This window comes from Dromiciops gliroides, chromosome 2 (genome assembly GCF_019393635.1).
Source record: "Dromiciops gliroides isolate mDroGli1 chromosome 2, mDroGli1.pri, whole genome shotgun sequence".
Lineage (NCBI taxonomy): Eukaryota > Metazoa > Chordata > Mammalia > Microbiotheria > Microbiotheriidae > Dromiciops > Dromiciops gliroides.
Window position 1 is genome coordinate 447,597,735 of NC_057862.1, and position 144,179 is coordinate 447,741,913.

Here is a 144,179-nt window from a genome sequence, read left to right on the forward strand (position 1 = left end):
TCTAGTCAGATGTTTAGCCAGAAGCATAGTTTGTTCATCTCCAGAACTGTCTTCAGTGTTCATCCCAATGTAGTTTTTATTTCCTCTTTCAAAATCCCATGGAAAGACTTTGGGGCTTGTCTCCCACAGAAGCAAATCAGTCAGCACTTCCTTGTTAAAGAAGAAACAGTGCCAGCTCCAATACCAACCCCATCACAACAAATGATTGTGCTTGTGCACCAGAGGAAAACATATGAATAGAAATAAAATGCATTTCTACTGGAGTTTCCTAAATCACTGATCTTAATAATTTATTGGCCACATTGATAATTCCCCCAGTGCTTTCCTATTAAATAACTTGCTTATTGGAAATTTTGGGAAATGGAACCTTTCCAACTGACCACTAAACATTAATCATTGTAGAATCACATACCTAGAGCTGAATCAGTCTATCTTCACTCCCAACCTCCATTTTACAGATGAGGAAAGTAAAATCTAGAGACATTAAGAGATTTGCTCTTGGTCATATAGTAACTAGCACAGGAAGGTTTGAATTCATGTTCTCTGACTCAAAAAACAGCACTCTTTCCATGGCACCCTGCTTATAAGTTCAACTGGAGTCTAAAGATCTGGGTTTGAACCCTGTCTCTGCTTCTTATTAGCTGTGTGGACTGGGATAAATCACTCAACCTTTATTTGCCCCAGTTTTCTCATCTGTAAAACAGTGCTAACAGTATCCCACAGAGGTATTGTGAAAGTTAAACATGGTAACAGGTCTCAAGCATTTTGTAAAGTGCTATAACATATCATATAATTATGTTTTAATATTTCAATATATGTTCACTGAAATCTCTTTGCATCTATATCTAAAATAGCTTTCCCTTCTCTTCATTCACATAGCCAACACTCTAGTTGAAGCCTTAATCACCTCATTCATTTGGATAATCCCTCCAATGGTACAAGGTGTAACCCATCTATGCCTTCTCATCTGAAACAATTCTTATGCAGGTTCTCCCATTAATTCTCCACAGAGGACCTACCTAATGTACTGAAGACATCTCTCTAGGTCTTTTAGCATCCCATGGGTAAGAGTTTATCACTTAGACTATTATTAGTAATCATAATAAATTGACTACTTCAGGGGACAGCCAGGTGGCACAGTGGTTAAAACACCGGCCCTGGATTCAGGAGGACCTGAGTTCAAATCCAGCCTCAGACACTTGACACTTACTAGCTGTGTGACCCTGGGCAAGTCACTTAACCCTCATTGCCCTGCAAAAAAATGATGATAATAATAATAAATAAAAATAAATTGACTATTTCGGTCATGTTCATTCTACCAGATGCCATTTCTTTTAGAGATTAAAGATTGCTAACGGCAAACAGGATTGCTTCAAATTTAGTGATAACCTGATTATAAAAGTGGCATTAGACTTCTGTTTATCTCCAGAGGGAAGAATGAGAAGTAGTGGATGAAATTCTTGAAAAGGCAAATTTAGGCTTTCTATAAGGAAAAAGAACATTTTTAAAAGCCTTTCATAAATGGAATGGGATAATTCTAGAGGTAATGGTCAAACTTCATTAGAGGTCTTCAAGCAGAGGTCAGATGTCTGTTTCATAGTAGGAATTTTTTGCTAAATGTAGATTGGACAAATGATATCTGAGGTCCCTCTCAGCTCTAAAATTCTATGAATACTCTCAGCACAAGAGATTTGCAGGCAGGAAGATTTCATGTGACAAAATGGGAATTTTCAAGAATTTTATTCTCCGTATCTTCTAGCAATATCTTTAATAGAGGAATTGTCTTTTGCTCTAGGATCTGGCCATAATCTGTTTATAAAACTCAAGTTGCAAGCCATCTGTCTAATCTTTGCTAGCTGTATTGAAATTCATATGTATGTAATTGGAAATTACATTTCCCTCATGCAGTTTGTGAACCAGCTAACCACTGACCAAAGCGGTGATTAATAGTATTGCTTCATCCTCCCCAAGCTCCTAAGTACAGAGTGAAGGCAATTCAATTTCCACCTTTAAATCCCCTGCTGCTTTCAAGAATATTATTCCTTTCAATTACTGAGAAATTTCTACCAATCCAGTTATAAAATCAAAATAAGATCTATAGGCTTTATTTACTTCTTCTGTATCTCCCTCACTATGAAAGAATGATGAAATGTGAACAATTAAAGATCTCCTTGTCATTTATCATCTCTTCTTTGCCTCTCTCTGTTTCCACATTTTGGGAGTTTTTTGTTTTGTTTTGTTTTTCCCTCAAGGGATGCTTTTCCCTTTAGCTCCCCTGAAGCCCTCTGGAAAAAACTTCCCATGTGAGCACTCTGCACTTTTACTTTCTTGACCACTTGTGAAAATTGAGTCATCACACCTCAGAGAGTTGATGATAATTTATAATCCATCCCACTGGGAAACATTTAGCTTTGGGTCAGCTGTTCAGGCCAAGCCAGGTACTGAGGCAGCTGGATCAACAAGGCCACTGTTTGTGACTGAACAGACCAAGGGATTTCTATTAGGTTACCAGACTTTCAAAAAGTCAAATGTTTGCCATTCCAGATTGTTCCTTTAATTAACAAACCATAAACTCCCTTGATTTGTGAGTCTCTGAGACTCGAAGTGCCCTCTTTGAACACTTCAGAGATAACTGATTTTGAAGTAACTCTTCTCTATACTCTCCTCTTCTGATAAGGCCACTTGTATGTGAGCTTTAGAAATGATATTCATAGCAGCTCTCTTTGTGGAGGCAAAGAACTAGAAATTGCAAAGACATTCTTCAGTTGGAGAATGGTTGAACAAATTCTGGTATATGATTGTGATGGAAAACTATTGTGCTATAAGAAATGATGATGATGATCTTAGAAAAACATGGATAGACTTGCACAAAATAATGAAGTGTGAAATGAGCAGAACCAAGAGAACATTGTATACAGTAACAACAATACCATTTTAACAGCCACCTTGAGCAAATAAGTAATTTTGACTATTATAAACACCCAAATTAACTACAAAGGACATATAAAGGAAAACACTATCTGCATCCAGAGAAAGAACTGATAAATAGAAGGATGCACAGGATGATTTTACATATGTGCATATGTGTATATACAGATATCTGTGCACGCAAATATCTGTACGCACACATATTTGTGTGTAATGGTATCCATCTCTTGGGGCAGGGAACAGAGGGGGGTAAGAAAAAAAAAGGAAATTTATATGATAACTACATATTTAAAAGAAAGATGATTGCACATGAAACTGCAAGTCTGTATATGAGATTTGCAGTTTCATGTACAACCATCTTTTAAAAATTATACTATGTTAGAGAAATGCTTGTTTTATTCCATAAATTAAAAATTAAATAATTTTTTTTAAAAAGAAAAAGAAATTAAATACATGGCAGTTGATGTAAACTGGTCCAGTTTTTTCAAACTGCGTGGTTTCTATAGGGGAATCACATATCTGCTTAATGAAAAGACTAAATTTCTTTTCATCTTTAAACCTAAGTCATAAAGAAACAAGAACCTCAATTTTGATCACCTCATATTGAGGTCCAGCCTTGGGAACATTCTTCTAATCAGCTCCCAAGGTAGGAAAACCCATCCAATTCTGTTTTCCCCAAGCCAGTTAGAGTGACCATTTCCCAGGGACTCCTCTATTCTTCTTTTAAAGAGAGTCCAGATCTAAAAATTGAAAGGGAAAAGAAGCATGGTTTCTAGAATTTCACAAGTTCTCCCACTTAACTTATTCCACTATGGAATAAAACAGGAAAAAGGTTACTCCCTCACAAAATCTGAGCATTTGGAAATACCTTGATGATTACCTGAGTTTTTCATTGTCTGCCCAAATGTTCATCATCAGAGAGATGTAGTAAAAACTTCAAGGATAGGGGGCAGCTAGGTGGCTCACTGGATAAAGCACCAGCCCTGCATTCAAGAGGACCTGAGTTCAAACCCAGTCTCAAACACTTGACACTTACTAGCTGTGTGACCCTGGGCAAGTCACTTAACCCTCATTGCCCTAGGGCGGAGTGGGGGGGGGGCCCTCTAGGATAATGATCAGGTTATACTAGACACCTACTCCTCTGTTAATAGGGCTTATGAGCAGTAATCTTCAAAACGTATGGTTGACCAAACCATTACATATCATCTTTTTGTAGTTATTCAGTTGTTTCAGTCATGTCTGATTTTTCATGAGCCCATTTGGGATTTTCTTGTCAAAGATAATGGAGTGCTTGCCGTTTCCTTCTCCAGCTCATTTTACAGATGAGGAAACTTGAGACAAACAGGGTTATGATTTGCCTAGGGTCACACAACTAATAAGTTTCTGAGACTGGATTTGAACTCAGGAAGATGTGCCTTCCTGACTACAGGCCCAGGATTCTATCTACTTTGCCACTTAGTTGCCCACATCTTATCTTAAAACTTTAAAAATCCCATGGAGATGAGCAGTTGTGATAAATATTTATAAAGTTAAATCACAAGATTTAGCTATCATCTTAGAGACTATTAAATCCAACACTCTCATTTTACACATGAGAAAACTGAAGTTGATAAAGGTTAAGTAACTTGCCCAGGATTCTGAGGTGGGATTTGAACTCAAGCTCAAGCCCTGTGTTCTTTTGTTTTGGTTTTTTGGGTGAGGCAATTGGGGTTAAGTGACTTGCCCAGGGTCACACAGCTACTAAGTGTCAAGTGTCTGAGGTCGGATTTGAACTCAGGTCCTCCTGACTCCAAGACCAGTGCTCTATCCACTGTGCCACCTAGCTACCCCCAGCCCTGTGTTCTTTTACATTGTTCTACCTGACTGAAGTCCTGAGAAAGACCCAAAATGGGGTGGGTGGTTGTTTTGGGCAATTTCAGCTTATGCCATTTAAGCTATACCTCATGAAACTATTTCAACTTCTACTGTATTTCATGGAAGAGAATAATAGAACAACAAAACATGACTATCACAGGACAAATATAAGTTCTATAAATTCTGACCCTTTCCTAACCCCTCCCTCTAGTACACATTTCCCAGAAAACACCCCATCTTAGGCTCCTAAAAGAGATTTCTTGGGCAGTGATCACACCCTTACAACCTTTAATGAAGCCACACTTAGATAACCTAGGAGATAGCCCAAGGGTCTTTCCCCTAGAGATGAAAAGAGGCATAAAAAAGCCCAGGGTCACAACTGGAACAAAAATCCATGAACCTGAACTCTCCACCCTCTGAAAGAACACCCAGGCAGTATTTCCACCAGCATTCACAGCTTGAACCAAATGCTTTAAGCAAAAACCCTGAAACAGCCTTTAGGGTAAAACCTAACAGATCCCCAGTTAGATATCTGGAATTCTAACATAATGATTTGAAACAAATGCAAATTTGTTTTAAAAGGCCACCAAAAAACTTTTTGAAAATGCCTGACTCTTGGGGGTTTTTGTGATTGAGAACCAAAGAAGGATTAGAAAGTGAACACATTAAGCTACATGTAATAATTTTCTGCAAAGCACTTGTCTTTTAGTACAAATGTGATAGGGACTTGTAAAAGCTTTTCCCATTAGTTCTACACATATTGGATGGGCAGGGTGGTGGGTGGAGTCAGGAGGAATAATGTTCTTCTATAAAACAAACACATTGCACCTTTGTAATTGAAATGCTTGGGAATTGGGATGCTATAATTTCTACTTGTTAATTAAACAAGAAGCATGACATATTGGCTAGAAAGTTAACCACAAAAAAAAAAATTGGAAATTGAGGGAATGCCTATCAATTGGGGAATGGCTGAACAAGTTGTGATATATTAATGTAATGGAATACTATTGTGCTATAAGAAATGATGAGCAGACAGATTTCAGAAAAACCTGGAAAGACTTATATGAACTGATGCTGAGTGAAGTGAGCAGAATCAGGAGAATATTGTACACCATAACAGCAAAATTGTGCAGTGATCAACCATGACCCAAGATAATTCCAAGACAGAAAAAGAACTCCAGAAAAAGAACTATGGAGTCTGAATGCAGATCAAAACATAATATTTTCACTTGATTTTTTTGTTTGTTTGTTTGTTGTGGCTTTTCTCTTTTGTTCTGTTTCTTCTTTCACAACATGACTAATGTGGAAATATGGTTTAAAAAAAAAAAAGTTGACCACAGAGTCAGGGAGAATTGGATTCAAGCTTTGTCTTGGACACATACTAGTTGTGAGACCCTGGACTATTCACTTAATCTCTCTCTTTCCCAGACATCACTCTAAGAAAATTAGTTTCAGAGAAAGATTATGTCTTACACTGACAGACAGTTTCCTTATTACACCAATGAATTCACAATGAAATGTTAAAAAAAAAAAAAGCAAATTCTAGTTAGCTGAGAAATCCACTATTATTTCAATCACTGTAGTGGAAAATCTTTATAGGATGTATTAATCCTTGTCCTTTCTTAATAAGCCACAATCTTACCCAGGAAGTTCTTTCAGTATCTGGGATAGCTCTTTACCCTATTATATCCCTCTATCATGCTAACCCCCTCCTCCTCTCATTGATTAATTTCAGTCCAGAATTTTAGGGAGGGGCCTAAAGCAGCATCTTCATTCCCCTCCTTGTTCTGCTTTTAATTTTCTTGATTCCCTGACATTGGTACCATCTCCACCCTTCCTTGCAGGTCCTTTTTGTGTGATGTCCTTCTCCATTAGAATGTAACTTTCTAGAACCAGGGGGACATTTTACAAAGTGACAGCAATATTGTAAGGATGATCAATGTGATAGACTTAGCTACTCAACAGCAATGACAATGACCCATGACAATTCCAAAAGACCCATGAATAAAAAATGCTAAACATCTTCAGAGAGAGAGATGATGATGATGAACTCTGAGTGCAGATTGAAGTATACTTTATTTTTCTTGTTTGTGTGTGTATGTTTTCTTTTTTCAACATGGCTAATATGAAAATATGTTTTACATGACTTCACATATATAATTGATATTATATTGCTTGCCTCCTCAAAGAGTGGGGAAGAGGTGGAGGAAGAGAGAGAATTTGGAACTAAAAAAAAAAATTTAATGAATACTAAAATTTTACATAAGGAAAATATTTACAGAAATAAATAAAAATATATTAATCTTTTTAACAAATGTAAACTCCTTGAGGGCAGGGACTGTCTTCCTTTTTGCCTATATCTATAATCCTAGCCCTTAGCACTGAGCCTGGTACGTAAGTACTTAATAAATTCCTGCTGCCTTTTCTCATAGAATTTTAGCATTGAAAGGGACCTGAGAGGCCATCTCAATCAATCAATCAATATTTGTTAAGCATCTAGTCCATGTAGTCCAAACCATAAAAAAAAACCATAACTAGTATAATATACTAAAAGAAGTATTCATCTGGATACTTAAAACTTGAAGACTTCCAAGGAGAGGGAACCCAGTACCTCTTGAGTCATCCTATTCAACTTTTAGACCACTGTAATTATTAGGAAGTTTGGGAAGGTGGTTATTGGGTTTTTTTTCCTCTGACATCAAACCAAAATATATCTCTTTGCAACTTTCACACACTGCTCCTGGTTCTCCACACTTCTTGTTCAGTTGTTTCAGTCACGTCTGATTCTTTGTGACCTCATTTGAGGTTTTCTTGGTAAAGATACCAGAGTGGTTTACCATTTCCTTCTCCAGCTCATTTTACAGATAAGGAAACTGAGACAGAGTTAAATGACTTGCCCAGGGTCACACAGCTAATAAGGGTCCAAGGTCAGATTTGAACTCAAGAAGATGAGTCTTCCTAACCTCATGCCCAGAGCTTTGCACTCTGTACCACCGAGCTGCCCCACACTTGGGCCAAGTCTTTTCCTATGTCTCCTCCCATGTGTCCTCTAGATTTACCCCCTTCCCATTCTTAGTACCACCATGACTCATAATCTTATGGAGCTCATGCATCATGTTTCTCAACAAAAATTCACATTATATGGTACAGAGATGAAGATGGTATAAGATATAGGGCTTGTAGGTATGTTGAATCTAGGACATCCATCCGCGTAAAGTTGGTGTTTTGAATAAACCAACTTACAAATTTTTATTATAGACATTGTACTTAGCCCCACACTCAAGGCTGATCAATAAAATTTTAATGTAATAATAATAATTAACATTTATATAGCACTTCCTACATGCTTAGAACTGTGCTAAGTGCTTTATAATTATTGTTTCCTTTGGGCCTCACAACAACCCTGGGAGGTCTGGTCTGGCTGTCATCCTTTGTTCTTGAAGAGGACCAAAATAACATTACTATGTTGGAGTCAAGGTACAGTGTGTCCAACTGTGGATGATTAGACCAATATGAGCTCAGAAGGCTTTTACCACAGGTTGGGCACAAATAGCCCATATGAACATTTGGAGTGAAGTTGTCTCTAAATTTGCCCATCTCATGCTTTGCTCATAGAGCACAGCATCTTCTCTGATGTGGGCACTCCATGCTGGGCCAGTTCTGTGCCAGTGTCTCCCATGTCTCACAATCCATTACATAGTTCTTCAGAGAGACCTTGATAGTGTCCTTGTATTACATCTTCTGATTTCCATGTTAGTGCTTGCCCTGTGTGAGTTCTCTGTAAAACAGTTTCCTAAGCAAACATATGTTTGGCATTCGAACAATGTGGCCAGTCCATCAGAGTTGTACTTTCTGCAGTAGGGTTTGAATGCTTGGCAGTTCAGCTCCAGTCTCCAGAACCTTATCTTGTTGGGTGATGGTCAGAATCTTCCTAAGACAATTCAAATGGAAGTGATTCAGTTTCCTGGCATGGTGCTGGTCTACTGTCCAAGTTTCACAGGCATACAATTAGGTCAGCACAACACCTCTGTAGACCTTCAGTTTGGGAGGCAGCCTAATATCTCTTCTCTCCCACACTTTCTTTCTGAGCTTCCCAAACACTGAGCTAGCTCTGCCAATGCTTGCATCAACCTCATTATCTATGTGTACATGCCTGAAAAGTACAGTGCCAAGTTAAGTGAACTTACCCACAGCAGTCAATATTTTCTCCTTTCCTATTCTCAGTTCTCTGTTGCTCGTGCCAATTTGGACCCAACAACATCGAGAAAGCAGAGGTTCTCCACCAGCCAGCATTGAACCATCCATGTGTGGAACCATCAGTTGAAATGGAGAAATTTTGAATTCTGTTGATAAGTTCACTCACCTTGGCAGTATACTTCCCAGAGAGGCATACTCTGAGAGGTAAGTGCTATTAACATGCCCATTGAGGAAACTGGGGCAAATACATTAAAGGACTGTTCCAGGGTCACGCTGATAGCAAATTTCTAAAGCTAGATCTGAACTCACTTAGGTCTTCTGACTCTAGTCCCAGTGCTCTAACCACAGTGCCACCCAGCTGCCTTGTTTTTTTCTGATTTGGTTCATAATGAAGTGAATTGTATCCACAGAGGGCTAAGGCATAGACCTGTGATTTCAATCGTATGCTTAATAATCAGATAAAGAAACTCTCTCTACCAATGCAGACAGAGCATCTTCTCTTCAACCTATTCTGTAATGAAGCAGCCTAGAATGACAACAGATTAGGTGACTTGTAGAGGACCACTAACTAACTGTGTGATTTGGGGGCAAGTCACTTAAACCCTCTAGGCTTGTTTCCTTATTTATTAAATAAAGGCATTGGGTTAGATGATGGCAGTGAAGTAGAGCAGTGGCTAGAGCACTAGATCTAGAGTCAGGCCGACCTGAACTCACAATCCAGGCTCCTACACCTGCTGTGTAATCCTGGGAAAGTCACTTAACACTGTCTGCCTCAGTTTCCTCATCTGTAAAATGGGGATAATCATAGGTTTGTTGTGAGGGCCAAATGAAATCATATTTGCAAAGTCACAATCCAGGCTCCTACACCTGCTGTGTAATCCTGGGCAAGTCACTTAACACTGTCTGCCTCAGTTTCCTCATCTGTAAAATGGGGATAATCATAGGTTTGTTGTGAGGACCAAATGAAATCACATTTGCAAAGTTCTTGTCAAACCTTAAAATGTATAGAAATGCAAGCTATTAACAATGTCCAAGGTCTCCTGAACCTTAAAAACTGGAAGTCTGTGATTTGACATCCCTTTAAGAGTTTGTTAGATAAAAGTTTCAAAAAGCAAAGAATTGGTATTTTGGCAAATAAGGGATTATATACCACTAATAAAATCTATCAAGAAAATTAAACCTAAAACATTACCTTCTGAGTTTATTGGCCACATTTGATTTCATAGGGGCATTCCCTCAACACAGGTATCCTTAACTTAGCATGAAATAACTCATTTGTTATTTGTTATGTTCACATGGGTGGAGATGTTATTGAAGTTAATAAAAAGCCAAAACAGAGTTATAAATATATTTTAAAACTATTAATATGTAACCTCTCAAACTTCCTTCTTCTAGGTAAGAGAAATAAATTAGAATTATTTACCCTGAAACAAAAAAGTGAAGATGTGATATATTAACATAATATGTGTTCTCTTTCTCTGAGAATAGAGAAAAAGAATTTTGTAACAATGATAGGTTTAAATACTGAAAAGAGGTTTGCAAAATTCTCGATTAGAAAAACCTTCTCTTGGATCTCTTCCATGTAGAATGGGAGGTCCTTGAGGTCAGGGACTGTCCTGTTATTTATTTTTGTACCCCTAGTTCCTAGCACAATAATATAAAATAGGAAGTCCTACCTATCTAGGATGATTTGTGCTCTCTTTTCCTGGGGTAGACAGTGGAGTTTGGGTGTGAAAAAACTGTAGCCTGTCCTCTTTTCCTGCCTTTATTCATGCCATTTTCTATACCTGGAATGTTTGTTTATTGATTGATTGATTGGTTAATTTGGTGCACTCCTTTTCTTCATCTCCCATTGGATTTTAAATTATTCTTTAAATTCAATTCAAATGATACCTCCTCAATGAAGCCTCCCCTGATGCCTCCCCATCATTATGATCTCCCCCAAGACCTCAAAAACACTTTAGTTTACAACTAAGGAATCAGATCTCAGCATTGATTAAGGACCTACAGTACACAAACAATTGTACTAGGCCCTGGAGATACAAAGTCAAAAACACAATAGTAAATGCAAAAGACATCCAGCAAGCAGCTGACAATGTATGAATGGAGTTCAGGAAAAAAAATGATCAGGACTGAATATACACCAACAACCCATGTAAAGTTGATGAGATGTGAGAGAAAGAAGAGGAGGGCCCAGGACAGACTGCTGAGGAATACCATCCTGAGGGGACAAGGGATTAAAAGATGATCCAGTGGTGAAGACAGGAAAAGAACACTCAGATAAGAGAAGAATCAGGAAAGTCATATCCTAGAGTCCAAAGGAGAGATGATGAGGAAGAAGGGGTGGTCATATCACCAAAAGCTATAAAGAGGTCTAGGAGAATGAATGCTAAGAAAAGACCATCATCTTGATCAATTTAGATCACTGGTAACTTTGGAGAGAACATTCTCAGTCCATTTGTCGTATCAGAAGGCAAGTTCCTGGGACTAAAACTTTAAGTGAATGGTGAAAAAAAGAGGGTAATGGGTGCAGATGACTCTGGTAGTTTGGCAGTGAACATTACATTATATAGAGGATGATAGTTTGAAGGGGATGGAAGGTGTCAATTATGGGTTATTGTTTATTCTCAAAGATATATATATACTATATATGTTTGCAACTAGATGGAAAGGATCCAGTTGGTAAGGAGAAACTGAAGATAAGACAGAGGGAATAATCCAGGGGCAAACTCCTAAAGAAGATGAAAAGTGAGGAAACATAGAGATGGGGCAAGTTATGTATTAGTCTTGACCCAAAAAAAAGTCACTTCTTCAGAGTCTGGAACAAAGAAAAGAAACAATATGGAAGGCTTTTAAGGTGTGGAATGAGAGAAGAAAAAGTACACTATGGAATGTTTTGGGGGTTTTCCCAATAAAGTGGGGGATGAATACATTTGACAGACCTATAGCAATTTATGAATGGGAATATCAAAGCCTATACTTAACAGATGGAGTGAACCTCAAGGGAAAAAATGATTTGGATAGGAGCAAAGTAATAGTCTGAAAGTAACAGTGAGGAACGAGTATATCAACTTCTTTCCTTCTACCCCAGCACGTCCGAGAGCACTCTCTCAAAAGCACCAGATACTGGAGATGTCTAAGAATTGGGTATCTTCAACTGGGGGAACCTAGGTGGAACAGTGGATAAAGCACCATCCCTGAATTCAGGAAAACTTGAGTTCAAATCCAGTCTCAGACACTTGACACTTGCTAGCTGTGTGACCCTGGGCAAGTCACTTAACCCTCATTGCCCCCACCAAAAAATAATTAATTAAAAATAAATTTTAAAAATTTTTTTAAAAAATTGGTTATCTTCAGGAGGAAACCCGACTTCAGTGAACAACAGAGAAATGAAAAAAAAGTGATATAAAGAGATTTATAAGAAGGGAGCCTATTAACAATAGAGTCAGGATTCTAGAAAACACAATGGAATGAGAGGACAGAGAACAGGCTATGTACCATGCAGGGATGAGGCTGAACTGAATAGAAATGAGAGTGCTGAAGGGACATCAGAGGGAAAGGATTTTCCCCTGAGCACATGGTGACTAAACAGAGGTGTGAGTAGCACAAGGTGGTGTTTGCCTGCCAGAACCCTGTGACAGCTGAACCCAAATCTAGGCACAGTGATGGTGGCATCTGCTTCTATTGTCATTTCAAGCACGGGGGACCTCTGGGGGGAGACTGGGTAGCAGCAGGGAGCTCTGTTCCAGAAGAAACTCTGAACATAGAGCAGGCACTTCTTTCCAATCTCCAATGCTAGGAAGTAGGTGTGGTCCCCTGAGGCTCAGCATCTCTGGTGAATCCATTCAGAATCTCCCTCTGAGACCTGTGGGCCCTCACAAACCTTCCATTCTCTCCAAGTCGATGGATCTGTGATCCCACACATGCAGGTGCTCCTATCCACACATTCTCTGGGTGACTCTGGTACAAGGCCTCCCATAAATCCTCCGTGAGACATCCCCCCCTCCCCCCCACAATGTGCCTTTACTCTAGGTCTTAGCATTACATGGATTCATGAGCTATGTGGCACATAGACTACCTACCAGTTATCCCTCCCTCTATCAGGCCCACCACCATTTCTGGTCATCCATCTCGTTGAGGATAGCTTTTACAACATCACTTCTTATCTATGATTTATCAGTAATATGCTGTAGTGTGTGTATATATATATATATATGTGTGTGTGTGTGTGTGTGTGTGTGTGTCTATATATATAGACACACATACATAGACACACACACACTTAGACCCACAATTTATCTGTTCATTGTACTTGGGTTTATTACAATTTTAATTCTTCAGATATGGTTTTCTGTGTTTCATGTATTGCTGTGTATTGTAGTCATCTGTGGTTTTTGTTTTAACCCTCTATTAGACTATCAGCTCTAAAAGAGTAGCAAAACGTTTTATCCACACTTAATTTTCCTTCCTGTGCCTACAATAGTGCCCTCTGAACCAGAGTACACAGTAGGTGCTTAATAAATATTTGCTGAAAGAAGGAATACCTTAATTTATGCCACAGTTGTTTGTTTGTTTGGGTTTGTTTTTTTTTTTTTTTTTTGCTTTTAGAGAGTACTTGACCCCTGGATATCTCATTAGCCTTATTTCTGAGTTCTCAGTTTTTACTCAGAAGGGGACCACAGAAGCAAAGGGTTTTATGTGTAAGTTCAGTATTATGTCACCTTACTGGAAAACTGGGCAGTCATCTCTCAGAGCAAACAGATCTAACTGGTCCTTTAAAGCTGTAAGTCTAAACATCAGCTTCCCTTGAAGTTAAACGACCCAATCAATCCAATTCTCTTGACCTTTGTTTATAACAGTCTAAGAAGGCCTGATAAGTGTCTGAATTGCTTCATGTAAATGCGGTCCACATAGTTGACAGAAAGTTCTCCTCCCATCAGCAACAAGACCTGGGTACACCATTCTAGATATTAAAGGAGTGCTTTCCTTCCTATTTTATAAAACTAAAAAGCAATTCACCTATTTATGAGCTGAAATTGCAATAGGCTAATCCTGTGCTGATCAATCATAAATGATGCGAGATTTGCCTCTAGCATACAGCTGAGAGACAGCTAAGAACAAGAGGCAGCTGTCCCTGTTGGAAGCAAAGTTTCCAGATGTCTGAGAGTGAGACCTTTGCATTTGTAGAGCAAAGCTCAACAGGCTGTAAATAAGTAGGAGACTTGAGACCTGCTCTCTAAGCCATTGGTGGTGCTGCCCAGTTCATTTGCTTGAAATCTAGATGGAAGCCCTTTCAAAGCAAAACTGATGGAAATAGTTTGTGACTCAACATGAAACCCTGAGTATGGTTTTCTGGGAGATCCAATTACATTCACTAAAAAAAAAAAAAAAAAGCCCACAGAACATTCCCTTGGGATTGGTAAATGTGTAGAGGTGATGGCCCAGCATGGAATGTTAGTTAACAAAGAAAAAAGTTAGACTGAAGGAATGGATCAGCCTGCACCACCCCCTTCCCTAGCCACACACCCTATAACCTTCCCCTCCCCCACAAGCATCCTATAGCTAGAGATCCTAAGTAAGGAAATTCCACTGCTTAACAGGAGGTGGAGCTGATTACCCCAGAAATGGTTTGCATTAAGAAGAAACAAAGGATGCAATTCCTTCTTAGATTCAGAGTATTATTGGAGAGAGTTTGATTTGTTGGAAGAAAGGCTATCAATGCAACTTCAGTAATTAATAACTAGATTTGGTTTTCCTCATCTTCAGACTATCCTTTTTTCTGTGCCTTTTCACTTCAAAGGAGATTTTTAAATGGCATGAGGATGGACTAAGATTGTGGGTATAGAAATTAAATGTAATCTTACCCCCCAAAAGCAAAGAAATTCTGCCTACAAAAAACCCTTTTAAATTAAAAACAATTTTGCATCTTTACCAAACCATATGAATATCATCAAATAAATATTAACCACAATGGAGAGAAACCTGTATTTTTCTATTGTCGACAGTGCCCTCATGTGGCTTCTAAGATCACCTACACTTAAGAATTGTTTAAAACTCAGGTCTAAATTTAAAAGCATGAGTGTGTGTGTGTGTGTGTGTGTGTGTGTGTGTGTGTTAGAATAAAACTCCCTTGTGTACTTCAAAAAGGAATAATCTTTCATCCCCTAAAGACAGTTAAGAATAATGGGTCACAAAGCAGGAGGCACAATTTGGTGGGTCAACCAGCCAGCATTGATAAGTAAATAAATGCTTACGAACTACAAAGAAGTCTTTACAATAACTGAGGCACTGAAACCTTAACTTATCACCCAGTTTGATTTTGATCTCCAATTTTATTTTATAAAAACAAAATAATTTAACAATATAAAGAAGAATAAATTCCAACGATCTGCAAAAAAGTCAGTGGCTTCCCTGATTCTGAACAATCAACAGACTGTGTAGTCAAGTATTGTACCTGCATATTAACAACTGTTCTTGAGATTTCAGGTGACCCTCTCCCCACCGCCCACCCCCCCTCCCCCCAAACACACTTTCTTCTAAGGGTGCAATAATATGTTCATATTTTCCAGTATTCAGTAGAGTCATATCTGCATTGTGAATCGATACAAAACTAGTCTGTAACGTAATAAATAAGTCCTAGAAAGTTGCCTGAGACTCACAAAAGTGAAAGAACTTGTCACATAGGTAGTAAACATCAGAGACAGAATTTGAATCCAGTTCCTCCTCACTTCAGACCTAGCGCTCTATGTACTATTCCATGCTGCTTTTAACAACTGCGTTTTACACAAGTACACAAATACTGCTGAAACATGGGGCAAAAATCTTTCACTCAAGGTTTTCTATGACCTGACTCCATGTTTCGTGAGTTCTGACAGCAATGAGAAATAGGTTTGCATTCAAATTAAAGAATTTTTTAAAAAAACTCTTTATAGTGTCTCACTAAAACTATGGAGGAAAACAACTGAATGTACTAAAGATGAGTGACATATGTGCTACAGGAGTACTGTAGGTTTAAACCAACCATTTCCTGTTCTGCCAGACTCAATTTTGCCAGAAGTCAATAATAGTGCCACAATTTTTCTCATTACAAACATCTGCTGCATTAGGAGAATCTCATGCAAAGTGCAAGGTAAAAAATAATAATAATAAATCATGGATTCATTCTAAGTAGTTGAAGGGAACATAAGTAATCACCTTTTGGAATCAGATCTCAAATAAATCTTGCCTATTTAGTGACTAAGACTCATTCTTCCAGGGAGAAAGCTGGGGAGAGAAAGGTAAAATAACTTGCCGCGGGTTACACAGTCATATCAGTATTAGCAGTATTCCTGATCATATCCTTCAGGAATCTGAAAAGTTATGACAAAATACTCTCCACTTCATCCAGGGTCCAGATGGGCTATGTTATTCCCTTCAAGTCACACTGAAAGTCACTGATGCTGAACTCAAGGTTCTAGGCATGGTTTTCCCCTGCCTTGCCTTCACTATCAGAGGGTTATTTCTACTCATGGATCCCTGATTTCTAGATCCCCCAGTGAAGCCATCCTTCCATGCCTCTTGGGGAGTTGGGGTAAGCCTGAGTTCTATAAGCCTTTTCCAGAAGAGTGCCTGCTCTGGCAAATTGCTCCCACCAAGATGGAAAAGGTTTTGAGTGGGGGTTTAGTCTCAGACTGACTAAACCCAGTTGTACATCACCAAAAAGTTGGCTACTCGGTGATGATGTATTTTTTTTGGACACTATAACCCATGTCAGTCCAATATATCTGAAAAAAAATAATATTTTAATGACCAAAAGCTGAAGCTATGGCTCAGGTCCTGCCGTTAAAATATGCCTATGTCAGCAATGCAAATACAGGTACATTCCACTTTAAGCATACTGATATATGAAAACCAAGATTTACAAAACCAGGAAAACCCAGATTTTAAAAATTAGAGTGGCTATTCATTTTTACAAAAGAATGCTTTACAAAAAGGAATTCACCATAAAATTTAAATAACAAGCCCTTCTCTACCCCATCCCCATCCCCACCAATATATAGTATTTTAAATAATGGTACAAAAAAAATCAGCTTAAATACAGCTTTTCAGAAATACATTGTACACAGTAAAGTACACTTGCAAGAATGTTTCCAAATGGACCACCTTGTATATTTTTACACAACCCTTTTTTTCCCTCCCCATACAGAGAAAACAAGTTTTTAAAATGCAACTTGAATTCTCAATTACTGGAACACATTATTAACTGAAACCTGTTCTTGAGGAATGAGCCAAGAGGCAGCTATAGTAAAGTTGGCTAATAGAACAATGACTTTTTACCTCAGTCCTGAAGTCATTGCCATTTGGCGACATGATATTTGCATTTCTGGCCCAGCCAGCCAGCTGAGTCTCAGCAGAAGACCAGGTAGAAGGGGCACAGAAAGGAACTCTATGGTTCTCTTCCTATGGCAATGTCTTCAGGACAAAGAGGATCATCTTTGCTGGAGTATTTAACTCTGTGAGAATCAGACTTTTGTGTTGAATGAGTCATCAAAGATGTCCCCACTCTGGCATTTCTCAAAACCATTCAACTCATGTTTGGAAAAGAGTCAACTTTTCATTGTTCATGCTGATTGAGGGAAGATTATAGCAGAACAATCAATAAGCATTTGTTAAGGACTTACTATGTACCAGTCATTGTGCTAAGGTTGACACAAAGAAAAAAACAATGGTCCCTGCCCTCAATACGCTTATATTTTAAAGGGGGAGACAATGTACATAAATTAGAACCTAGGAGATAAATACAGTAACTTTAGAAGGAATGATAACAGCAGCTGTCAGGAGGCTGAGTACAAGAAAGCACTCCTGGACAAGCAGGTGGTGCTTGACCAGATAGTCCAAAAGTCATATTTGGTTTTGAAATGACAGATTTTTAAAAATAGCAAGATAGTTTCTTGAAATGATGCAGGCAAGTATACAGAACGAAATACAATAGATGGCCGGCTCAGCTGCTATGCTGATACCCCATAAAGCCTCTGAGTCAGTAGAGGATATATGAAATTAAGTAGATGAGAATTACACAGGATAGAAAGGAATGGAGGGGTTTCAATATGTAGTAATGAGGGAACTTGAAAGCTTCAGCTTTGAAACATCTAAGTATCAATAGTTCCAGATCATAGGATCACAGATCTCAGCCTGGAAGGGACCTTACAGGTCATCTAGCCCATGGCTTCTTAAGCTGTGGGTCACCACCCCATATGGGGTCATGTAACTGACTGTGGGGTCAGGAAAAATTTGGCAGTAAATGTTTGGTTTGTATACCTATTTTATATACCTATATACCTGGGATCATGTAAAAATTTCTCAGGCAAAAAGGGGTTGTGAGGGGAAAAAGCTTAAAAAGCCCTGATCTAGTCCAATCTCTTAATTTTACAGATGAGGAAATTGAAGACCAGAGAATTTAAATGACTTGCCCAAGGTCATATGAATAATGATCTCCCAATTATGTTTTTATTAGCTCATACTGAAGTTAGTTTGCTTTCTCTAAGTACACATTAATTGACAGTACATACAATCTGAGTAAGAGAGCGAGCTGGCATAGGTAATCCTAAAATTAGATCATTCAAATGAAAATCATTGGAAGTTGACCATACATAGATAAGGGCTAGGACTTATTGCAAAATCACCATCAGATGCATGAGCTATTTTTCATTTTCATCTTTCCTTTGAAGCATCATTACAAAATGCTTGTCATATAAGCATCATTACAAGAAAGTGAACCCATAAGATCCTACAATATAATATATAATATACATTTCAAAATTGTACAAAATCATACCAAAGGCAAGTATAAAATTATAACGCAGCAGTGCAAACTCCTTTAAACTCTTCTATACCATTTAAATTAGAGAAACCAAGAATATAGTAAATCTTTGAGGCTGAATGTCATATGTCTATATGGCTAGGAGTATTAATTTTTTAAAATCTGTTTCTGGTCTGATTTATATAATACACAGAGATTTAATTCATAGTAAACCCCTCAAATAAAATGACTAAAACTTAAAATATTATCAAACTCAATTTAGTTTTGTATTCTTCATGCTTCTGGAAGTAATCTAAAAGCTCTTTCTCCTGAATGAACAGGGTATCAATTTGAGCTTTGAATATTGGCAAAATATAACCCTCTAATTGAAATTATTTGGACCACAATATGACAAAAATAGAATCAGAGAGTCATGTGGTATCATCCCCTACCGCCACCCCAAAATCGCATTACAGAAAAACTGGCCCAATTCCCTTTTAAATGTCAGTATTCTCAAAGATGAACTGCAAAATCAAGTTCTCCACAGACAAGGCTGCTGCCACAGAAGCAGAGCATGGTTGTATCATCTGATCATAAATGAGTATTGGTCATTTGTGCAACATTTAAAAATGATCATTATTTCATAATGTCATGTGTTTAGAGTATATTTACAACTCCCACTAAAAGGGCTGGATATCATAGCCAAACTTCAGGGTTTTTGTATCCATCTGAATTCAATTATCCAGAATTGGCCTACATTCCCTAATGGGGGATTGCCTTGTAGTAGAAATGGAGCTTGCTTTGGAATCAGAAGACCTGGGTTTGAATCCTTGCCCTGTCAATTAATATGTAACCCTAGGCAAATCATTTCCTATTTCTAGGCCCCAGTTTCCTCATCTGTAAAATGAAGAGGTTCAGATGATCTCAGGTGATCTCTAAGGTCCCTTTCCAGTTCTAAATCCATGATACTCATTTTACATGACTCAATTATCCCAAATCCCTATCCCTGTTATACTCTAAACATATTTACACTAAGGATAGTGTACCTTACATCCCTCACCTCTAAAGGACCCTCACTGACTGAGAAGGGTGGTCCACCATAATTTTATGGACTTCTTTGATACTTGTAAACAGTCATGGTGCCCCTTCTAGGGAGCAAAGGATTGAAAAAACTCTAAAGAGAAAGGAAAGATGAAAGATAAAGAGAGTCTTAATGTAGCAGGGAGTTAAGGTACAGAGAATATTTACAGGTTCCATTCAGAAACAATAACTTCGTGACTATCTTTGCTGACGCAAAGTTGTTTTTAGTTCACACTAATGTCACCCAGAGCCATGCAGTGGAGAGTAATAAGCCTTTTGCCATAACTTGGTCTCTAGCATCTAAGAAGGTTTTTTTTCCTAATCTTAAAGTGCATCATGAGAAAAATTCAGATTTCCTGTAAACTCAGTGGCATTTATGTTTGTAAGTATCTCTATTCCCTACATTCTTTTATAATCTAACCCTTCTTTTTTCTAGAGTCTCTACAATTCTATAACTAACCGGTCTTCATCATCACTACTGGTGTCACTGTATTCTACTCGAGTTTGCTTCCTCATCCCTTCTAGGCTCCTCTTCTTGAGGGTTTTAGCAGATACTCCAGAGGTGTTTGAGGACTCTCCAGGATCAGCAGCAATGAAGCTCTCTTTAACTGTGACCATTCTAGCTACTTGGTTTTTCCCATTATCGCTTCCATCTATGCAGGTTCCATGCTTTTCCCCACAGCTATAATAGCTACTGGTGGAAAAGTATGTCTGTGGTCTCACTGTCACCTGATGTAAATTACTTGTACTAGGTCCTGCAGCTGGTGTCTTCAGTTCAGTCTTCCCAGTCATTCCCAATGAAGCTGAGCATGAAATTCTTGATCCAGATGAGGGTTTCTCTGGTAAAGGTGAACATGATTTGCCTACTACTATAGGTTCTCTGTTTGGGATGCTTTGTGACAGAGGCACGACTATAGCTGAATCTTGGGCCTGAGACTCATCACTGTGAACTCTTAGGGTTTTGTGGTTTGATTTGGCCCCTAAAGAAACAGAAATGGCAGACCCAGATGTGACAGCATCAGAATGATGAAATATTCCCCTGCTATCCAAAGAGGACCCTAAAGGATCTAAGTAACTTTTTGAAGTTGAGTCTATTGAAATGTGTTTCAATGTGTCTTGGGAAGGAGTCAACAGCAATCCAGTATCAAGGCCACTGTCATATGCAAAAGGTTTAGCCTTAGTTGTGGCCAAGCCACAATGTGTTTGCAGAGGTAATCCTGAAGTGGTGGTAGTGTTCTGAAGAGAGGCATCACCACACTCACTAGCAGATGGAGCCAGATCCTGAAATAAATGAAAGAAAGCAGAAATTTTTAAAATGCCAATCAGTACAGAGAGTTCTGGTCAAAGACAATGTAATACTACTAATAAAATTAGCAATGATTTGTGCAACACTGAATGCCATCCAATGCACAAAGAAAGAACTGGATAATTAATAATTAATTAAGACATTATTAATTACATTAATAATAAATAACAGTTGCATGGTGTTTTAATGTAATAATAACAGTTACATGGTGTTTCAATGTTTGCAAACCAGTAAGCCAACTAATTGATTTGATTAAAAAAATTGTTGACATCATTTTGTATTTTTCTGCTCTATCATAAATTAAAATATTCAAATATCCAATAAGCTCTCTCCTCCTAGTTCTGAAGTTACTCTTCTTTTTTTTTTTTTTTAGTGAGGCAATTGGGGTTAAGTGACTTGCCCAGGGTCACACAGCTAGTAAGTGTTAAGTGTCTGAGGCTGGATTTGAACTCAGGTACTCCTGACTCCAGGGCCAGTGCTCTATCCACTGTGCCACCTAGCTGCCCCTGAAGTTACTCTTCTTAATGGCAGTAAAGGACCACTGATAACTAATTTTTGCTATAGACTTGTTTATCTATATCAATTGCTCTTAAAAGGTCCTCTGGGACCACTGATAGTCCTCCAGACAACTTATGAGCTAATATCTTGTAATATTTATTTTTGTAATATGATCAATAGCTATCTATTTTTGACATGAGTGTAAAATGGCCTCTCTAATAAGGCCAATGTATCAAATTATTTGTTCTTATCAAAAGCAGTCTCGTTCTCATTAATTTTGGTTAAATTTTATGGCACAAAGCAAAAGTAGGTGGAATAAGTGGTCTGCAGAGGTGCTGCTCCATCAAAATTAAGCCAAAGAAGTTTCAGAATCACTGAAGTATGGCAAGCATTGGACAAGCTTACTCTTGAACTACTTACTTCCACATGCAGTTTGTCTGTTTCCTGGAAGGTTCTGGAACTTATACTGTGAGAAAAGTTTCCTGAGTTATTTTTACTGTTATTTTCACTCTTCGGGTCATCTTCACAGCAAAGCAACAATTCTGAGATTGTGCCAGATAACTTCCCTTGTAGACTTGGACCTGAAAAAGAACAGATTTGTAGAGACATTTGAAGCTAGTACAAAGTCAAATAGTCATTTCCTAGAATGCTATTTATTCCTTCATAAAGTTATCTCATCTTACTCACTATTTTGTACTAAGTCAGTTCTAGATTACCTACTCCAAAATAATTTTTATTTAGTTTTAGAGTTTATAAGGTTGTTAGGGTAGTTCCCCTCCAACATATTTATTCTTCTATATTTTTAAGATAATATCCAGGATAAGGGTGATTTGTGTAGAAATATCTTTGAGAATATCTTTTCCTATAGAATTTGGGCATGGCCATTAACAAGTTTTTTGTTGTTGTTGTTGTTGTTTTTGTTTTTTGTTTTTTGGTGGGGCAATGAGGGTTAAGTGACTTGCCCAGGGTCACACAGCTAGTAAGTGTTAAGTGTCTGAGGCCGGATTTTGAACTCAGGTACTTCTGACTCCAGGGCCAATGCTCTATCCACTGTGCCACCTAGCCGCCCCCATTAACAAGTTTTTAAGAGAACAAATGCACCTCCTCATGGGGTTCCAGTAACCAGGGCTTTCCCCAAGGTGACTGTTTGGTTGGGACTCTAGAGAGAAATGACTTATACTTTCCTCTCTGATAACCTATGAAACAGAGTGGGCAGGCCACTCTTGTTTTTCTTCCCTATTCTTTATTAAGAGAACAGAGCAGGGCATAGAAGAGCTGTGTTCTTGGACAGGTGAGTGCAAGCCTGAACATTCTCAAAGACTCATTTCCCTAGGAAATACTGATTGCTGCCACAAATTATGTGAGCTTGCCTACAGCTTTCTCACCCACTCTGCCACAGAAGAGACTGATTGATAGTAGACTTCCCCAGATGAAGAGATGGCTACAGTTGGGGCAATAGAATCTGCAGAAGCCCAAGGAAGATGCTTGCCTGTGTGGCCCAAGACGGGGAATCTACAGACAATGTTCCTGAACTCTGTCCTCCAGTGTATGGGGGTGGGGGTGGGGGGTGATTCTCTAGGCAACAAGATCCTAAAACTTAGGAAAGAAAGGAAATCTCTTGGGCAGCATCAGCTTTGGTGGTTGTCTCAAAAGTAATCCCAAATATGAGTCAGATGAGATGATTATGATTCCGACAAGTGAGTTCATGGATCAGACCTCCTAGAAACAGAGAAAGGTTTCCTGATCAGTGAGCCTCTTGGAAAATGAATAGAATTGGGGGCAGCTAGGTGGTGCAGTGGATAAAGCACTGGTCCTGGATTCAGGAGGACCTGAGTTCAAATCCGGCCTCAGACACTTGACACTTACTAGCTGTGTGACCCTGGGCAAGTCACTTAACCCTCATTGCCCCGCCTCAAAAAAAAGAAAAAAGAAAATGAATAGAATTGGCCCCATGGCAGAAGAGTTGTGATGGTCAAAGCCACAACAAAGAGAAGCAAGGGATTTGGACCTTGCCATTCCTCAGACTTATAATCAAGTGTGCAGTGGTGTTCATTTAACAGTCTAAAGCATGATTGTCTTCAGTAGAGAACTCAAAGCAGCAGGGACCTTTGGGAAAGCTACAATTTAACTGAAATGCCTGGGTGTTGTCCTTTTGGTAACTGGACTTCATTCCCATCCAAAAGAACTACGACAAGGGCCTTGTGCTTGACAGACCTGTTTATGGCCTCTTGTGCATTGTTTATGATTCTGGGTGAAGCTCTTGCTCCTCTAGTTATTTTTCATTTGTTATACTGAATACTTATATGAAAACTTAGGATTCAATTATCCATATTTGTGAACATCTAGACACAAGTACATTTGAAGCTATTCCTGTAGTAAACTCTTGGGTTGGGAGACAAGTGAGAAAAGAGCAAACCTTTAAGGGGTCCTAGACCATAGATTACATCCAAATCAATGTAATTCCCTGACTCCTCACCCACTGGGGCAAAAGACAAACTCAGAAGTTTGCAAAAGAGAGCATGGGATTAGAACATCTCTGTAGATTATTATGGGAGAGGCACAACTAGGCAGTTTTTTTCTGAAAAAGACCTGGAGGTGTTGGAAGCTCAGTATGTGTCAGCAGCATGATGTAGCAACCAAAAAAGTTAATGCAACAGTGGAGTACATTAGGAAGGCACAGAGGTCCCAGAAATAGAGAGGTGACAGTCCTGCCATTCTCTGACAGACATCAGATGTGTTCAGTTCTGGGTGCGCTATTTAGGAAGGACATTGATAAAGAGTGTCTAGAAAAGAACCAGGATGCCATATAAGGATCAGTTAAAGGAGTTGGACATATTCAGCCTGGAGAAAAAGAAAAGAAAGAAGGAAGGAAGAAAACAAGGAAGGAATGGAGGGAAAGAGGGAGGGAGGGAAGAAGGAAACATTTGGTTTTGGCCCCTTATGTGCTAAGTCCTTACAAATACTATCTCATGTGATCCTCACAACAACCCTGGGAAGTTGGTGCTATTATTACCCCTATTTTACAGATTAGGAAACTGAGGCAAACAAAGACTGAATTTACCCAGGTTCATGAAGCTAATAAGTTTCTGAGTCCAAAACTGAACTAAAGGTTTTCTGACTCCAGGCCAAATTCTCTAGCCACTGTGCCACCTAGCTGCCTCTAAGCATTTAGGGTGGAAGGGTGGAAGTTGCAAAAAAGGTAAAATTTAGGCTTCCTATCAGAAAAAAATTTTAATGATAAATTAGAAATGCCCCAAAATGGAATGAGCTCCCTGAAAAGGAGAAAGGTTCTCCCTCCTCTTAGGTCTTCAGATAGAGGCTGGATGGTGATCACTCATTGGATATGTTTTATATATATATGTACACACATATATATGTATATATGTGTGTATACATAAATGCATATACATATTTAGTCTAACCTATACCAGAAAGGAATCTATATAACATATATAATAAAATATATAATATAAAATATACACATATAAAATATTCCTTTCTGGTATAGGTTAGACTAAATGCCTGCTGAGGTCCCTTCTTCTAACTCTCAAATTCCATGATTTTGTGATCCCTTATATATGTGAATAGTACAGAGGTCACTGTGTATTCAATTATTCTATCACTTAGCACTGTGCCTGGCACCTAGCAGGTACTTAATAAATGTTTATTGATTAATTGATTATGCCTCAGATAGCATATACCATTATAAATCTGTAGTGCCAAATTCTCTTTAAGATCTTATAAAATAATAACACTACTCATTATTGAATCAGTTATTTGAAATTGTGAGTACTTTGATTCACTTCCCTAGCTTTACCCAATATGGTAAAATTCAATTCATTTAGTCTTCTTGAATTTTAAATGTGTGATCATTCAGATGAATTAGACTAAAGTTTATTTTTACATTTTCTATGAATAAAGTATTTGCACAGCAAATTAAAAGAGTATATAAAAGATCCTTGTACTATTTAAAAGTTCTATCTGTATGGAATTTATTTATTGTATGGCAACAATGCTAGCAATTCTAAATTCCTGTCAATGAAAACAGACTTGTCAAGATTTTAAAGGAAAACCTTATTTTCCAAGATTTCTAGATATTAGAACACCTACCCATTCTAGTCTTAGGTATTAAAACTACCTCATATTGGTTTCAGAACTATTTTACCTCTTTCATTCAGAAACAAACCTACTTGGAAGACATTCTTGATAGGAAAACAGGGGATAGGAAGGGCTGCTCTATACAAGAGAGAGGATTTATTCCCCTGAATTTTTTTATAGGAATGTGGAATTAGAATTGGGCCTGACTTTAGAGATTCCTTAGCCCAACTCACTCATTTTTAAAGATGAGAAAAAATAAATCCCAGTGGGGTCAGATAACTTGCACAAGGTCACATTCATTAAATAGCAAAGCCAAATGAAAGGCAAAAAGAGTTTCCAACAGTTCCTTAGAATTTGAAATTTTCTAAATATCAGGTTTGAGAACTGAAAATATTTGCTTTTTAACATTAAAAAACTAGCAATTCATCTGAGATCACTGAAAAGGTTTCTCATCCTTCTTCAAGCTTAACAAACTAGAAAAGAAGGAAATAACCTTTTTCTACAATCCATAGCAATATGACTTAACTAACAGAGTTACAGAAATAATCTATATTTTTCTATGACTTCTGACAGGGGAAAAATGGGGGTCCAGGGATACATAACTATAAACTAAAAACCAACCATGGAGCTAGAAGGTACAGTAAATAGAACACAGAACTTGGAGTCAGGTTGATATGAGTGTAAATCCAGCTTCAGACACTTACTAGCTATATGACCCTGAGCAAAGTCACTTAGTTTCTCTGTGCCTCAGTTTCCTAATCTGTTAAATGGGGATAATAATAGCCTACTTCCCACAGTTTTTGTGAGGATCAGAGTTAACTTATGCATAGCTCTTTGCAAATCTTTTAGTGCTATATAAACACAAGTTATTGTTGTTGTTATTACAACGATCACCAAATAATTGGCCATATTATGACAAAATTTTTAGCCACAACCACTGACCATGGAGAGACTGTGATCTCTGATGGTGGAAGTGGAATCACACTGATGAAATCGTAAATTCTTAAAGTATTAAAGAATCAAAGAATTTTATTATTCTTCTCAATCTTCACTTAAGATTTCCACTTACAAAAATAAATATCTCTGCATTACAATTTTGGAGCCACATTACTTAATAAGATTTAGAAAATAATTTATAGTGTTTCTTTGAGAGAAAGTATTGAAAGATACTGAGAGTCATTGATTTCAATTAGAGCAAAGAAGGGTGGAGTGGGAAATGTTTAGCCCATCACTGGTCACCTCAGGAAAACAGATAATGTAGAGAGAGCAAGGAGAGATAAATATTCAGAGAAAATAGGCTCTGCAAGTATAAGAAATTAAGGTGCTCTTTTAAAAAGAGAACAAAAAATAAAATCCTAACAAAATTCTACCATTTTATATGAATCTTGTACTTGGAAAAAAATACCTCTCAGATAGATCTCTTTAATTTTTCATTCTTTTAATTGAAAAGCAACGAGTAAAAATATTTTCTCTCACAGACATACTATCTAAAGCTTCCTGAGGGAAAATATGCCTGGTGGGTGAAGGACAGAATGGGAATGTGAGTACCAAGTAATCACTCAGCCAGACGACATATGACAACTGAGAAAAATTAAGAGACTCAAGGAATGGGAGGAGCAAGGGGAACATTGAGGGGAAGAGAAAGAAACAAACTAGCAAAAATTTTAAAAATCAAAAGACTAAATAAATCATAGAGAATTTATTAGCTTTGTGAAATATAGAGAAAGTCTACTCTTAATGAGTAATTCAGTAAAGCTTTTACTTCAGATATCATCTCTTTGGACATTTTACTTTTCTATGCTGTTAGCTGAAAAAGAGTCAGTTTAAGATACTTTTCTTCCCAGAAATGTTCTCTAAACCATGTGTAGTGTTACTCTATTAAGAGTGTTTCAGTAATTTACCAGGTTAGTTAGTGATAAAAGTGACAGTGTTAACTTACAACAGAGAGGAAAAAAAGTGAGCAAATTATGAAATTAAATATGAAAACTGTTCTTCCAAACTCTCTTATAAACACAACAAAATTGTTCAGGAATACTTTTTTCTGGACTTTTTAAAATTAAAAAAAAAGATAACTAACATTTAATTAAAACTATCTGAGGGTAACTCTGTCAATTCGCTCCACAAAATATGCTAAGTACATAAGAGAACTCTCCATCCTTCCTCATTTATTTCTACCAAAAAAGAAGAATGGAGGAATTATTCTAATTTTTCCATTTTTTTAAACCTATAGTAATATGACTTTCTGGATATAATGGGCATTCAGAAAATAGTACGCATTTTTGACAGAAAAGAATGAAAGAGGAATATTTATTCCTGTCAGAGTGAAAAGGGGTGGGAGGGTGATTTTCAGGAAGTTGACATGAAAACGTTTTGAAGAAGACACTGAGTCAAGGGGAGGAAAAGAGTGGGGTACCCTGAGGGAGACTCCAACCCTCCAGCATTAAAAAAAGATAAAAGAATACTAACGGTAAAAGAAACAGAAAAAAATTAAGAAAAATCTCACCAAATTCCAAAGAATACAGTCTTTAAAAATTCTACCTCTTTTAAGAAATTAGTATTAATGAGGGGTGTTTGTTTTGGTTGGTTCTTGGTTTTTTGGTTTTGCTTTTAAATTCAGGAAACTACCATTACTTTTGTCCTTTCTTGCCTGAAAGGCAATCAGTCTACTTAGAGAGGCAGCAGGTGGTATTGGACACAAAAGGAGGAGTCAGGAGATCCAGGCTCTACTTGTGCCACTTCATAAGGTATTGGCTAACTGACCTTGGGTAAGTTATTTCATGTCAATGGGCCCTTGGCTCCTACTCTGTGAAATAAGGAAATTGAACTAAATGTTCTCTAAAGTGCCTTGGAGCTATAAAAGTCCATGATAAATTTTCCCTTGGAAATTTTCTCCAAACCATATACTAGTTACATAAAATACAAGTATTTATACAATAAAAAACAAGGGTGGTCTTCTTCAGAAGTGACTTCTAAAAAGACAAAAGTCATCAACAAAACATATACTTCAATATATTTTATTGATATCTTTTGTTTTAACACCACCTAGACTTCCCTCTGTATTTCTCTCCCTACCAGAGTCATCCTTTATAACAAAGAATTTTAAAAAAAAACAAGAAAAAATTCAGCAAATTGGATCAATACATCCTAAGAATCTGACTTTCTATTGTGTAATTTAAAATTCTAAATGTAGGTTCTAATCTGTGCCCCCAGTTTGGGGGAGAAACTGACTAAAATCACTGATAAACAGGTTTAGGTTTTTTAAGGGTTTATTGAAAAATAGCAAAAGAAAGAGAAAGATTGAGAACAGATTTCCTATAACCTGGCAATCCTAGCCTTCCTAATCTCCCACTTCCGAAGTTTTCTGCCACCATGCCAATGTCTCGCAGCCAAAGAGGGAGAACTCTCCCCCAGGATCTGCTTCCTGCTTCATTCTCTCCTCCCAGAAATGGGAGGTTCCTCAAGCTGATTGGCTAATGGCATTCAAATTCATTAAGTACCGTTAAGTACCAGCCAGATGTTCTGGCAAACTAGTAAACCAGTCAAAGTACCCTTAAGTACCAGCCAGCCGTGCTTACAATCTAGTATGCCAGTTGGTCGCTCTTCCCCAACTCAATCAGCCTAGATCAATCTCCAGGTGAACCCCTGTATTCCATTATCTTGACACACTATATAATGTTCCACAGTGGGTAGAGCCATACTCTTCTTTGGGGCCAGCCTTTTCTTTAAAAGTTCATAATGTACATTTTCAGGTGTTTTATGATGGTTGTTCTTTCAGTTTACACCGTTGGTGTCACTGTGTGTGTTGTTTTCCTGGCTCTACCTTCTTCACTTTGCATCACTTCATCTAAATCTTGTCATTCTTCTCTATATCATGCTCATCACTTCTTACAGCACAGTGATATCCCATTACCTCCATGTGTTATCATTTGTCTAGACAGTCCTCAATCAAAGGGCTCTACTCTGCTTCCAATTGTTTCTGTGTTACCACAAGAACATGCCCCATAAATATTTTTATGCATACGGGGCCTTTGTTTTGGTCGATGGCCTTCTTGGGGTATGTGGATAGCAGTGGAGTCTCTAGGACAAGTAAAAGATATTTTAAATGTTTCCAGTAACTTTGAAACTTGTTATTTATGGAAAACAAAAATACATATTAAAACACTGAAATTGATGTAAAAGATGAGATAAAGGGGAAAAATAAGTGAAAAGTGACTATTTTCATACTCAAGTATATTCAAAAGATCAACATCAGAGATTTTTAAAAGTATATTATTACTTGCCCAAAGGGTGATAAAGCTGTGCATACCCTTTGACCCAGCAATTCCACTTTTGGGTCTTTTTCCCAAAGAAATCATGGAAAGGGGAAAGGGACCCACATGTACAAAAATATTTATAGCTGCTCTTTACGTGGTGGCAAGGAATTGGAAGTTGAGGGGGTGCCCATCAATTGGGGAATGGCTGGACAAGTTGTGGTATATGAATACAATGGAATACTAGAAACGATGAGCAGGAGGAGTTCAGAGAAACCTGGAGGGTCTTATGTGAGCTGATGATGAGTGAGATGAGCAGAACCAGAAGAACATTGTACACAGTATCATGAACATTGAGTGTTGACCTACTGTGATGGACTATATTCTTCTCACCAATGCAATGGTACAGAAGAGTTCCAGGGAACTCATGATAGAAGAGGATCTCCAAATCCAAGAAAAAAAAAAAAGAACTGGGAAGTATAGATGCTGACTGAACCAGATTATTTCTTTTGGTTTTGGTGCTGTTGTTTTTTTTCTATTTTGAGGTTTTTCATCATTGCTCTGATTTTTTCTCTTATAACAGGAGTAATGCAGAAATAGGATTAATGTTATTATGAGTATATATATATGTGTGTGTGTGTGTATAAATATATATATATATATATGTATAGATATATAGATATAACCTGTATCAGATTACCTGCTGTCTAGGGGAGGGGGGAGGGAGGGAAGGGAGGGAGAAAAATCTGAAATTTTAAAGCTTGTATAAACAAAAGTTGAGAACTATCTTTACATGTAATGGAAAAAATAAAATACCTTATATGTAAAAAAAAGTATATTATTACTAAATTTAAATCATAAAAAAGCAAATAAACATACATAAAACCCTAGAACATGATATAGTAGATGGAAAGAACACTAATCTTGGAGTTATAAGAGATATTTTGTTCAAATCCCATATTGAACACTTCCTATGTGATCATAAGGAAGTCACAACCTCTTTGCACCTCTGTTTCTTCATCAGTAAAATGGGGATAATACCTGTGGCACCTACATCACAGATAGGCTGTAAGAATCAAATGAAATAATGAATAAAATGCTCTTTGTAAACCTTAACACCATTTAAATGTTAGTGGTGGTGGTGATGATGATGACGACGATGATGATGAAAAGAAGGAGGAAAAGGAGGAGGAGGAAAGTTATGTAAGGAATTGGAGGTGAAATTTTATATTTTTCTGTAATTCCAAGATAATAATGGAGAATGAGCTCATATATCTAGAACTGGAAGGGACTTTAGAGATGATCTATTCAACTCCCTCTTCTTGCACATGAGAAAACTGATGTCCAGAGAAGAAGGTAAATAACTTTCCTGAAGTCAATGGCAGATCTGGGATTTGAACTCTGGTCTGGAGATTTTCTAGTCCACCACAATTTCTATCAAAGAATAGAACCACTAAGATCATTTTGACTGATAATCTTCCTCAGGAAGCTTATGAAAACATTATGTAGTGCTTCAGGGTGAAAAGAATATAAACATAACTAAGGGGAAAATAAGAGCCCAACAAAAGCAAAAGGAAAATTTAAGGAATTCAAAGCCTGCCAAGAAAAAAAAATTTATATTGTGTTCAATAAATCATTATAATATTTTAAAATCCCAGTATACTCAGATAACCTTCAAAAATTCCGTTTTGAAAAAGTTTAATTTACCTGAGAAACACTTCTCTCTTACATAAAAAAGAAGACAAAGTATGTCAGTATACCTCTAAACTAGTCTTTTTCCTGTTTATATTCTCTGAAAGGGACTTCATTAAATAATCTGTCAGGGAAAGAAAGATGCAGTCAACTTTTGAATAAATATGAGGGGGAAAAGGAGAATATGTACATAGAACAGTATGAGATAATGAAACAGTAGGGCTTAGAGAGGAAAGAATCTCTATTATTCTCCATAGGTATCCTTTACTCTTGAACATTCTTGAAGTAATTTCTATGTGAATTCTTCATATCTTTGATTTCTGTTTCCAACTAATACTTTGAAGGAAAGAAGATAATATTATAAAAAACTTTTCTACAAAATTTTCAGCTTTGAAAAATATAACAGCAAGTTTAGTCTTTTCTTGGTGGTATGATTAGTGATTATAGAACTGTGTAAGGAAAACCTGAGAGGATTCTTTCCGTGAAACTTCCTTTCTCGTCTACATTTAGGAATCTTAAGATGATGGAATGAATTATCAGTCTAAGGAGCAGGCATTAATACCAAAAGCAAAATTAAATCAGCTCTAGCTCCTCAAAGAAGAATTCCCCTGTGAGCTACACTGGAAGCAGCCCTTGCTGAGACAGGCATATTTAGAGGTTGTTGTTTTGTGTGTGTGTTTTTTTTAAGTTAGAGAGTTTGACTAGTATACCAATGGTTGGTTGGGGAAAGGAAAAGAAGCACACAGTTGTTTGCTAGGATAAAAATAATCTGTTCCAGCATAACTTGGCAAAGGAGTAAATTTGAATAAGGGCATCTGAATTATTTGGGAATAGAAAATTATTAGGAAATAAACATTCCTATAGAGAAAAATGGCAGCAAAAGTTCAAGGAGCTGATTCTGCTGTGTTGTGTCAGGCAACCACCTCATAAAATATGGTTGTAGAAGAAGCAGTGACAATTTCAGGGCATAAAAATACAACATATTCTCAAAGAACTAAGGAAATATATCATGAAAAACAGATGGAAGATAAAGATGACAGCCTAATAGAAAAGAATAGGTATAGTATTTCCAATCTATCATTTGAAGACAATTTAAGTGTCACTCTGCTAAAGGAAGCTTCAAAAATTGTATTTTAAAAAAACAATATTAGTATATTTCAGCTGTGTACATAGTATATTTTACTCACATTCAAGAAAATTACTAGTTTTCTCAAAGAATATCCCTTGAACATATATTCTCCAGAAATACTATGAAGCACTCAAATATAGAGGGAATTGCTACAAATACATAAAATCAAGAGCCATTCCTCAATAGATAAATCAATCAAAATTATTTTCCTTAAAGTCTCAATCAATCAATGAGCAACTATTAACTCCATTATGTATGAGGCACAATGCTGGGCACTAAGGACACAAAGACAAAAACAAAACAGTCCCTGCTCTCAAGGAGCTTACAATAATTGCAAAATAAATAGGGAGCTGTTTGGTGGAATCAGAAAAGGCTTCACATAGAAGGTGGTTCATGAGTTGTTTTGAAAGAAGTGAGGGATTCTTTGCTTTGGAGATGAGAAAAGAGAGTATTCTAGGAATTGGGAATGGTCAGTATAAAAGCAAAGAAATGGGAAACGATAGAGTGTTTTGTTTGAAGAATAGCAAGAAGAGATTGGCTAGACCACAGGGTACAGGAAAGTGAGTAATGAAGCTTCAAAAAAGATAGATTGGGGCTAGGTTGTAAACAGGTTTTAAAAGCTGAACAGAAGAATGTATCTTTTATCCTAGTAGCAATAGGGAGGCACTGGAGTTTTTTGAATAAGGGAGTTACATGGTCAGACCTGAGCTTAAGGAAAATCATTGGGGCAACCATGTCAATGAATCAGTGGTGTCAAACTCTAAATAGAAATGCACCCACTAAACTGTACATAAGGATCCCTACAGCCATATAGTGACTTAGAAAGCTACACATTAACATCATCTATTTTTTGTATTTTGTTTATTTTGTTAAATATTTCCCAATTACATTTTAATCTGGTTCCATAGCACTTGGAGTGGTAAAGCCTGTGGTTCATGTTTCTGACATTTCTATTATAGAGGATGAATTAGTGGCAAAAGCTTTGAAGCAGGGAAACCAATCAGGAGTCCAGGCAAAAGAAGATGGGATCCTCAACTAAGATGTCAGCTGTGTGAGATGGAGAGCTATGCAAAAGATGGTATACAAGTAAAAACAGCAAGATGCAACTGTTTAGATATATTGGATAAAGGACACTGAGGAATCGAGGATGACACTAACATTATGAACCTCAGAGATGGGAAGAATTGTGGTGCCCTCTACAGAAGCACAAAAGTTTGGAAAGGATAGGTTTTAAGGGAAAGACAATGAGTTTTGTTTTGGGCCATATGGAGTGTGAGGTGTCTATGGGATTTGAAAAGTTTTAAAAAGAATTGCAAACTATATACATAAAACTAAGTTCCAAATTACTAATGGCAAGAGAAATGCAACTAATTAAAACAACTTTGAGCTATTACCTCATCCCACATAAATTGAATTATCTGAAGTAGACATGCAGATAAGATGCAACTACTTCCCAAACCTCCTATTTATCTTATATGTATATATCTTGCTTATATACCGTTGTTTGCATGTTGTCTTCCTTGTTAGATTGTAAGTTCCTTGGGACATGGGGATTTTTTTTCCCTTTTTTTTTTTTTTTTTTTGTATTCCCAATGCTAACACACATAGTGTCTGGCATATAGTTTATGTGTAACAAATGCTTCTTGATTTCCTAGTGGCACAATCTTTAATCTGTAGAAGTAGTGGCTAGAGTGCTGCTTTTAGTCAGGAAGACCTGCATTTGAATCCCCTCTTAGACTCTGTGACCCTGATTCAAGTCATTCAGCCTTCTTCACCCTCAGTTTCTCCACCTACTAAATGGGGAAAACAATAGAAACTATTTCATATAGGTTGTTGTGAGAATCACATGAAATAATGTGAATAAAATGCTTTGAAAACCTCAATGAACTATGCAAATGTGATCTGTGATAATGGTCCTGGCCAGCAAAAGAAATATAGTGAATTCTAAGGAGGTAGGCAGTAAAAGGTAATTCTTTTATTCCTATCTCTCTGGAACTGCCTTTATTCAGAACCAACAGCTGTATGTTGGTATAGCATATACCTTCTGGGAACATACATGTGATTTGGACATCAACTCAGAGCCAATCAGTGCCTAAAACACCAGCATCATCAGCACAACTGGCCCAGCCTCTCTGTGGAAATGTTAAAAGAGATTATTAAAGCTAAGGTGAGTGGTGGCTCACCTGAACTTCTCCATGGAAGTCATGAGTACTATACAAAGGCCATGTGAAAAGCCATAGGGAGCTTTGTGACAATTGGAATGACACCCCTGCTGGGGAGTTGCTGTATGAAAGCTCCCCCATGAAGAGAAGTCGTCTGAGAGCAAGCCATGTGACTTGGAAGGTCAGTTCTTTGGCATCAGGAAGTGATGTTTGCTCATGGGTACTGTTGATCAAAGCTACCAGCCAATTAGCTTGGAGCTGTGTGTGCGCATGTGGATGGGATGTTTCTGGTTGTCACAGGAGGCTTCTGGGAGGAAGAAGGGGCTCTTGTCTCTCTTTTGCGAGGACCTCAGAGGGGAGTGGAGCAGGAGACGCTGGTTCCCTGAGATAGATAGCTGAATCTAGGCCTCTTTCTCTCTCCACCAAATTCTTATACTCCTTAATAAATGCTTCAAAGTCTAAACTCTTGCTAAAGCTTCTAATTTATTGGCGACCTCTCATTAGATTTTTAGACAGTATAGCTAGAATCTTAGTTACATTCCTAATTCTATCCTATACCAGTCTGTTGCTCCAGGACAAAAAAGAATGAGAGCCAAACTAGACTCCTCATAAGTGGAACTGAAATAAAAAGCAATACTTAAAACCATCTTGGATGATGCCCATATGGAGATATGTGATGAAAATATTCTGTGGATAGACTACAGAAACATTGACATGGGGTGGAATCCACTTCTCTACATGTTAAGAAGAAAGGCGCTGCTTTCCTTGGGACTGGGGTGAAGAATTGTGGCACTCTGGGCAGCAAGCAGAGCGTGAGCCATCCCAGGTGATCTGGAGCCTGCTATTTCTGAGGATAGAAAGATCTACATTTTGGAATAAGATATGCACACAGTGTTTGCATCTTTTATGCAAAAGCCAGCTGATGTACATTCAGGCAGAAAGGTGCTGGGAAGGAGAGGAAAACCATCAAGATCAATAATTAGGAAGACTGAGGACCACAAAGGAGTCCAAATATTTGAGGAGATCCTAGAAGCCAGTGATGGCATCATAATGTCTCAGGGGGAACTAAGTATTAAATTCCCAGCAGGCAAAAAGTTATTTCTAATTCAGGAAATGATCAGAAGGTATAACTGACTTGGAAAACCTGTTATTTGTGCAACTAAGATGCTAGAGAGCATGATTAAGAAGCTATGCCCCATGTGGATTGAGGGTAGTCATGTGGCTGTTGCTGTCCTAGATAGAGCTGACTGAATTGTGCTCTCAGGGGGAACCACTAACGGCAAGTACCCAATAGAAGCTGTTTGAACATGGCATTTGATAGCTCCCAAGGCCAAGGCAGTCCTCAGAACTTTCCCAAGCTTCACACAAATGCAAAGATGATGGGGAAACCTTAATCACAGCCTCTGTTGAGACCTTTATGTTTATGAGCAGTTTTGATAGTCCTAGAAGAGAGTTTGCTCACAAGGTAGCATTGTAATATCCTCGGATCCCCATCAATTCTGTAACTTATAGTGATCAGGTAGCATGCCCAGCTCTATTGTACCAAGGTATGCTTCCTTTGGTGTGCTGGAAGCCCATCCATGAATCATGTACTGAAGATGTTGACCTGAGGCTTAACTTTGGCAAGGAAGTTGGCAAACTTTCACAAAAGAGGATGCGGTCATTTTACCAATATAGTGGGCATCAAGATGTATGCTTTGCTAGCACTAAGTATATGCTGTTAGCTCCATAAAAGGGCACTTGAATCTCTTCATAACAAGGCGGGGGGGGGGGAATGGGGAAGAAAAGGGGACGGGGAAAAGAGGAGAGGAGAGCAGAAGAGAAGAATAAGTATTTATTAAGTACCTAAAACATGCCAGCCATTGTGCTACATACATATATACATGTGTAAAGTCTCATTTGATTCTCACAATCTCACAATTATTAATATATGCTATAAATGCTATTATTAACTCCATTTTATAATTGAAGAAACTAAGGCAGGCAGAGGTTAAGTGACCTGACCAGGAATAAGTGTCTTGGGACAAATTTCAAAGGTCTTCCTGACTCTGGACATGAAGGCGGAGGGAGAGATAAATGGGGGAAGGGGGAAAGGAAGGGAAGGGAAGGGAGATGGAAAGGGGAATGTCATTTCACAGCACTTTCCTCCATTATATTTAGAGATTAACAGTTTTAAAAATATCTGCTTAGAAGTTTGTTGTTATTGAAGGTGCTGTTGATAATAATAAAATAATCCATTCTCAAAGGTCAAAGAGGAAAAAAATACAGGCATTCATTAAAAACAGTTGAATTATATCATTGCTGGCCATTTTCACTGGCTGTCCCTTATGCCTTATGTCCCTTATGTCTCCTTCCTCATCTCTGACTCTTGGATTCTACGGCTTCCTTCAAGTTCCTGCAAACACCTCACCTTGTCCAGGAAGCCTTTCCCAATTCCTTCTGATGAATATTTCCAATTTATCATGTATATATCTTGTTTGCACATAGTTGTTTGCATGTTGTCTCCACCATTCGACTGTGAGCTACTTAAGAACTAGGACTGTCTTTTGCCTTACTATGTATCCCTCATTCTTTTGTTGTTGTTTTTTTCTTTAATGCGCAGGACAATGAGGGTTAAGTGACTTGCCCACAGTCACACAACTAGTAAGTGTCAAGTGTCTGAGGCCGGATTTGAACTCAGGTCCTCCTGAATCCAGGACTGGTGCTTTATCCACTGCACCCCCTAGCTGCCCCCTATCCCTCATTCTTAATAGACATCCTGACAAATAGCAGACATTTTGCTTATTGACTGAGTTGCTTCTACCTCTGAGAAGTTGATGGATAGAAAGACTTTCTCCTAGGAATTGGGGAGGAAATGATTAGGCCCCAGAGCTCTCTAATTCTCTCAGTAGGACTGAAGTCAAAAAATGAGAACACAATATGAATATTTTAGTTTTAGTCACTATTATTTAGTTGTTTTTCAGTCATGTCTGACTCTGTGACCCCTTTTGAGGTTTTCTTGGAAAAGATACACAATCATCACTAAAATTACACTGTAAGGAAAATATGAAGAAATTGAAAGTCTTTTTCACTATTAGTATTTATCTGTTCATGCTGTATCTTTCCTAGCAATCTCCAGGAGATAAAGGAAGCCTTATTTCTTATCTTTACATCCCCCGTCCCTACCTAAGACACTGCTTTGCATCTAGTAAGCATTTCATAGATGTCTACTGAATTGAAGGAGTGATATCGATTTTAGATTCTATTCATTTAAAATAAATATCATTCAGCATCAAATTACATTTATAGAGGGATTTTTAAATAAGAAGATCTTTATGTAGATTAAACATGAATTTTTAAGTTAATACATTCCATACATGAAGGCAAGAAAAGAAAAACTGGGGCCCTACACTTTTCAATTCTGTTCCAAAAATGAATTATAATTATATTGATAAATTTATTGAAAGCCTTACAGTATAGTAACTAAATAAAACATGATATGTGATTATTCAAGGTTACGTTTTTTAAATGTTTTATCTTTTATTTTCAATTCTTTGTAACAACAGATTTTAAAGGTATATCAACTTAGATAAATTGCTAAAAAAAAAAAAAGTCATCACTATGCCAACGCTGTTCATTAACTACTAAGGAAATTTGTACAAAATTCCTCTCCAGGCTACACTCCAGTCTTCCTATCCCGCTTTATCTGGAACTCTACCTCTACCCCTCTCTCTTTCTCAACTTCCTTTTATGTATTATCTTCCCTCATTAGAATGTCAGGTCCTTGAGGTCTGGGACTGTCTTTCTTTATGCTTGTATTTGTATTCTCAGGGCTTAGCTTAACCCACAGTAAGTGCTTAATGAATGATTGTTTAAAAATGAGAAGTATAAGGGGCAGTTAGGCGGTGTAGTGGATAAAGCACCGGCCCTGGATTCAGGAGGACCTGAGTTCAAATCCAGCCTCAGACACTTGACACTTACCATCTGTGTGACCCTGGGCAAGTCACTTAACTCTCATTGCCCTGCACCCCTCCCCACAAAAATGAGAAGTATATATCTAGCTTTTTGCTCTCTATATTTAATAATGAAGGGGTTTTAGTAGCATTTGCAATAGTAGAGACATTTTAGTTATTCATTTAACTACATTAAGAAGTCTTCAATGAAAGACATGGGTCGATAAATAGTAGTTGAAAGGAAAACATTGAGAATGAAAAAGCAGATACAATTATACTGAAAAGTATAATTTGGATACACACAGAAAATTTGTTGTGGACAAAAGGTAATTGGCTGGAGAAATAATTTAATGAGATAATATGTGTAAAGTATTTTGCAAATCATAAAGTATTATGGAAATGTCATCATTCTTGAGTAATATAAGGGAAAGAATTTGGAGGAGAAATGAACATATTCAAACTTGAAACTGGTATTCAACACTATTGTTATAGCAAACATTTGGTGATTTTTGCTTTCTATGTAAAGCTTTTTAAAAAAAAAATGTTCACTCTAATGTTATTTTGAAGTGATCTAAGTGAAAGTACACTTCTTCTTCTTGTTCTATCATTGTCTGATGCTCAGTGACCCCATGGACCACAGCTTACAAATACCATCAACAGGGTTTTCTTTACAAAGATGTTGGAATAATTCACTGTTTCATTCTCTAGTGAACTACTAGACTTACAAATTATAGTTGAAAAGTACAGTTCCTGTCATAAATGTTAAATGAGATTTTCTTTCTAAAAATTTCTTATTGTAAATACCATCACCCAAGTCTATGTTCTTGAATCTGCACACATTCAATTCAACAAGCATTTATTGAGTGCCTTCTGTATACAAGGCACTATGTTAGGCAGCAGCATCATGAAGACAAAAATAAAACAGATGTTGACCTCTAAGTGTTTAAATTCTACTGGAACTTACTGTGTATTGCATATAACAGCAGCATTTTTTGTTGTTGTTGGGGCAGGAGAGGAGGGAGTAAAAAGCTAACTTTCAGTTTATCATTGTATTATTGTGAGAAGATACTTTGGAATTTGAGTTGTATAAGAATAGGAGATGTGACAACTATTTGAATAAATATAAATTTAAATAAAATTATATAAATAAAGAACTGGCAAAAGGTTCTTACAATCTTATCTAATATATCCACCTATACTTCCAAAGGCTAGATGAAGAATTGTGATTCCATGGTTTAGTTCTTCTTGGGAAGAGGGAAGAGAAGGGATAAGGAAGGGTGAAGTCAATCATGTGCTCTCTCCTTGATAAAAATTCATAACTTCAGGTCTTTAAAAACCCTCCAGAAAATCTAATCTAGATGGAAAAGGAGAAATTAACTTTATGCAAAAGTTCCCATATGACCTTCACTCAGAATCCCCAACCCCTGGTCTTCAGGGCTGAACCAGAGAAAGAGAGAATAGTTTCATGGAAAATCTCTAGAATGAAACTTCAGGATAAGGAATAAAAGGTAAAAAGAGAGAAAGAAAATCAGTGATAAAGAAATGAATAGCTTTGAGGACAGAGCTTTGGGAATAAAGAGGAAGAAGCAATGAAAAAGTCATTAATTTTTGTAGAAAAAGAGAATTTTACATAGTGTTTCATCAAGGAAACACTCCGTGTTCCTTGAAGAAACAAAGTAGGGACTGTAATGATTGGAGTGATGCCACCTGCTGGAGAGTTACTGTAGGAAAGCTCCACCATGAGGAGAAGGAATGTGAGGGCAAGCCATGCGGCTCTTCCTTGGTGTCAGGAAGTAACATTTGCTCGTGGGTACTGTCTATCAAAGCTACCAGCCAATAAGCTTGGAGCTGTGTATACATGTGGATGAGATGTTCCCAGTTTCACAGGAGGTTTGTGGGATGAAGAAGGAAGTGTTGGTCCTTTTGGTTCCTCACCTCACCATGGCAGGTCAGATGATGAGGTCTCTTAGAAATAGTTGGATTTTTACCTTTCTCTCTGATCCTAATGCTCTTTAATAAATACTTAAACACTTAAATACTCTTGCTAAAGCTTATCATTTATTGGTGACCACTCATTAGATGTTTTAGACAGACTAGCTAGAATTTTAGCCCCTTACAATAGAATCTCTTAAATTACCTTCATGTTACCTGAGACATCCAACACTGGTCTTTAATGTTAGGCTATAAGAGAGGGGATTGTAGCTGCCTGCAGTATCTGCATTATCTGCTATTTTAAAAAATGTCTCGGACACATCACTACTAGTCTTTAAGACCAAAGTAGGAGGAAAAAAAAGATAATACTTTTCTGGGAAATGAGTTGGCAACTTCATGCAAACTGCCTCATATGACCCTGAAATGCCTAAGAATTGGCACATGGTATCAAACATTATACATAAAGTCAGAGAACCTCGGTCCAAATCCTCTCTGCCATTTACTATGTGTGTGACTTTAGACATGTCAGTTAGGCCCATACTCTAATCATATGATCATAGAAAACTCAAAGGCTATCTAATCCAACCCCTTCATTTAACAGATAACACACTGAGATGAAGTAACTTGCCCAGAAGGTAGTAAGCATCAGAGGTAAAATTTGAAACCAAGTTCTGACTCCAGATTCATTGCTCTTTCTACTATATCAGCTGCAACCTTTCTGGGACACAGTTGCCTATAAATCAAGTGTGTGACTTAAAAGATCTCTAAGGTCCCTTCAGCTCTAAATCCATAATACTATGAAAACTGAGGCAAAGTTGTAGCAGAGGGGGAAGTAGCTTTATATAAAATCTTCAATATGATACGGAGGCATCTAAGGTCTCCTCCTGGTCTTTAAAACTCAACTCTAGTAGACGAGAATAAAGCTTTATTTGCAGTCTCTTTTATGACTAGAACTAAGAATCATTCCTAGTCTATAAAGCCAAGCTAGTGGAAGAAATTTTAGGAGGATATGTGTCATGCATGGGCAAACTTCTGTGGGATCTGGAGGCAGCTGTTGGCCACTCCAAATTCAGGGCTGGATTACAGTCAAGAGTATGATGGTGGGTGGAAAAAAAATGTATGCACACATTTTTAAGTTTAATCTGCATTACAAATACATTCTTAGGTCTAGACAATTAACAGAACAATAAACCAAGTCTGATTGTTGTGTCTGCCAATTTCCTATGCATTTAAAATGCTGACATTGAAAACTTAACAGTGGCTCCAGCATATCTCAGCTCCATGTTATGCACAAGCATTTAAGATCTACTTCTGGTCTTTAGGGCTAAGATGTAGTAAAGAAGAAAGGAGTTTCATGCTAAACTTCCTGTGTGATCAGGGCTTCAAGGTACTTCTGATTGAGGTTAGTAAAAAAAAACATGCTGTGCAATCTCAAGAACACAACTTCAGGTCTTTAAGACCTAGGGTTAAGGGTAATAAATGTACAGAAAATGTGGTTAGAAAAAAGAGCATAGCCCCATACAACATCTGAGGAATGATCTATTGCTACTCTAGAAGACTATCAGAGGAGATAGGAGCTTCATGGGAAATCTGAATCATTCTAAGTGGTTGAGAATCTCTTTCCATAAATGTAAAGCTAGGTACCTAGAGAGAGAAACAAGACTATTGTTTGGAAAGAGGAAAGCAGCTGTATGCAATTCATAATCCCTGTGAAGGACTATCCCCTTGGCTCCCTAGCTGATTACTTTTCTCAACACTTCAAGTAAAATATCGAGTCACATCCATAAAATGGGTAGAAGTGTCTTTCACAATTATAGCTAGTGGAAGAATTATTAACCAAACAAGAAAAAGACCACAAAAGATAGAGTAATTTTAGATGCATGAAATTATAAGGTTTTTGGCACAAACAAAACCAAGGCACCTAGATTTAGAAGGGAAATTTAACTGGGGAAAATAATCTTTATATCAGAAATCTTCAGGATGGTTCCTAGTAACTCTTTTGTTTCATCCACATCTCCAGCTAATTACAAAGGCCTTAGGTTCGGCTTTGGTAATACAGTCCTAATAGCATAAGAAAGTAACAAGTAAGATAATTTTATAGTGTGCTTGTGTATAAGAGACAAATCTTGACTTTTATGATGAAGTGGGGTTTTTTACACTTCAACTCCAATAAAAATTGATGAACAATTTTTTTTTTTTTTTTTAGTGAGGCAATTGGGGTTAAGTGACTTAGCAGGGTCACACAGCTAGTAAGTGTTAAGTGTCTGAGGCCGGATTTGAACTCAGGTCCTCCTGACTCCAGGGCCAGTGCTCTATCCACTGCGCCACCTAGCTGCCCTTTTTTTTTTAGTGGACATTTCTAACCCTTTTTTCTTCTAACTAAAATAATATATACCTACAATTTAGATCTGTAAAGTTGTTGTTCATTTATTTCAGTCATGTCTGACTCTGTGACCCCTTTGGGGGTTTTCTTGGCAGAAATACTGGAGTTGTTTGCAGTGGTTGCCTTCTCCAGCTCATTTTACAGATTAGAAAAGTAAAGCCAAGGGGGTTAAGTGACTTGCCCAGAGTCACAGTTAGTAAGTTTGTGAGGAAAATAAGTCTTCCTGACTCCAGGTCTGATACTCTATCCACTGTGCCACCTAGCTTCCCAGAGCTGTAAAGTACCTTGAAATAATCATAGAACTGACCATCTGGTGGCTCCTAATTGCTGAATGGGAAAACTGTAGCAAGCAACTAGGAACAAGTAGCAGAAGCCAGCAGAAAGGCCTGCTTCTAAAAGCACATGGAAAAAGGTACAAAGGACCTCTTTGGTGTGGAAAAGTGTGCAGGGTAAGTGCTTTCTTAGATATAAAATAATCCGTTTACAGTCATAACTAAAACAACATATTTACACATTTAGTGTCCAGGTGAATATTAAATTTAAAAATTAAATACATCATAATTTCCTAGAAAATACAACATGGAGTTTAAAAAGCAAATTGTATGAAGGATGGTGGCCCTCTTCCAAATTTGCAGCTGATAGCATTGTAACCTACAGAGAACTCACCAAATCCAGGAAGAGGTTTAAGGTTAGTAGTCATAAGTAATAACAATAATAACAATACAACAACAATAATGATAGCATTTATATAGTACTTGAAAGTACAGGCAGAACTTTACACATTTTATTTCATTTGTTCCTCTCAACAACTCTGTGAGGTAGTGACTATTATTATCTCTGTTTTACAGATGAGGAAACTGATGCAAGCAGAGATTATGTGACTTGCCCAGGATCAGTAAATGACTGAGGCAGGATATGAACTCAGGACTTCCTGAATCTAGGCCCAGTGCTCTATCTACTGACCCACCTAGCTGCTAACTAAAATAATTATGACCATATTTCAAAGACCTAAAATAAATTTCCATTGTTCATCTCCCTAAGGACTTTGAAAAAGTCAATAGCAATTATATTTCATTACTGAACATTGATCTTTGGCTTTTCAGTGGTTATACAGTACCTAAGGTTTTTGTATTAATAGTATCACATAATTTTGTTTTCTCTAATTACTATACTCCTTTTTTAAATTGTAAGGACTTGTTGAAGTTTTCTAAGACAGGCAGGAAAATACCTCTATACTTAATCTGCCCTTTCTGAGACAAAAAGCACAAATGGGTCCTTCAAATGAAGCAGAACATGCTATGCCAGGAAGCGCTGAAGGCACAGCAATAACAGAGAAGTAGAAAAGGAGGTAAATAGTCTAAGAGTGTTGGCAAACACCACCCCTTTCAAATCTAAATCTTATCATCCTATGGCCAACAGGAGGAGAAAAGCTCTTTAGCTGCAGTAGGAGATGGCTTGGATCAGAAAATGAAAATTCATTTGACTAACCTTATGACTTCTCCACTTCTAACTGCTCTTTTCCATTTCACAAACCTCTTTTGAACATTCAAATGTTCATTTTAAAAATTAAGGAAAAACAGGAGCACCTAGGTGGTGCAGTGGATAGAGCACTGGCCCTGGATTCAGGAGGACCTGAGTTCAAATCCAGCCTCAGACACTTGACACTTACTAGCTGTGTGACCCTGAGGAAGTCACTTAATCCCAATTGCCTCACCAAAAACAAACAAAAAAACCCTAAGGTTTTTGCTAGTAACAATAGCATTTGTGTGACTCTTGTCCAGAGAGCGAGCAAGAGAGAGAGAGAGAGAGAGAGAGAGAGAGAGAGAGAGAGAAGAATGACTGAAGAAGCTGTGGTATATGATTATAATGGAATGGTATTGTGCTATAGAAAATGACAAACAGGATGATCCCAGAAATACCTGGAAAGACTTACATGAATTGATGTATAGTGAAGTGAGCAAAACTTGGAGGACATTATGCATAGTGACAGCAGTACTGTTAGATGAGCAATTGTGAATGACTTAACTACTCTCAGCAATACAATGATCCAAGACAATCCCAAGGGACTAATATGGAAGCATACTATCCACCCCCATAGAAAGAACTGAAAAAAAAAGAGCACTTGTAGATTGTACATATATAACCTATACCAGATTGGTTGCTGTCTTGTGGAGTGGGGAGGAAAGAGAGGGAGGGAGAAAAATTTGGAACTCTAAATCTTATGAAAATGAATGTTGAAAACTACCCTTACATGTAACTGGAAAAAAAATAAAATAAATGTTTGTTGCAAAGAAAAATATTTCATGGGCATGAGTAGAATATTCTGACTGTTCATAGACTATCTCTCTTACGCTCATTGTATGACTGACCCATTTACTATCCCAATCCCATCTTTTCTTGATGATGCCTTTTATACTGCTTCTTGAGTGCATGTCATGGTTGCAAATATGTTGCAGACTACCATAAGTACCTTCAATGTTCATTGAGTTATCTAATAGTTTGGCTCTCTGGAGATTATAGCGCTCATGTTTTGCAGATATATAGCATCACTAGAAGAATTTTAGTGTTCAAAAATGATGACTTTTGTGTCAGGAAGCAGTTTGGGAGTACTGAAAGGGCTGAACAATTTTCTAAATGCAATCCAACCCACTCTCCACCCATTCAGTTCTGGGTCCAGTTCATAGTCCATCTGGGGGTCCAACACTAAACAGTTGGAAGAGAGTGGTTTCTGATTTATTTGGGATAAATATCTACAGAAATCTCTAACACATCAACATAAATGGTAAGGGGGAAAATATTTCTTATTTATTAGTGAGTTTTTATAAGAATGTATGCATGTATGCATAGCATGTTCATGTAGAGAAGCAAGGGTCCCAAAGAAGAGGCTCACTTAAAGGGGTCAGCTTTAGAGAGACAAAGGCTAAAAATGATGAGTCAGTTTGACATGGTCATGTTTGCAAAAACCCTCAATAGTCAAAGTAAAGGGGGCCTTAAATATTTTTTAAATAATATAATGCATGTTTAAATAATAAGAATACATGTTTAATTTAGGACATGTACCAAGGATTGGCCCATTACAACAGGAAGTCCAAATGATTTTTACATAAAAACTGCCTTTAGCTCCCAGGAGCACAAAACAGGCAGTAAGTTGTACACAAATATGGCTGTACTTTGTCACCCCCCTGGTACATACAAGCTAATGTTATTATTCCTCCTAACATATGCACCGATTATCTGTTATGTTTCTGGTACCTATCTCCAGATTATAAAGTTGGAAGGGACCTGACCTCAGAAGCCATACAATCCACTAACCCCCACCCCCACACCCTCACTTCTCCATTTTACAGAGGAGAAAATTTAAGCTAAGGAAAGTTAAGTGATTTGCTCAAAATGAGGACATTGGAACTCTTGACTCCTTTCTTGTATTTCTGGTTTTATTCAGACCACAGTCCTGGCTAGTGGTGCGTGTTAAACATTTCATGATTGCATATTTCTTTAAGAAACAGAACAGATTCTTTGAGTTAGAAGGGACCTTAGAAGTCAATTAGTGTCCAAGTATAGAACACATACTCCTCGGCAATGAAAAATGCCACTGAAAATTAGAAGCTGAATCTGTTGGAAGGGGTTAAAGAGAATAAGAGCTTTGCCAGATATGCAAGAAGAGAAAAAAAGTGGGGGGAGGCAGAAAGAAAATAGAAGCAGTTAAAGAGGAGGAGGCGTAAAGCATTAATCATGATTCAGACTACCAACCACACTGAGCTCATTTTGCAAGCTGCCTGTAGCTGGAAAAATAAAGGAAATTGGAAGAAATTGGAAAGCAAATTACTGTAGAGTGATCTGAACACAGAGGAAACTTAATAAACATTTCGTGATCATTTAAAACTCAAAAGATTGTAATAAAGAAGCTTTTCTCAGTTCCCAGCAGTGTAGACTCTACTTGGAGGACAGGAGCTGACCTCCACAAAAACTTAAAATGATCACCAACAGCAAAGCTGGTAGCAGTGTGAGAAGTATTCTTCAAGTCCAGGACCATGGGAAATGCAAAAAGATAAAGTTCAGGAGTTCCAACAAAGTCCTGAGTTGGAGTTGGACTTCTGTTCTCCCCAAGTTGATGATCATGATATGTGACCTTTGGAAGCCTCAGTTTTTCTAGTTATTAAATGGGATCAGTTATACTTTATACTTCCCTACATTAGAGGAAAAAAAGACCTTAGGAATACTAAATGCTGAGTTAAGAATTGATTTCCCTGTGCTGAAAGATGGAAATTGTTTCTAGACTAATTTTCAATGTCAAATTTGGGGGTGAAAATTTTAAAAGATTACTTTTAATTTTTTTTAATTATAAGACTGTTTCTCCCCTCCAATCTCCCTAAACAAAGCCATTTATTATCCCAAGCCATTCCGCATTCTGCCTTGTAAGAATAAGAATGAGAATACACTGCTAAATGTCAAATTAGACCTCACAGTGACTTCGGTGAGAAAAGTTAAGAAGTATTTAGTGCTGGGAGCCCCAATTTCCTGCAATTGAGTGTTGTGTAGCAAAAGTTCTTTAGGAGTACAAGAGAAAAAAAATAGAAGTTAAGGTCTAAAAAATCAAGGGAGCCAACATTAAATAGATCTTATGAAGAGGGATAGGGAAATGGAGGGGGGAACACAAGGAAATTCCTTTACAAGACTCCAAGGAAACTTTCCCCTATTTTCTTATATGTAAAATGAGGGAGTTAAGAGTAAATTGATTTCTAGTCTCTTCTTTGAAATTCTAACATTCTCTGGTCTATATTTTAAGGTGCTGTGATTCTTTCTTTCTATCTCAGACATTTTAAGGTCCAATGTTCAACTCCTATCCCACATTCTGACCTCTGACCTCTGAATTATTATACAACTTTTATTATTTCTCATTACTCATGCAGGGACTAAATTTATGGAGCTCAGTGGCAAGAGAAATAGACTTGAATCAAGAAAGGCTTGAGTTTGAATCTTACTTTAAAATCACAGAATCTCCTTCAGTCTCAGTATCCTCATGTATAAAATGAGAATTATAATAACACTGAGCTCACAGCTTTGTAAAAGTGCTTTGTAAGCATTAAAGTACTAAATAAATTCTATCTATCATAATAATTATTAAATCATATACTGTAGGGGCAGCTAGGTGGCGCAGTGGATAGAGCACCGGCCCTGGAGTCAGGAGTACCTGGGTTCAAATCCGGCCTCAGACACTTAACACTTACTAGCTGTGTGATCTTGGGCAAGTCACTTAACCCCAATTGCCTCACTAAAAAAAAAAACAACAAAAAACAAAACAAAACAAAAAAATCATATACTGTATCCCCAGTGGCTAGCACAGTACCTGGCAAATAGTAGCTTAATAAATGCCTGTTGGCTTAACTTGCCTTAACTGGGGGGCTATTAAGCTGTATGAATGTATGCCCAATTTCCCCATCTTACATGTAAGCTCCACACAGGAGCTTTGATACTTTGTATCTCACATCATACCTTGAAAACGGTTTACATGTGTCAGGTATTCAATAAATATTTGTTGAATGAATGAGGGCTCAAAAAATACTTATTGGATTAAATTCTAAAAAGGAAATGGGAGGGGCAGCTAGGTGGCACAGTGGATAAAGCACCAGCCCTGGATTCAGGAGGACCTGAGTTCAAATCTAGCCTAAGACACTTGACACTTACTAGCTGTGTGACCCTGGGAAAATTACTTAACTCTCATTGCCCCACCAAAAAAAAAAAAAAAAAGAAATGGGGCCTTGTCTGAACTATTTACTGGAGGCAGATTTATACTACTATTTACAACAGGGGAGAGAAGGCTATTTTAGAAGCAATAAAAAGTAAAGAAAAGCAAGTATTGTCATTAGGTCAATCATTACTTTCAATCTGAACAAATAAAATTACAATCACATTAATTGCCTTGTAGCTATGAGCCTACTCATTTCATCTTTGATTCCTAGGAACGTGAATCTTGGCACCAGAAGTCACACAAAATTGGGTAGGAATGAGAAATTCACTTCCCTGGCCTCTGCTTATAATAAGGAATAAATCCATTGTTCTGGTCTCTGCTTATACCAAGGAATGAAAGATAAACAAGGCCCTTGATTAGAGCCTCCCTAAACTCCAAGCAAAGGTAATTTGTCTAATATGGAGGAGTACCAGTGTCACACTACAGGTTTGGTATACATAATAAGCAAACTGATAAGGCTCTTGTGCAAATTGTTAATTGAATCTGATGAACTGGTTAGCGGGAAGAAAAAAAACCTGCTAAGTCTTTTATAATAACTGATACTTCTCAGAGCCTTCTAAAATTCTAACATAAATAAGATGCAAATCTACTAATAACTGGGGTGATTAGCAAAGACACCTCTCTGTTTTGGATACTGGTAGGCTCAGAACATAGAAGCCAGGTCCCCTAATTGCTAGTTATTTCCAACATATTATTCATAGACAAGGCCTTATATAGGACTTTAAGTGCCTAACTTTCCTAGCCTGAGCATATTCTTTCTACACTTGTTATACAATAAGAGCCAGGAATATTATAGATACTTAATATAAATAAACTTGGGGAATTTATTTCCAAAGAAGCTTCTGAGTTCTCTGGAAAAAAGGAAAAATGTTGTTGTGACCCAGAAGCTGTGTCATGTGATAGTTTTTATACATTTTCTATTATCTGCTAAATCGTTTTTGCTATGGTGGCACCCTCTCTCCAAAAGTCAATCCTGTGAACAAAGGGTAAGAGTGAAGTCACCTGCCATCACCTCTGAGAAACAGATGGGACATAGCTAAGGGGAAAGAGCAGGAATCAAGAGCAGTGCAGTTCATTCTTTAAAGAAAAAACCAACAACTTAAATTCTAGCTTATTTCCATGAACAAGCTGTGTGACTTTGGACAAGTGACTTTCCCAGTCTGAGTTTCAACTTCTTCATCTATAAAATGTAGATTCTAAGGTTCCCTTAGCTACAATAATTGATGAACCTAATTATGTTGTTTGCCTCACCAGTAGTCCAAACTAAGCACATAATCACTGATTGATACTAACATACCACCCAGAAACTTAACCCCAGAAATATGGAAACTCTTCCCTATTCATCTAGGAAGAAGTCTGGCCAACTAGTCTTCAATCTCTATATCAGAGAGGCTATTGGTCACCTTGAGTCTCCTTAACAGTGATTTGAGGGCAAGTTTTGACATATTAAACATAGGAGAATAATTTCCCTTAATGAAATCGCCCATTCTCCTATTCTTGGTCCATACCCTACAACTCTTGAACAGTGTTCTGTACACAATAGGTGCTTAATAATTTTTTTTAATTGAACTGGATTGTCTTCTGAATATTCAGGGAAACTAAGGATAGACAAGTGTTTTTTCTGTTGCTCCAGTAAGGAGGGAAAGGCTGGACCCAGAGGGAATTGCCTAAGTGGCCGAAATACTAAGCCCAATGTCCCAGGCATGTATGGACCTTCTGTCCTCTTCTGAGATCCTTTAAGTCTGCCTGATTGAAATCCTATTCCTAAATGTATCCAAAAACAACTTCTAGCTTCCCACATGCTCCAGCTCGCCTCTTGGACTGAACTGATGATAGGATTTAGATTTCAGGATAAAGGGTCTTCTTTCTCAAGACAGTCTCAAAATCCTCTATCAACCCAAAGTCTGAATAAATATGGCCTTTATCCTCCATAACTCCTCTGTCCTTATGCTTGCAGATGACTTCACTGTCAAACCATCTGTTAATTCAAATTATTATTACCAAACCATCTGAGTAGTTTGGAGGAAAGAGAAAGATATTTTCCCACAAATCTCTCTCTTTCCTAATAAATAAATAAGAAGATGCTTCGGAGGTAGTAATGGGGCCATTTTGCCCATTGTTCAGGGTAGTTCCTTGTTGTATATTTGTAGAAGATTTTCTGAGTCTGAGTTTATGAAACGAATTTGGACAGGAGACTTTCCTATTTCCTAGGCTGGGGGGAAGGCAACAAAGATGGAGAGGCAGTGTTGCTGTTTTTAAGGCTAGCAGATCATGAGGGAAAACCTTTCCCAATATCCAGCCTAGATTTTCCTTGGCTAAATAACATTTTAATCCTCCTATTTATGGCCCCTCGGACCACCCAAAACACAGATCTTTCCCCCACCATCATACTTCTGTTGTAGTTATCATGTCCCCTGTCAGTCACTGTTTAGGAAAGCTCAGTGGCTGAATCAATGAGTGTTCTCATCCATTCAGCACTACTGGGTCAAAGGCTTCTAAAGAAAGTTGTTTGTAAATGTTGGAGGGACCAAAGCTCATCTTTAAAGTTACTTTGAAGTTATAGTACTTCGTCTTCAAACACACAATGCCTTCCCAGTGCCTGTCACACAGCTGTGAAATATTGATGTTGGCTACTACTATGTAAGAGAAATAAAGTCCTCTTTCCCCTTTGATTTTCCTTCTGTATTTATCTTAATGTAATCTTTCACCTTCTGCCTGGGCTGTTTCCATTACGGCCTGTAACTTCTGACCTGTTGACTCTCCAGTGTGTCTCTCAGCACCACCCTGCCCACCCCCAGCCCCCAACAGAGTCCTTTACCCCAGCAATTTTCCCTGCCCCTGCTCTGACACATCAGGATGGGTTAACCTATGATTAATACTTACTGGGCCAATGCTTAAAGCAGATCAAGCACTTTTGCACCTGCCCTTTGGTGGAAACTCTGCAGGCTCTTCCTTATTGCTAAGGAGGGGTAGGAAGGCTAGAGACCAGGGAGCCATATCTCTGCATTAACTTTGAAGAATCACTAGAATAATAAACATGAAAGCCCCAGTATTACCTAGGTGGGAGAACTTGTTTCCAGCACTTAGAAAGGGGGCTGATATGTTAATAAATGTTTGTTTATTGACTTATTTTTCAATTTTATAGATATTCCTGGGCAGCAGAGATGCTGAAACACATGCCAAGTTTACAATAGGAACAAAGTCTAACTATTAAATTCCATATTCAATGTGAATCAGTCTGGGTTATGTCAGAATGATACTCAATGGAAGTCTGAGTTTTCCTTTGGACTCTCACTTGTGCATCATTTTGCCCACACAAAAGCAAGTTGAAAAGAAGAGGGAACGGAATCCAATATTTCTCCTTCCCCTCCAAATTGGGAGTAAAACATTTCTTACTAGCTCAAACAGGTGGGTGGGAGAGTTCTTGAAGTAAAAAAATAAATAAATAAAAACAAAAACAAAAAACAACACCAAAAAAGGGTTGAAAAGAATAACCAGTGGCAGGTTTGGGGTATTGCAAATGGGTCACCCCAAATCCATGCTCTCCCATCCTAAAAAACGCTATCAGATCGGTATTTCTAAAATACTCCTTGTAACATGACTCATTTACTAAAATACCTTCAGTGTTTCCCCACTGCCTTTAGTACACGTTCCAAACTCTTTAACTTGCCATTTGAGACCCTCCAAAACCTAGGGTCAGTTATTCTTTAAAATTTTACCCATCTTTTGAGGCCTAGCTCAAGTTTCATCTGTTTCGAGAAGAATACTTTAAACGTTTCAGCCTAGTGTCATCTTTGTTCTCCTTCTAAATGCCTATAGTACTTTTAGTTTCTGCTCCTCATTTGGCAATTTAGCATATCCTGTCTTCTTTTCTTCTTATCTTTTCAGGTCTATGCCTTACTTCCTCAACTAGATATTAAGAAACATTCAATTCAACAAACTTTAATATATTCTAATTGCAAGGCTTTGTGCTAGGTTCTGAGGCAAGCTTTCATTTTACTAGAATTATCTCTTATTTCTTTCAGTTCCCCTCAGGGACTAGCACAGTTATTTGCATATAGTGGGTAGGTGTTTGGTAATATCTACTGACAGTTTGACCATTTCTTCCTTTGTTAATCATTCCTGACAGCCACAAAATCACTGGACTTCCTAAACTGATATAAAGTTCCAGAATGTTCCCACAGAAAGTTACCTGTAAAGGTCACTTAACCAAATGCCTTCAATTTACAGAGAAACTGAGCTCCTCCCCACCCCCAAAAAGGGAATGACTTGCCTACCATCACAGAACAAATTAATGTTAAAGCTTAAACTGTATATATTTCCTGGATTCCCAGTACAAAAAGGACTTTTATATGGGAGGAGGAAGTAGAGCATCATGGGAGAAGCACTAGAACTGGTATCCAAGAACCTAAAAAATTCTAACTCTGCTGCCATCTATCTGACCATGTGACCTTGGGCAAATCACTTCCCTCCTTCTGGCTTCAGTCTCCTCATGCATAAAATGAGGGTCATGGACTGGATTGTTTCTAAAGTCTCTCTGGGACCCTGATTCCACAGAGCTGGGTTATTTCCTAAGAGATGAAAAGCACAAACAACAATCCAAAAAGTCCTGTTGGGGGCAGCTAGGTGGCACAGTGGATAAAGCACCGGCCCTGGATTCGGGAGCACCTGAGTTCAAATTTGGCCTCAGATACTTGACACTTACTAGCTGTGTGACCCTGGGCAAGTCACTTAACCCCAATTGCCTTACCAAAAAAAAAGCAAAAGGTCCTGTTGGCTGAGGATAGGAAAATTCCACCACCCCCTCTGGCTCCCTTCGCTCCCACAATAGTTTAAAAGACGCCAGGAGGGAAACATTGAGCCTTGATTTGGTCTCAAGGTGGGGCAGGAGAGAAGGTTCTTCATTCAGATTACAGGGTTTAGAGCTTGAGAGGGCAACAGAAACATTGAGCCCAGTCCTCTCATTTGAGAGATAAAGAAACAGAGATGGAGAGGATTAGTCAAGGACATGCAGGTACTAGCAGCTGGGCTAGATTTGAACCTGGGATTTCTCGTTCCTAATCCCATGCTCTTTCTTCCCATTTGGGGTTTGCACATGACATGATTCTGTGTTCCTTGGCACTTTCTGCTGATAGGGAGGAGAAAGTGTCTGGGAGAACATCAAAGCTCTCCCCCAAAGGCAGAGGGAAAGCCAGTTCTCAAAGAAGGGAACATTGTGCTGCCCTCTGCCTGTCAGCAAGAGGGGGAACGTGTCTTTTATCATGTCTGAGTCTCAGACTATGCCTTTGGCCAAAGGATGAACTCTGTATGGGGAAATCAACAAATGGACAAATGGATGGCTCAACCAACACAGTTTAATGAGCACTGAGATTGGGGGAAATCCTGCTGATCAGATGGTACAAAGTTCCGTATCATTTGATGAGATGTTGGACAACCACTTGCTGGGGAAGTGAAAGAGGGAATTTTTGCTCATGTATGGAATGTTTAGACTAGGATGTTGAGGCCCTCTCCAACTCTAAAATTCAATTATTCAATGAAAAAGGAGATAACTATATTTACCAAGGAAAACATAGTCAGACATGAAGAGGCAGAATAGGTATATGACCAGTGGGATGAGATATCAGTAGTCATAAGAAGAGAAACACACACACACACACACACACACACCCCTCTCTGTCTGTCTGTTTCTCTCTGTGTGTTTCTGTCTCTGTCTCTGTCTCTCTGTCTCTCACTCTGCTGACTGATATATGAAAATCCTCTCACAGGGACAAATTCATTCCACATGAAGGTTCCTAGAGAATTCTCTTGGGAATGGAAACACAATACACTGGCTGCTATTCATATTCAGATGTGACTAATATGTGAGATATCAGAGCCTTCCCTAAGAACACATATTGTTAGTAAAGAGTACAGAGGTTACTAAAGTACCCAAAAGGGGTGAGAAGGAAGAAAAGGAGAAAGGGAAAACTGAGGACCTGTTTTTTCACAAAATAAATAGCTAAGAATGAACAGAGTTCCTATATCTCTCAAGTGTAATTCAATCCAGTTTAACTCAGCAAAACATCTATCAAGTAGATACAGTGTTCAAAACATATATTATTATCACTGGGATTTCTTTGGTCCTTGATTTAGAAAATGCTTTAGCCTCTGCTAGCAAATCAATTAAATTCAATTCAAAAATATTTATTTAGTAGATACCATATGGAAGGCCCTGTGCTGGTACTTGGAATAACAAGATGAAACAAGGCACACTCTCTGACTTCAGCTTCACAAGACCCACATGAAGTACTATTATTCTGATTTTACATACTGCAAAACTGAGGGCCACAGAGCTTAATCCACATTCCTACTGCATTGGTGAATCAAAGACTCAGGTCTCTCAATTCCCATTCCTATACTCTTGCTACTGGACTGTACCCCTTCAAGAAGCCCATTACCTGCTTGATCTGGTGAGGAAGGCTGACAAGTCTTACACTGTTTAAGGCCATCTCTCATAGGAGGAAGGTGCTGTTTTCTCAGAGCCCTTCGCTGCTTCCGAAGTCGGCTTGCTTTTAGATGAATGCATCCCTGTAGATAACTTCGTTTATACCTGTAGGAAGAGAAGGCATTCCCAGTTGGAATCCATGTAATTATCAGCTTTGGGAATGGATATCCATGCCCTGCTTTAATCAAATAAAATACACAATTATGAGCTTACAAAACTCAAAAATCTAAGGAGTAAGAATCACACTACATTAAAAGGGTCCCTTTAAAGAGCAACATGCTCAGGTACATTTAATTATTTAGTTTGGTAACTACTTTGACAGAAGTGTAAGCAAGGGGCACTTATGAAGAGAAATTAGAATCACAGAGTGTCAGAGATTGACCACCAAATCTAATCCCTTATTTTGAAAATTAGGAAACTAACGTCCAGAAAGAAATTATTTCTCCAGATTGCACATCAATTTAGAGGTAGATCCCTCCTTTAGAAACCAGATCTCTTGTCTTCCAGGTTTAGGCTTTTTTTGCACTTTGCCAGACTATACTGGGGCCACTACCAAAGCAAAAAATCAATCCATGAAGATGATGAAGCATCTCTGAAATGATAATACAAGTCAACAGGAGAAGAGAATTTGGTTTATTAAAAACAACAACAACAACATTACTTGCAACTTTTCAGTAACATAGCACAGTAATCTGGTAAAGTGAGATCTTCCTGTTGGTGAGTAGACCTATTAAGTTAAAACCAAGTCATGTCCCCTTAAACACTCAACATGTCTGTACTGCTTTTAGTGTAATTTTAATCATTCATAATTATCTGTGGTTCAAATTTGACAAGCCTGAAAATAGGGGAAGTGAGGGATGCCAACTGGACTCAGTAATTCCCAAGTCCCTTTCAGACCTAAACTCTATAATTTTTGGTTAGTGTTTTCAGTATGGAGGTTTGCCAGTGGCTCCCATTACAACACTGCAGTCATTGATGCAATTAAGTTGCTTGAGAACTGTTATTCTCTGTGGTAGGGCCTGGGCAGCCCTTTGAAGTTGTGGCCCCTGTTCCCTAAGCCCACAGGTTTCTGAGAGAGCCTGCTAAGATCTGGATGTGGAGAAGCCAGGCCACTTCATGTGTGCCTGCTGGCTCGCTAATCATAAACCACTGAGGAAGTCCAGGCTCCTGCTGGGACCCAGACAGCAAATCAATTTCAAAGTACAGAGAGTGGCCTAATCAGGAAGGTGTGTCTACAAGGAAAGAATTCTCTTTATGTGTGCTTTGGGTCACCTTTGCTCCCATACCAGGAAGAAGGTACAAGGACCTTGCAGGGGCTAACACCCACTCAGCTGGAAGCTGTGGTATTGTTTTACTTGATTTTTTAAAAAGTTTCAATTAGCAACTATCCCTCATTTAATAAAGACAAAGGACCACCCCCCCAAAAAAAAAACCATCCTGCTATAATTAAATCTACATTGATTCTAACCCCAATAATTTGGAATCTGTGATCATTCATCCTAGGGCTGGGCTTTACTTTACCTAGAAAGGTTTAGTCATCAACAGTAATGATGCAAATAAGATGGCAAAGGAAATATGTCCATTACTTAAGAGATGAGCTGTTTGTAAATACTGAGGATACAAATAATAAATGTGCTAACTACAGATCACTATTATTTGTTCATTAAAGTTGATCCCCAAAGAACCTCTACTAGGCATCTTGAACCTAAACTCCTCAATAAAAAAATCACATCTGTATGGCACTTTGCATCAACCCTGCAAGGTAAATAATGCTGTGGTAAAAAAATATGAAAGTTTTTTAACAGTTGGTTAGGATAACTGAAAGACTCCAGTTTTTGAAGGACCACCCTTTTGGGGAGGAGACCAAAGTCCGCCTGCTGCGCACGTCAGACTGCCTGCTACGCACTCGACTTCCGGGGTGGAGAGAACGGAAGTGGGGCTTTTTCCTGCTCTGCTGGTCTCCTGACTGCGCTTCACAGACAGTCTCTCTCTCTCCAAAGGTGGCCTTCGGTTTTAGTGAGTTTTTATAAGGAATATAGACTAAGCTTAGACTTAAGACGATTTGTATTGTGTTTCTACTTTCCTATCCTTCTAATCAACATCACCTTGTGACTACCATAACAATAAAAGGTCTATCTAGAAAACCAAAAGCTTCTTCCATTTACTAGTCTGGGAGATAAATTAAGGGAAAGGTTAAGTAGGGGAGATTTATGATCTAATATCCAATTTTAAATCTCACAGTTTGGCGGCCACGAAGGGATCTTAAGGATGCAGAGATCATTATCTCTTGTTTTACAGATGAGGAAACTGAGGCTCAACAACATTAAGAGATTTGCCCAAGGTCACACAGCTATTAAAAATGAGAGCCTGTATTCAAACCATGTCTCCTGACTGCAAGTCCAGCACCTATTTCCATTATACCATACCACACTATCTATCCCCCCAGCACCTAGCCATACCATATGATGTGTTTAATAAATATTGACTGATTAATTAATCATATGAAATTAGGATGGGGATACTTGGTTTAAATTCAGGGTCTCCAAAAGAAAAAAAAATCCAAAACGCTCCCCTTCGCCTTATAAATAAAATAGCCAGAGTCCAGTGGAGGGGGATCACCTTATTAAGTCCTTTTCCACTATAATGCAAGGGGTATTTATTTGGTAAGTATTCATATCTATGGGCTGGACCATAAAATTTGATCTTTATGTATTCTTAGCTTTAGATAAGAGAGTATTCTGAGCCATATTTAAATGAGTTCACTTAAGTAGTCTTTCCTCCCTTTCTTCTTTCCACAGTGAACCATAAAGCAAGGATAAGAAAAAGGATAGTGTAGAGACACCTAGAACCTTTAGTGTTGAGAACCCTAGAGTCTTTTGGCTTGCCAGGGATCATAGAGAGCTCCTAGTCCAACCCACCCCACCCCCAATCTTGAAGAAGAGCCTAAGGCACAGTGATGTGTAACGACTTGCAGAAGACCAGTCAATAATAGCCAAGCTATGCTCAGGACTTCTTTTAGTGTGCTTGTCTACTACAGCATGGTCCCACCCAAGCATCACGGTGCAATGATAATGTCTCTCAGAACAATTACTGTGCCCCTTTTGTGGGTTTGTACCTGAATGCTGGTACTCATTCCCAAGGCTGTGCTGTTATCCCTGAAGGCATTTCCACTGCAGGAATAAAGGACATGAATGACTGGAGTGAACAGTCACATACTTCCAACATAAAACTGAGCTTTAAACAAACCCCATTTACTATTAATAGGGTCACATCTATTTTGCACAGCACCATAATAATGAGGAGCTAACATTTACATGGCACTTTAAAGTTTGCAAATTACTTTAAATATATCACAAAACTTGACCCTCAAAACAATCCTGTGAGGTAGGTGCCATTATTATTCCCATCTTACAGGTAAGGAAACTGTGGTTAAGAAGTTTAGTGACTTGAGTAAATGCCTAGTAAGTGTCTGAGGTAGAATTTGAATTCAAGTCTTCCTGACTCCAAGTCCAGCACTCTATGCACCATATTACTTAGCCAACAAAAATTTCTTCTTTCATCTTCTCTCTCAATGAATAATGAAGGTTTTATTTATTTATAAAACACCTTTCTAATTCCAACTGAACTTGGGATTTTAAATGTCATTATTCTAATTGTCAAAACAACCTCAGAACAAATCTTGTGTTCCTTTCTTTAAGTATGTGCATTTTGGGGGCAGCTAGGTGGCACAGTGGATAAAGCACCAGTCCTGGATTCAGGAGTACCTGAGTTCAAATACAGCCTCAGACACTTGACACTAGCTGTGTGACCCTGGGCAAGTCACTTAACCCTCATTGCCCTACAAAAAAAAAAAAAAAACCCAAAATTAATCATTTCAAGGGCAGCTAGGTGGCACAGTGGATAAAGCACCAGTCCTGGATTCGGGAGGGCCTGAGTTCAAATCCAGCCTCAGACACTTGACACTTACTAGCTGTGTGACCCTGGACAAGTCACTTAACCCTCATTGCCCTGCAAAAACAAACAAACAAACAAAATTAATCATTTCTATGGCCAGTATGTCCTTTGAGATAAAAGACTTCTTTGGTAACTATTCAAAATACATGTGCTTTAATACTAAATCACATTTCTGTAGCACTTTAAGATTTACAAAGTGCGGGGCAGCTAGGTGGCGCAGTGGATAGAGCACCGGCCCTAGAGTCAGGAGTAACTGAGTTCAAATCCGGCCTCAGACACTTAACACTTACTAGTTGTGTGACCCTGGGCCAGTCACTTAACCCCAATTGCCTCACTAAAAAAAAAAAAAATTTAAAAAAAAAAAAAGATTTACAAAGTGCTTTCCTCACAATGATCCTGTGATGTAGGTAGTACAAGTATTATTATTTCCATTTTTCAGTTGAAAACACCTCAGAGAAGTAAAATCAATTGGTCAATCATACTAGCACTGGTAAGCATTAGAGTCAGGATTTGAACCCAGGTCTCCTAAATTGGTCCTCTTTCCCCTCCATCATACTACTGGGAGGAGATATATGCATCACCATATTTATTGGCTATGGCGCTTTAAAAGATCCTATGATTCTGTTCAAGTAAACACATATATAAGAGGAAGGACACCATGGCTATCTTCATGACAATAGAAAATCATTTTGTCACCAAACTTCTGAGGATGTACCTTGACAAATTTGGCCAAAAGACATATGGCTCATCCCTGCTTAGCCTTCATGGGATGTTACAAAGCTCTCTTGGCACAGCCTTCAAGAACCCAGTGGCACCTCTATACCAAGATGGCACACTGGAGGAGGACTTTAGTTGAGGTTTGTGGTTTTTACTTTCTTTATACGTCCTTTCCCCCAAACAGCTCTAAGAAATGAGCCCTAAAGTCTTAATTTTGTTCACATGTGAGAATTTACCAGCCTATGTGGACTTGAACCAATGCAAGGAAACTGAATTGACATACTTCCTGAAAAAACTAAAGTACCTGATAAACCAGAATTTTAAAAAAGAGTACGAGTCAGAAAATATACTAACAAAACTGTTTCAATATCCCTTGCTTTAATATACATCTACATAAAAGTATATACATATATATGTAGTTATATCCAACATAGCCGGGCAAAATAAATTTCTGAAAAGTATATCTGATTTTCTTTTTGGTTACTATGATGAAAATGCACTTATATTCCAGATTCTAATAACTGTCACTGAAAACTTTTAGAAAGAAGGGGATTAAAATAGGCCTAGGGCATATTGGGTGTTGTAAAGCTCTTTATAGTTGACTCTAGTACTCACGGTTCCTGTTTCTATTTTTTGTAGTTTTTACAATGGCATAAAGAACTAGGGTTAAAATTAAACTTCTCTAAGTAGTTTTACCACTTAACACATGATAAATCCACTTTATCACCTCAATACTCATGGTCTCACAGGTGCCTAAGATCAATGAGAACAGCCTAGACTTCTCACTTTCCACAGACCCTACCTTGATTTGTGCCTTTAAAGTTCTGGCTCACATTCCCCAAAAGACAAATGGTTAAAGGGTATGAATGATTTTCAAATAAAGAAATACAAATTATTAATGGCATAGAAAGATTAATCAAAATTGCTAATAGTAAGCAATTTTTAAATTAAGGCAACTCTAAGGCATTACCTCACACTCATCAAACTGGAAAAGATGGGAAAAGATGAAAATTTTCAATGTTGGTAGGGCTGTGAGAAGACAAGCATTGTGACTCAGTTCAACTCAATGAGGATTTGTTAAACACCTGCTACTAGCTAAATACAGGGCTAAGTTCTGGGGGACAAGAGACAAGAACAAAATCGTTCCTGTGCTCAAGAAGCTTATATTCTACTGGGGAGAACCATGATGCACCCAGATAAGAAAATATAAAATAATATCCAAAATAATTTCAGAGGAAAGCGAACTGGCAATTGAGGACACAAGAAAGGCTTCCTGCAGGAGGTATCACTTCAGTTGTCTTGAAGGGAACTAAGGTTTCCAAGAGGCAGAGGTGAAGAGGAAAAGCATGTCAGGCTTAGGAATTCCTTCATGGAAGTGCTGTGATTGAGTCCCATCATTCTGCAAAACAATTTGCAATTATGCAAGAAATATTACAACCTTTTATCTAGCAATCCTAGAGCTAGGTTTATAGTCCCCAAGGAAATTCATGACAGAAAAGAAAGGACCCATATGTACCAAAAAATTCTTAGCAACAATATTTTGAATAAAATGGATAATGTTTGGTTCAATTTATTAAAATAAAAGCACACATCTGTTCTGTAATCATAGTAAACTGTAGAAATGAAAGCAACTTTTCCTCTCATTTCCTATCATTCAAATGGTGGTTTTTCTTACCTATTCTGTTTTTTAATGAAAAATAATGGGCAGAGTGTTTCTTAGGAAGTAACTGGTGGAAAACTAAAATATATTAAAAATCTAATGAAATGCTGTGAAGCACAATTTATAGGCAGCATGGCATGGCAGCTAGACAACTGGCTTCAAATCTAAGAAGACCACTACTCAAATCCCACAACTGTCATACAATGGCAATGGGACACAGGGAATTCACTTAACCCCTTGGTATCCTAAGAAACTCTCTAACGCTGTATGTTTCAGAGTAATTTCTTTACCAGGGAGTTTCCCCATAGTATTGAAATCACAGGTCCAATCCCTTTTCCCTCTAAAGTATAATGTAATAAAATTTGAAACTCAGACCCCATTAAAAGTTCCCTCTAAGGTTTCCTTTCATCTAATCTGTATGAATCTAATGGGTACCTATTTATTTACATGTTATCTCACCCCATTGAAATGTAAGCTCCTGGGGCAGCTAGATGGCGCAGTGGATAGAGCACCGGCCCTGGAGCCAGGAGGATCTGAGTTCAAATCTGGCCTTGGATACTTGACACTTACTGGCTGTGTGACCCTGGGCAAGTCACTTAACCCCAACTGCCTCACCAAAAAAAGAAAAGAAATGTAAGCTCCCATTACATTCTGAACTGTTTTTGCTTCTCTTTCTATCTCTACCATTTTGCACAGCGTCTGGGACATAGTAAGCATTTAATAGTTGTTGACTGATTGAAAAAAAGAAAGAAAGTTCTAGCTCTTAATTTTCCTTTGATAACCACTCATTTCAACATATATGACTATCTACTTAACTAAATGTAAAGCCAGGAGTGCGTATTTACATGTCAGGGTAAGTTACAAATCAAGACTTGATGTATTGTTTTGTTTTGCTGATTACCTAGACTTATGAAAGGGATTGGGAAAAAAAATGTTAACGCAGATTAAACTTAAAAGTGTATCCTGGATTTTCAGAAAGCTGATTGTTAAACATTTGCTAGCAAACCCCTCTGCTAGCCACTATGGCACATTCAAAGAGATCTAAGTATGACCATAGTCCATTAGTTACTCATACTTTTTGCTGTATCTGAGATGCTCAGCCTTGACCTTCTGTTTTGTTGAATTTTTACCCAGCCTTTAAAGTCAAATTCAAACACTTCCCCCTACAGAAAGCCCTGTTCCCCGGCCCCCCACTGCCTTTTCATGAACAATCTTTCCCACCCCTGACCTCACTTAGAATTCTGAATTTTGTTTGCACAATCTAACAAACTTAGCCTATATTATTCTGTATGATGCCTCTGTGTGTATGCTTCAAATCCACTAAATAGGAGGGCAGCTAGGTGGCACAGTGGATAGAGCACCAGCCCTGGAGTCAGGAGGACCTGAGTTCAAATCCAGCCTCAGACACTTGACATTTACTAGCTGTGTCACCCTGGGCAAGTCACTTAACCCTCATTGCCCCTCTCCAAAAAAAAAAAAATCCACTATTTAGACTCTATGTTCTGAGCAGGGACCTTATCTTCTCTAAACTTCAAATTTAACCTTAGTACATTGTTCTCCATAATGTAGGTGATTAATATATATTTGTTGAATTGAATAAAACAAGGTCTCTGATTTCTAGAAATCTAAAATTATTTAGGGGAAAACTATGAGACCCCAAACAGTCACATAATCAGAATGTAACAAATACAATAGACAGGCCCCGGGCTGATTGGAGATTTCATGGAAAAGATGGGTTTTAGCTAGGCTTTGAAGAATAGGCAGAAATTGTAAAGAGGAGAAAGGGGAAAGGAGGAACATTCAAAATGAAAAGGACAGCATGAGTACAAGTGGCCAAAAAGTGTTCTGACAGGAGAGCAAGTAGATCATTTTGGCTAGAGTGGAGGATTGGTGCAGGGAAACAGTACAAGACAGAACTGAAAAGGCATACTGGACTCAGACTGCCAAGGGCTTTGGATGCGAGGTTAAGGTGTTTGGACTTTATTTTCCGGGCACCAGGGAGCTATGAATGGCTTTGCAGCAGGGCTGTGACAGGAGTATGGTCTCTCCTCACCTTAAATGGGATGGCACACATTCTTGATTCAATTACTATCTATTGACTAGTAGCTGAGTTGAGACCCTTCATACTATGTGGGGAAAAAAAATCTAGGCCTACAGTCCTAACAGGGAGGAAAAAGAAGCCGGCTTTAAAGGCAGATTTGGAGTCTTTATTTAGCATCAAAACACAAGACTCTCTTGAGGAATAACTGCTTTCTTTGCAGGGTGAATAACTTTGAGATTGCAGCTGTTGCTAGTTGTGGGTGTCTTAAGAGCTCTAGGGCTCAGGGGCAGGTAGGTGGCACAGTGGAATAAGCACCAGCCCTGGATTCAAATCCAGCCTCAGACACTTGATACTTACTAGCTGTGTGACCCTGAGCAAGTCACTTAACCCTCATTGCCCCGCCCCACCCCCCAAAAGAAGAGGTCTAGGTCTCATTAAAGCTGCAGTCTGTTTCCTGGAAGCATGGACACAGGGGGTGATTAAGGGGGACTTGAAACCATATTTCTTACCTTTTGGGGTTGATCTTTCTCTTCTGCTTGTTGCTCACACCAGGAGGATTTGTAGTCACCTTCCCTCTCCTGCAGAGCATTCCTCGCTTCTTCTCTGGCTCTGAAACCTTTTCACCAGACATTCTCGCTGCACCTATTGCCCGGGACAGCTGAAAATACCAGGTGTATGGTCATCACAGGGCTCAAAGCCTTGGAGAACTGCTGAGCCAAGTAACAAAAGCTTAATCAGAAGCTTGAGTCAAGGTGCTCTCCACAGCCCAACCCCATTCTCCCTTCAGGGAAAAATGGGCCCAAACTCATTTTACAACTAGGCAAATTGAGGCACACAGACACACACACAAACAGGTGGCCTGAATTCCACAGGCAACTCTCACTCTAGTTGGTACAGAGTTCCTGTGGGCCAGAAGTGTCAAACTCTCAGCCTATAAAATTCTGAATAAGGCCTGAACCAGATTAACATGTAACTGGGGGGCAACTAGGGGGTGCAGTGGATAAAGCACCGGCCCTGGATTCAGCAGGGCCTGAGTTCAAATCCGGCCTCAGACACTTGACACTTAACTAGCTATGTGACCCTGGTCAAGTCACTTAACCCTCATTGCCCTGCCCCAAAAAAATGTAATTGGGAAAAATTTAACAAAATAAATAAAAATATACTACAACCTAGATGATGTTATTTTGTGGTTTACTAAGATTATGTGCAGCCAGCAGGGATCTGTTTCTATTTGAGTTTGATACCACTGGTCTAGACCACTATTATAAACTGGGTTCTTTAGAATGGAAGTTTAACCTCTGAGGGTGAACCAGAGACATAATGAAACTAGGACAAGCCTTTCCTGAAACTTTTGGCAACCTATTTCTCGGTGTCACTCTATCTCTGTCTCTCTCTCTCTCACCAAACCTTCACTGACTTCCTAGTCAAAATGCAAAAGAGTATGGGAAAAGGTATGTAGTATAATGGTAAGAGTTGGGAGATAGAGAAATTTTGGACTCTCATCTCCTAGACCTAGCTCAGCCTTTTCCAAACCACACAACAGTAGTTATAGGAAACTGTGCTAAACCTGAGGCCTGGGTAAAAAAAAAAAAAAAAAAGGCTGGTTATCTAAGGTGTAGTGCCCTTGTTAAAAAGCCCTTTTAGAATGCCAGCTCAGAACACAAACTGGCTTGGAACACCAAAAAAGAATATGAGTTTTCTGTATCTGCCTTCCCCATCCCACCACACCCTCCCAAAATGGAACCACGACCCTCATGGACACAATCTTTGAGCTAGCAAGGACCTCTTCATTGTTCCTATCTATTTTGTAAATATAAAAAATCAAGCCTTAGTATGCCCTTGGCCTGAGAGGTGATGCACCCATTAAGGAGAGTATGTTAAGCAGCAGGCTTTAGTGAAAAGGGGCATTGAGGGTGCAGCTAGGTGGTGCAGTGGATAAAACACTGGCCCTGGATTCAGGAGGACCTGAGTTCAAATATGGCCTCAGAAACTTGACACTTACTAGCTGTGTGACCCTGGGCAAGTAACTTAACCCTCACTGCCCAGGAAGGAAGGAAGGAAGGAAGGAAGGAAGGAAGGAAGGAAGGAAGGAAGGAAGGAAGGAAGGAAGGAAGGAAGGAAGGAAGGAAGGAAGGAAGGAAGGAAGGAAGGAAGGAAGGAAGGAAGGAAGGAAGAAAAGAAAGAAAGAAAGAAAGAAAGAAAGAAAGAAAGAAAGAAAGAAAGAAAGAAAGAAAGAAAGAGGCAGGAAGGGAAGGGAAGGGAAGGGAAGGGAAGGGAAGGGAAAAGAAAAGGGTCATTGAATTTGAAGTCCAAGGACCTGGGTTTGAATCTTAGCTCTGCTAGCTCTGTGTGACTCTGGGCAAAGTTGACAGGCCTGTGCCTCAGTTTCCTCATCTGTAAAACGAGGGGGGGGATAGTTTGAATGGCATAGGTCTTTGCCAGATCTAAATCTAAAATCCTAGAAATCTCTCCTAAGCACTCACATTATGATTTCTATTATGATTATCTGTGTATTTATTCCTCCCCTTTTTAAACTATGAGCTACTTAAGGGCAAGGAATGGGTGTAGGGGGAAAGGGTTGCCATCTTTTTCTACCCAGCAACCAGCACAGAGCACCACACACATGTCACTTCTTCAGTAGATCATTTCATTGATGTGGGTGCTCTCCCTACTAGGCATCCTGGTAGTATAGTGGATAAAGTGCTGGGCCTGGGATGATAAAGTACTAGGTCAATTCCAGCTTCAGATACTTCCTAGCTAGCTAGGGGATTCTGTTTGCATCCATTTCCTCAACTGTAAAAGTGAGGAGGATAATAATGGCACCTCCCTCATAGAGTTGTTGTGAAGGTCCAATGACTCATTTGGAAAGTGCACAGTGTTTGGTACATGGTAGGTGCTTAACAAATGCTTGTTCTCTCCCTTCCCTGCAGACTTCAACTTCTCCACAACTTTGTATACAGTTCTTGTGAAGAATTGCTGCAACCAAAAAAATTTGTACCTTGTCACCAGTTAAGGCCCATCTTTAGAAGACAGACACAGATAACTAATAAGCTTGGCAGGGCCTTCCAGAACTTCCCCTCAGCTGGCATGGCCTTCAAGAACCCACCTCCAGACCATAAGGAGCCAGTGGAGAAGGACTTCTGGGAAGAACTCTGCACAAGGTAGGCCCTTTATAAATGTTCCCTGAATGTAATCAAACAACTAGGTGTCTGGAGATGTTTTCTCATCTCTGCTCCACCAACACCAAGTCACTTCCCCAATCTGAGGCCTTGTTTTCCTATTTGTAAGATAAGAGGGTTGGACTAGTTGCCCTCTAAGGTCCCTTCGGCTTTGATAGTCTATCACCAAGGTGATGGACGGATGGTTAGTTACCTTTTGTTTCTGTTGCCCCCACGACAGTGAGGATACCAGTGTTTTCAGGCTTCCACTTGTCAATCCATAGGTGACTGATTGGGTCATGTTTTTCACATCAAGAAAGGAGAATTTCCTCCTGGAACTTGCACCCTCTTCCCCAGAGTTATTGTCACAGACATGCAAGGAAGAATACACCGAGTGGGCCTTCTCCTTCTGCTCTGCTGGCAGAGGGAGGCTCCTGCTGAGGCAACACCATGTAAGGCGAGGCTCAGCGCTTAGGGAAGGGAAGGAGCCCCTGGCCCCTGAGCTCCGAGGGTACCCTGAGTGTGAAGTCAGGCTGATTTGGGGCCAGGCTGGGGAATCTAGGGGCTGGGCAGGAAGAGCATGGCAGTAAAAGCTTTCAAATGAGTGGCATATGCTGGTATTCTCCAGTGACCTGGGAGAGCCCTCTGAGCCTTCTGGAGGATGCTCCTGGCCATCTGAGGAACCCTCACACAACTCCCAGCCCTGAAGCAAGTGTTCAGAAGCATCCCAAGAAGACACTCTTCTTCCAGATGTGGACGTCACCAGTAGAGTGGTACTCCCTGAATGGAGCTGCCGGAAGAGCTGCCCCTCCCCTTTGATATCAGTGGCTATGAGAAAGCTACTGGTGTACACAGAGGCAAAAGAAACCTTCTTCTCAGAGATCTGTTTGGAGCAGCATGTGGCTTTGCCTGTTGCCTCCTCAGCTGTTTGCACCTTCCTGACTGTTGTGTCTCCAGTGTCTCCTCCCACTGGAGTCCTTTTCATCCCTTCTCTTGGCTGGGTGTGTTTGGGGCTCTCACAGCCACTGGCTAGCTCAGTAAGCGTACTGATGGAGTGGGCTGGTCTTGGAGACAAACACGATGCCAAAGCCGTAGTGGATGTTACCCTTTTAAGCTGCGGCCCCGGCCCACCTGCTGGACATTCTGCCTGGGAGAGAGATAAAGGCCCAGCCAGAGAAGCAACCTCATTTGCCTTTCTGCTGCCTCTAAGGGACATATCTTCCTGTTCTTTGTCGGTGGTAACTGATAATTCAGTTCTAGTCTCTTCCTGAGGTAACTGGAGGATATACTTTGGAGAAAATACATTGTCCTTCTGAGGACTGGGCAGCCCAGAAGCTGTATTTGTAGCTGTAATGAAAGAAGGGAAACAACTTCCTTCTGGGGGCTCAGGACCCTTCCTGGTTCCTACGGCTGCAGAGTCACAAAATGAAGAGCGTTTGGAGTCTTTTCTGTTTGTTGATCCAAGCCCCAGAGTAGCAGAAAATGATGCCAATGACACATTCTCTGAATCTGAGACAGATGGTATGGCCTCTCCTGCCCCACCACCCTCACTGTTATCTGTCTGTCTCTCCAATCCATCAATACCCCTACTGCATTCACTTGGCCTTGCATCTAAGCCACTCTCTCCCCCATGGGCTTTATCCGTCCTAGATTCTGAGTAGGTTGCAGGGGAGGAACAATCAATCACTTTACTCCCCTCCCCTCCTGATGCTAGGAACACCCAATTCTTTTTACTACTCAGTTCCTCCACCTTCAGTTTTTTTCTCTCAGACGGCAGCTTTTCTGACTCTGGCAAGGTTTTGCCAGGACTACAGTTGTGCAGCCTCAGAACCATTTGGGCCCACTGACACCCTTCCTTGTCCTCTCCATCACTGGGAAGGATGGCTTCCTGATCTAGGGTGGAAGAGTCTTGTGAAAAGGGAGTGAAAGACTTCCTGTCATCAGCACTGAGGGCATGGGGGCATGGAGCACAGGCTTCCCTTAGCAGCTGGTGCATGCCATCTGGAGCCGGCAAAGGGTTCAGGCTACCTATGTGATTAACCATATTGGAGGTGATGCTACAGCTAAGCGTGGGGGAAGACCCAGCTCTGTTCACTCTAGGACGGGCACTGCTTCCTACCAACTGAGGCGTCTCCTTGTGTTCTGCAAAACTACTCTGATTCTCAGACAGTGAAATTGCCTGGGCTTGCTGATGTCCAATAGGGTCAGGCTCTGTAACTTTTGCCCCTGGTGGAGACATGACCTGGTTGCTCAAAATAACACCCCCACACATAGAGGCCCTGGTATCTCTGGGTCCCGACAATTCCTCTCTACTCTCAGCTTCCCTTGTGTCAGAGCCCAAGTTTCTCATGTCACACAGCCTAGTTTCCCTTGACTTCTTGGTACTTTGACTGCTTTTCATTTTCTGGTATATTTTCTTAAATGTTTCATCCCCATACATTTGCCACTTCTCCTGGGAGAACATCTTCAGTTTTCTTTGATTGAATTTCTTTCCTGCTACCTTGCATCTCACAGAGGTCCCCTCCCCACTCAGTTTTTTCCCACCACTGTGATCTTCCGTTGGTGTCTGGTTATCAGCGGGATGACCTAGGGGCAGATCCTCCACTGCAGCTTGTCTGACCAGGGCCCGAGGGTGACTGCTGGGAAAATCCACAGACCTGGGTACAGAACTGTCACCATGCAGATGATGTGAGGAGGAAGGACTTGGGGATGGCTTTGAGAGGCAAGATGCCCAAGGGTTCCCTGCCTTTTCCTGGAAGGTTCTGGTGCCTTCAACAAATGGCAAGGAATTGCTCCTTGTGACAGGCACACAATCCACAGTGGTGGAAAACTGAGTGGGGACTGAATGAAAGAAGAGAGGTTTGGATTTTTCAAGGGGAGTAAAGGTGGATTTGACAGAGCATAATGTATTATTCTTCTTTCGAGTGGTATCAAGGGATCTGATGTCAAAATGGAAGGAGTCCTTGTAAGTATAAGGCATAGGGAGATCGATGCTTCCCTGCTTTGAGAGGATGGTCTTCCTGGGCCTGACATTGTCCAGCTGGGTGTCATCTACCACAGCCTTGTTGTGGGAGATGAGTTTGGAAATGTGCTCCTCTAGCTTCTTCTTCTCCAGCATCAGGGCGGTGGCTCTTTCCCCGGGATGGCCTTTGGCACCAGTTGATACCATCCCTTTGGGGAGACCAGGAGGAGTCTCACTCTCCGACTCCATACTGTGTTCGGACAGGCTGTGCAGAGGACTAGAGGACAGCACCTGCTGCTCCACACTGTCAGACCGGGAGAGGTAGCCTGAGTCTGTGCTCTCACATTTTTTCAGCTTGTTTTCAGACACCTTCAAGTCCCAGTGCTTCTCGGAGGAGGTTGCCTGTTGTCTTTGCAGTTGACTGTGCCTGCTGGCTGTTGGAGATCGCTGCTCTTGCATCTTCCATCTCTGGGACATAGCTGCTGGAAGAAGCCCTGGGGAAGTCCTGTGTGGAGGTTCCTTGTCTTCAGCCCCAAGAGTAGACCCATGACTAGGAGAAATCTCAGGTTTCATCTCCAGGCTCTTGAATGAAAATGAATTCAAAGCTGAGGGCCCCGTCTGCCCAGTTCCCTGGGTACTGGGAGAGGTATCTTCCTCCTGCACGTCCTCCTTTTCCTCCACATGCTGCTCTGTTCTGGAGGGCTGTGCATGGCCTTCTCCCGGCCTGTCACTGTCTTCCAGGAGGCTGCTGCCATCAGACTCAGATGACAGTCGAGTGTTGTTGATGTGTGTCTGAGTCCTTCTGTGTTTATACAGATTGCTCTGGGTCTTGAAAGCAATGCCACAAGTGGTACAAGGGAAAGGCCTCTCTCCTGTGTGGGAGCGGATGTGCTTCTCCAGCACGCTGGGCTTTAGGCAGTCCCGCCCGCAGTGCTGGCAAAGGTACTTCCCTGCATTCCGGGACTTGCCTGGGCTTCCCAAGGTTGTGCTTGAGCAGGAGGCTGCAGGGGACAAGACGGGTACAGCCCCAACAATGTTCACAGTCAGTGTTTGATTCTGGGGCTTCCTTGGCTGGGATGCTTCTGTCTTGTCTGAGTGTAGCAGTGGGCTCAGAATTAAGGGGAGGCTGCTGCTCTCCAGGCTAAAGCTGCTCCCACTGGCTACCAGCGAGTGACTTGGCTGGAAGCATCCGGACTGGACTGGGTGGTACAGTGGGATGGTAAGGGCCTTCAGATACACTGTTGGAGGCAGACTCTGTTCAGGTTGCAAGATGACAGGGCCAGTGAGATGTGGTGTTGTCTGCTTGCTATGGGAAGCCTGGAGGCACAGGGTCTGTACTGGCTGATTTGTGGCTGGTGTGGTTGAACAGCTGGCTGGGGGCCCCTCCATCTCACATCCTCTGACACATGCCAGGAATCGGAATGATCTGCAGGCAACAATCACAGATACCTGAGTTTACAGTGGAATATAAAATCATTGCATTTCAGTGCTGAAAGGTACCTTAGAGATGAACCAATTCACAGAATCCATTGCATGTTAAAAGGGAAAAGGACTTTAGAAATCAGCTAGTCCAACCCCCTCATTTTGTAACTAAGGAAACTAAAGCCCATTTAAGAGAAATCACTTGCTCCCAGGATACAAGACAGATCTGTAACTTGAACCCAAATTTCCAGACTCCTAATATAGTGTTTCTTCCACTCCACCATTCTTTATCTTCGCAGCTCATCTATAGCTCAGCTAGAAGAACCCTGGGATCTAAACTCCTCATTCAGGGCTCTTTCCATCAATGCCTCCTACCCCAACAAACTAAGCCCTTTCCTATCTCTGTGCTTTGACTCATGCTGCTCCCTTTGCATGGCGGGCCCTTCTCCCCTCTGTACCTCTCCAAATCGTACCCATCCTTCAAGGTCCAGCTCAAGCCCAACCTCCTCCCAAAATGCCTCAGCTCCTTGGTCATAACTCTTCCCAATTAACTCCAAAACCACTTACTGTCTTTCCATACATTTAGAAATTGACTATCTTCCATTCCACGTCATTCAATAGGTATTTGTGGAGTGCTGACTACATGCCCAGTACTGTGCTATGTGCTATGGGCATATACAGATGAGCCAGAAAGTACTCCTCTCAAGAAGCACAATTTATCAAACACACACATACACACACAGATTGGGGAGTGGGGGAGAAATACCTTAAGATTAATTTATACTTATCTCAGTTTTTACATTGTGAACTTGTGTGACCCCATAGAAGTCATTTCCCAAGCTGGACCTCACTCTAATAGTCTATGCTTTAATTTCTAAGATGCTTTACAATCCTAATAGTCTCTCTGCTCTCAACATTTTAAGTTCACAGGCCATTCCAGCACTGAAATACCACGTTCTAAGGTCCGTCTCAGCTCAGACAGTCTACATTTTGAAGATCCTCCGAGTTCTATGATCTTATGCCACAATCCCTACCTTAAAGGATCTTATATTCTTCTTGGGAAAGTCAAGACTAACACAGGAGAAAAAATAACATACGATGTGTATCTAAGTACTGTCTGATTATATATTTTCATTTGTATGGGAGTTCTGAGAAGGTGAAGATCAGTACCAGCCAATGGCCTTTACTAATAGAAATACTATTAAATGAATGTCAATGAAAAACCAGGAAATTGTTGTTGTTTAGTTGTGTCTGACTCTTTATGACCTCATTTGATGTTTTCTTTTCTTCTTTTTGGGGGTGGGGGCGGGGCAATGAGGGTTAAGTGACTTGCCCAAGGCCATACAGCTAGCAAGTGTCAAGTATCTGAGGTCAGATTTGAACTCAGGTCCTCCTGAATCCAGGGCCAGTGCTTTATCCACTGTGCCACTTAGCTGCCCCCCAAATATATATTTTTATTGTGTTTTTATTGTTTTGTTTCTCCTTTGGAGGCAATTGGGGTTAAGTGACTTGCCCAGGGTCACACAGCTAGTAAGTGTCAAGTGTCTGAGGCTGGATTTGAACTCAGGTCCTCCTGACTTCAGGGCTGGTACTTTATCCACTGCACCACCTAGCTACCCCATTTGATGTTTTCTTAGCAAAGATACTGGAGTGGTTTGCCATTTCCTTTTCCAGCTCATTTGACAAATAAGGAAAGTGAGGCAAACAGGGTTAAGTGACTTGTCCAAGGTCACATAGCTAATAAATGTTTGAGGCCAGATTTGAACTCAGGAAGATCAGTCTTCCTGACTTTAGACCCAGTACTCTATCCACTGTACTACCTGCCTGCCCAGAAAGGTGACTTCCCTAGGGGTCAAGTAGCTATTTACTCACTGCCTTATGTGAGAAGCTATACTTTTCGGGGACAACAGGGATCAGACTATAAAGATTATATGCCTTTACTCTTCATAAGTGGGGTTCCTGAAGCATCCTGCTGGCTTTTCATAGACCAGGAACGTTTTTCCTTGTTTCTGCCCTATGTGCGCAGTCAAGTAGTAAGCCAACTAAATCTGGCTGGGCCAGTGACCCATCTTCTGGTCTTTGCAAATTGACTTAGAAGAAACAGTTAACACCAATTACAAATGAAACCAAGATTCAGACTGTGGCTACAATTCTGATGCTATGACCCTTAGACCTTTTGTGCAACAAGCACAATTCCAGGGACCCTTTCTCAGCTCTCCACCCTCTAGGAAAAGACAGTCTTCCCTCCACATCTCGGAGAGGCCATGAAGCAGACAAGAAAAACAACTGGATCCAGAATCAGATGACTAGTGCGTGAGGTCTGGCTTTACTTTATTAACTGTGTGATCTTAAGGAACACACACTACTAACTGGGATTCAGTTTCCACAGCTGTAGAACAAGGGGCCAGGAGGGGTGGGAAGGGAGAAAAGATAATGTCCAAACTCCAGACCCATATACTCTTTTCATGAAGTCCACAACAAGAGCTGCTTGATAATACTGAAGGAAGAGCTGCTTGATAAATGTTTGTTGAATGAATGGGCACTAGATAAAAATGTTTGTTGAATGAATGGTTGAACTTGGCTGTTCCTTCAAACAAATGGGAGTGTGAAACACTTAAGAGCTTAGATCACCATTACCATTGTACCTTCAGAAGTTCCCTTCCTTGAAAACTGAGTTTGGGTGAGTTGTTTCGTTAAAAAAAAAAAAAAAGTGAAGGGAAAATACATTTAGAGATAAAATAGGGGCAATTCCAGTCCTAGCAGGAAAGAAAGATTAAGATTTTTCTAAAAAACACTGTCAAGGACCAGTTAGTCTGCCATTTTAGGAAACTGGGATCCTAAGAAGTTAAGTGATTTACCCAAAAGCACGCAAATAGTAATTGCCAGAGGTGGGACTAAAGGCAGATGCTCTGCTTCCAAAGTCAGAATTCTTTTTACCACACCATGATGCCTCCTGTGTTTTGGGGAGAAGTAGGGTGGGGGAGTGACTATGTATTCCCATAGGATCCATGGATGGATTTTAAAGGATCACAAACTTGGACCAAGAAAAAAATATTTTCATTTTCACTAACTTCTAACTAAAATTTAGCATTGCTTTCAATTGTGAGGGTTTTTTTTTAAATCCTAAAATGCGTCCATGATACACACAAAGGTTAAGAACTCCTGGCCCATAGAGTTCTTCTGAAGAGCACAAAAATTTTTTAATCCAGTAGTGCGTGATTGAACCAGGATTGATCTTGACATTTTTCAGGCTGTCTGGGGAATTATAGAATGAAGTGGCTTGCCTAAGGTCACATGGTATACCGATGAAATATCTGAGATCAGATCCAAGCTGGCTGACCCCTACCCATCTCCCAGGTGTTTTTATCCTTAATGTAGCTAGAGGATCAGAGATCTTCCAGTAGGGTCCTTTGTAAACCTTGAAGCACTATAGAAGTGCTAGCTCTCATCATCATCATCATTATATTATTTGTAAAAGGCTCTGAATCTTCTTCTTCCTTTTTTTTTTTTTTTGGCAGGGCAATTGGGGTTAAGTGACTTGCCCAGGGTCACAAGCTAGTAAGTGTCAAGTGTCTGAGGCCGGATTTGAACTCAGGTCCTCCTGAATCCAGGGCCGGTGCTCTATCTATTTCCACCTAGCTGCCCTGAGGCTCTGAATGTTCTATAGCGGTGCTTGAGTTCTGATAAAGGAAAAGAAGTTAAAGGTTAGCTGAATTGGAGGCTAGAGACTAATTGCTATAAGGTCTGGAAGAAATCATCCAAGGAAAAGGAGCTGCTATTTTCTTAATCATTTTGGTTGGAAGGAAAAAAATCCCTGAATGAGGTAGGGATTTAATTTAACAAGTACTTCTATGTTTCAGGCAGATGCTAGGTTATAGGAATACCAAGATTAACAAAAAACAACCAAAGAAGTCCTATCCTAAAGACATTATGTTCTTAAGGGAGCAAATGGGGAGTGGGGAAGGGAGAGAAGATAAAATGCACACAGAGCAATAAAGTGAAAGGAAATACAAAGTAATTTCCAGAGAGTGAAGGCACTAGTGACTGGAGGGTTCAAGATAGGTTTCCTGTGGGAGACGGATAGTGGTGGGCGGTAGGGGAAGTGGCAGGCACAGTTATGAGACATGAAGGTGAAAGATGATAAGACATCGAGGGGAATTTGTGTTACCAAACTCAAAAGGAAGCATAAAATTCAGAGATTACTTAGTCCAACTCATACCTGAGGAGCCACTGTACTAACTATATCCCTAACCAGGATCAATCGTCTCCAGACTGATAACCTCAAGTGAGAGGAATCCACCACCCCCTGAGACAACTCATTCTGAATAAGAGACAGCTCTAATTGCTAGATAGTTTTTCCTTGCATCCAATAATTACTCCTAGTTCTGCCTTGGAGGCAGCTAGGTGGTGCAGAAGATAGAATGCTAAACCTGGAATCAGGAAGACCTGAGTTCAAATCCAGCCTCAGACACTAACTGTGGGCAAAAAGTCACTTGACTTCTGTTTACCTCAGTTTCCTCATCTATAAAATAGGGATAATAATAGCATCTAACTCCCAGGGTAGTTGTAAGGACTAAATGAGATAATCGTAAAGTGCTAAGCATAGTGCCTGGCACATAATAAGTACTATTTATAATTGTCAGTTATCACCATCCGTATCCTTATTATATTACTCCTGCTTCTGCCTAGGAGGCAGCTAGGTGGTGCAGAAGACAGAAAGATTGCCCTCAAGTCAGGAAGACCCAAGTTCAAATTGCTCTCAGATACTTATCAGCTGTGTAGCCCTGGGCAAGTCACTCCACTTCTATTTAACTCCATTTCCTTAACTTTAAAATGGGATTAATAATAGCTCCTATATCAGAGGGTTATTGTGAAAATCAAATGAGATAACAATTGCAAAATGTTTAGCACAATGCCTGCTTATTTCCTTCATTCTTCTAAGGGCAAAGCAGAACAAGTCTAATCTCTAAATCCCATGACAGCTGGTCCCATACATGCATTCTGCAGTTATCCCTTCCCCAAGTCAAAACCAAATCTTTTTTCCAAGCCCACACATATCCCCAACACTTACATGTAAATATTAAAATTGAGAGATGTTTAGGTGCTCATTTGGTGGTATAGGACATAGCTGGTCAGGTCTTCTTGACTCAAGGCCCAGCACTCTAACCACTGTACTACCTAGCTGCTACTTAAAACTAGCAATAATTGATGGAAGGTGCAGAGAGAAAAGTGCTAGACTTGGGATTCAGGGAATCCTGGATTCAAATCCCACCTGAGACTATGAACCCTGGGATCAAGGGTAGCCACTAAATGTCTCTGAGTCTCAGTTTCCTCACTTGCAAAGTGGAGATAATAATTGTACCTACCTCACAAGGCTGTTGTGCAACCTAAATGAAAACCACACTGAAAACTCTAAATAACTGTATACATGTCAGTTATTATTAATTACCCTCTCTGGCCCTGTTTCCTCCTCTGTACAATGAGGGGTTTGGACTAGATCATTTCTAACGCCACGCCTAGCTCTAAATTCTATAATCCATTAACTAAGTCCTATGTCAAAAAAAAAAAAAACCCCAAGCCATTACACACTAGAGGAGAATTATAAACAAAAACTCTAAGCGCCAGAAAAGAACAGGCTAACCACACAGTCCTCTAATTTCCATACCCAAATTACCTGGTTTCCCTTGAGAAATAAACTGCCTCCCTTTATCAGCCTGACATAATCACTGAGGTCACTAGACTCTTTCGTTTTCTTGGGCCAGCAATTTGAGGAACTTATTCAGACCTGTAAGATACAACTCAGCAGGGCCAGATATAAGACTTTCTCTGAATAGAAGCACAACCAGAAGATTCCTTCTGGGGTATCTGTTCAAGTGCCACATAAGGTCAGAGCACAGAACAGCAAAAATAACAATCATAATAGTAATAACCTACATTTATAGAATGCTCACTCTGTGCCAGGCCTGGCGCTAAGCACTTAACAATTATTGTCTCATTTGATCTTCACAACAACCCTGAGAGGTAGGTGTTATTATTATCCCCATTTTACAGATGAGGAAACTTGAGACAGACAGAAGTTAAGTGACTTGCTGAGGGTCACAGATCTAAGAAATGTCTGAGGCTGGATTTGAAGTCAGGTTTTCTTCACTCCAGGCCCAGCACACTATCTGGTCCTTCTTTACATTCTAGAGGTCTCAAGCCTTATTGTTGTTTTCATTCAACTTATGATTTCAGCCATGTAAGATACTCTCAATGTGGACATTTTCTCCACTAATGAAGATCAGCAATTAATCTGTAAGTTACAGTCCTGCAAAGGAGCCTAGTGCACTGAGAGGCAATGGCTTGCCCACTAGAACATAGTCAAGCAAGTAAGCAAACAATTATTAAGCACCTACAGTGTACTCAGCACTGTGAGGGAGGCAAAAATAGAACACTATGCTCTCAGGGAGCTTCTGTTTTCTCAGTCTTGAACCCAGGGTTCCCTGACTCCAAAGCCAGCTCTCTATCAATGAAGTCATGTTGCAAAGTGATATCCAAAGTGGTGCAAAGTGGAATGCAGTGAAACTTGAAAGCCAAAGACTTGGTTCAAGAGTTCTGCTACTTAGTACCTGTGTTGTCTCGGTCAAGTCACTTAACTTCTCTATGGATCAGTTTCCTCATTTGTAAAATGGGGAACACAGTACCTGCACCAACTGCCTCACAAGATTATTGTGAAGTACAAAAGCACTGTGTGAATATCTGTATTTTCTAGACTGGAGCTCTTTAAGAGATGCTATGTCTGGGCAGCTAGATGGCACAGTGGATAAAGCGCTGGCCCTGGATGCAGGAGGACCTGAATTCAAATCTGACCTCAGACACCTGACATTTACTAGCTTTATGACCCTGGGCAAGTCACTTAACCCTCATTGCCTGGCAAAAAAAAAAAAACAAAAGAGATGCTATGTCTGAAAAAGTCACCCTCTCAATGAGCTTAGCAAACCTGGTCCTTTGGTGAGATATACATACTCCATCTCTAAACCCAAATTTAAAGGTTTGCCAACTTGCAGGACACACCAGAGCTCATGTCCTCCTGAAACTGGCAAAAAGCAACTAGAATTGTGCCCTAGATGCTTACGCCTGGGGACCGCTTCTAGAAGCCCTACCCCTTCCAGTATCTGCTGTCAGACGCTACTCCTTCACCTGGCTCTATGCTACCAGGCCTCCTATAGATGCCACCCCCTTCTCCTAGGGCACCTTCCCACCTGAACTGTGTGAACCATGATCCTCAGCCTCAGGGAGCCACCAGGTCTGGGGACTGTGGGGTAGGGAGCTGTACTACTGTGGGAACTAGAAGAAATCCTCAGGAAAAGGAGCTACATTTGGAATCCCTTTGGGAGAGGAAAACCCCTCTATAGGATAAGGATTGAATTGGACAAATATTTATGAAGTGCTTAGGCACCAGGGACACAAAGAGAAGAGAAAAAAAACCAAGTCTCTGTCCACAGGGACCTTCTATTAGGGTGAGGGAGGGCAAGAGATGGGTAGAATGAGAAAAAGAACATGTACATAGACCAGCAAATACAAGGTCAATATAATTTCCAGGATTAGTGTGGAATCCACTAGGGATGGAGGGAAGGAAGAGAAGAAAGGAGAGAGGGAGAGAAGAAAAGAAAACTTTTATTACACACTTACAATGTGCAAGGCTTCATTGGGAATAGAAATACAAACACAAAGGAAAGCAGTCCCTATCTCAAGTAGCTGACTTCCTAATGGGGGAAGACAAGACACAAAAGGGACCTAAGGAGGGAAAGGTCATGAAGGTGCCCAGAGCTAGGGCATGGTTTTGAAATGGAGAAAGGGGGGCAGCTAGGTGGCGCAGTGGATAAAGCACCAGCCCTGGATTCAGGAGGACCTGAGTTCAAATGTGGCCTCAGACACTTGAGACTTACTAGCTGTGTGACCCTGGACAAGTCACTTAACCCTCATTGCCCTGCCAAAAAAAATATGTGGAAAGGGAGGGTAATAAGGGCTGGCTGACCTCGTCTCATTCACAAAATGGAGACTCCAGAAAGATCTCACCAATGGGGGAAGGGTACCTGCCAGGTGGAAAGATATGCCAGGGTGAGAAGACCAAAAAGATAGTTGGATGTTCCAGGGCAAAGAGGCCCCAGATGCTGTCGGAAGTTAAAGGAGGAGACACAACTGCTAAAGCATAGTCAAGAGTAAAGCCAGGAGAGGAATGATGGAAGAATCTGCAGTGAAGGCTGTTCTCCATTAATCACACCTACCACGATTGCTACATATCCCCATAGTAAACTCAGTCTTAGCCCTCCCCACAGGCATATTGTCTACTATTCTCCCTTTTTATTCCACATCTGACACACATCCTTTGTGTGGTACTGAGGAAAGGTTGCTGAGACCCTGAGTTCTAATCTTGGTGCTGCCGCTTGCTGACTTTGTGTAAGTCACTTCACACTTTTCAGACCTCAGTTTCCTCATCTGTAAAATGCTGTTTGGACTAGGTTATCTGTGATCTATATCCCTTCTTCTCATACCCCTTCCATTTCTTAGGGCTCATTGAAACAGCTTTCTCTTGATATCATCATGCCTGCACTCCGTCCAAGACTGCTGCTCCTTCTCTCACACTTCTTGTTAGAAGAGGGATGGTCATTTTTCCTTGCTCCCACTGCCACTTTTTTTTGTGGGGCAGAAAGGGTTAAGTGACTTGCCCAGGGTCACACAGCTAGTAAGTGTCAAGTGTCTGAGGCCAGATTTAAACTCAGGTCCTCCTGAATCCAGAGCCAGTGCTCTATCTATTGCGCCACCTAGCTGCCCCCCATGGCCACTTTTAAGACCTTCCCCCTGCCACCATCCCTCAGCAACTACCTCTTTCCCTTTCTGGTTCACTTCATCCTCTATAGATCATTGTTGCTGTCTCCTTGGGACCTCTAGGTCTTCCTCCCTCTTCCCCAATAAGTTTAGTGTATCACCCCCTCTGGGACCACACCCACAACTGTGCCCTACCATTCACAGGCTGGTGTGTTCACTGGGCAGGTGTCTACCAGGCTCAGAATTCTAGTGTTAACACTGGGAGATGGGTTTTCATGCTGGCACTCACAATCCTCCCCCTCCCGCTGTCCTCACGATGTGCTTCCTACTCATTATCAGTCATATTTGATGAGTTCTTTAGGAGAGACACTTTACTAAGATGCAATAATAAGAGCAGTAGTCACAAAAGAATTCCTCGCTGTTTCTCTGCAGCTTCTGCCATTTACTCCTAGTTCTGCCTTTTTGGGGTCAAGCAGAGCACTTCTAATCTCCACATCCCAGGACAAGCCGGCCAGATTCTCGAATTCAGTAGTCATGTCCCTTCCCCAAGAATAAAACAAATCTTCTTTTCTCTGAGATAAACACCTCTACACTTAGATATAAAAATGAAAAAAGGGGGATGTTTGGGTGGCCATTTACCCTGGCTGTCCCTTTTCTGGAACCTTCTGTATCTGGACTCTTCCATGCCCCAAAAGTCTGAAGCAGACTATCCCACAACTGCACATAGAACACACCAGAAGTACAAAGTTAGGGATGCACATGAAGAAAACTCTTCAAAACTCAATTACTGGAAGCCTTTTCTCTCTTTGAGAAATCCTCATGAAGTTCCCCTTCAGGTGCAGCTCTCTGCTGGGCTCTGAGGGTCAGGGATTTTGTAGAGTCCAAACCCTTACTGCTACAAGGAGTCATGCTCTCTGATCCCTCTGGTAACTTGATCCCCACTGGATTTTTTGTTCCTAACTGGTCGAGTTCCTCTGATCTCTCTTGGGTTTACTTGGATCCAATCTCTCCTCTGACATGGTCAGTGGGGAAGAGAAGAGAGTCAGAGAGAAAAACTCTCTGCTGCTCCTTCCCCAAGAGTGATTCCCTGTCAAGGGCTTGGCTACAACTCTGAAACAGCAATCATCTGAATTTGAACTCTTCTAATACTAAACTGGTTCGAGCCTCACTTCATTCACCCACTGGACTGATGGCTATTTTCTCTCTTTTTTTAAAAAAATACTATTTTATTTATATTTATTTGATGCATTTTGAGAGCTGAGTTGTCTGCCTCCCTTGCTTCTAACCTTGCATTAAAGAAAGCCAACATTTAATATAAATATATATATATATATATGGAATGATACAATATATACTTCCATATAACAGTTCTTTGTCTGAAGGTGGATAGCATTTTCCTTCATAAGTCCTTTATAGTTGATTTGAACATTCATATTACTCAAGGTTACTCTTCCAATAATATTTCTGTTACTGTATACAACATTCTACTCATTTCACTCTTCATTTCATGCAAGTCTTTCCATGTTTTTTTCTAAAATCAACCTGTTCATCATTTCTTACACCACGGAAGTATTCCATCACACTCCCATACAACTTATTCAGCCATTCCCTAATTGATGAGCATCCCTTCAGTTTCTAGTTCCTTGCTCCCACAAGGACAGCTGCTATAAATATTTTAGAACATATACGTTCTTTTACTTTTTCCCTGATCATGTTAGGAAACAGACCTAATAGTGAGTGGTTCAGTTCGCAGTTCCACCAACAGTATTTTAGTGTCCCAGCATATCACTTCCTATGTTTGCCATTTTCCCCTTCTATCATTTTGGCCAATCTGATAGGTATAAGATGGTACCTCAAAGTTTTTGTTTTAATTTGCATTTCTCTAATAAATAATGCCTTAGAGCATTTTTCATATGACTATATATAATTGATTATTCCAAAACTTGCCTACTCATATCTTTTGACCATTTATCAATTGGGGAATGATTCATATTTCTTATAAATTTGACTCTGTTCTCTATATGTTTGTGGTATGAGGCCTTTATCTGAGAAACTATAAAAATTTTCCCCAATTTTCTGATTTTCTTCTAATCTTGGCTACTTTGGTTTTATTTGTACAAAACCTTTCTAATTTAATGTAATCAAAACTATCCATTTTATATCCCACAATGCTATCTCTTGTTAAGTCATAAATTCTTCTCCTATATATAAATCTGATAGGTTATGTTCCATACCCTTCTAATTTACTTTTGATATCTCCCTTTATGTTTAGGTCATGTATCCATTTTGACCTTATCTTGGTAAATGATATAAGATATTAGTCTATACCTAGCTTCTGCCAGACTCTATTCCAGTTTTCCCAGCTTTCTTTTAACCAAATAGTGAGTTCATATCCCAAAAGCTTAGATATTAGCATTTACCAACACAAGATTACTATGATCCTTTACTCTTATGTATTGTATCCCTACTCTATTCCATCAATCTACTTTTCTATTTCTTATACAGTACCAATTTTGATCATTAACACCTTATAATACAGTTTAGGATTTTGTACTGCTTGACCTCCTTCCTTCACATTTTTCCCATTAATCTCTTTGATATTCTTGATCTTTTGGGCAGCTAGGTGGCGAAGTGGCTAGAGCACCGGCCCTGGAATCAGGAGGGCCTGAGTTCAAATCCAGCCTCAGACACTTAACACTTACTAGCTGTGTGACCCTGGGCAAGTCACTTAACCCCAATTGCCTCACTAAAAAAAAAGAAAAGATATTCTTGATCTTTTGTTCTTCCAAATGAATTTTATTATTATTTTTCTAGCTCAGTAAAATAATTTTGGTAGTTTATGTGAATGAAACTGGATAAATAAATTAGTCTACGTATATCATTTTTATTATATTGTCTCAGCACATACATGAAAAATTAATATCTCTCCAATTATTTAAATCTGACTTTATTTGTATAAAAAGTGTTTTATATAGTTCCAGGATTAATCTTAGCAAATATACTCCCAAATATTTTATACTTTATATGTTTATTTTAGAGATAATTTTTTTGTGGGGCAGGGCAATGAGGGTTAAGTGACTTGCCCAGGGTCACACAGCTAGTAAATGTCAAGTGTCTGAGGCTGGATTTGAACTCGGGTCCTCCTGAATCCAGGGCTGGTGCTTTATCCACTGCACCACGTAGCTGCCCAGTAATTTTTTGATGTATAATGTCTACACTATTTTTTTAATCATAACTTCCAAGTGGTCCAACAATTCTTATATAATCTCTCCTCAATCTGTTTTCCAGGTCAGTTGTTTTTCCAATGAGATATGTCATGTTCTTATCTATTTTTTTCTTTTTTTTACATTTTTAAAATTATTTCTTAATGTGTTACTAAGTCATTGGCTTCCCCTTACCCAGTTCTAATTTTTAAGAAGCTTTTTTTCTTCAGTAAGTTTTTGGATCTCTTTTTCCAATTGGTTGAATTTTTTTTCTTAATTTTTTTGGAATTACTAATTTCTTTTCCTATTTTTTCCTCTACTTCTCTTATTTGATTTTTAAAATCTTTTTAGAGCTCTTCCAACAATTTTTTTTTTCCTTGTGGCCATTTTACATTTTTCTTTGAAGCTTTACAAGTAGCTGTCTTGACTTTATTGTCTCTCTGAGTTTTGGCCCTATCTTCTCTATCACGCAGTGATAGATGGCCACGTTCCTTTTCTGTTGTTTCCTAAATTTTTAAAGATACCTATCCCTTGGCTATTAGGGTCGGGATTTGCTCCTGGGGTATGAAAGATAATGTCTCAGGCTTTAGGGGTTTTTGAGCTGTTGTTTTCAGAGTTCTATCTGGGGGTATCTATCTATTGACCTGCTAGTAGCTGCACTTCACTCTTGGCCAGATCACCACCCTATAGGTCAGATCTTTCCTAAGGTCCCCCAAAGTTGTCTTGGGCTGGACAACTGCTTAACCTGACTTGTAATGATTTCTGCCACTCTAGAATTCACTTTGGGGAATTACTTTAAATTATTTGGGGTTTGGGTAAGGAGATTTGGGACAGCCAGGCAATTTCATGCCTTATTCTACCATCTTTCCACAACTCCCTCGGCCCAATGGCGATTTTTATAAAAGACATAGAAGGATATCCAAATTTTTTAGCAAATCACAAAGTGTTTCCTATGTGCCATCATCTACCTTCATCTAAAATTTATTCAAAGAACTATAATCTCAAACTGATTAGGGACTTATTCAAACCAATTGATTAATTGGTTGATGATTTCAATTTAGGTGGCTGAGCCTTCTATGATTTCATTAATTGAGATAAAGATAGACTCCCCCCACCTTATATCAGTATCTGGCTCCCTGTCTTCTTCTCAACCCCAATACCTGCCCCCTTTGAACGACCTGACCTCCCAGTTTCTCCAGCTTCTCAAATCAGGATGTATCTCTAAGTCACTTCAACCATGCAGAAGAATGGACATTATCTATCATATGTTAAATACTGCCCCCAACATAACACACATACATACACACAACACAAACTGAATTTTTCCCATGTCCTACAAGGCATAGCTGCTTGCTCTGCTAGCACAAACTTTGAGAACTAGGGTCACTTTTACAATACGATGAAGCACCAGCAGAAGACAAATTGAGGGATAGGACAGCAACCTATTAACACTATAGACTACTCCTTTGAGGTCTTTCACTTTCTCTCCTTAAAGATAAGATGAATTTGGGGAGCTGGAGTCAAAAGCAGTTCAATGATACCTTACACTGGATTGACAAAAAAATATGTATGAAATTGGTAAGTAGAAGTCTGTGGGAAGAAGGAAAGGGTTAAGCAGAACTACTGGAGGGAAGTAACAACTGAGACATTTAGAGAACCCTGACTTCTTGTGAGAGAGAGAGAGAGAGAGAGACCACTATCTGGCTTTGTTAGGTTATAATACTATAATTGCAAACCAACATGAACCATTGTGGTAGTCCAAAAAACCTCTATACAGGAGGGATCTCTTTGAAATTCATACAGCCATATGACATAGGATATGTCTGATCTAGACCTGCCGCCTCCTCCTTCTGCCTATTACTCCTGTCCTGCCTATTTTCTGGAACCTTGTTTTATCTGAATTCTTCTATGCTGGAAACATTATTATTATTATTATTATTATTATTATTATTATTATTTAGCATTTTCCCCTAGTTACATATAAAAAACCCAAATTTTTCACATTGATTTTTAAAAAACTTTTTGTTTCAAATTTTCTTCCTCCCACCCTCCCCACTCCTCCCTAAGAAATCAAGCACTTCAATATATGCTGGAAACTTTTATGTGATGGAGATTGGATGATGAATGGATAGCCAGTCCTTAGAGTACGTGCAGTGTTCTCTGCCTGCTGCATATCAACATGAAATCTTGGGAAACCTGCTTCTAAAAAAGTTCTCACACTAATAAGAAGCTTTGTATCCAAATTAGAATGTTGAGATGCTTCAATGTTTTGGAGAGCAAGCCCAGACTTGTTTATGTGCTACATTTAGGTTCCTAGCTATTGCATCTTGGTTTCCTGTCTATAACATTAGAGATGAGAAAACAACAGACATATCTTCCAATTACCTCATCCCTCACTATAAAATAGATGGTACTCATCTGCATTTCTAGTCTGCTCTTAATGTAGGCGATGATCTCCTTGGCATAATCTGAATCAACTAGTCTTTTCTTCTTCCTGCCATGGGCATTAAAGTCATCTCACCCAAGACATGGGTTGCTCCAATGAGTCATGAATGCATCTTGCCATTCTGGAGAGTAGGCTGCATCTTTGTCTCTTTAGTGACTGTAATCCAGATATAGCTTTATTTTTTCTTCTCCTCTCTCATTCCCCTTAATGTGACAATCTTTATACTTCCCTTGTGTGAATTAGAACATGTAGAATAAAAGCCTATTGCTTTTAGCTAGGGCAGGTAGCTGGTGCAGTGGATAGAATGTTGGGTCTGCAGTCAAGAAGACTCATCTTCTTGAGTTCAAATCTGGTCTCTGACACTTACTAGCTGTCTGACCATGGACAAGTCACTTAACTCTGTTTGCCTCACTTTCTTCATCTGTAAAATGAGCTGGAGAAAGAAATGGCAAACTACTCTAGGATCTTTGCCAAGAAAACCCCAAATGGAGTTGTAAAGAGTCAGACATGACTAAAAAAACAACTGAATAACAGTTTTAGCAATACTAGCTTGTCTGCCTCTTCTTTGGAAATCTCCATGTACCCAAAACAGCAGGAATGGACTGAGACAACCATTCCTACAATTATTAGAATTAACTGTTCTATCCCATCTATCCATTGTTGATACAAGAAAACAATAGAACTGGGCTAGAAGTCCAAAGAGCTGTGATCTAGTACCACCTCTGCCACTAGTAAACTACAGAAGCTTGGGCAAGTAAGTCAATTCCTGTTACTCCGCCTTGGTTTCCCATCAGTAAAATAAGGAAGTTGAATTAGATAACTTTAGATCTCTTCCAACTCAAATAATCTATGAATACATTCAATTCTGACTTAGCCACAAAGAAATAGCACAAAATAACAAGGCATTCAGAAGTACTGCCACTAGAGACAGGTAGCATATGTTTGAGGTCAAAGATTAGGAGAGGTTAGTGGAAAGTGCATTGAATTTGGAATCGAAAGATCTGGGTGCAAATCCTGACTCTGCCACTCTATTATGACCTTGACTGAGTTTCAAAGTCTCATCTTCTTCATCCTTAAAATAAGAGTGGGTCAGATGTATTTATGGCCCCTTTTGGTTCTAAAGTCCTCTTGAGTTCATATAGCCTTTGTGGGTCTCACTCTAACAACAGACACTTGTCCCAAAGAAATGGACTACCAACATTATACCCACACAATTTCCAAATGAAAACACAGGGGAACTATTTAACTCCTTTCTTATCCTATTTAGAGAACAGTCTAATACATTAACAATGACTCAAACTATCAGAGTGCCCCTTTCATTCCTCACAAATTCCCCAGTGCTCCTAGTGTTTCAAAACTAGCGGGCAGCTGCTGGTTCTCCCCAGCTGGCAAACTCAAAGCCCTTCACACACAGATAGAGTACAGGCTGTCTATTAATATTGGGTGAATATTCTATTGCAAATTACGAGATCTCTTGGGCTTTAGTATCTCCATCTGTTTGTAGGGTGGGGTGACTGAGTAAATCCATCAAGTCAAACCAAGCTACTTAAAATAAGTGATAAAATGTCCACTAATACCTTAATAGGTGAAAACAAGTCTCAATAAATCTCAACCATAGGTTTTATTTTCAATCAATTAAGTCCTTGGTACTGAAGTGATATAGCACAAGAATTATGTTTGGTATCCTACATCTTCTATCAAACTAGTTTATAATTGAGATGATTCCCAAATGCAACATTCTAATAAAGTCCCTAAAAAGGAAACACTTGGGGAGGGGGCAGGGAGAAGGGGAGAGGAAGAAAATGTGTAAAATCTGTCACTAATGAAGAGTCATTCTGAAGTGACTCCATGTTTTAACTTTGGAGAAACAGGTCCTGCAGGAGAGGGTAGTCCTTAAGCTCTAGTCAAATCTCTTTAGTGCTAATCCTATCTCCTCACAATTCAAATGGAAGCCTTGAACTTTCTGGCATTGCATTGGTAGACTGTCCAGGTTTCACAGGTATACAACAAAAAGGCCAACATAAAGGCTTTGGTTTGGTAGGCAGCCTAATACCTCTTCCGCACTTTCTTTCAGAGCCTCCCAAATGCTGAGCTAGCTCTGGCAATGTGTGTGACAACCTCATCATCAGTGTGCTGTTGTTGTTCAGTCTTTTCAGTTGTGTCTGACTCTTTGTGACCCCTTTTGGGGTTTTCTTGGCAAATATACTAGAGGGCTTTGCTATTTCCTTTTCCAGCTCATTTTACAGATGAAAAAATGAGGCAAACAGGGTTATGTGACCTGCCCAGGGTCGCACATATCTGTGGTCACATAGTCAGCATCTGAAGCAACAGCACATATTTACTAGCCAGAAGACATGGGTAAATCATTTAACCTTTCTAAGCCATTGTTTTCTCATATGAAAAAGAAGATTAATAATACCTGTAATGCTTAAATGATAGGGTTATTATGAAGAAATACTGCACAGGACTTCATGCAACAAACTTTATAAATCCTTTATAAATCAGCATCATTTTTCCAACAGCATGTGTTCACATCATGTCTATGTGTTACATTTTGGTAATTCTTGCAATACTTCAAACTTTTTCATTATCGTAGTATCTGTTATGATGAACTGTGATCAATTATCTTTGATGCTACTATTATAATTGTTTTTGAGGTGCCAAGAACCGTGCCCATGTAAGACAGCAAACTTAAACAGATAAATGTGTTCTAGTTGCTCCATCCACTGGCCTTTTCCTGTCTCTTTCCCTCTCCTCAGGCCTACCTATTCCCTGAGAATCAAGAATACTGAAGAATATTACATAAACTTAGTTGATAAAGCAACAGAAGGGTTTGAGAAGATTGACTCTAATTGTGAAAGAAGTTTTACTGGGGAAAGTACTATCAAACAGCATCACATGCTACAGAGAAATCTTTTGTGAAAGGAAGAGTCAATGGATGCAGCAAACTTCATTGTTGTCTTATTTTTTAAAATTGCCATAGCCAACCCCAGCCTTCAGCAACCACCACCCTGATAAGTCAGCAGTGTTCATAAACATTGAGGCAAGACCCTCCACCAGCAAAAAGATTAGAGTTCCCTGAAGGCTCAGCTAATGGTTAGCATTTTTTAGCAACAAAGTATTTTTTAATTAAGGTATACACATTATTTTTTAGACAGGATACTATTGAACACTTAATAGACTACAGTATAGTGTAAATATAACTTTTATAGGCACTGGGAAACAAAAACAAATCATGTAATTAGCTTTATTGTGGTGGTCTGACACTAAACCCACAATATCTCTGTATGCCTGTACAAAAGTGTGGAAAGATTAGTTTGTGTTGATGAGAGAAATACATACTCAGCTAAATAAGCAGAAGCTAAAGGCACTGATCTTCTAACATATTTACATGACATGCCTTATTGAGATGTATGAATTTGGTTACTCCTCAGTGCCAGTGTGTGGCTTCTGTTGTGTGAATTTGAATAAGTCATTTAAATCTCATTACTGCTGCCTCTTAGAATCATATGATCATATTTCACATGTATAATCAATATCAAATTGGTTGCCTTCTCAAGGAGAGGAGAGTGGTGGGAGGGAGGGGGAGGATTTGTAACTCAAGAAATTTTTAAATAATTGTTAAATTTTTTACATGTAATTGGGAAATAACAAAATAAATTATTTTTAAAAGAATCATATTATATTAAATTAAAGCTGGAGGAAAACTGAGAATCCATCTAGTCTAAATCCCTCATACTACAAATGAGAACACTGAGACTCTCAGAGAGGGTAAGGGACTTGTTACCCATTTAAGAAGCATCAGTGGCCTGGGATAGGAATTCAGTATTTGACAAAAACTACTGGGAAAACTGGAAGAGAGTATGGCAGAAACTAAGCATAGACCAACATCTTACACCTTGAGAACAGTTTATGACCAAACAAGAGATAAAGAATGGTATGAAATGCAAAATGGATGATTTTGATTACATTAAATTAAAAAGGTTTTGTACAAACAGAATCAATGCATCCAAGATTAGAAAGAAGGGAGACAGAAAACTGGGAAAAAATTTTTATAGCCAGTACTTCTGATAAAGGCCTCATTTCTAAAATATATAGGGAACTAAATGAAATGTATAAGAATCCAGGTCATTCCCCAATTGAGAAATGGTCAAAGGATATGAACAGGCAGTTTTCTGATGAAGAAATCAAAGCTATCTATTGCCATATGAAAAAATGCTCTAAATCACTATTGATTACAGAGATGCAAATTAAAATAGCTCTGAGATACCATCTGACACCTATTAGATTGGCTAATATGACAAAAAAGGAAAATAATAAATGTTGGAGAAGCTGTGGAAAAATTGGAACACCAATGCATTGCTGGTGGAGCTGTGAACTGATCCAACCATTCTGCAGAGCAATTTGGAACTATGCCCAAAGAGCTATAAAGCTTTGCATACCCTTTGACCCAGCAATACCACTATTAGGACTTTTTCCCAAAGAGATCATAAAAAAGGGAAAAGGACACGTATGTACAAAAATATTTATAACTGCTCTTGTTGTGGTGGCAAGGAATTGGAAATTGATGAGATGCCCATCAATTGGGGAAGTTGTGTTATATGAATGTAATGGAATACTATTGTGCTGTAAGAAGCGATGAGCAAGCGGATTTTAGAGAAACCTGGAAAGACTTGCATGGACTGAAGATGAGTGAGATGAGAAGAACCAGGAGAACATTGTACACAGTATCAACAGCATTGTGTGTTGATCAACTGTGATAGACTTGATTCTTCTCAGCAATACAATGGTCCAAGATAGTTCCAAAGGACTCAAGATGGGAAATGCTCTCCAAATCCTGAAAGAAAAAAAAAAGAACTATTGAATCCAGATGCAGATCGAACCATACTATTTCTATTATTTTTGTTGTTGTTGGGTTTTTTTGAGGTTTTTCCTTTTTGCTCTGATTCTTCTCTCATTACATGACTAATGCAAAAATATGTTTAATGTGATTGTACATATATAACCTATATCAGATTACTTGCTGTCTTGGGGAGGGGGGAGTGGGGAGGGAGGAGAGGGAGGGAGAAAAACTTGAAACAAGAAATCTTATAAAAACAAATGTTGAAAACTATATATGTAACTGGAAAATAATAAAATATTTATATGGAAAAAAAGAAGCATCAGTGGTGGTATTTGAACTCAGGTTCTTTCTATGATACTATATTCCCTTCGAAGATCAGCCCATGTGCCACCTCCTACATGAGGTCTTTGTAGATTCCTGTACCCCGCAAATAACCTTGTATTTATTTTGGATGCATTTATATTTATTTATGCTGTCTCTTGTGACAGAATATAAGTTTCTTGCGAACAGGAACTGTTTTGTTTTATCTTTATATCTAGAGCCTATAATAGGAGTTTAGGAAACACTGATTGACTGATTGGATTGATTCATTTTAAACTCTCTGGGTCTGAATTACATGGTCTATAAAATAGGTCTGATAATACCTATGAGCTATGTATGATCTTACCAGCATAAGGGCAGAAGGTCAAACACATGATCTCTTAAGATTCCTTTCAGCTCTAAAATCTGTCATTTTATTCAATTATCACTATATGTGTGTGTATATGTGTGTATGGATCTTTATGGCATACTTTATAATTTTATCACCTTGGTGTGATTCTGAGAAAAAAAGTTTTCATTCTGATGTCTCAAAGTATGTTACTTTATAGTTCCTGAAGGTTAACCTTCTAATATAATTCGTAAAGATCATGTAAGCCTAGCATCTTTTCCTCTCTTTAATCTGGTTTTCCTTGATTTGACACATCACTCTATATCTTTAGCTCTATGCCCATCTATAATGATACTGACACTGGGCTAAACTCCCCTTCCTTCTGTCATTTTGCTTTCATTTTTACTCCAGACATTTAACAATGTCTCTATACTGCTTTCTTGGTGCCTGTAATCCCCAAGATCATGTCTTATACTCTAAAGATTTTTCCCCTGATGTAATAACAACACTGCCTAAAAAACCCAATCCTTTATCTGGATACTAGGATGCTTCCTAAGAACCGCATGGTCCAATCATAACTCAAGCATTTGTTTTAATTAGTCTTTAATAATTTTTAATATTAATGTTGACTGTTAGCTGAGGCAATAATGTTGTTTTTAAAAATGGATATTACTTCTAATTGGCTGTGACATTTATCTGGTTTTCCTCATTAAGCTGATGTTATCACTTTTCTAAGTAGCATCCTGTCTTGCATTTCAGTTTGGCAGATAAAAATGTCTCATTTCATTCTTGTATAAAGATGTCTTACAAAAAGGAAATTCATACTACCTCTCTGAGCATGGGCCTCTCATAATTGTCTTGGATCAAGTCAAGATCATAATGGACCCTAAATACTAAGGAAGCAAAATATACATATAAATGTATATTCCATTCACCTTTGGGTGACAACCATAGGGATGTTTGTGATACAGAAGATATCGTTGGTCCTTTAATAAAATACCTTTTTACAATTTAATTTTAGGGTCCTTGTTGATGGGAATCAGACTAGTGTAATTGATTTTCCTAACCCAAAGCATGATTGTGCTTTAATGAGGTCAGTCAAGAAAACAGATTTATCAAACCACATTCTTCCTTGAGAAGTAGAAAGTAGAATTGATAGTGGGCTGGCTTTAGAGACAAGAAAGACCCTAATTCAAATCTTGCCTCTGACTCTGTGATTATAAGCAAATTACCTAACCTTTCACCAGGCAGCTCAGTAAGACTTATTATTCACAAAACAGTTGCCCGGCAAAATCAGTAGGTGGAGTTCCCCACACCAATTCATCCCTGGGTACACACACACACACACACACACACACACACACACACACACACACACACACACACGCACACGCAAATGCACATACTCATGCACACAGGCATACACAATTCTTTAGGATGAGTGCATGAATTATTTGGGGGGAGGGAGAAATAGATCTTTGTGCATAGTTTCTGAATTATGCCAAAACATTTTGTTAAAAGTATTTAAGAATTAGAAGGGGCAGCTAGGTGGCACAGTGGATAGAATGCCAGGCCTGGAGTCAGGAGAACCTGAATTCAAATCCAACTTCAGAAACTCACTAGCTGTGTTACCAGGGCAAGTCATTCAACCCTGTTTGCTTCACTTTCCTCATCTGCAAAATGAGCTGGAGAAGGAAATGGCAAATCCCTCCAGTATCTTTGCCAATAAAACCCCAAATGTAGTCACAAAGAGTTGTGCACAACTGAAATGAATCAACAACAAATGTAATAATTAATATTGATATTATCATCAAAAACGTGTTAATCACTTAAGAATTGCCATTCTGAATCTAATCTATAGCTTCTTAATATTTTGGTTTTGCCAACTGCTTAGTAGATGCAAAATGAAAATAAATCATTTATCACTCATTAAGCCAGGTTTTAAAAATAATATACCCCAAAATATTTACTTATAGTTTCTTACATACCTTTCTGATGAGTAGAATAATCTTCAGCTATGGCTGTTTGATCAAAAAAGTCAATAACCTGACTTGAACCAAAGGTGCAATCCATAGGCATAGAAAGATCAGATAAAAGGAGATAGAAAGCTTTGAGGATCTTCCTTAGATTCTGTGTGATGTTAGCTGCCTGTTGTTACACAAAGGCTTCTAATGGTTCTTACTCCCTTACTCTTCCCATATTGCAGGGTGTGGGAAGAATTTCTATGTCCTCTTGTAGCAAACAAAATACAGGAGAGACAGGGGCTTTTTGCCCATCCTTTGAACTCAGGATTTCACTGAGAGAAGTACCATTTCTGGCCATACTGAGGAAGAGAGAAAACCAGGCAGAGAGGAAACTTAGGCCAGTTCAGAAATAGGAAGTAAATAGTTTCAATACAATACTTAAAGTTACGGTGACAACCTTTAGAAAACAGGAAGAGGTAAAAACAGAGAAATGAAGTAGCTTTTTGAGCCCTTTTCTACAATCATGATTATTCATCAAACAACCCATAAACAGAAGCAGTTGCTTGGAAATGTAGGTGTTTAACATATGTAAGGCAGATAATCTCATTCAGTAAAAATCAATACCATGTTAAGAATTATGTAGCCCAGAGCCCAAAGGTCATCCTCCAAAATTTAGAGTATATGGAGTAAGGAAGAAGAAATGCCTTGAGTATAATTATAAACCCTTATAGGTAGGAGACTACTGTCTAAGCTTTAACCAAGAACCTCAGACTTCAGAAGAAAAAAAAGGAAGAAGGTTGGAGTTACCCTCTAATGCTACTTTAAAAAAAAATACAATTACCATACAAGGTTGGAAGTGGGTGAGGAAATTGAACTGGGCAGTCCTCACTCTGTGCTTATACAAGCAACTTCCCAGGGGAAAAAATGTTCTCTCAACTACTTTCCATTCATGAGAATCAAAGGTCCAAGGCGTATAGCCCTGGACTAAAACTTCCTTTCTCTGCATCTACTGTGTGTGTCAAACATTAGGCTAGTCCCTACCCTCTGATGGGCCTCTTGCTTTTCCTTGGGTGTTGACCTAGTGTTTGCCCTCTATTGGACAAATCATTTATGTGCTCAGCTAGCCCTTTGCAGGGACTACTGCCTATCCTGTGCTTAAACAAGTAAATTCCCTTTAAAGAACTATTTTTCTATGAAAGTGATTCCTTTCCAATCATGAGAATCAAAGGAAAAAGTTTGTGGCCCTTTTTCTGATACTTCAATCCAAATTGAGGATAAGTAGTGAAAAGACTAGCCACAAGTGATGCTTTTCAAAAGGAAGAGAGGAGAAGTTTGGGGAGGTGTTCAAAAATATAAATATTACCCTCTATCATTTTTATAAACACAATGTAGATCACAAGCCTTGCAAAGCATGTAATATATAACTGATGAGCTAAGTATGTGGGCCTAGTCAGGGAAGCTCTGCTGAAAAAAAAAATTATTTGCAAAGAATCATTTCTTTGCAAAGGTCTGGGTTAAGGGAAAGACAAAGCCCATAGATGCCAATATCTTGCATCCAAAACATGCAGTTTTTAAAGGCAAAATTTATAATATCTTGGCAAATCGAGGTATCCATAAACTGAATTGGAAAATGAAGCTATTTAATGGAATTTTTTTTTAAAAGAGAGTGAAACCAGAACACCACCTCCATCTGCGCCAGGGATGAATCACCCTTCTGGCTCACAGATTCCTTCTCCACAGATGGGTAATAATAACTCCCAGACAATGCTGCATCTTGTTTCAGCACCATTAGGCACACATTCCTGACCAAGTCTAGCCCAGCCTGGTCAAGTGGACATGAAATCCAGGAAGGCAGGTCAAGGGAACTGCCAGTGTGGGGTTCTAGAGGTTTCATCCCTGGAGAGTTTCAAGAAGAGAACAGCGAATCTGTCTGGGATGTTTTAGACACTCACCTCAAATTCAGGCTTACAAAAGAAAGAGAAAAGAGGGGTGGGAAAACCTCCTAAACTTCCTTTCTGGAACTCAGAGCCACAAAGGGCCTTGCTGGTGTCCTCTAGATCAGGGCTTCTTAAATTTTTTCTACTCTCTACCCTTTTTTACCTGAGAAATTTTTACATGACCCCAGGTATATAGATAAATAAAATAGGCATACAAATCAAATATTTACTGCCAAATTTTTCACAACCCTCATTTTCAGTTACACGACCTCATATGGGGTCAAGATCCACAGTTTCAGAAGCTGAGCTCTAGATCAATAGGTTCTCAGAGTCAAGGACTAAATAGTTCTGTACAACAGACTCTGCTGCCAGCCTCCTACAGATGCTCAAGAATCGCTCTTTGGTGGTGATGATGAGTCAAATAGTGATTAACAAAACAACAGCCTTCCCTGTCTCCTTTTTAAAGGATGCCGTGCCTCTAGCCACATCCTGCTGATTACATTTTACTCTTCCACTTTTAGCCTAGAAGCATGACTCCCCCCACCCATACCTTCCAATGCGAGGGTCCCAGATAGAATCACTGGTGCTAAAACCAACTTGAACAGATTACGGCTAAGAGGAAGTGGCAAAAGCCCCGGCCCTTACTACTTAGACCCACCAATCAGGATCACGGGTTACTTTTGGAATCATGTAACCATGGAATTGGTAGAAGTTTCAGAAGTTCCTCTGACTTCAGGCCAGGTAGTTATCCAAAACCAGTGGTGACTAACTCAAATAGAAACAGGGACTGCTTCGTTGCTCATGAGAATCCCTGCAGGCTGCAAATTGGCCCATTTTTCTTGAAACTACAGTGTTGAAACCTTGAGAACCCCCTCTGGTTGTTGATTCTAATGTTTCACCTCCAACTGGTATCACTTTATGACCTTAGGCATAAATAAATAAATAAGTGAAGCTCCCTGGTCCTCAGTTTCTTCATCTGTAAAATGAGGAGGTCATACTAGATCCCCTGGGAGCTCAATTCCAGGTCTAGATTATGACCCATTAACAAGTATGGGGGGGGGAGGGGCATGCTATGGCTCTAGCACTGTGATAGTCACTGAGGGAGATAAAGAAAGTCTTAGAAGATCATTATCTTTTTGAAATAGGAGATAAGGGATATATCACTAAGGCATGATAAAGTTCTTCAAGATGTTCAACAGGAACCTCTCCCTGTAATTGAAATTAATTTCTTCTCAATCAATCAAAAAGCATTCATAAGGGCAGCTAGGTGGTGAAGTGGATAGACTGCCAGCCCTGGAGTCAGGAGTACCTGAGTTCAAATCCGGCCTCAGACAATTAATACTTAACTAGCTGTGTGACCCTGGGCAAGTCACTTAACCCCAATTGCCTCACTAAAAAAAAGAAAAGCATTCATTAAGCCAAGAACTGTATAAGTGCTAAGGATTCAAAGACAAAAGCAAAAACAGTCCTTGCCTTTAAAAAAAAAATTGACATTCTAATGAGGGAAACCTATGTGGAGGGTATATATATTCATATATACACATATATATTCTGCATATGTATGTACATAATATGTGTGCATATATATATATGTATATATATATACATATATGTGTTTTTTTGAAGATGGAATGAAGGGACCAGGGGAGGGGAGAAATTTCATGAGAGATACTATGGCTGTTTTCATGTCCTATCCAGTAGGAGAGGTTCCCATCATATCCAGTTTCAATGCAATTCTTAATTGCAAGACAACCTCCTACAAACTGTTAGATGATGGTAGCTATCCTTTAACCAGTTATCATTCTCTTGCTCAGCCTTTAATGTAGCTCATTTTTGAGACATTTTCAGTGCTTAGCTCAGTGGTTGGCACATCATCGGCACCCAATATGTTCATTAACTGACAAAGCACAGATGGACTTGTTGAATATGGCAGTGAGACTGCTGATGTTAGTGGTTTCATCCATACCTAAGACTTCAGGACTCCAGTCCTCTCTAAGGCACAAAAAAACCTCATAGTTCTTTCTCCATTATAGCACATATTTTCACAGGCAGTTGACCTGATAAGCATTTCACAGAATCACCTCTGAAAAAAAGCATAAATATTAAAGAAAAGAGGTGAAAAGGATTTCCCTCTGGACTGTGTCCTTATGTGGGGAGTTGAATATAGCCACTGGGAATATGGCTATAGAATCATAGGTTTAAAGCTTGAAGGGATCTTTAGAGATCACTGAGTCACAGCCCCCTCATTTTTCAGATGAGAAAACCTAGGCTCAAGAGATTAAGTCAGCCAATCAGTACGTGCAAAGTACTGTGCTAAATGCTGAGGATATAAAGAAGGCAAAAAAAGTCTCTGCCTTCAAGGAGCTTACAATTTAATGGGGGATACAACATGAAAACAAGTATGTACACACACACACAAAATATGTACAGGATAAATAGAAAATAATCAACAGAAGCAATCCAGTATAATTAAGAGAGATCAGGAAAGGCTCCCTGTAGAAAGTAGGGTTTTAGCTGGGACTTGAAAAAAGCCAGGAGGTAGATCTGAGGAGGGAGAGCATTCCAGGCATATCTAGGGGAATAAACAGGGAAAATTCTCAGAGCTGGGACATGGAATGTCATGTTTCAAGAACAGCAAGTTATCACTGAGTCAATGAGTTCATTGTCGGGGGGGGGAGGTTAAGAGAGGGAGGTGAAGGGGATGGGAGTGGGGGGTCCATACAGGTGGTAAATAACTAGAAATCAAGTCCAGGTTCTCTGACTCCAAAGCCAGAGCTCTGTCCAGTGGGGCACACGTGATTTTTGTTCATGAGGAAGCTGTATTAGTATAGTAGAAATAACACTGAATTTTGAATCAGAAAATCTGAGTTCTATCCCTCCCTGTTACTTACTATCTATAACACTTTAGGCAAGTAATTTCACTCTTCTGAGCCACAGTTTACTCATCTATAACATGAGGAAGTTGGACTAGATGATCTCAAAGGCTCCAGAATCCTAAATGAAAGCATTTTGGGGGTGGAAAACTTCTCCCTTATGTCAAGAAAGGATCCCTGTTCCTACCCCTACCTTGTAACTAGAGCAAAGTTCCTTATATGAAAAAGTAGCTATACCTTGCTCAAAGGAAAACCTTCTTTGCTCTATAAAGAGACTTCAATGGTAGGATCCATGTATCCATGCTAGGAAAACTCTACCACACCCAGAGTACCATGTAAGAGATCAGCTAAATTTATTCTTCTGAGTTTTAAGAGAATGCAGCTTTATTTACAAAAACAAAATATTTAAACATTTCAATAAACAGATTATGAAACAGATTTCTATGATAGCCTCTGCCAGATGCTTCTGCAAGCCAGGAATACTTCTGTCCTTGTGAAATGAAAAGGACAAATTCTCCCTCAAGTCCAAACCACTAAGCCAAGGGTAATTACCTTTCATAACAGCCTTCCCAAGACCAACCCATTTCAATTCAGAAATTCATCTCACTTCATGCAAAGGACCTTTCCCAAGCAAAGGTAATAACTATTTAGTCAGCTTTGCTCAATTCTGCCACAAAGGAATGTTTCCCAAGTACCACCCATACTGCATGATTCATTGGAAAGAATGTTGAAGTTAGGGTCAGAGGTAGCACCTCTGCCACTTACTATCTTTATGACTTTGAGCAAGTCATTTAACTTCTCTGGACTTTAGGTCCACATTGGTATGCAAAGGTGAGATCACCTGAGTCAACAAATCACCCCACTCCCATCTAAAGTATCTAAGAAGATTCTCAAGCCATTATAACTTTATCAGTTGAAGTCATCCATAATGAATCAAACAAGCAAGTAAAGGCATTAAACTAATGTATGTCCTATCCTGTCATGTGGTTCTGCTATAAAATCTCAAGGCAGTTCAGTACCCAACATTATTTGAGAATCCACCAGCTTAGAGGAGAAAGAAATTCCATCTGTGCACCTGAAGAAAGAATGGCTTAAAGGAAAGAGGAATAGAACCTCTGTCTCTTCCCTGCCCCTTGACCAAAGGAGAACCTTACAAAACTTGAAGGATCAGACAATTTAGATTTCTTACTAGTGTCCTAATGGTGTCCCCTGAACAGCAGTGACTAGTGGTGGTATCTGTATTAGGAGCTGAGGACAAACTACACATTTTGCTCAAAGCTTCAGTACTGGAGAAGCCCAGAACATTGTGGCATGTTCAAGGGAAACTTCATGAGTAGTTCATGAGGGGAGAAAAGGACTTTTAGCAACCATGAACTTTGAGCTACCCCTTTGCCACTTATGCTAAGTTTGAGCCCAATCTGTATTTATGGCAGAGGTCATAAACTTTTGGGGGGGAATGTTTAATAACAACTATCCTTACCATATCGCCCTAGTAAATACTCCTAATTAATTCTAACTAATTGATAATGACTGATAATAACTGGGCTTGTGAGCCAGAACATTTGAAAGATACAACCAGATGCTAAGGGTTCTAGAGAACCTGGAGGGGGAAAGTAGCAGTCACTCAACATGCCAGTACAAATGGGAATTTGGAAAAGTAGCCCCAGAGCATATACTGCATGTAAAATGAAGGGGTTGGACTGGATGACCACTAAGGTCCCTTCAGCTATAAGTCCATGACCCTATGAACTCTCATCAAATAATATCTTTGTTAAAGCTTGGGCCCTATCTACACCTATGCTTAGCACCATGTAGCACAGTGTCTCTCATATATCCGTCATCGTCATCATCATCATCATCATCATGGAGACTTGACTTGTGGTTTCACTACTGTAGGGAATTCCTAGGAGGAAACTCCCTCTACAATGCAGGTCGATACATTCTTTACAACTTGAAAGGATCTTTAGAAATCACCGAGTCACAGCCCCCTTAGACTTAGATAATTACATAGAGAGCCATGAAAGGTTAAGAATTTCCCAGGATCACCCAGCCATTATGTGTCAGAAAACTGAACACAGGTCTTTCTGGCTTTGAGTCTATCTGTAGATACTATGCCATGCAGTCTTTCAATAATAATAATAGTATGTAATTTATTATTAATAATGGTCCCTTGCATTCTGTAATGTTTTCTTCACAAAAACCTATGACTATACAATTATTGTTACTCCTACTTTCCTAATGTAGAAACTGAAGCTTAGAGAGGTTAAATAATTTTATAATGGTTGCACACCTCATAAATGTTAGAACTGGGAGTCAAACTTACTGTGTACCTGGGTACACTATTCATCCTGTACTATCCAAGTATCTTCTAAGTTACTCAATGAATCCAAATTCTGCAAATGAGCTCCACTTAGGCCAGGAAATCACTGACCTTCACTTAGGGTTCTAAATCATTTTGCACTATTGAAGTTTCTTCTTCTGTGATGTAACACAGCTGGATAAGATGATCACAAAGGTTTCTTCTAGCTCTAATGCTCTACAAGGAGTCAGGGACTCATTGAACTCAAGGGTTGAAAGAGAACCTAGAGATAATATAATCTATCTGCCCCCTTTTTTACATATATATAGATGTCATGGTTTTATAGACTATGCATAGAGCATGTATTAATAGACAGAGTGCTGAGCTTGGAGTCAGGAAGATCTGGGTTAAAATTCCACCTCTGACACTTACTTGCTGTGTGTCCCTGGACAACTCTCTTAACTTCTAAATGTCTCCTGCATGCAGCTCCCTAGGATTTTCTACTGTGATAGATCATAAGCTATGTTGGTGAAGGAAATTCTCACACCAGGAATTACCCATGCTAAAGAACGTATAAATCTTTCATACTTTCATACCAGGTACAGGCATATCTTCCAGCAAATCCTACGTCATGCCTCACAGTGGCATGACCAGGTTCTTGAAGGCTACAAAGCTAGGTTGCATAGTGGATAGAGCACTGGGCATGGAAGACTGAAGTACTAAATTCAAACCCAGCCTCAGACTCCCAGCTCTGTGACCCTTGGCAAGTCACTTATACTCTGTCTGCCTTACTTTCCATAACTCTTAAATGAGGATAGTAATAGTACCTACCTCCCAGGGTTGTTTTGAGGATCAAATGAGATAATATTAAAGGCACAATGCTTTGCATATAATAGGTAATTAACAAATGCTTATTCGCTTCTCTTCCCACATATCAGTAGACCATAAGCTCTGATAAGATATACCATATGCTGGAAAGACTTCAAGTACAGTTCTGATTGAGGATTGAGTCTTCACTTCAAGGACCAACCTAGATATTCGTAGAGAGGTTCATCAGTAACCTGGACACAAGGTAGTAAATTCTTTGGCCTTGGCAACCCATGCAACAAATACAAAATTGTAATGGCCTTCATTACCAAGTGGTCCCCTTTGACTTCTATAATAATGGTGACATAGTAAAGGGAAGAGGCAAAGGGTGCTACAAACTACATGGTTTTTAGACCATCTACAAACTTTAACTGCAAATGCCTTTGGTTCTTCCAATACAATGTCAATTGATTGGTTATTCGACAAACTGCATGATGTGCTCATGATATGATGATGCAGAGTGACAATGTGGCTTAAGAACTGGCTTCACAGACAACAGGACCTTGATTCAAAACATTCTCTGGCAAATACCAGCTGTGAGACCCCGTGCAAGTCATTTAACTTCTTGCTCCCCATAGGCAACCTTCTAGCACTATAAATTATAGAGAAATTAACAACCTACATTAGTAGAAGGCCTCCCCTGTACCAATGAAACCACAATCTGCTGGAGTTACTCTAATGGTAGCACACAAAGACAAGAAGAAACATTTCATGAGACACCTGGTCATCTTGTCTTGCAGTGCTCCTGATAAGCATATACAACAAAACCACAAAGATAATTACATCCAACTTCCATTAGAGAGAATACACATATAAAGAAATTCTATGAAGAGTTTAACAAGATCCTCTAAATCATTTGATCCTCAAGGACTTCAATACAAACCTGTTGGGAGAGCATGACATATATCAGAAAATATGACATAGGGGCAGAGCCAAGATGGTGGAGGAGAGGCTGTGACTCCCAACAAGCTCCCAATAAACCTGTCCACTCACTCCCAAATAATGCCATCAAAACCCCCCCAGAGCACATAAGAACAGAGTGAGACTATTTTCTAGCCAAAGATGGCAATCTTTGGGATTGCCAAAGATGGGATCACCTGCTGATTGGGCTGAAAGAGGAGCTCACCATGAGGTCCAGACCCAGCCAGAAACAGACAGCCCCTCCAGTGCCTCCGATTCTTCAGCACCAGCAGCTTCTTCTGAGGCTCAGCTCACAGACCAGTGAAGGGGTTCAGAGGTTGGTCAGGGTGAAGTGGCTGCAGTCTCTGCTGCAGTTGGAGCGAAGCACCCTGGTTCTGAACCAGTGGGATGAATCGGGTGGTGGCGGCCCAGTGGGGGAGGGGCACAGGCACACCAAGCTTCAGAACATAAAGAATCAGATTTCAATCAGACATCTGCTTCCAGGTCGAGATGAGGAGGCAGAGAAAGCAGCAGACCATAGAAAGATTCTTTGGGGGAAAGATAGACTAGAATACACCCTCAGAAGAAGATAATGACAAACTCAAAGCTCCAACATCCAAAACTTCCAAGAAAAATATGAATTGGTCTCAGGCCATGGAAGCACTCAAAAGGGACTCTGAAGAGAAAGTAGGAGAAATAGAAGGAAGATTTAGAGAGATGGAGGAAAGAATGGAAAGAGAAATGAGAGTGATGCAGGAAAGTCATGAGAAAAAAGTCAGCTTGAAAAACCAAATGGAAAAAGAGATTAAAAAGCTCTCTGAAGAAATAATTGCCCCAAAATTAGGATTGAACAAATGGAAGATGGTGACTTTATGAGAAACCAAGACACAATAAAAGCAAATCCAATTGAATAAAAAATAGAGGGCAATATGAAATATCTCCTTGGAAAAACAGCTGACCTAGAAAATAGATCCAGGAGAGATCATTGGAAAATCATTGGACTACCTGAAAACCATGAACAAAATAAGAGTTTAGACATCATCTTCCAAGAAATTATCAGGGAAAATTGCCCTGATATTCCAGAAGCAGAAGGCAAAATAGAAATTGAAAGAATTCACCAATCACCCCCTGAAAGAGATCCTAAAAGGAAAACTTCCAGGAATACACAAATTCCAGAGACACCAGGTCAAGGAGAAAATATTGCAAGCAGCTAGAAAAAAGGAATTCAAATACTGTAAGGATGACACAAGATCTAGCATCATCTACATTAAAAGACTGGATGGCATGGAATATGATATTCTGGAGGGCAAAAGAACTGGGACTGCAGCCAAAAATCACCTACCCAGCAAAACTGAGTATAATCTTTCAGGGGGGGAAATGGAACTTCAAAGAAAAAGAGGACTTTCAGGTATTTGTGATGAAAAGACCTGAACTGAATAGAAAAGTTGACTTTCAAATACAAGACCCTAGAGAAGCATAAAAAGGTAAACAGGAAAAAGAAATCATGAGGGATATTAAAAGATTAAACTGTTTACATTCTTACATGGGAAGATAATACTTCTAACTCATAAGATCTTTCTCAGTATTAGGGCAGCTGAAAGAAATATACTTAGAGGGGACAAGTGTAAATTGAATATGAAGGGATGAACTCTGTAAAGCATTTATTTTTTGTTTATCCTTGTTTCTTGTGGGGTAGGCAGGGTGGGATGGCTTATGGCTGGGGCCAGATATGAACTCAGGGCCTCCTGGGTCCAGGGCTGGTGCTTTGTCCACTGTGTTACCTAGCTGACCCATGATGACATCTTCAAAATAAAGTTAAGGGGTAAGGGGAATATACTGAATGAAAGGGAAAGAGAGAAGTGGACTGGGGAAAAGTGGCTCACATAAAAGAAACAAGAAAAAGCTTATGGAGTGGAGAGGAAGATGGGGAAGGAGCAGGGGAGTGAGTGAACCTTACTCTCATCAGAATTGGCTCAAAGAGGGAATAACATACACTCTCAGGTGGGTATAGTAATATATTGTACCCTGAGGGAAAGTGGGAGGGGAAGGAGATGGGGAGGCGGGGGAGAGGCAAAGGAAGGAAGGGCAAATTGGGGAAGGGCGCAATAAAAAGCAAAACACTTTCGAGGAGGGATAGGGTGAAGGAAGATAGAAAATAAAGTAAATATCAAGGCGAGGGGATAAGATGGAGGGTAATACAGTTAGTAATAGCAACTGTGAAAGAAATTATGAGCAGGATGATATCAGAAGAAGGCATGAAAAATGCAAACCATCAACAGAGAAAGAATTGATGGTATCTGAATACAGATTGAAGTATAATTTTATTTGTTAGCTCCTCTTTCTAAAGGTATTTTGTCTATTTTCCTTCACAACCTGACTAACAAGAAGATGTGTTGCATAACTGCACATGTATGACATATTGAATTTTTCAATATTGCTGGATTTCATAGGAAGGGACGAGGAGGGAGGGAGGAAGAAAATTTAGAACATGACATTTTTAAAAATCAATGTTAAAAGTAATGATGAGCAGGAGGAGTTCAGAGAAACCTGGAAGGACTTACATGAACTGATGCTGACTGAGAGGAGCAGAACCAAGAGAACATTGTACACAGTACCAGCAACATTGTGTGATGAACAATTGTGATAGACTTGGCTCTTTTTAGCAATGCAATGGTCCAAAACAATTTCAAAGAACTTCATGATAGAAAATGTTCTCAACATCCAGAAAAAAAGAACTGTGGTTTATGAATTCAGATTGAACCACACTGTTTCTACTTTGGGGCTGTTTTTTTTCCTTCTTTTTTGAGGTTTTTCCCTTGTGCTCTGAGTCTTCTTTCACAATATGACTAAAGCAGAAATATGTTTAATGGGATTGCACATATATAACCTATATTAGATTGCTTTCTCTCTTGGGGAGTAGGGAGGGAAGGGAGTGTGAGAGAAAAATTTGGAACTAAAAATCCTATGAAAACAAATGTTGAAAACTATCTTTATATATAACTGGAAAATAAAATACTGAACTATCAAAAATTATAATAATAAAAAGAAAATAAGACATAGATTTGAGAAGTGAAAGAAGCTTCAAAGGCTACTACTTACAACTTTGGAACAACTTACAACTTCAGATCAACTGAAACTGTTCAGTTACCCATCATTTCTTAATTGTCATATCCAATGGCTTTGTATCAATCCTCATCTGTCTTAACTTCCCTAAAGCACTAGACATTGTGGATCACCCTGTCTTCCTGGATATTCTCTGCTCTCTGAGTATGCATGAAACTGCCCTCTCTTGGTTCACTCAGCTGACCACTCCTCAGCTTCCTTTGAGGTTGATCATCATCCATGGCCCACCCCTTACTATGGGCGTTCCTCAAGATTCTATCCTAAACCATCTTCTTTTCTCTTAATGATCTCTTTAGCTCCTATGGGTTCAATTATCATCTCTATTCAGATGACACCCAGGTATAGATAATCAGCTCTGGTGTCTCTCATGAGCTCTCATTCCAAATCACCAGCTCCCTATTTTATATTTCCAACCAGATGCCCCACAGTAACCTTAAACTCAAAATGCTAAAACAGAAATCATCTTTCCCCACAAATCCCCTCCACAGATCTGAAATTTTGTATTTCTGTTCTGGTCATCTATGTAGTCAATCTGGATAATAACCTTGGGGTCATCATCAACTTTTCACTCTCCTTCACTCCACATCTTCAATTAGCTGATTTAAGATGTTTCAGAGTCTCCCTTGGGGTCTTTGGTTACTGAGAGAAACCACTGACAATCAATTTATTGATTATTGACTAGCCTAATTAATTGATTATTACCTGAAAACTGTCAGGGGGGGTTATTTACAACACCACCATGAAATGACTATGTATAAAAAAAGGGTATATTCAGGATAATTGGGGATCACCTCAAAGGAAAGGCCCAAGGATTAAAGGCAACCAGGAAAGGCTTCTTGCAAAAGGTGGGATTTGCACTGAAATTTGGAGATAGTCAGGGAAGACAGGAGGCAGGGGTGAGTAGTGGGGGAATTTCAGGCATAGAAGACAGTGAAATTGCACAGTAGAGAGATTGAGTGTCCCATTTGAGAAACAGCAAGGAAACCAGTGCCAATGCATTGAGAGCATATTGAAGGAAGAAGACTGGAAAGCTAGAAAGAGGCCAGGCTATGAAGGGCTTCAAAAGTCAAATAGGAATTTTTATTTGCTCCTAGAGATAACAGGGCACCAGCAGAGTTTACTTAACAGGGAAGTGGCATGGTGAGACCTGTGCTTTAGGAAGATTACTTGATAGCTGAGTGGAGAGTACACTGGAATGAGGAGAAATTTAAGGCAAGGAGACCAAATAGAAGACAACTGCAATAGTCCAGGCAAGAGGTGATGAGAGTTTGGGCTACTAGTGTGTCTGGGGACATGAGTGAAAGAGAAATCAACAGTGGACTATCAGATAGTAAAGTGTACAATGTCTTTGGGTACGAGTGAGGATTCCATTAGCACAGGAAGGTGTAAAGAGTGTAACTAGAAAAGATTGGGGATGAAATAAAATGTATTCACAATTGAGTGGGAATTCTTAGAGGGCACACAGAAAGGAAGACAGAAAAAGAAGGCAACGGGGAATAGCAGGATTTAAGATGGAGGAGAACAAGAGTATGTGGCAAGATAGCAGTAGAAGGGAGCTTTGGCCCCAAAAGAAGAGATCCCTAAATCCCTTGGATTTGCTAACCAATTTGCTAATGATAAGGGTCACTTGAGCCATTTTCATGCTATGCCTGCCACCTTGCTCCATTCTCTGACTCCAAACAAATACTCCAGCTCCTGCCCTGAGGTCCAAGGCTTCAGATTCATGGCAGATTAGTGTCTAGGCACCCCAAACCCACAATTACGTACAACAACCCTCATGTGATTCCACTGGCCACATAACTTTATCTTCCTACTTTATACCTCTTGCCTTGGAAGCACTAATCAAATTGACACTCCTCCTGATTGGGTCTACTTCAAACTGATGTTGTCTGGAGAGGAAAACTATCCTAGACTCCATTCATCATCCCTGTGCCTTCACAAACCAAACCATCATAGGTGCTATCTTTTTTTTTTAATTTTTAATTTATTTTTTTTTGCTGGGCAACGAGGGTTAAGTGATTTGCCCAGGGTCACACAGCTAGTAAGTGTCAAGTGAGGTCAGATTTGAACTCAGGTCCTCCTGAATCCAGGGCCTGGGGCTTTATCCACTGCGCCACCTAGCTTCCTTATATCTTTTTCTATTGGAATGTAAACTTCTTTAGGGCGAAAACTGTCTAGAGTCACTAAATACTGCTGAAGGAGTCATACTATCATCCAACGAATGACTGTTATCTAATCTCAACTGGTCTGTTATACAGCAACACTTTTATTCTTCTTTGCCTATCCTTTTCTCCTTATAGGCAGTTGTTTTTCAAAGAAAGGTTCCAAACCTCTAAGTCCCTAATCACTCAAAAGCCCCACCCTGCCCCCATACTCTCTTAGTTAATATTCTCACCTCCTACTTTACTGAGAAAATAGAGGCCATTTCATAGGGAGAGCCTTCCTTTCTTCCACTATATACCTCATCTTTTCCCTATCTCTTCACTCATTTTGTTCTCTTATTCCTATCTCTTAGGAAGAGGGGAGCCTTCTGCCTCTCCAGGAGCTTCCCTATCAATTATTTCATCTTTATTTCTCATTGTGAATGTCTATCTACTGACTGCTTCCTTGCTGTCTATAAATATGCTCAGATCTATCCCATCTACCCCAGCCTTTAAATACCTGCCCGTGACCCCATCATTCCCTGATGCCATTGTTTTATATCTCTTCTCCCTTTCACTGCCAAACTTCTAAAATTAGATTAGGACCTCTATTTCAAGTTTTGTTAATTTGGGAATTTTATGGTTTTGTAGAAACTTCTCAGTTTTATTGTTGGCCTCAGAGGCATGTCTGCCACTTTCCCCTTCCTCACTTATTGTAGCCAAACAGTTTCTATGTCTTTCCAAACATATCTTCCATCCAGATATCTACCTCTGTCCCCTTGAAAACCCATCTCCCTAGTTTAAGTCTCCTCCCTTCTCCCCTACACTACTGTAATAGAGGCTCTTAGTTGGTCTTCTCGTTTCCACCTTCTCTAATCCATCCTCTACACAAGGGCCAAAATAATCCTCTTAAGGTCAAAAACCTTCAGTGGCTTCTCACTGTCTACAGGAAAAGATGCAAACTCCTTAGCCTGGCACTTTGGGGCCTCCACAATCTTACTCACAGCTCCTTTTCCAGCCTTATTACACACTACTCCCTTTCACCAGTGTTCCTGCCAAAGTGAACCACCAGCTTGAACTCAATGCTCTTATATCATGCCTGTGTACATCTTCACAGGCCATCTGCCATGGCTAGAATGCACTCCCTCCCCCTTTCTGCCTCAATTCAAAAGCGACCTCTTCAATTCAATTCAATTCAAAAGCAACTATCTTCAATTTTCCTTGTACTATATTTATTTGTGTATATACCCTATTTCCCCCACCCAGTAGGGTGAAATCACAAATCCATTGAAGAAGCATAGGCAGGTATGTTTGTATATTTGACTTACTCCGGAGATTTGTGTTCTGGTAACAACTTCTCCAAATGGGAATAACAGTCAACCACACCTGACTGCAGGGATGCTGTGAGAACAAATGAGATCACATGAAAGTGTTTTCAGGATACTTATCCAACTTCTTTGCTGAGGAGGAAAACCTATAGGTTTGGAACATGACATCAGACTTTTGCTTTGTTTTGGTTAGCTTTGTTAAACTATTTTTTCTTCATTTTAAAAATATTTGTTATGAAGGATGGCTCCCTGAGAAGAGATAGGGAAGGGATAGAATATATTAGGTAATGTAACTGATGGGAAAAGTAAAATACACAAATGAATATTAATAAAATCAGTAAAATGTGATTTTAAAATTTTAAAAAGTGTTTTCAGTTTCATTGAGAAAAGGGTTATAGAATTAGATCAAATCCAATGGACAGCATTACTTCCAAATTACTAAAATTAAAGCACTTATCCATCTTTTCTATTAGCAAACAAAAAATGGAAAGTGACAAAATATCAGTTCAAAATCACTTTATTATAGGAGATTTTGCTTAATTGGGACAATTTGCTTAATTTTATGGGAAGGTGTTATGAGAAAGGGTATTTTGGGGGGAGTTTAATAATGCGTCAAAAAAAGTTTAAAGGAAAAAAAAAGAAAAGAAAAAAGGGGATATAGAAATACAAAATAGTGGCTTAGGCTATATCTAGTTTCTCTGTTCTCAACCTCAAAGTCCCATTTGCTTTCAGGTTCTTTCCTCATGACAACTGAACTCCAACAGAGATGATGGTAGACAGATCTCTCTCTCTCTTTCTCTGGTCTCTGTCCCTGTCTTCATCTCTATCTTTCTTTCTGACTCACTGTCCCTTTCTCTATGTCTCTGTCTCAGTCTTTGCCTACCCCCCCCCAACACACACACACACACACACACACACACACACACACACACACACGCAGAGATTTGAGCAGCTCTGGGCTGAGAAAACCTAGGATACAGTTATTCTCTTGGCTGCTGACTCACCTTCTGCAAATTCTGCTCTGGGGCCGATTGTTATAATTTATCACATTTGTTCAGCCTTCCCATCTGATCTTGGCAGCCCTTTGGCTGCCTGGACAGTGTCCAGACCAATTAGCCACTTCACCACATGAACATTGGACCATGCTCTACTCCATGAAAAAATCCCATTCCCCTCCTACCAATAAAAATAAGTCCATCTCCCCTGGCCAGGATCAAACAGAAATTATGTGATATGTTTAAAGAAAATTAAGTCTTGGGTTTTAAAGAAATTTCATATCTTGTCTACTCTTTTCAATTCTTTTCTTTCTTTTTCTCTTCCTTTTTTTTTTCTTTTGGTTGGGGGAGGGGGCTGTTCTTGGAAGTCTGAACTGGTGGGAAGCACTCAGAATGCATCTGCTGGTATTGTGTTTCCTAAAGCCAGGAAGATGGGGAAGGTTGGTAGGTGGAGACAGTGTTCTCTGAGGTCAAGGAGATAGGCAAACTATCAATCATTTAATCAACCAGTCTGTCAACAAGCATCAACTATGTACCTGCCACATACTATGGATATAAGACCAAAAAGAAGCAGTTCTTGCTCTCAAGGCTAAGAAGAGTTTTATTTATAAAAACAAAATATTCAGTCATGCACATTCACCCACATATTCCCCGTATATATGCATGTACCCCTATAAATACCTCCTACCCAGCACTCACAAACCTGCATGACCTCCATGCACAGACAGAACCATATACTCTCCCTTGCATTCTCTAGACTCATATGACCCCATTTTCCTCCCTGCCCCCATCTACTCATAATTATACACTCCTGCCAAGAGAAAAAAACAGGTTATCTGATGAAAAAACAAATAATAGTCAAATGGTTAATCACTGAGTGCACCTGAAGTCTGGTACTGAACTTGCCGTACAAAATTTGCTAGGTACGCCCTTATTTGAGATGTTCGTTCAACAAATAATTATTAACAATATTTATGAGTAGAACACCATGGTACTAAATCAGTTGGGCCTTTGACCTATAAGAACTTACAGTCTAGTAGGGCAATGACATATACACTAATTACTATAATGCAACACAACCCAAGTGTTAAATGATGTCTGAAAGATTGTTACAGAGAGGTGACAGGAGGAAATGAAGGGAAGCTTCCTACAGAAGATAGCATTTGTGCTGTCCTTTGAAGGATGAATAGAAATTCAACAGACAAAGAAGGGGAAGGAAAGCATGCTAGGCATCAAGAATATTGTGAGCGGCGGCAGCTAGGTGGTGCAGTGGATTGAGCACCAGCCCTGGAGTCAGGAGTACCCGAGTTCAAATTTGACCTCAGACACTTAACACTTACTAGCTGTGTGACCCTGGGCAAGTCACTTAAACCTAATTGCATCACCAAAAAAGAAGAAGAAGAAGAATATTGTGAGCAAAAGTCTAGGGCCAAGAAAATGTGGTGTATTAGGGAAGAGGGGGACACAGAGAATAGTCCAATTTGAATGGGAGTTTGATATTTTGTTGTGTTTTTCTGGAGGGTTTGCCCTAATTTCTCTTGCAGAGTGGAAGTTCCTAAAAGCATATCCATGCAGGTCAAGTCCAACACCACATTATTGGAGCATAGTCATCAGTTGCTATTTAATATTCATCAGTTGCTTCCCCTGCAACTAGCAAGAATCAGTATTCACTGTGGTCTCTATTGCTCTAGCCATAAATAGTCAGATTGGTTCCTAGGTTCCAAGGGTTAATCATTCACTTTTACAAGGATTATCCTCACAAATAACTGTAGTCGATACTCTAACCCTACTTTAAACTGCCCTGTCCTAAACTTCTTACCTCTAGACCTCAGGGCCCAGTGGAATCCTCAATTAAATGTGACCTGAGTTTAAAGACTTTTGGGTTGGCTAGCGTCTGTCTTTTTAAATCTGTTCCTCTTTTGGTCAAAGTAAGCCAAACACTTATCACAGCAAACGTGAGGTTGTACTTCCTGTGGTAAGGAGCATGTGTGTTGATGTAAACAGTGGTAGCGTTTCCAAGGCTTCTCTCGGGATGTAAAAGCTTAAAGGGTAAGAAAAAAAACTGCCTTTCTGGGCAGCCTGAGACAGGATGAGAGAAGATGGTGCCTGCCCTCACCCAGGACCTATGGGAGAAATGATGGGAGGTAAGAGAAGCTGAGTGTTATTGGGGGGGAGGGGGGAAGGGGTGCTTTTACCAGCAAATAATTGAGCACATTCCATCTTCAGCCTTTGTGACCTTGTGCCCAAGCATACAGCCCATTTTGGTTAATATTGGATCCCCTCAAAGAGCTTCCTCAGTGACTGGCAGCCTATTACATAGCCAACTAGTGACAGGCAAGCAATCACCAGCAACTGGTCCTAAGGTGAACACAGCTGTGAAATGGAGGCTCTTATGGCATTCCTGCCTGCTTACTCATTTAAAGAAAGAAATGTACAAGGGACCTTTGGTTCATATGTCCAACCCAGAAAGGAAGAGGCTGAAGTTAGTTTTGAAAATCAAAAAGGGCTTTTAATTCACTTACAATGACTTAAATATAGCAGGACTTTGTAACATAAGAGACCAGAGCCACTTGCTCGAGAGGGGATTGATAAGTGTTCACAGATGCACACACACAATCTCAAAATTAGAAGGAATTTCCTCATTCAACCTTACCAACAGCACTAGATTTGGAATCAGGAAAACCTGAGTTCAAATTTCACTTGATTAGCTGTGTGACCCTGGGTGAATCACTTCACCTCCAAGGGCCTTTGTTAGCTTATCTGTCAAATGAGGAAGTTGGATTGAATGATCTCTGAGGTTCCTTCCAGCTCTGGTGCTATAAGCTGATGGACCAGAAGATCCAGGATGGTTCAGTGGATAAAGCACTGCACTTGGAGTCAGTGCATCTCCTCTCCAGGACACTTCTTAGCTTTGTGATGGTAAGCAAATCACTTCACCTCAGTTTCCTCAACTGTAAAAAGAAGAGCTTGGATCTGATGGCCTCTTGGGTCCTTTCCAGTTCTAAACCTATATATGACCCTACGGTCTCTTATAACTGTTTATCCAGCCTTCCCCTGAAGGCCTCCCTAATGGGGAAAGTTCCCACCAGGAGAGAATGCAAGGAAGCAGCACTCATTTCTCTGTTATCTTGTATCCCCAGTACATATTAGTACATATTAGGTGCTTAATAAAAGCTTGCTAATTGATTGGTTGACTATCTGAGACAACTCTCATAACTATGGAGTTTTCCTTTAACTTCCATTTATTACTCCTAGTTCTGCCCTCTGTGGCCCAGCAAAACCAAATAAAAGTTCTTCAGATTCAATTAATTTTAACGAACATTCATTCAAATACTTGACAAGAGCAGTCATGTTTCTCTGAAGTTTGTTCTTTTCCAAGTGAAAATCCATGGTTCCCTCCTAGTTCTCTTCAAGGCAATGTGGTACAGTGAGTAGCTTGCTGAACTTGGAGTCTTTAGACCTGGATCAAATCCAAGCTCTGAGACCTATTAGTTTTACAAGTGTGGGCAAGTCACTTAACTTATTTGAGACTCGGTTTTCTGATCTGCAATAACTATAGTATCTACCCTCCCTAACCCTGGCAGCTGGCATGTACCACTGGGTGGGAACTGTGGAGAAGGCAAAGGAGGAAGCTGAAAATGGGAAACTTCCTATTATAATTCATTATTCTTGCTAACTATAGGCTAAGTTCAAGGATCTTTATGCTGCCAAAGAAATAAAAATTCTGTCAGTGCCTTTTCAATTTCAGTGCCCAGGGGCAAAGTCCAGTCACTCTGCCCTAATTACTGCTCTGAATCTAAATGCCACAGTATATGAGCAAAATGCAACTATTATTATGTACATATTTTGCAAATATTCAAACCCCAGGAAAAAATTATAAACCAGGAGGAATCCCTCATTCTTTCCACCAATACCTGCTGAGTTCTACCATATTACAGGCATTGACTAGGCCCTATGGGCAATATAAAGATGCACAAGGCATGGGACCTGCTCTTAATACACAATCTAGTTTAAGCACTATCCACATACAGTTAAACAATAATGTAAAAGCTGACACAAGGCAAGTCCTAAATTAATAGTATAGGCAACAGGTGCTGTGAGTCAGTGTGGCCTGTGGTGGTCAAGGAAAACTTTCTGGAGGAAGAAAAGATTGGTAAAATCCAACCACACCCTCACCATGGCATAACAGAATCGGTCTGAAATGACCCTTTTTTTTTTTTTGGCGGGGCATTAGGGGTTAAGTGACTTGCCCAGGGTAACACAGCTAGTAAGTGTTAAGTGTCTGAGGCCAGATTTGAACTCAGGTACTTCTGAATCCAGGGCCGGTGCTTTATCCACTGTGCCACCTAGCTACCCCCTGAAATGACCCTCTTGAACAGAATAGAAGATAAGTAAAGGGGATTCAGCTGGAAAGTGAAAATGTATTATTCATGGAAGGGAATAGGGACAGGTTTTCAGGTATAGGTGCATGCCTAATCCTTCCTTAGCCCCAGCTAATGAGAGGAGCTGCCTCCCTCCACCCCAGGCTATCTCCTCATCAGCAGAGGATGGAGACACAAAGGTCCCCAAAACACAGTGCCTGAGACAACTACCTGATGGGGTACTGACATATTTCCCTGGGCCTCATTGTCCTTCTATGTAAAACAAGGATAGAAGCACATGTACTAGTACCTAGCTCACAGTGTAGTTTTGAGGAAAGTGCTTTGTAAGCCAGCAGGCCCTATAGCCTACCTCTCGGTAAGCTGACCTGGAGGTTCAAGCTCATCAGAATAACACTGACATTGGTATCATTTAGGCCTGCACTTGACTACTCCAGAGAGTTACTGAACCCTTCCCTGAGAATTTTGGAAGAAGACATTCTCCTGCCATGGCTCAATGAATCCTTTTTCTAGAACCTGCTTGGCTCACTTGTGAGATGAGGAGATTGGGCTGGACGAGCTCAAGTTCTTTTCCACCTTGGTCATTTTGTGATTCTGTAGCCCCAGAAGCTGTCTCCTCCTATGGTATCATGAAGAATGTTCCAGTACACTATGTAAAAAGTACCATTAGAATTCATTTAAGAGATTAAAGACTTTGGATAGGACTTGATAAGCTAGCTAAGAGGTAAGACATGGGAGGTGGTACAATAATAACAGTAATAATAACAGCTGACACTTATAGTTCACTTCATTAAAGTGTTTATAGATATATATGTATATATGTGTGTGTGTGTATATATATATATATATATAAATAAATAAATAAAATCTCCTTTGAGCCTCAAAACAATCCTGTAATATAGGTGACATAGTATATAGCGTCCTGGATTTGGATCAAGAAGATCTGAGTTCAAATTCAGCCTCAGATACTTACTAGCTATGTGGCCTTAGGCAAGTTTTAACCTTTGTTTGCCCCAGTTTCTTCATTCGAAAAAATCGGTATAATAATAGCACCTACCTCCCAAGGTTGTTATGAGGACCATATATAGCTTAAAGTGCTATATAACTGATAACTATTATTTTCAATTTTTGGATGAAGAAACTGAGGCATGTAGAGGTTAAGTGACTTTCCAGAGTCAAACAGCTAGTAAGTGTCAAATGTAAAATTTGAAGTCCAGTCTTCCTAATTCTGAGTCTGGCCCTTTACTACAGAAAGTGTGAAGCATTTTTCAAAGAATCAGAGGGCTAGGGATTTCTAGAGGCCTATTCTAATTTGTAAATAGGATATTACTGTATTTTCCTATTGCTGGGGAAAATATTACAGGTTTCCTATAAAACAATTATTCAAACACTTGAGCACTTTGTCCTGCATTACTTATTATTACCGTCCTACTTGAACTAGCTGTCATCTCCTATTATCACTTCTGAACAAAAGGCTCCACACATATGATAACTCCCCCTCTAAAATTGCTGCTGAGATTTAGTGTCTGCTCTGAAATATGGACAACAAGCTTTCTAGAGTAATTATGCGCAGTTTCAGCCAGGACATCAGTTCAGTCCCAGAAACAGAATCTGTTCCTTCTCAAAGATCACACTTTATCTAAACTCCACTGGAACCTGTTCCATGATTATAAAATCAATTCTATAAAAAATAAGTTCAGTGTGGAGGTTAGAAAGCTCCACTCCTCTTTTCTGCAATAGCATAGTTACCCAAAGAGCCATGACCTCCTATTCCAATTCTCTTTCCTGATTTCAAAATATGAATTTTTCCCCTTGAACAAACAAACAAACATAAGCAAGTACAAATCACTGGCTAGGGGCCAAAGATCCCAGTTGGGTTGCAGTAAGAGATTCGTAGTGAGCCCTGAGGAATAGAAAGCTAACATTAGAAACCTAGGCTGGGTCTGGGATCACCTTCTGGACAAGTAGAGATTTTAGATACGTGAAGTTCTGATCGACACTCTTCCTACTGAACACGTGAATGCAAACAAGTCTGTGGCACCAATTAAGGCCCGACAAAATGTGGCAGCAGATCTTTCAAATTCTAAAAATAGAAGCATGCCAACTGATTCATCCTATGACAGCACAGAATTTAGAGACTTTTATCTGATTGTTTCCTAGTTAGTCTCTTTCTTCCTCATTTAAAGGGCCAAATCTTCCCAGAGACCTGTCTATAACCTGGTGCCCTGAAAACTATAGACATCTTTCACGTGAAGGCAATGAAACTATTTGTTTTTCTGGCCCCAGAGGTTGCTAACCACAGGCTGCTCATTAATTTTTCTCCTCAAATGTCTCTGCTTATTGAATCATCCACAGAATTCTATTGCTTGGTTTTCAATTCTGATATGTCTATTTTAAACTTTGTTGATTCCTACTATACACTACTATAGAAGAAACCTCTTTAATATATCTGCAGTAGGTGTATGTATCTGGATGTTTACTGTGGCTAATCCCCAGGGTCACTAGAAAAAGATATTTTTCAGATGCAGAAAGTTCTCCTTTGGTCCCCAAAGAATGGAGCTTACTAGAAAAGGAAAGAGTTAACCTCTTAGCCAACAACCTGTAATCAACAGGTTGAGCTAAGAACAGAATCATACCTTAATCCAGCATTTCAAGTTAAGCAGACTGTACTAAAAAGCAAAAGCAGGAAAATATATACACACGCACATACACACACATAAAAACACCCCACTGGTTAAAAGGAACTCACAGCTACCTAAGTGGGGGATTGTGTTCTAGATGCTGTGTGTTTAGCAGGAAACCTTCCATCATGCTTGTTTGATATAATCGCTCTGTAGGCAACAGACATAATGATTAAGATGCCTTGCCTCAGGGATGGCTGGCATTTCCACAGCCCTGTGCAGCCCAAAGAAATCACAAAGTCCTCTCTCACCTTTAAGTGGTCAGTCCCCAAGCAGGTGGGGGGATCCTGTGTTCTCCTGAAGCCTGGTAAATCTGGAGTAACAGCATCCTCATTGCTCTTCGCTGAGCTGCCTTGGCTGCTCCTGCTGCCTTCCCTCCTTTAGAGCAGGATGATTATTGACATTCAAAGGAGGAATTTGGAAAGGGGTTGACTGGTCCTGGTTGAAGTGGGGAGGGGTCTCAGAAAGGGGAGATCTCCAGTCTGCACTAGTCTGGGAAGAGGTTTCCTGGCCGGGGCTGGTAATATGGTTTGCCTCTGAGAGTATCTGCACCACTGCAGCTCTGTGTGTGTGGGCGTAAGCAACGACACGGCTGGGTTTCAAACCATTCCACTGAACATTTGCAAACAGATAAAAAAACAAAACCATCAGGTATAAATGGAAGCATCTTTCTTCCCTTCGATTGTCTCCCTCGGTGTCCTTTGGATTGTAATTAAGGGGGCATTTTTCCACAAGGGCCAGACAAACTCTAGTCCTTTCTTCTCTATAACTTCTCCAAGGCCTATATAATGGGTGACAAATGAAACGAACATATTCCCAAGGAAAGCTCTGCTACTATGTTTTAGGGCAAATGATAAAGTTTCAGCATGACTCTGTGGGTCAAGCAATGGCCTTCCTCTTCTGAAACGCCTGTAGCACATTCTGGGTAAATGGTTCAAAATCTTTCACCTGAGGACCACCAAAACAATATGGAATTTGGCCTCAGTAGGACCAAACACTTACACCTCCATCTGAGTGGACCTAGGACTTTGCTTAGCTATCTGTATAACTTGAGCAAGGCCACAAGTTGATTTTTATTACCCCATTTTTTAAGCTGGGCAAAAGCAGTCCAGGAACATGGCAACTTGCCTAAAACAACATATTCAGAAGCCCAAGTCTAAGCAAGTCTAAGAAGAAATTGAAACTAAGAATAAAATTCATGTGAAGCAGAAGGAAGGAAGGAAGGAAGGAAGGAAGGAAGGAAGGAAGGAAGGAAGGTCCTATATACACCAAAACATTCATATTAGGAACTGGAAACAAAGTGATTGTCCACCAAATAAGCAATAGGTAAATAAATTGTGATACATGAATATAATGGACCTATATAAAATAATGAATATGAAAAATTCAGAAAAGAATGGTAGGACATAGGAACTGATGAGAGTGAAATAAACAGAAACAGGAAAACAACATATATACCCAGTGACTACAACAAAGTAAATGGAAATCTGCCCTCCCTCTAAAAAAGAAACTGAATTCTGCATAATTATGATGCCCAAACTTGGTCCTGAAGAAAACTTTACAAAATGCCTCCCTCCTTTCTTTGTAGTGATGGAGGACTACAGGCATAGAACACTGCATATGCTGTCAGACTTGGGAGAGTCACTGGTTAGTTTAATGAAACTGCTTTTTTTCCTCATTCATTTTTATTTCTATTACAAGAAATGGCTTGGGAAGAGGATGTCTTTAGAAATGAAGACAATGTAAAAAATAGATATTAATTTTATAATTCTTTAAAATATGTATATATAAATATATTTATATAAATATAATATATAAACATAAATATTTATAAATAAAATAATACTTATATATAAGAAGTAGAGACTCTGAAATTCTGCATTCTCATCAGAAACATGAAAATGGTTGGTGCTGTCTCTAACATCAAAGTCTTCCACTGTGGCGTGGGATTTGGAGTCAGAAGACCTGGGTTGGAATCCTGGATCTGCTGTTTCTTGTTTGTGATACCTTGAAATGAGCATTTAACTTTCCTGGGTCTGTTTCCTCTCCAGAAGATGAAATGGTTGTACTACAGGACATTTAAGTTTCCTTCCAGCTCTAAATTCATAACCCTGCTTCCTGAATATTATTTGGTTTTTTACCTGGCTAACCTAATAACAAAATTACATTCAATAACTAATTTATCACCAAATTGTTTATTAGTTATTAGTATTACTCTCATCAGATTTGGTTCAAAGAATGAATAACATATACACTCATTTGGATAAAGAAATTTAGCTTACCCTTCAGGAAAGTAAAGGGCAAGGCGGAAAGGGGGGTACTGATAGAAAGGAAGGCAAAAGCAGAGGAGGAAAGGTGAAAAAAGGGAGAGAGACTGATAAAAGGGAGGGAAAATTTTAGTGAAGACAAAGTTCAGTTATGTACAAAGATTTGAAGTCATAACATATGGGTTCAAATCATTACTTTGCAGTTTTTACTGACTCCAGAGTCTGAGAAACTGTGTCCAAATCCTGCATTTCTAGCACTAATTGTTTCTGTGACCTTGGGCAAGTCACTTAAACTCTGTGAGTTTCAATTTTTTTATCTATATATAAAATGGGAAAATTGAATAAGAGGGCAAGTGAGATCCCTTCTCACTCTGGATCTTTGAGCCTGCAAATCTACAATGCAGGAAAAAAATATAAAGTGTAATAAAATATCACTGATTCAGAATAAAACTGGCAAATCGTGTGTGAATTAGGAAAAAGCCCATTTTTTAGATTTTTTTTTAAAAAAAGAGAAACAGTTCTATTATTTAAGTACATGCTGAAATAAACTTTCAACAAATTGACAAGAGAAGAGTTTTAGAAAATGTAATAAAAACTTCAATGAATCAATTGTTTGTAATAAGGACATTGTATACAAGCTACTAAGATAACTTTAAAAGTTCTTGATAATGATTTCTTTGCACACATTCATAAGTAAAAGCCAGTTTGGATCATGCCACTCATTTGCTTCCTTGGGTCCTATCCCAATCATTGACAATTCCAAATTACTGGGATCTCAATGAATGAAGTGCTGGGGAAATGGGGGTGAAGGAGGGGCATATACAGTTAAGATCACAGGCAGCTATAGAAGCATCTCTACTGTAAAGTAGAAAAGAAGTTTGGCTCTTTTCTCTTCATTGATGGTGGCCCTGTCTGAGACTCCTCCAGAAAGGATTTGCTCTTCAAGACTAAAAGAATACTAAGTCCTGGGACTTTCACATCTCTAGGCAGGCAGGGCTATGGATAAGGGTGTGGAAGGATGAAGGAGAACATTTGGAATTGTGAAAAAACAAAAGTTAGCAATACAAATTTTAAAATGCTTTTAGCTGCAAAAAATTAATCAGACCACCAAAATTCTCATCAAGAGCTTGGAATGGTTGGTAACATTTGTGGAAAACTTGGATCCTAAAAATAAGAAAAGTTTCTGAAGATGGAAGAAGAGAAGCTCAAATAGATCAACATTTGTTTTCTGGCAAGACAATTTATACAAGGCAATTTGTCAGATTTCTAGCTAGGGTCTCGTGAATTTGGTCAACCAAATGACAGTCAGCTTGGGCAGGGGGAGGTGGGGGAAATGAACATCGATTAAGTACCTACTATATGTCAGGTGCTTTTACAAATATGTTATTTTATCTCACAACAAATCTGTGAAGTATGAGCATTATGACGCCATTTTACAATTGAGAAAACCTTGAGGTGAAGTGACTTTCCCAGGGTTACAAAGTTCATGTCAGAGGCTACAACTTGAAGTCTGGTCTTCTTGAGTCTAGGCCTAGCATAATTGTTGTTTCTTAAAGGATAGTAATATTCCATTACATGATTTCTTGGGGCATATCCATAGTAGTGGTATCTATGATTATACCCCAAAGTATAACTAAATGAGAGTATTGCAGACAGGACAATAGAGAGGTGAATGATGGATGTGAGCAGGCCTCCACATACAACCATTGAGAAACTCCAAAGAACAGAGTAAAGGACATCTTTAAGGGATGGTATGACAGGACAAGAACATGGACTAGTCAAGCAGCAAAAGTCGGGGATAAGAAGTGACCAGCCAGGGGCAGCTAGGCGGCGCAGTGGATAAAGCACTGGCCTTGGATTCAGGAGGACCTGAGTTCAAATTCAGCCTCAGACACCTGACACTAGCTGTGTGACCCTAGGCAAGTCACTTAACCCTCATTGGCCTGTCAAAAAAAAAAAAAGTGACCAGCCAGCATGATCCATTAGAACCCTTACAAGGAAATCACTGATAAGAAAGCTCCCATGTATACCAAAATAGTTATAACAGCATTTTTGTGATAGCAAAAAGAAACAAAGTAGATGCTCATTGATTGGGGGATGTCTAAATAAATTGTGGTATGAGTATAATGAAATACTATTATGCAATAAGAAACAACAATTATGAGTGATACAGAGAGGCATGGACTTACATGATAATACATAGTGGAGTAAGCAGAGCCAAGAAAATAATATACACAATGACTACAACAATGTAAGCAGAAAGAACAAAAACCACAAAACAACTGAAAGTTGTAGAGTTACAAAGAATGAGCATGCCCCAAAGAAGACATATGAAAAGAGAGTCATCTCCCATTCCTTTGAAGAAGTGGGAGGTCCACAGGTGTGAAACATAGTATATATTTTCAGACTTTTTAATGTATTGATTTTTTTCTTCTTCCTTTTTTTCTTTAAAGAAAATATATTCTTTATTTTATGATATGGCTCTCTTGGAGGGATGAAAGGGAGGACTAAGAAGAGATATAGGTGATATAAAAACAAAAATCAATTAAAATTTATTTCAAAATACCACTTTGAAAGTTCATTGGGTATAATCATTTCAACAAAGGGTTGGGAAATTTTTCCTGGAGAAGGTAGAATTTGAGCCCTGTTAGCCAACTCCCCAAAGAGATGTGAACCTAAATTGGAAGGGCATGGGAAGGGAGGGGAGGGGAGAGGAGAGCAGATCTTAAGAATGGATTGAGATTGGAAGGTACAACAGGTGCTTTTAACATCGGCATTTAGCAACCTTAGACCTATATGACCTGTAGACAAAGTTGACACACCAGGTATAGTACAGACAACACACTAGGGAGATTCTAGACACAATAAATATCAAACAATAATAAAATTAAAATAGCCAAACCTCTAAATTCTAATCCCCAATTCTAGCAGGCAAAGTGAAGTCACTAATTATCTAATAAGGAAACTGAATTGTACCTAATTTCCACAAATGCTTTTGTTGAACAAACAAGGAAATGCCAGAAAGCAGTTTTCAATCATTTAATTAAGATCAAAAAATGGTCTCAAATCAGTGTTAATCACAGATTTATAGTTTTAAAGCAATCCGTTTAATGTCTTCTTAAGTACAACAATATGCATTGAAGTTAATCCCGTAATTAAATGTTGAACAACTAATAAGAATTTAACATCTGGTTCTCAAGGAATAAAAGCAATGTATTTCAGAGAAGTTAATTGTCTAATACTTGAGAACCAACAGTTCTTAGCTCTTTTCTTTAAAACAGATTGAGAAGGGGGAGGGAGGGGGAAAGGATGGGACAGAGAAGGTGGAGAAGAGATAGACTAAGTACCAGAAACGATGAAAAGTTAGAAAAGGAATGACAAGAAGTGCCCAGAGTTTCCAGGAATATAAATTTTCACTCTTTTACATAACATAAACTAATAATGTTATGTTAACATAGTTTGGGATTTACAAAGGACTTTCTTACAACAACCCTAACAGGTGGGTAGTACCTGCATTATTTATAGATGCAAAAACAGAGATACAGAAAAATAAATTCCAAGTGACTACAGATAAAATGTGTCACTTGGGTCACCTGACTTTAAGTCTAGCACTATTTTCCCTGTGTGCCTCCAGACTGATTCGTGGGTCTTCCAACTGTGTTCTCAAAAATGGCAGTGCCACTTTTAAAATATTTTAAAGTATTCATAAGGGATCAGGGACCATGAAGAACAGTATAGTTTCTGGCTCCAACCTCACAGGGACCCTGAGAAGTAGTATCAATTGCAATCCCAAGGGATCAGGAGCCCTTCCTGGGTAAGTACCAAAGTGAAGACCAGGATAGCAGTGACCACACCTCTCCCCAGATCACACCACCTTGGAAGCACCAAAAATGTCCAACCCCCCAGAACTAGCTCTGAAAACAATAGTGTGGAAAAAGCCATAAGCTTGAGAAAGTACCCCTCCCCCTCACACTGGGAACAGAGCCCAACATTAACATAAAGTTCCAAATCAAGAAATAGGGTGGTAAAGTGAGCAAACAACCAAAAGAATAATAATAAAAAAAGAACCTAACTATAAAAAGCTGCTATGGTGACAGGGAAGACACAAACTCAGAAAAAGACAATGAAATCAAAATAGCTAAAAGCAAAGCCTCAAATTGAAAATGTGAATTGGACACAAGCACAAGAAGAACTCCTAGAAGAGCTAAAAAGTTATTTTCAAAATCAAATAAGAATAGTAGAGGAAAACTAAGTAAAATTAAAGCAAAGGAAGAAAATTAATAAAAGTCAATTAACAGCTTGGTAAAAGAGACACCAAAAATATTGAAGAAAATAACACCCCAAAACCCCCAGAATTGGCCAAATGGAAAAAAGAGATACAAAGGCTCACTGGAGAAAATAATTCCTTAAAAATTAGAATGGGGCAAGTGGAGGCTACCGACTCCACAAGACATCAAGAAACAATAAAAACAAAGTCATAAGAATGAAAAAAAAGAAGAAAATGTGAAATATCTTATCAGAAAAACAACTGACCTGGAAAATAGATTAAAGAAAGATAATTTTTAAATTTTAGATTACTTGAAAACCATGAAAAAAGAAAGAGCCCAGGATCATATTTCAAGAAATTATTGAAGAAAATTGCCCTGATATCCTAGAATCAGATAAAATAGAATTGGAAGAAACTACTAATCATCTGAAAGAGATCCCAAAATAAAAATTCCCAGAAATATATTATAACAAATTCCTGAGTTCTCAGACTTTTAATGACTTTTAAAGTACTTTCTCTTTGATCTGAGAAACCATTCAAATAACATGGAGCCACAGTCAAGATCGCACAAGATGTAGCAGCTACCAAACTAAAGGAGCTAAGACCCTGGAATAAAATATTTCAGAAAGTAAGAGAGCTGGGATAACAACCAATAATAACCTACCCAACAAAACTAAGTATAATTTTTCAGGGGAAAATGAATATTTAATGAAATAGAAGAATTTCAAGCATTCCTAGTGAAAAGACCAGAGGTAAATAGAAAATTTCACTTTCAAATACAAGCTTCAAGAGAAGCAGGAAAAGGTAAACATAAAAGAGAAATCATAAGGGATTCAATAAGGTTAAACTTTTTACCTTTCTATATGGAAAGATGATACGTGTATCTTCTAATAACTTTATCATTATTAGGGCAGTTAGAAAGATTCAACATAGAAAGAGGGTACAGGAATGAGCCAATTATGTCAGGATGATATAAAAAATGGATAAAAGGGAAAAAAGAATGCCCTGGGAAAGGGGGGAAGGGAGAGGAAGAATGGGGGAAATTATCTCACCCGAATGAAGCACGCAAAGAAGAACTTTTATAGTAGAGGAGGAAATGATGGACAACACTTGAATTTCATATCTAAATGGGTTAAAAGAAGGAATATGTGTGTGTATAATCAATTTATATATACATGCATGCATACAGACAGACAGACATATAGACATAAATTTATAATACAACTCTAGCTCACCCAACCAGGAAGTAGATGGGGAAAGGGATAGAAGAAAGAGGGTGTGGGGGTATAAAAGGGAGAACAAATAAAAAGAAGGCAGTGGTCAGAAGCCAAACAGACTATAGAGGAAGGACAGGATGAAAAGAGAGAGAAGTATAAATAGAAGAAAAAAAAACAGGATGGAGAGAAATGCATCATTAGTAATCATAATTGTGAAAGTGAATAGGATGAACTCACCCATAAAACAGAAGCAAATAACAAAATGAATTAGAAACCAGAATCCAACAATATGTTGTTTACAAAAAACACACTTGAAACAGAGAGACATGCACAGAGTTAATATAAGTGGCTGGAGCAGAATTTATTATGCTTCAGTTGAAGTTAAAAAAAAAAGGCAGGGGTAGCAATCATGATAGACAAAGGAAAAGAAGAACTAGACCTAATTAAAAGGGATAAGCAGAGAAACTACATCTTGCTAAATGAAGCATAGACAATGAAGTAATATCAATACTGAACCAAATGGGATAGCATCTAAATTCTTTTTTTTTTAGCATCTAAATTTTTAAAGAAAAAACTAAATGAATTATAAGAGGATACATATAGTAAAATTATACTTGTGGGAGACATCAACTTTCCCTTTTCAGAACTAGATAAATCTAACCATAAAATAAATAAGAGAGGGGGCAGCTAGGTGGCACAGTGGATAAAGCACTGGCCCTGAATTTAAGAGGACCTGAGTTCAAATCCAGCCTCAGACACTTGACACTAGCTGTGTGACACTGGGCAAGTCACTTAACCCTCATTGCCTGGCAAAATAAATAGATATAGATAGATAGATAGATAGATAGATAGATAGATAGATAGATAGATAGATAGATGAATGAATACATACATACAAAATAGAGAAGTCAAGAAGATGAATAGAATCTTTAAAAAGTTTGATGTGATATACCTCTTCAGAAAACTTAATGGGAATGGAATACACTTTTTTTCTCAGCTATACATGGCACCTTCAAAAAACCTGACTATATAGTAGGGAATAAAAATCTCACAAACAAATTCAGAAAAGCAGAAATATTACCTGCTCCCCTTTTCAGACCATAATGCAATAAAAATTACATTTAATAAAGGGTAGATTAAAAGTTAGTTGGAAACTAAACAATCTAATCCTAAAGAATAAGTGGGTTAATGAACAAATCATAGAAATAATAAATAATTTAATTAGAAGATAACATTCCAAAATTTGGGGGAAGCAGCCAAAGCAATACTTAGGGGAAATTTTTTTTAACTCTAAAGGCATATATGAATAAAAGAGAGAAAGAGCAGATTAATAATTTGGGTATGCAACTAAATAAGCTTTTTAAAAAAGAACAAATTAAAAATCCTCAAACACCAAAATGCAAATTCTGAAAAACAAAGGAGAGATTAATAAAATTGAAACTACTGAACTAATAAAAAATACTAGGAGCTGGTTTTATGAGAAAAAACAATAAGATAAATAAACCACTGATGAATTTGTTTTTTAAAAAAGAAAGAAAACCGGGGCAGCTAGATTGCACAGTGGATAAAGCACCAGCCCTGGATTCAGGAGTACCTGAGTTCAAATCCGGCCTCAGACACTTAACACTTACTAGCTGTGTGACCCTGGGCAAGTCACTTAACCCCAATTGCCTCACCAAAAATAAATAAATAAAAAGAAAGAAAATCAAATTACTAGTATCAAAAATGAAAAGGATGAAAGCACCACCAGTGAAGATGAAATTATAACAATAATTAGGAGCTATTTTGCCCAATTGTATGCCAGTAAAATTTATAATTTAAATGAAATAGATGAATACTTACAAAAATATAAACAGCCCAAATTAACAGCAGAAGAAATGGAATACTTAAATAACCCTATCTTAGAAAAAGAAATTGAAAAACCTGTCAATGAGCTCCCTAAGAAAAAATCCCCAAGAGTGGATAGTTTCACAAGTGAATGCTACCAAACAATTAAAGAACAATTAATTCCAATACCATATAAGATATCTAAAAAAACTAGGTAAAGGAGTCCTACCAAACTCCTTTTATGACACCAATATGGTTTTGATACCTAAGCCACAGAGAGTAAAAACAGAAAGAAAGAGATCAATTTCTTTCATAAATACCAATGCACAAAAAATTTTTAATAAAATACTAGCAAGAAGATTATAGCAATATATCAAAAATGTCATACCCTATGACCAGGTGGGATTTATACCAGGAATGCAGAATTAATTCAATATTTGGAAAACTATCAGCATATCACCATGTCAATTGTGTTGTTTAAAAATCTATATGTGGGTTCTAATCTGTCCCCCCCCCCAGTTTTGGGGGGAAACTGGCTAAAATCACTGATAAATTCACCAAGAGTTGGGGCAACTAGGTGGTGCAGTGGATAGAGCACCGGCCCTGGAATCAGGAGGACCTGAGTTCAAATCCAGCCTCAGACACTTAACACTTGCTAGCTGTGTGACCCTGGGCAAGTCACTTAACCCCCATTGCCTCACTAAAAAAAAAAAAAAAATTCACCAAGAGTTTAGGCTTTTAAGGGTTTATTAAAAGATATAAGATAGTGAAGAGAGACAGAGATCGAGACCAGATTCCTTATAGCATGGAAATCCAGCCTTCCTAACAGCCCAGGGAAGTCCTGAACCAAGCCAATGTCTCGAACCAAAAGAGGAAGATCCCCTCCACCATCCTCAGCTTCCTACTTCTGTCCTCCTCCCAGAAATGGGAGGTTCTTCAAGTTGATTGGCTAAGAGCAATCTCCTGTTGATGTCACAGTCCATAGCCTCTGAGAACACACTCTCCTCAGGGTTGGCTAAATTTAAACTAGGTGGCTAACAGGGCAGGCCAGGTGTTGCTAAAATCTAATCACCTTTAAGCGGATACTTAGTAGTTCCTCATTCACACCCAGTTTAAACAGTACTAAGTCAATCAAGTTGGACCCCTGGGCATCTGCCAAATTCCATTATTTTACCACACAATGATAATAACAATAAAAATCATATGATTATTTCAATAGATGCAGAAAAAGACTGACAAAATATGATACCCATTCCTATTAAAAACACTAGAATTCAGCAGGGAAAGGAACCAATGGAACTTTTCTTAATATGGTACATAGTAGGGGATAGTTAGGCAGTGCAGTGGATAAAGCACTGGCCCTGGATTCAGGAGGATCTGAGTTCAAATTCAGCCTCAGATACTTGACACTTACTAGCTGTGTGACCCTGGGCAAGTCACTTAAGCCTCATTGTCCCCAGTGTGTGTGTGTGTGTGTGTGGTACATAGTATCTATCTAAAACCAAGAGTAAGCATTATTTGTAATGAAGATAAACTTGAAGCCTTGAGATCAGGAATGAAGCAAGTATGTACACCACCACCACTACTACTCAATATTATACCAGAAATGCTAGCTATAGCAATAAGATAAGAAATGGAAATTGAAGGAATAAAAATAGGCAATGAGGAAACAAACCTATTACTATTTGCAGATGATATTATGGTATACTCAGAGAACCCTAGAGAATTAAATAAAAAAACTAGTTGAAATAATACCTTCAGCAGTTACAGTATATAAAATAAACTGACATAAATCATCAGTATTTCTAAATATTACCAACAAAACCCAGTAGGAAGAGAAAGAAAGAAAAATACCATTTAAAATAACTGAAGACACTATTAAAACACTTGGGAGTCTGTCTGCTAAGAGAAACAATGAAAAAAATCTTAGGGAAGGTAACCTTGCAGTTCCAGATTTCAAACTATATTACAAAGCAATAATCATCAAAACAATCTTGTACTGGCTAAAAAACAGACTAATGGATCAGTGAAATAGATTGGGTACACAATACATGGTAGGAAATGACCACAGTAACCCAGTGTTTGCTAAACCCAAAGACCCAAGTTTTTGAAAGAAGAATTCAACATTTGACAAAAATTGTTGGGAAAACTGGAAAGCAGTTTGGCAGAAACTAAGTATAGCTAATATCTCACACCATATGGTGTGGTATGGTCAAAATGGATAAATGATTTCCATATAAAGGGTGATATAAGTACCTATCATATTTACAGAAAAGGAGAGAGTTAATAACTAAGCAGATATAGAAAAGATTACAGGAAATAAAACTGATAACTTTGATTATAGGAAATTAAAAAGCTTTTGCACAAACAAAAGTCGCACAGCCAAAACTAGAAGGTAAATAAGAAAGTGTAAAAAAATTTACATCAAGTTTTTCTGATAAAGGCCTCATTTTTCAAATATATATATATATATGGAACTGAGGCAAAATTATAATAACTAAGAGCCATTCTCTAATTGATAAATGGTCAAAGAATATGAACAGGCAGTTTTTAAAAGAAATCAAAGCTATTTACAATCATATAAAAATACTCTAAATAACTATTAGAGAAATGCAAATTAAAACAACTCTGAGGTACCACTTGACACCTATCAGATTGATTCATATGATAGAAAAGGAAAATGATAAATTCTGGAGAGGATGTGGGAAAATCAGGACACCAATGCAATGTTGGTGGAGTTCTGAACTAGTCCAACCATTTTGGAGAACAAAACTGTTCATATCGTTTGACTCAGCAACACCACTACTAGGTCTGTATGCCAAAGAGATGAAAGAAAAGGGGAAAGGATCTATATATAGAAAAATATTCACAGCAGCTATTTTTGTGGTGGCAAAGAATTGGAAATCAAGGGGATGCCCATCAATTGGGAAATGGTTGAACAAGTTATGACACGTGATTGTGATGGGATTCTGTGGTGCTAAAAGAAATGATGAGCAGTATAATTTCAGAAATACCTGGGAGACTTTATATTAACTGATACAAAGTAAAGTGAACAGAACCAGGAGAACACTGTACACAGTAAAAGCAATATTGTACCATGATCAACTGTGAATAATTTAGCTCTTCTCAGCAATACAACAATACAAGACGATTCCAAAGGTCTATCCACCTCCAGAGAGAGAATTGATGGTCCCTGAATGCAATTGAAACATACCGTTTTGGGGGGTTTTTTTGGTGGGGCAATGAGGGTTAAGTGACTTGCCCAGGGTCACACAGCTAGTAAGTGTCAAGTATCTGAGGCCAGATTTGAACTCAGGTCCTCCTGAATCCAGGGCTGGTGCTTTATCCACTGTGCCACCTAGCTGCCCCCTGAAACATACCCTTTTTAAACTTTATTTTGTTGGGGCTTTTTTATATTTTCTTTTGCAACATGGCCAATGTATAAATATGTTTTACGTGATTTCACATGTATAATGGATATCAAATTGCTTGCCTTCTCAAGGCAAGGCTAGGGTAGAAGAGGAGAGAATTTGGAACTCAAAGAAATTTTTAATGATTACTGAATTTTTCACATGTGATTAGGAAATATTAATCAAATAAATTTTAATAAACATTTTTATTTGTAGTTTGGTGTTCCAATTTTTATCCCTCTTTCCCTCCCTCCCCTCTCCCCTACCTGAGGTGTCAAACAGTCAGATGTGGGTTATACATGTATGATTATGTAAAACATTACCATATTAGTCATTTTGTACAAGAAAACTTGGATAAAAGAAAAAAATGAAAGTGAAAAATAGCATGCTTCAGTCTGTTCCATCAATATCAGTTCTTTCTCTGGCGGTATATAGTATGCTTAATCATTAAGCCTTTAGGATTGTCTTGGATCATTGTATTGCTGAGAATCGTTAAGTCATTCACAGTTCTTCATCAAACAATATAGCTGTCTTTGTGTACAATGTTCTCTTGGTTCTCCTCACTTCACAATACATCGTTTCATACATGTCTTTCCAGGCCTTTCTGACATCATCCTGCTTGTCATTTCTTTAAAAATTTTAAAAAGGAAACAAAGAAAAAGAAAAATTGTGCAACTTCCAATGATTGCTTCTAATTCTACCCTCTGGTACCCAGCAAAACAAATCTAGCCCTTCTTCCACCCTTCAGATATTTGAAGACAAATATCAGGTCCCCTTAAAATCTTCTCTTCTCCTAACTAAACACATCACCAGTTCCTACAAGTGATCCTCATGTGACACGTTCTCCAGTCCCTTCACTCTTCTACTCAGCCTCTTCTGAATATGTTCTAGCTTCTTTACGTGTTTCCTATACTGTAGTGCCCAAAACTGTGCTAGCATTTCTGAAATTGTCTGATCAGGACAGAGTATAGCAAAACTCCCTTTGTTGTGGGCATTACACATCTCTTGAAGCATCTCAGAATAATATTTGCTTTGGAGAATTCCATGTTACCTTAATGAATCATATTAATCTTTTTTTTTTTTTTGGTGAGGCAATTGGGGTTAAGTAACTTGCCCAAGGTCACACAGCTAGTGAGTGTTAAGTGTCTGAGGCCGGATTTGAACTCAGGTTCTCCTGACTCCAGGGCTGGTGTTCTATCCACTAAGCCACCTAGCTGCCCCAATCATATTAATCTTGAAGACTACAAAAGCTCCCAGAGCATTTATACATAGACTGTTATCTATTGTCTCCTCCATTCTGCACTTGTGAGGTTGGTTTGTTGTTTTTCTTTTTAAGAAAACCCAGGACAGAACTTTATTTTAACTCTATTAAACGTCATCTTATTTGAGATTGTGCACCATTCTAGCTGGCTGAGATGTTTTGGTTCCTGTTTCTATTATGCATCAGATTATCTATTATCTTTCCCATCTTTGGATCATCTCAAAATCCAATAAGCATGCTAGCAATGCCTTAATCCAAGCTATTGATTAAAAATGTTGACCAACATAAGCCTGCTCTATTAGAGACAACCATCCAGGAAGATATTAAGCCATTAACAAGTCATTTAGTTAAGTATTTTATCATTTTCAAGTCTATATAATTATAATTTCTACTAGCCCATAATCTCTCCATTTTATCTATAAGACCATTAAGACTAATTTTGTCAAATGCTTAGATTCCCTACAAGACAGAGATGAAGCAAGTTCTATTATATACAGTAGGCAAATGACAGTATATAAATGCAAGATACTTTTATCTTTGATTAAATTATTTAGTCATTCTTTCAACAAATGCTTTTTAGTATATACTATGTACAGGCCCTGAAATAGAAGGTAAAAGGGGTACAAAATACCCTTTAGATAATACAACACAGTAGAAATCACTTTAGTGTTTCAAAAAAGTAGGCTCGAGAGCAGCTAGGTGGTGAAAGGGATAAAGTACCAGCCCTGGATTCAGGAGGACCTGAGTTCAAATCTAGCCTCAGACACTTGAAAGTTACTAGCTGTGTGACTCTGGGCAAGAAACTTAACCCTCATTGACCTGCCTTCCCCCAACCACCACCACCATAAAAAAGTAGGCTCAATGTAGCTCTGCATAGTGTAGACCCTACCAAGTTCACATCCAAAGGCAGCTGTGTTGAGTAGATCAGTTTGGAGGAATGATCACTTGTTTAATAATTGACAAAAATAATTATTAACATCATGCTTTCAAGGGATAATTTAGGGTAGGACAAGTAGTTTTCTCATTTCCATCTTTAACACACCTTATCCACTCTAGCAAGTCACCTTGAGGGTATGGACCAAATTCTCATTTGTTCTTGGCTTCTAGGGTGCAGTCCTGAGTGCTGCATACAATGTCCAAGAGGAAATACAGGATGCTTTCAGTCACTTGTAACCCAATGTAAGAGCCACAGCCATTTCCAGCTGAGTAACATTAAAAGTAGGTCAATGAAGCCCCAAATTCAACTCTGTTATTCCCAGGCACCATTGTTGTATTACCCACTGACCATCAAGCTCCTGTGGCTCCTTATTGTCTCAGCATCAACTATAACTTACATTATTTAGCATTTAAAGCTCTCACAGCCTTGCTCCTTCCTGCCTCTCAGTTCTTACACGTGGCTCCTCTGCACTCTGTAACAGATGCATATGTGCCTATTTATTCTTTTTTCATGCTCATCACTCCATCTCCCATCTCATGCCTTTGCACTAGATATTTCCACAACCTAGAATATACTTCCTCCTCATCTTCATCTCTGGTTTCCTTCAAGATTCAGCTGAAGTACAACCTTCTACAAGAAGACTTTCCTGACCCCCCAGATGCTATTATATTTCCTCCCAAAATTATCTTTTTTATTAATTTTGTATGTATTATGTATATGCATGTTGCATAGCCAATTGTAGGATATGGGGTGTGACCACACTCATTTGTAGGTCATTCAACCACTCTATAGCAGTCTAAAGGCATATTAGATCATTTAATTATCATTAATAAATTTGTAATGCCTTCTTATTAATTTAATTAGCTCAAAGGCCCACATAAATTCATGAATTATTCAAATGAACTAGAGAAAAACACTTTCTCAGTAGTACTCTTATTTATCATTAAAATAAATATTATCATGACTATAACTATATAATTTTTAAATTGATTAAAATATACATGTATGGAACTATTTATAATATTTTGATTCTGACCAATTTCATTGGCCAAACCCTCCATATATCAGTAATTTACAACTTTTTGATTGTCAGGAAACTCTGTCTTAAATCATTCAACTCATTATAGATGATAAAATCTAAAACATCTTCAAATTTCTCTTCTGCATTTTTCCTTTTCTCTTTGTTCCATCTTTAATGAATACAGGAAAAAGTGCTTAAAAATACAATGTAACACTTTTGTTATTCAGTCATTTCACTTGTGTCCAACTCTTTATGGCCTCATTTAGGTTTGTCTTGGCAAAAATAGAGGAGTGGTTTGCCATTTCCTTATCTAGTTCATTTTTCAGATGAAGAAATTGAAGCAAACAAGGTTAAGTGACTTGCCCAGAGTCACACATCTAGTGTTTGAGGCCATATTTGAACTCAGGTCTTCCTGACTCCAGGCCCAATGCTCTACCCACTGTACCACCTAGCTCCCCACTACCTCCTCATGAACTCTTTATAAAATTGCTTCATAATACTAGAGTGAAAATAGTTTCAACAGGAAGAATTTTCTTCTCACCTTCATCCTGGCTTTTCCACCGAGTCTTCATAGATCACATGGATCACAGATAAAAAAACATGGCTTCCATCTCAGTCCATAAGAGGTCATTCAAGCCATTTCTTAGCTGTCACTTCCAACTGTCAACACTGTCTTTTCTCAACATTCCATCTGAGCTCTTAAAGCTACAAGAACAATATCTGTGGTCTCTTGTCACATAGATATGCAAAGCAAAGTTAACCAGAGGCTTAAAAACTCTAAAGAACAAGTAGGAATTCTATTTATTTATTCATTCATCCTTTTTTATTATTTGTCTGCTTATTTATTTACTTATGGGCTTGGCTTTCCCATTTAAATCTAAAATCCTTAAAGGTAAACAATTGTTTCCTTCTTCATATATTTGTATCCTCAGAACTTAGCATTGTGCCTGGCATAGACCAAGTTTTTAATAAATGCTTTTTGAGGAAAATGGCAAATGTTGGAGGATGTGGGAAAACTGGCTGGTGGAGTTGTGAATGGATCCAAGCATTATGGAGAGCAATTTGGAACTTTGCCCAAAGGGCTATAAAACTGTGCATACCTTTTGATCCAGCAATACCACTGCTAGGTCTATATCCCAAAAACATCCAAAAAAGGGGGAAAGAACCTATATGTACAAAAATATTTATAGCACCTCTTGTTGTGGTGACTAAGAGTTGGAAATCGGATGCCCATCAATTGGGAAATGGCTAAACAAGCTGTGGAATACGATTGTGATGGAATATTATTGTGCTATAAGAAATGACAAGAAGGATGATTTCAGAAAAACTTGAAAAGACTTACATGAACTGATGCAAAGTGAAGTGAATAGAACCAGAAGAATGCTATACATAGTAACAGCAATATTGTTTGATAAAGAACTGTGAATGACTTGGCTATTCTCAGCAATACAATGATCCAAGAAAATCCCAAAGGACTAATGACGAAGCATACTATCCACCTCCAGGGAAAAAATGATATTGTTTGAATACAGACTGAACCATGCTATTTTTCACTTTCTTTCATACTTTTTCTTTTATTCTAGTCTTCTTGTACAAAATTACTAATATGGAAATGTTTTACATGATTGTACATATATAACCTATATCTGATTGCTTACTGTCTCAGAGAGGAGAAAGGGAGGGATCGTATTTGGAACTCAAAACTTCTTTTAAAAAACTGTTTTAAAGTATATTTTTAAAATAAATAAATGCTTTTTGATTAATAATCCCTCGTTTCCAAGTAATAAATCTTGAAATCGCAATGATGTGGGCTAAGGGCAGAGTTAGGACTAGAGGAAGGTAAATTTAGGCAGCTGTCCAGGGTATAAAACACAAAGCATACAAGGAGGGGCTCTTTTTAATGTAACTTTTCTCAAATGCATATATGTTTAATGCCATAAAATTCCTCTTTCCATGGCACATATGGATTCGTTTTCTGATAAGCTGTCACATGTGAAGCCTCCAGAATTACAATGTTTAAACTCTGCCTTTTCTAATTCAGGCACCTTGTGCCTTTCGTTTTCTCTGTAACATTTCAATTTCAGTATATATAGTGCTGAAATTGTACAAAGAGCCCAAGGTAGAGTATAAAATACTTTAAACATGAAGCATTTAATACTGTGAAATTGAAAAACAAAGAGAGAACAGAAGGTGAGAAACTAAGAGAGTCAGAAGGGGGAATAGGAAGAACAATTGTGAACCTCAGGTAGGAGGCAATCAGTTCAAATACCTAATCAGTCCTGCAGCTTACAGTTTATCAAAATCTGTCACTTAGTTTTTATTCAGTCATTTTTCAGTTGTGTCTGGCTCTTTGTGAACCCATTTGGGGTTTTCTTGACAAAGATACTCGAGTGGTTTGCCATTTCCTTCTCCAGCTCATTTTCCAGATGAGGAAACTAAGGCAAGCAGGATTAAGTGACTTGCCCAGGGTCACACAGTTAAGAAGTGTCTGAGGCCATATTTGAACTCATGAAGATGATTCTTCCTGACTGCAGACCCAGCACTCTATCCACTGAGCCATCTATCTGCTCCTTACTTAGGTATAAGGGACCATAAACGCCCTCCCATCCCAACTAACCTTGGGAACTATTTAAAGTAAAGAAATATTTTTTAAAGAAATATTTAAATAATTAAAAAGAAAGAGAAGCAGCAAATTTAAGGTTATCCCTCCACTTCATTGAACAAAATTACCTAGAAAATTAGACATGGGACAGACCAGATGCAAGAGGTAAATCAGAAATAACACTGTCTAAATCCCCAGCATTGCAGTGTGCAGGTCAATAATTAAAGGAAGTTGTGGTATGGTTTTTTTTAATCATAAGTTTTAGAGTCAAAAGGGATATTAAAGGTCATCTAGTCCAACCCATCCCTATTTTAAAACTGGAGAAATTGAGGCCCCTCAAGGTAAAGTAATTCAAGTTTACATAGTAAGTAAATGGAAGATTTGAGATTCAAATCTAGGTCCTCTGAATTCAAATATGCATCTTCCCATTCCTTCCACTGTCTCTTATCATGCCATGCTACCTCTTACTAGACTTAGAGCCAGAAGACCTCAGTTCAAGTCCTGCATCTACAACTCATTAGTTGTGTGTCCTTGGATAGGCCATTTACCTTCTCTTGGTCTCAATTTCCTTCTCTGTATAATAAGGAAAATCACATTCATGCTGTGTTATAGTGTGAAGAAAGCTCTTTATAAACTGTAAAAATGGTATGGAAATGGGTTGACTAGAAGAAAAATTCTAATGTGTGTTCATCTACATTCACAGTTAACAAATGAGTGGTATTATAAGGATTCAGCAAAGCATATTATTACTCACATCTCTACTAAAATTCAGGTCAACTTGCTCCCTGTGGACTTTGATGTCACTGTTGAGCTTACTGACAACAGGCATCAGTGAGATCAGAAAAATTCTCCTTCAAGCACTTGAAAGAGTAAAAACCTTGCATCTGGTAGGTCTTAATGGTCCAGAGACAGAACATGGGAAACACCCCGAACCTATTTTTCTGGCAAATCCCACAACAAAATCTGGGATTAAAAGAGCAGGCACCAAATAACCAAAATCAAATAAATAATATTTGATTGCTCAAGACACAGATTCCAGGATGGTTGGCAGAAGTTCAGAATGAAATGGAAACAAAAAGAAATGTGCCACACCCAACAGGCTGACATCTTCCAAATTCTGAGATGATTTCAGTTGTAAGAGAAAAAGAGGAGAGAGAATGGGAAGGATATTGACTTGAGACATGTGATTTAGGGCCCTGGATGTTTTATTTGCCTTCTCCCTACTTTGAATGCTTCTCAAACTTAGAAATGTTATCACACCACCTTGGTTTTGCTGATACATGGTTAGGGAATATATCTTTTGTCATCCCCTTCCTCTCAGTAATCTTTGATCTCTCCCTGTCTTCCATGCTGCCTAAAATCATGCTTGTGTCTCCCCATCCTTAAAAAAAAAAAACAATAACAAAAACAAAACAAAACACAAAAAAGCCCTTCACTTAATCCAAACATCTCTGGCAGCTGTGTCTCCTTTCCCAGCCTCCTCTATAGTCAGCACCTTCCTTCTGAGATCCCTGTATATATTGTATTTATGTAGTTATTGAAATGTGGTCTCTTCCATTACAAAATGAGCACCTTGAGGGCACAGACTGTTTTTGCCTTCCTTTTTATCTACAATGCTTAGTAAAGTTTCTGGCACATAGTAGGTCCTTGATAAACATCTGTTGACTTAGTTTCACTGGACCTGACATGTAAGATGTTATATTATTCATTCTGTTCCATATGTTAGTGTAAACACCACACACATACACACTTTACATTAGTCTTATCTCTCCAGATAAACTCTGAGCTTCCTTGGTTTAAGGAACTCTCTCTTATCTTCCAGAAAACACCAAACACAGAGTTGTATACACAGGGTGGGATTTAATAAGTACTTCCTGATGACTTGTAAGTATACACATTCAAATAAACCCAAACTGACCAAACTTAGGGAAGGTCATTCTGAATTAACAAAATTAATAGCTTTATATACTTTATCTCATTTTAACTTACAGCTGCTTACAACTTAGTCTCTTATTCCCCTGACATAGGTACTGCATTTATCATTATCCTCAGGTTATAGATGAAGAAACTGAAGCTAATAGAGAATGTGATTTGCCTAAGGTCACAGAGCTAGTAAGTTTTAGGCAAGGTTTGAACCTAGGTCTTCATGATTCCAAATCCAACACTATCCACTGCACTACATTTCCTCCTAAATTAGGAAAATTAGAAGAATATAGGATTTAGAGTATGCTTGAATATTCCAAAACCAACTTCACTGACATGGGCATTCCTTCAATCAAGCAAGTAAAAATCCCTCCATACCTTAGAGGACTATCTTCATGAGTTACAATGACCAAATCATTTCATCTCTTAGAAGCCAACCTTTTGGTAATAAACCTCTCCACACTTAAATTTCTTTTTTTTAAATTGTTCTCTATCTTGTCTGCATTCTAGGAAACCTTTGCTTTATCCAAAGTACAGGGGTAAGTTTCAGCTTAACTTTAAAGAGGTGACATAGAGTAATGGAAAACATACTAGCTTTGGATCCAGAAGACCTAGTTTGATTTCTACCTGTGACAATACTTTAATGACCTTGGGCAAGCTATCTTCTCTCTTTAGCTTCAGTTTCCTCCTCCTGAAAATGAGGAACTTTGAGCAGATAACCTGTAAGGTCCTTCCCAGTCTTAAATCTCACAATCCCTATCTGTATCACAAGTTCCAAAGCAGAGGAATCTGAGTTGAGGTTTTCCTGAACTTGTAGCTTTCCAGAAAATCAGTTTTTCACTACTCAATACCATTTCTAAATGTGAATTAATAAGACTTGGTTGATAATATAGGAACTATCAAATAACTCTTTGATACTTTATAAGAGATTTTTCTCAGACTCTTTCTTCTCCTAAGCTAGTCACCAACTAAGCAGGTCCTTAATTATTAGGAAGGACACTTCAAAACCGGAGCAGGCTAGACTCAGAAATTACATAGTTAATTCTAACCAGGCTAGTTCAGTGGAGAAGGTGAGGATGGAGAACAAGTACAAATACTAGTTCTCTTCACTTGGGTTCTGTATCATCAGTTCTACTTCTGAAATGTGTCAGGGAGATGGCATAGTGCATGGTATTGGACTTCGATCAAGGAAATCATGAGTTTGACTCTTGTTTCAGACACTAACTGTCTGACCCTGGGCAAATCACTTGACCTTTCTCAGTCTCAGTTTCATCTGCAAAATGAAGATCATAATAGCAATGACTCACTGGGTTGCTGTGAGGATCAAATGACATATGTTTTAAATGCTTTGCAAACTTTAAAGTGCTCTCTATAAATGTTGGCCTTTATACTAGACTGCCCAGATAGAGAGTGAATTGGGAGAAGATGAGGTTAATGGGCAGTCTATTGCTTCATTGTCACTTATTCTAATCTAAAAGATTCCTAAGGAGAGTGTATAAATCTGTATAGCCTTGGGCATAAGAAAGTAGGAGTTCATCTTAAAAATTCTCTTGGAGCTTGGATGGCAGTTACTGAAACAGATGGTGAGGGAGGGACAGAGAAAGAACCTTCTGTAGAATCTGCAGGGAGTGCCAAGATACAAAATAAGCTATGATTTCATTCAAATGTATAGTGTGCCCCCAAGTGCACTTTTCAGCCGGCTCTATACAAATGGGAAGATGGTCTCTGAAGGCAATCTACTATCCATTTTTAGTGGCTAGAGTGATCAATAAGGAATCACAAAGACCTGGATTCAAATTCCATTTCTCACCCTTATATGCTGTGTGATGTTGGGCAGAAGGATGTAGTGGATAAGGAACTGGATTTAGAGTCTAAAAGATCTGAGTGCAAATCTTCCTCAGACACCTAATAGCTATGTGACCCTATACACATCACTTAACTTCTCTGAGTTCATTTTCCTTATCTGTAAAATGAAGAGGTTGGACTCAGAGGTCCCTTCTAGCTCCAGATCTAAAATCCTTTGTTTTATAAATAGCCCAGGAAAACACAGAGCTCAAATGACACGGGCAATTATGCTTTAGTTTCCCTTGGTCAACCTTTCAGTGAAAAGTTTATTCTTCAGGGATTTGGAAAGTTTCCTAAGATTGCCATTAGAGTAGACTATCAATCACTGTTCTTACCAGGAGCACTATATTCTGAAGGCTACAAGTCTCCTCAAAAACAGAAACCAGTGTCACTGACCTTCAGCACTGGCTTCTCTGGGTAAAATGCTGGATTTCTCTTGTTCCTGACCTTGATACCCAAACTAAACCTTTAGAAATCAATGGTTCAGCATCCTCAAAACTGATCCCACTTCAAAGACTTCACAAGGCTTCTTAATGCAGCATCAGAAAATATGCATAAAAGGGCCTCTCCAGATACAAAAATATGGCCTTCACATAAATGTCTATACCCAAACCCTCTCTACATAATGTAGCTCCCTTCTGTCCCTCTGCTACATATAAAAGCAGGTTTCATGCCCACAGACTATTTGTTAGGGTAACTCCACCAACCTCCCAGTAATTAGTGGGTAACTCATTGCTGTTGACTATACTTATCTTGCTAGTGATTCATTCACCACTCCCTTGATCTCTACCTCATCTCTGGTATTTTTTGAATAGAGAGATGTTTAAGGCAGCAAGCTTAGCTCTTCTTGAAACCTTTGCCAAGTACCAAGTTCACCCTTCCTGGCCAATAGCAAGAGCATCACACAAGCCCAGCAGATTTTCAGTGAGGTGTCCACTAAATGTCACTTTGTAGGCTTCTTAGCCCCATCCACATGCTTTATGGGAATAAGATGGTTCATAAGCAAGCACAGCCTTTACAAAAACCAAAATGGTTTGGAAAATTGTCCTGTAAGAAGGAGTTCCTAAATGATATTTCTGATACAAGTCTCTTGTCCAATATACTCCATAGGAAAATAACATAAATAAATAAGACCTAGATCCATTCCCCCACTATATAGTTAAAGGATACAAAACAGTTTTTGTGTGTTTGTTTTTGTTTTTATTTGTTTGTTTTTGGTGGGGCAATGAAGGTTAAGTGACTTGCCCAGGGTCACACAACTAGTAAGTGTTAAGTGTCTGAGGCCAGATTTGAACTCAGGTCCTCCTGAATCCAGGGCTGGTGCTCTATCCACTGTGCCACCTAGCTGCCCCGAACAGTTTTTATAAAAAGAATTATGAGCTATCAAAAACCACATCCACATTACTAATAATAAAGTAAATGAAAATTAAAACAACTGTGAGGTTTTATTTCACTCAGAATAGTGGCAAAAATGACAAAAGAAAGAGTCATAGATGTAGAGTTGGAAAAGACCTCAAAAGTCATCTAGTCTGATGCCCTCATTTTACAATGAGGATGTTAAGGCCAAGGGGTGTTGAATGATTTGCCTGAGGCCACACAAGTAAAAAGCATCAGATGTGGAATTTGAACCCTGGTCAACTAAGTGATACAGTGAATAGAGTGCTGGGCCTGGAGTCTGGAAGATCTGAATTAAAAATCTTCAGCCTTAGCCTCAGAGGTGTACTAGCTGTGTGACCCTGGATAAGTCACTTAACCCCGATTTGCCTCAATTTCTCATCCGTAAAATGGAGACACACTGGAGAAGAAAATGGCAAATCAGTCCAGTACCTCTGCCAAGAAAACCCAATAGACAAAGTCCATGGGATCACACAGGGTTGGACATGACTGAATGATAGAACAAGACTTATTCTACAACCAAGGCTCTTCTCACTGTTACATGAGTTGCTAGAAGACAAATACAGGAATATGGTGTTGCTGTGCTGCAACACTTTCCACTGCCCAGAACCAGGGCTCCACTTCACTCTCAGGTTACTATCTCCAAACTATGCTGCCACAGCTCTTCTTGCCCTTGCTAGCTCCCTTCCCCCACTAGAATGTAAGTTCCTTGAATGCAGAGACATGCTAGCTTTTCTTATATTTGTAGCTTGGTATTTAGCCCAGTATCTGGCACATGGCAAAAGCTTAATAAATGGTTTATCATACATTCATTCATTCAACTGAAGAATGTCTGAAGTACAATATTGTCACATTTTAAGAAGCAAAAAATATGAGGAATTAAGATAAATGTAGGAAGACTTGAATGAACTGATACAAAATGAGGTAAGCAGAACCAGAATAACAACATACGGAATGACCAAAATAATATAAAGAAACAGAAGTTAAACATTTAACATTTATAATGACCACTCTTGGTCCTGAAGAAAAGCTGGTACCGTAGAAAGGTATGGAACTATAGGCACAGACTATAGCAAACACTGTCAGATATGGATTTTGCTGTTGTTCAGTCGAGTCCAATTCTTTGTGATCCCATCTTGGCAAAGATACTGGAGTGGTTTGCTATTTCCTTATCTACCTCATTTTATACATGAGGAAACTGAGGCTCAGGGTGACTTGCCCAGGGTCACACAGCTGGTAAGTGTCTGAGGCCAGATTTGAACTCAGGAAGATGAGTATTCCTGATTCCAGGCCTGGCTCTCTATCACTGTGCCACCTAGCTGTCCCCAGATGAGGTTTTACTTGTCTATTTTAATTTTTCCAAGAGAATGCTAATTTGAGTTAGGGTAAATCAGAAATTAATGTGATCATGGAGAGGCATCAACTAAACTTTAATTCTTTTTTTACAAAAAGTTTTATTTGGAGGGGGTTTTTTCAGAGTTTTCATGTTTAGAACTAATTTTTGAATAATCATAATGGCATTTGTCCTGATCTTGCTTAATGTACAGTACACCAGTGTCAGTGCAAAGATACTTATTTACACACAAAACAAACAAATAAAACTTTTCCCTTTAATTCCTACCAAACATTTTAAACCACACAAATGGACATTTCCTAGGTATATACTACTGTTGAGGAAGCATGTTATACTGCTAAGATCTACAAATTAGTAGAATTCTATTATTTCATGCTCATTCACTTTCTTGTGATTGTAGGCAATTTATTAACTTTTCACTAAAACACCTCACATCAAGATAAAATTTTTTTAAATCATTAAAAAGATCAAATGAAAATGACAAACTTATATTTTATAGTGTTTTAAGGGTATAAATACCTTGATAAACTTATTCAATCAATCAACAAGAATTTGTTAAACTGCGTACTATGTGTTAGGACAAAAAAGAAATAATTCTTTTCAAGGAACTCACATTCCAAAAGAGGAGATCACATGTACACATATAAATAAATACAAAACACATACAGAGGAGATACAAAATACTTTCATGGGAGGGGAGGTGCTAAAAGTTTGGGACATAAGGAATGGCCTCACGTAGAAGGGAACTAGTGATCCTAAGAGGTGGATATGAGAAGGAAGTGTATTCTAGGCATCAGATAGCCTATGAAAAGAAGGATGGAATATTGTGTAAGGAGAACAGCAAGTAAGCCACTGAGATGTAGAAGAGTACTTGTAGGGAAAAGACGTGTAATAATAAGCCTAGAAAGGTACATTAGAATCCTATTATAAAAAAAAGAATTCTATTATAAAGGGTTTAAAACTATTAATAGAAGCAATAGGTAGAGGCAATAGGTAGTCATTGGAAGCTTCTGAGTTAGGGAGTGACATGGTCAGACTTGTGTTTTAGGAATGTTGCTTTATGGTGGATGAATTGCAGGGAGGAGAGACTAGAGGCAGGGAGACCAATTAGAAGTCTATAACAAGGGTGAAAAATGATGAGGGTCCCCACTAGGGTGGTAGCAGGGTGAATGGAGAGATGTAGAAAGAGGTAAAATCACCAAGACTTGACAACTGATTAGATATGGGGTGAGGGAGAATAAAGAATTCAGGATGATTTGGAGATTGCAAACCTATGTGACTGAAATTATAATGGTACCCTGGACAGACATAAGGAAGTGAGGAACAGGCGTGGGCTTGCAGGTCTAACTCGGGATGCAAGCCTGGAGCATTCTGCAAAAAATTCTCCTAATTGGTGGAGAGAATGACGAAAATGGAGTGGGCAAGAATCCAGGGATATCTATCCATTCCCCCTCATGAGCCACATTTATTGATATACATAATCCACATGGGGAGCACACATTCTTACACAGAGAAAAACAACAAGCAATGTTTTAGACATGATAAGAGAAGGAATGCCAGTTAGAAATGTCCATTAGGCAGTTGGAGTTCCTAGGACTGGTGAGATAGATATAGATAGAAATGATAGGGAGATAGAGATAGAGACATACAAAGATAGAGATGACATATTTATAGATGATATAGATATGGAAAAATATTCACACACATATGTCCAAATGTCTATATAGATATAGACATGTGTATCTCTATCTGGGTTGTGTATGATTCACCTGCATAGAGATAACAATTGAATCTATGGACACTGATGCGATCACCAAAGGGGAGGATGCAAAGATAAAGGAGAAGGGAGGCTAGGGCAGAGCCATGAGGCATACCTACAGTTAGGGGATGGGATATAGATCATGACACAGGAAAAGGGAATGGGAAGGAACAGCTAGACAAGTGGAAGAGAAAGAGCAATGTCATTAAAACCCAGCTAGGAAAGACTATCCAGAAGAGTGTAATCAATAGTATTCAATATATCAGAGGGATCAAGAAGGACAGAGCTTGAG

General features: G+C 38.9%; 1 protein-coding gene and 1 pseudogene across 1 annotated transcript; one reads left to right on the top strand and one right to left on the bottom strand.

Moving 5' to 3' along the window:
* Positions 1-18,325: 18,325 nt before the first annotated feature.
* ZNF831 (zinc finger protein 831) lies at positions 18,326-117,349 on the bottom strand. Its single transcript, XM_043988853.1, has 6 exons — positions 117,054-117,349; positions 67,197-71,370; positions 64,334-64,482; positions 55,406-55,557; positions 22,062-22,222; positions 18,326-21,118 (listed from the first exon to the last, which is right to left on the bottom strand). The coding sequence occupies exons 2-6, from the start codon at positions 71,331-71,333 to the stop codon at positions 20,279-20,281; spliced, it is 5,439 nt and encodes a 1,812-aa protein (XP_043844788.1). The 5' UTR covers positions 71,334-71,370; positions 117,054-117,349; the 3' UTR covers positions 18,326-20,278.
* LOC122742317 lies at positions 34,799-36,352 on the top strand (annotated as a pseudogene).
* Positions 117,350-144,179: the final 26,830 nt, after the last annotated feature.

Bases quoted from the DNA above. Each gene is read 5' to 3' on its own strand.
- ZNF831 (XM_043988853.1), bottom strand. From the start codon at position 71,333: ATGGAGGGGCCCCCAGCCAGCTGTTCAACCACACCAGCCACAAATCAG. The intron at 55,558-64,333 runs GTAAGAAATATG...CTCTTCCTACAG, and splicing joins AGAAAGATCAACCCCAAAAG to GTATAAACGAAGTTATCTAC. The intron at 22,223-55,405 runs GTAATGGGCTTC...GTTCTTTTTCAG, and splicing joins TTCCTCACCAGATCAAGCAG to GTCCAAGTCTACAAGGGAAG.